The sequence below is a fragment of the Serinus canaria genome, chromosome 3 (genome assembly GCF_022539315.1).
Source record: "Serinus canaria isolate serCan28SL12 chromosome 3, serCan2020, whole genome shotgun sequence".
Classification (NCBI taxonomy): Eukaryota; Metazoa; Chordata; class Aves; order Passeriformes; family Fringillidae; genus Serinus; species Serinus canaria.
Genome location: NC_066316.1, coordinates 54,601,102 through 54,745,280, shown reverse-complemented (window position 1 = coordinate 54,745,280; position 144,179 = coordinate 54,601,102). Strand labels below are relative to the sequence as shown.

General features: G+C 40.8%; 2 protein-coding genes across 7 annotated transcripts; one reads left to right on the top strand and one right to left on the bottom strand.

The window, feature by feature from the left end:
* Positions 1-22,137: 22,137 nt before the first annotated feature.
* On the top strand, positions 22,138-43,638 carry OPRM1 (opioid receptor mu 1). Of its 3 annotated transcripts, XM_050972371.1 has the most exons (5): positions 26,570-26,604; positions 35,582-35,593; positions 36,171-36,523; positions 37,418-37,938; positions 43,040-43,616. In XM_050972371.1, the coding sequence occupies exons 1-5, from the start codon at positions 26,570-26,572 to the stop codon at positions 43,076-43,078; spliced, it is 960 nt and encodes a 319-aa protein (XP_050828328.1). In that variant the 3' UTR covers positions 43,079-43,616. The 3 variants fall into 3 exon arrangements, with proteins under 3 accessions (XP_050828327.1, XP_050828326.1, XP_050828328.1); XM_050972370.1 differs by lacking the exons at positions 26,570-26,604; positions 35,582-35,593 and adding an exon at positions 22,138-22,457 and having other exon boundaries at positions 43,538-43,638; XM_050972369.1 differs by lacking the exons at positions 26,570-26,604; positions 35,582-35,593 and adding an exon at positions 22,138-22,457.
* Positions 43,639-55,911: 12,273 nt separating this feature from the next.
* On the bottom strand, positions 55,912-138,141 carry IPCEF1 (interaction protein for cytohesin exchange factors 1). Of its 4 annotated transcripts, none has more exons than XM_050972131.1 (11): positions 138,072-138,141; positions 99,246-99,296; positions 93,611-93,647; positions 92,775-92,944; positions 85,085-85,158; positions 83,870-83,941; positions 80,888-80,949; positions 77,168-77,256; positions 71,505-71,874; positions 63,612-63,805; positions 55,912-60,038 (listed from the first exon to the last, which is right to left on the bottom strand). In XM_050972131.1, exons 2-11 carry the CDS (start codon positions 99,267-99,269, stop codon positions 59,838-59,840), a joined length of 1,293 nt encoding a protein of 430 aa, XP_050828088.1. In that variant the 5' UTR covers positions 99,270-99,296; positions 138,072-138,141; the 3' UTR covers positions 55,912-59,837. The 4 variants fall into 4 exon arrangements, with proteins under 4 accessions (XP_050828088.1, XP_018775496.2, XP_050828087.1 ...); XM_018919951.3 differs by lacking the exon at positions 138,072-138,141 and adding an exon at positions 129,348-129,469; XM_050972130.1 differs by lacking the exons at positions 99,246-99,296; positions 138,072-138,141 and adding an exon at positions 129,348-129,678.
* Positions 138,142-144,179: the final 6,038 nt, after the last annotated feature.

Genomic DNA, 144,179 nt, shown 5'->3' with positions numbered 1-144,179 from the left:
GACAATAATGTGAAAGCCCCTTTGGATTCTCAGCCAACTTCAGATGCTGCTGTAGGAATGCTGCTGTAGGAATGCTGCTGGGAAGGGTGTCCTCCCAGGCCAGAGGTAAGAAGGAAATATCACAGTAATTGTCCTGTACTGCTCCCATGACTGAAGAACTCTTGCACCCAAGGAAGCTTGTTTAGAGCAAACATGATGCAGTCCTTTTCTCTGGCACCCCACACGGTACAAACACACTTCTGGTTTCTATCAGTACTGACAGTTCTCATCCTTCCTGCTTTGCATACAGAGCTAAAACCCTTCTTTGCAAACTGGGAGAATGAATTCACAAAATTAGTTGGGGCTACAAACCTCATCTTCTCCCATCATCTTCCCCAGAGCCCTACCAACATTTCTTGCCTTCTCTTATAGCAAGACCATCAAGAAGTGGAAGAAAAAACAATATGAGATCTAAAAATTAGTGCAGTGTAAATTAATTTAGATCAACAAACTTTAAAGTTACCCAAATGCAGTCTCGCAGGTTTTGCACAGTGTCACTATGAGGAAAGGGAAGGTTTCTTCCAAAGAAGGTAAATTCATCAGTAATGAATGAAGAAAAATAGAAGGCCACCTCTGAATACTTAGTGAACAGGACTGCAGCCTTTAAACCAGGTGAGGATTTGGAAAGGTTCTAAGAGAGAATATTACAATTCCTAGCTAATACAAACACATTTTTTATACCTTATAATTTCTAGATTCATTTATCTAATAATACATACTCTCAATTTTTTATTTCTGGTTTCAGATTAGTTAATTACAATAGCCTGTAAATATATTTAAACATATTACAACTAAAACTGTTCAGCTATGCTTCCAACTTGAGCTTAATTTAAATTAAGTTTTTGCCTGTGTATGAATCAAAAGAGTGTGAACCTGTTCCAAGTACTCTTATTTGGTGATAGAGTTGATGCAAATTGAAGTACAACTTTGTAAAGAGAAATTGAATACTACAAAGTAAATCTACACCAAATACATTACATTAAATGATTTTCAGCATTTACCAGTCTTTCTTTAAAATTTTACTTTCTTCAGTTCTTGAAGAAGAAGCTTGTTTATTCAAGATAAAATTAATGTTTTCTTAATACCAAGGAACCTGATGTTTTCTGTCTGTTTATCATTTATCTGTTTCAGTTTCTTGATGTAGGGCTGTCACTGCATAAAAACTGTCCTTTTATCTGCATTCACCAAGTTTTACGTCTTGCATACACTCAAGATAGCTTGCTTTTCATTTTTGTTACTGCTAATAAAGCTAACATCCTTTGACAGTTTTATTCTGAAAACATCTTTATTTCACCCCTGAGAAATATAAGACAATATCTAATTTGGAGATGGGGCATATCAGGAAACCTGGACTGCAGTTTAAGTTGAACAAGAACTGGCATCTAGAATGATTAGACATCTGATGAAAAGCCCCAGATTTCAGCCCTAAAAAGAGCTAGGCAGGTTTTCCTCACATTTTGAAAGTCATGTTTCCAGGACCGAAGGGGAGAAAAGTGGGGGCATCATTTCTAGAAGAATCAATCTAAGGTTATTTTGGCAGCACTCGAGAGGCAATCACATCCCATCAGGACTTGGTATGGCCCACAGAGAAAAGAAAAAGGCATGGGGACTTTCTGGTGGCACCAAGCCATCAGGACAGCTGGGTCAGCTAGGTGGGGACACTCTTCCAGCTCTGGTGGTGATTGCTTACAAGCAAGAAGCAGTGGCTCAGTAGAGGTGATGTAAGGACTTCCCTAAACAGCAGGGCAGCAACCAATGTTTATAAGCTGGATACCTCCTTTGCCCAAGCCAGGCTCCTGGAAAATCAGACTGGCTGCTGGTGAGGGAGTGGGACAGAATTTTTGGGGATTGAGGAAGCTGGATTCACACTGATGCTTTTATTAAATCCCCCACACGAGAAGCCTGTCTGTCTGTCCTAGACAATGGCTCCAGCCCCTCCCTGTCTCTCTTCTAGTCTATGTTTCTCTGTTTATATTCCTCCCTGTATTTCTGTCAAAGGGCAGGAGCAGCTAAGACTGAGCCCAGGTGTGTTCCCCACTGATTTGCACTGCAACATCTTGCTTAAACCTACTCTGCAAACAAATTTACAGTTAGCTAGAGCTTTGGCCTGCATGAACCAGAATTAAATGAAATATTATTCCTGGCAGAATACCTAGCTCCTTCTAAGAATATAGAGAAGACACAGACTTTTTTCCAGAGATCAGTTCCAGTCTCCTTCTAGTACCAGCTGTTATACCACAGATCCCTTTCACAGACCTGGTCAGGTTTGGTCAGGCTCCAATCCTGACACTATTTAGCATTTCAAACCCTTTACTGCTCTCAGAAAATGTTTCCAGAACTGAGTTGTTTGGAGCAGAAACCTCCTCCCAGTATTGAGGGAACATACAAACATTTGCTACAAGTGTACTTTGCATATTTAGTTCTGTCTTAGGTCTGGGGAAAAACTAAGTATGTTCACAAGGCTCCTTCCAACCTTAAAATTCTGTAATGTAAATTTATTTCCCATCTCTTGCTCTTCTTGGTTTTTTTTTTTTTTGTTTTGGTTTGGTTTTTTAATTTGTCTCTCACTCTTAATAGATCCTAATCAGTCTATTTACCTTTGTCTTTCTATGGCTAGCAATTATTGCCAGCTTTATGTTGGCACAGTGTCTTAAATATAGACCTTTGTGAAGCACTTAGACCAAAAGTTAAGAGAAAGCACTTCATCATCACAACAGTATTAACATATTTCCTACAGTTAACGTACAGTTAAGCTAAAGTAAGGTTAGCAAATATTTTTTTCCATAGACTACAGTACAATGCTGTATGCAATAATATATCATTTCAGCGAGGCTGAAGTTTTGATTCCCTTTGATGTATCACAGGTATCAACTTGTCTACAGTTACTTGGGTGGTAATTATGTTCCTCTCAGAACACCTCAATAAAAGAACTCATTGTATGGTGGAAATTCTCCCTTTGAAAGTGATCTTATCTAGATAGTATTCACAAGTCTGGGTCTTTTTTATTGTTTGCTGTTATTACTCTGGAAGGCAGCTTTTGCCTTTTTATCTGATTTGCTGTTGTTTACAAATTGCTTAGTGAGTGTAACCTCTGGGAAAATAATATTAACGCTGAATTGGCAGCCAAGATAGAATATTAGCAAGCGTGGCTCCACAGTTTAGTAGTTTGAGCACTCAGATTAAAGTGAGGAGACTCAGGTTCCCACCCTAGTTTAAAGATATTTGTGTGCTCTAGTCAAAGACTGCTTGACATAAGTGATTGTTTAAACAGGAGTCCCACACTATTTATCTCCCAAGTGAACAGCCAAAACATGCAGCTAAAGACCAGACCTCCTTTTTTACACTTTTTTTACAGCTACTCTGAACACCTATGAGCAATGCCACAACTGTAACAATGACAACAACAAAGGTACAATCTCTGGAGAAGGAAAATACTGATCCTTTTTTCAGAGGGAAATGGAAAGTGATCTCAGAAGAGGCAGAACTTTACATGGGTGTCATAATCAGGGAGCTCTTGCTTAGCAAGGGGGCACCTACTTGGAAAGAAAGAAATGGTTCTTGCAGTGTCACCTGCAACCTGGGCATCATGCTCTGAAATTGCTCACAAGACCAAAGTCCTCAATCTAGACAGGTGGAGGAGTACCTTCAGTGAGATCTCATATGGATTCCTTTATTTTACAGTAAAATGGGAATGCCATACTGTGGGATAGAGCACCTTAGATGGCAGAATAGCTGCTATCAGCTCACAGATGACAACTGGATGCAAATTGTTTTATTTAATAGTCTCAGGCAGCTGTCTATAGCTGTCTATAGCACTTCTATAACACATATACCTCCATACTGTATTATCTCTCAGTCATGTACAACAGCTAGCTATTGCAGAGTGCAAGTCTCCTTCTCCCATTTTCAGTATTTCACAACTATCAAGTAAACTGTGCCAGTGTTCTACAGAAATCAGGCATAAGACGAACTTCTGTTGCTCTTCAATTTATGGAATATTAAACAAACTGTAAATGTTGAATTTACAACATTCTGCTTGTCACAAACTTCAGGTTTCTTTGCACCTGTCTAGGATTTAGCACTTCATTCTCCTTTTGGAATTATTTTGCCAATACATGGCAAAAAATTATATCCACAGAAAGCTTAACTAGCCCTTAAATAATCTATTAAATCTATTAATGGTCAATACTAATACTGTTACTCTCTGCAGACTAACATACAGTTAGTCTGCAAAGAGCTTTTTGATCTCCAGGGGAATTACTTGCACATAAGAAAAACATTGATTCATTTCTTATGTTTGTTTAAACACTGTCAGACATATGACATATATTGCTATCTCATTGTTTAAAATTTCATAAGGGGTGGGGGCATGCTGTGAGCACTCCTCTGTCGTGTGCCAGTGAGGAGATTGCAGGTGTCACCATGTTCAGTTGAACTGAAATTCAGATTTTGTCCCATGTGGCAATTCCTTCCCCAGGTATCAGAACCAGGTCCATCCTGTTCTTCAAAAAAACCTTGGCCTGAAATCTTTGGAAGGACTGAACTGTCAGCAGCAAAAGTCTGCCTATTGAGTCTTCTTTTCCTTCCCATGGTGTGATTCTTGGGTTAGTCCCGTGCAGGGCCAGGAGTTGGACTTTGGTGATCCTTGTGGGCACTTTCCACCTTCAGGTATTCAATCACCCTGTGAAAATTTTTCCTAAGATCAGAAAAAAGTTTGAAAGTTTCTGGGAAACTCAGCAGGTATATGAATTCTGTGCCAAATGAGCCCTACCTTCACAAAGGACTATTCTTTTATTACCTTCTTCACTAATATAAAATCATGTTAAAGTACAATAGGCAATTGGATACCATTTTAGCAAAATAAGATAAAATATAACTAGACTGCAATCTTTGCAGTCAAGCCAATTCCACTATCTTTCTTTCCAGAGGAAATCCCTAGCTCACCTCATTTTCTCATGTCAGTTTTCCAGTCATCTGATTTTCAACTTAACTAGAGTTATGATGACACAAACCACTTGAAACAGTTACTCATAAATGCTGCAGTGCTACTTACATTTTATTCTGTCCCCGGTGGTTATCATGCATTATTTCCTGCATTATCTGACAGTAACTGCCACAGGCTCGCTGGAAGAGTTGGTTTAAATGCATAAAGAATAAAGCTACATGAAGAACTGCGTATCTTGGGTGTTTATAGACCTAGTCCTGATTTAATTAACCTAAAGCATGTCATTTAAATAGGAGGTGAATGCATGAATACTTCTGTGGCTGAACTGCAAATCAGGAATTCATAAACTAAGGTCACAGTTTGCTTAACATTCACAAAACATGCCCACAGATTCGATTTTTTTCCTCCAATCCAGGGAGCAATTCAAATAACACTAAAAATTAATCCATCACTGGGGTTTTGCTCATGCAGTAAACAGCACTCTCTTCCTGAGGAGAAACCAAACTAGGTAAAACCAGCAGTTCAAACAGTTTTCCTTAACCTGTGAGATAGGGGAAAAAGAAAAGAAAAAGAAAAAGAAAAAGAAAAAGGAAAAGAAAAAGAAAAAGAAAAAGAAAAAGAAAAGAAAACGAAAAGAAAAAGAAAAAGAAAAAGAAAAGAAAAGAAAAAGAAAAGAAACAAAAGAAAAGAAAAAGAAAAGAAAAAAAAAGAAAAAGAAAAAGGAAGAAAGTGTTAAGTCTTCTTCTTCAAAAAAAAAAAAAAAAGAAAACAGAAAAGGAGAGCTTGCTTTTCTATTTTTGCACACTGTTTTCTTTGACAAAAATATTTTTACAACCCCAAGTCTCTCTGGCTTTTCATGCCTTTTCCCAGGAATTCCCCTAATGCAACAGCAAATGAGGACATGCTGAGCAAATTCACTCAGCTTTGACATGGTAAAGGATAATGTTGAGCAAAGGGTAGCTGCATCTTTAGCAAGCCAACATAACTACTTCCCTTACTGCAGAAACTATGAAAAGGAAAAATGTACTTCCTTTGAAGAAACTATTCACACAGATAGTTTTAGATGGATGTGTAGTATCTGATGAGGCAAACTAGATAATGGGCATGCTTGTTTGCATGCCAGCAGTCAGGAAACTCAGATTAATCAGAAAACAAATTAGAGATCAGCAAGTCACTGTTAAGAGTGCATATGTCATGGATGGCAAACAGTGGCAAAAAAGAGCAGACAATCATACAAGGAGGAATACAAATCACTGAGAAAATATCTGTATACTTTATACTATAGTGCCATGTCTTTGGAAATAATTGAACTCCATCCTTAACTGCATTGCCTACTGGCAGTCACTATGCATGGGTAGAGGAAGAGACACTGACATTGGAAAATATTACAGTAAGTACAGATGGGTGTTAATGTCTTTCAGGCAAGACAGGGCTAAATGTAAAACACCCTCAATTCAATTTTTGTTGTTATTTACAGCTGACAGTGGATTTCTGATGAATGTGTAAGGATAGAGATAGGTGTAGGTGGCTCTCAGACAGTAGAAAATAGCATTAACATACCATACTTGTCCATGAAAAAAACCAAGGTTAAAAATAGGTGCCAGGGAAGGCTCAGTGACAGTTCTTCATGCATTATTATAGCTCATTATTATGGTATTCCTAACAAAACTCGGGAAGGGAAGGGAAGGGAAGGGAAGGGAAGGGAAGGGGAAGGGAAGGAAGGGAAAGGGAAGGGAAGGGAAGGGAAGGGAGGAAGGAAGGAACGGGAAGGGAAGGGAACGGGAAGGGAAGGGAAGGGAAGGGAAGGGAAGGGCATGGAAGTGCCTTTCTTGCATTGCCGTGTCCTTGTAATGGACATCTTTCCTTGCGCAGTTTCAATGTTGCATGTCCTTTCATTGTCCTGGTTCCTTTCGGTCCGGGCCACTTACGTTTCACCTGTCTTTCCTTGCCTACGTTCCGTTACCGTGCCGTTCACGTCTGTCCGTTCCTGGAACGGGCATTACCGGACGGTTCCTTAATGGCTAATAATGTCTTCGCAAATGGAAGGATATCCTTCATCTGGGGAAGATCCTAAGTGAAAACTTATGGAAACCAGAAGAAAATCTGGTACATGCTGGTCCTGCTACTATTGTGTTACAGACAGCACCTGCTACTGATGACTAAAAAAGTCAGAATTTAGGCTGACATCTTTTTGTTCTTACTCAGCATGTGGTTCTGTGAATCATAAAAAGTATTCTGGCTTTTCCAAGTAAGCACAGCCCTGCACTGGTCTGAGTTCTGCAGAAACATGTCACTAGGTCGTACCTCAACTTCAGCATCTGCTTAACACCGAGTTCAGTGAAACTGCTGCTGTGATTCACTTTAAATAAACCCTGAGGACAGGATTCTTGTACTGTCTAAGGACACCACGTGGTGGCAATGACACAAGACTATGAAGACTCAACAGAGACCAGATGAACAACTTAAAGGATATCTTAAATGGCAGTGGATGTCTATGTTCAAGGAACTGAACTCCACCCTGTTTGAACTGGCCACTGAGAAAGCCCATAGCAAGACTGATCCCTCTAATTCAAATTCACTGGCCCACATTTTGCAAAGCCTTTTTTTTTTCTGGTTTTGGTTTTGGTTTTTTTTAGCTGTTAATGCACACTTAAATATTCTGCTGCTTTGGGACACAGAGAAGGTAATAATATCTAAAAGCCAGTGGATAAGATATGCCCTGGAACTTGCACTGGAGAAGGTCAGAACTTGAATACTTTTTTCATTTTGTTGGTTAATGTCATTCCAACCCTTTGAATATAATGGGAGGAACAACAGCAAGTCCCAGTACAATAGTGCTGAGTTAGAAGATCGTTCCATGTGGAGAAGAGCACAGTGAATCTCATGGCAGGGAGACAAGGAGACAAAAGGTCTTGGTATCTGAACTGGAGATTCTGGTATTACTAAAATATTTCACAGAGCACCATGACTGTGCTGAAAACTAATTTTGATTCAACTTCTCATTTTAAAATTTCTATTAGAGCAGATGAGACTAATAAAAATAAATTATAGATTAAAAAAATAGCATTTTAAAAGCAAAACTTTGCTTCATGTGAAATTATTTTTTCTGGATATTCTTTCTTGGCAAATTTTAAAATGTCAGGTTATGTATATAGCTGAAATTAAAGTAATTTTTTAAAACTGTACACTTCTCTGAGATAATGAATTTCTACTCTGTGTGTCTCAGAGATTCTGTGTGGGCTTGAGAAATTTAGGTTGGAACAAGGAATGTTTGAAGGAAACAGGAAAAGATACATGTAAAAGTAAATTATTTCAATTTTCAGTATTAAGCAATTTTAAAGTGAATTACTCCTTAGCTGCTGGACTTCTAAACTACATCCAAACCTTGCTTCAACATAAGGACAAGGTATTCTAAATTAAAGTAGTGTTATAGCCAGACTAAGAAAGCAGAGAAGGCAGCCTGAACTCTCCATTTGTGGAGTTGTTTGAGACATAAAGTAGCTATATCAGGTTGGGTCCCTTTTTTTTTGGTGCCCCCAAAGTTTCAGTTTGGAATATAGACTTCTGACTGCATTTACAGTGTCCTTCTAGAGAGACATTTCTGAGGAAGAAAAGGCAGTTGGTCTTTTCTTCCCTCTGGAGGACCATACAAAGGAAGACACATGCTGTATACATATGTCCCTCCACAGGTAGGCTGTTTTCTCTTTTTCCCTCATTTCTTTCCCCTTTCTCCTACTCTTAATGCTAGAAATAAGTCTCAAAGTTTGTGGTTTTTGTAGGAAGTGGGATTTAAGGGTGAAATAGAAATAGAGATCTATCTTTTTATTAAAGATCACATAAAGAGAACATTGATAATACCCACAGGTGTACATCCTTAAACACCATTCTGGGATTACAAATGAGCCTCTTTTGAAAAAAGGGAAAAAGCTTCCAGCCTTCAGGGCAAAAATCTGTTTCCCGAGATGACTGGAAACATCTGGTAATCATCTCTCATTGCCTCTGACATGCAAATATTTATTAGATGGAAAGAGCAAACACTTTAAATAGAAGATATTGGGTATTTTTAAAAGCACATTGGGACAAGATTAGCCCTTCACTCCTTTAAAAATTAAAGCCTCTGCTGTTTCATAAAGCTACTCTACTCATATTTTTCAATACTACCAAAGACAAGTTCAAATCAGTAATTAAAAATAGAAATATATTTATGGTGAGAAGACACATCATCCACTAATACCTGACAACAGGTATGGTGATTGATACACCTTGGTTTATTTGCTAGTGTTGCTTACAGAACAGCACAAAAAAGTAGCCAGGAATATTTACAAGTAACAAGTAACATTGGTAACAAGTGAGGAGGCAGCCCTGGCACCTTTGAGGTGTCCCTGCCAGAACAGGCTGGTGCTTTTGTGGACACTCAGCGCAGTGAGGGCATGGTTTGGGATCTGAATTCATGCTGGCAGATCCACGAGCAAGGAGCTGCCTGACAAGGCACCAGACAGGGAATGTGCCCAGCCCCAGCTCAGGATTCCTTACCTTACTGCATGCACTGTAGTCTGAAAGCAACCTACATCAGCTTACATCAGCTTACATCCAATAGAGAAAAAAGATGTTCCTTTTTGTTGCAATACCATAGAAGGAAACGGATACAGATAAACTGATGGATAAACTCCATGGCTTTAGTCAACAAAAATTCCTGCTTTTCGCATGGCATAGGTCATTACATGTTCTCATGGGCAAGTTATTCCCTGGAAATTTAGGAAATTGAAAACAAGACTCATTTTACTTGGACACTTAACAGCGGCACCTGCGTTAGGGATTTTTGAGGTCCAGCACGGACACAGGAAACAGAAAAATAGAGGAGAGAGAAATGCCTCTTGCACATGACTCAATGCCCTTCCCACTCTGCTACTACTCCTTCTCCTCACTGTAGCTCTACAGTACATCCTACAGAACTGTAGGAGCTGTTATAAATTCCCTTTCTGGTAGAAAGGGAATTTCAATATGGATGGGCTGGAATAACTGCAGGTGCCATAAGAAAAGTGATACTGGAAGTTGCTGCACTCTTATGATACTCATGAACCAAGAAAAGTTTTCCTTGAAGGACCTGGAAGGGAAGAAATAAACACACCAGTTTGCTGAGTTATTTATTACAGACAGATTCTCATCTGCAATTGCATCTTCTGTATTACAGCTGAAGGACCCTTTGCATTTTTTGTGCTTGTGCCCTAACCCCATTCAGCATTTGATGGTCCAATGCTCTCCTGGGCACTTGCACTTAGGGAGCCTCATCCAAAGGGCTTCCTGACTGAGCAAGTGTGCTATTGGAAAGCATGAATTGTGGGGTGCTCTGAAACCAGTTTCACAATGCCTGAATTTGAAAAACAGATATTCATTCAAAGAGGGCAGTCTGACTTCAGCCTTTCTGCTGCACAAATGATTCATGCCAGGACTAATGAAATGTCAAGGTTTTGGCAACCCATACTCCCACAGTCTGCCATATCCAGGCACAACCTTACAAGGACAATCTGAACTCTGAATTCATGTTCTAATTACTCTGCATACTCGACACTCAACCTTAGAAGTTGTGAGAGGAGTGCAAAGATAATCATCATCTGGCTGGTGAAACACAATAGGGTTGTGGATCGTGGCTCCTGCCTCTTAGACTTCCTTTCCTTTGTGCTTATTTTCACAATGATTTCATAGGTCCTTACAAGATGTGGGACTGAGAATTGTTAAGATTTTTATATAAATGAAGTCTTGAACAACGATTTGTCACTCTCCCTTCAATTGTAAGCTATTTCAGTGAGCTGCAAAACCTCACACCCCCTAATGTTATATTTGGCCAGTACTGCTGCACAAGTTCAAGTGGTCTTCTAACCAAGAAGAGAACACTTCTACCCAGGAGTACCTTGATGAAAGATACACTGAAAAAATCATGCATTTAATGGATAATAATCATTTTGTATGCTTCCACTGTACATGTCATCTGAGGATTGCAGAAGACTTCTCAAATGTTAATTGAACTTCGTAATACCCTTCTGAGACACATAAAAGATGTAATGAAGGCTTCAGCTCCTCAGTAAACTGTACTAGCTTCCAAGAGAGAATCAAGAAATTATCTGACAGTATATAAACACTTCAGCAGGAAGTGAAAAATGTCAGCATATTGCTTTGAAATTAAGCAGAGGGAATTCAGTAGCAGATTATTCCAGAAGGCTAAAACTTCCTTTTGCTTCAGAATCACTGAAACATTAATGAAAATACAAGCCAGGAATTTACTATGCTCTCCTATTATCACAGCTGACTATTTAGTAATACTAGCGCCCCAAGCTCTTTTTGAAGTAACTGCAGTAAATTCTGCCAAAAAACAACATCCATTGCTTCTCTTCTCCACTTCCTGGATAATTTGCTATCCCTGTATGGCATCTATAACATCAGCTGTGGCTATTGTACAGCCTGCCACTATGGGTCATGATATGGATGCAGCATGAAGTGGTGTGGCCCCAGGCAAGGCAATTCTGTGAGGCCAAGCCTCTGGAAACACAGAATCATAGAATGACTAATGGTTAGGATTGGAAGGCACCTTAAAGATCATCTAGGTCCAACACCCTCCCCATGGGCAAGGAGGCCGGTCACTAGGCCAGTTTACTCAAAGTTCCCTCCAGCCTGGCCTTAAACACTTCCAGGGATGAGGCATCCACAACTTTTCTGGACAACCTGTTCCAATGGTAAAGAATTTAAATAAATCTAGACTAAATCAACTCTCCTTCAGCTAAAGGCCATTGCTCCTTGTCCTATCACAACACACTCTTGTTCAAAGCCCCTTTCCATTTCTCTTATAGGTCCCCTTTAGGTACTGGAAGGCATTGTTGCAAGGTCTTATCAGAGCCTTTTTTTCTCTAGGTTGAACAATCTCAGTTCTCTCAACCTTTCTCTATAGGAGTGCTACTCCAGCCCTCTGATCATCTTCACGGTTTTCCTCCGAACTCATTCCAACAGGTCAAGGCCTGTCTTGCGCTGGGTACCCCAGAGCTGGATGCAGCACTCCAGGTGGGCACTCTCTCACAAGAGCAGAGTAGAGGGGGAGAATCACCTCCCTCGCCCTGCTGGCCATGCTGCGTTAGAAGCAGTGCAGGATGTGGTTGGCTTTCTGGGCTGCAGCTGCACGTTGAGTTTTTTGTTCACAAACCTCCCCAAGTCCTTGTGCCCAGTCTTGATCCTTTCTCCACCCAGTCTGTACTTTGCCTGGGATTGCCCTGACCCAGGTGCAGGACCTTACACTTCACTTTGTTGAACTTCATGAAGATTGCACAGACCCACCTCTCAAACCTGCCAAGATCCCTCCAGATGTCATCCCTTGCCCCCAGCATGATGACTATGCCACATAGTGCCATGTCATTGGCAAACTTGCCACGAGTGTATTCGATCCCACTGTCCATGTTATGGACAAAGACATTAAAAGGTGCTGGTTCCACCACCAACACCTGAAGAATGCCACGTGTCATTGCTTTCCCCTTGGACATTGAGACGTGGACTGCAACTCGCTGGCTGTGACCATCCAGCCAATTTCTTACCCACCAAAGAGCTGGTCTATCAAATCCACGCCTCTTCAGTTTAGAGACAAGGATGTCATGGCACAGCATCAAATGCTCTGCACAAGTCCAGGTAGATGATGTCAGTTAGGTCTTTCTCATCTACCCCTGATGGAACTCCATAGTAGAAGGCCATCAAATTTTTCAGGCATGATTTGCCTTTAGAGAAGCCATGCTGGCTGTCACAAATTACCTCCTTATTTTTCACGTGACCTCCTTTGCCGTGATGCTTTTCCCTGGCCCTCTACTGCTCTACACATTTACTTACAGCAAAAGGAAGGTCTTTCCCACCTCCTAGAACTTGCATTCTAACTCAAGAGAGCAGACAAAATCTGTTCCCCTAGGTAACAATAACCAAGTCTTTCCTCAAGTTCCTGTTACCCTGAAGCTCCACTGATTTAATCATAATTATACCTTACTTACTCCAGTAAGATCAAAGTCAAATTAGTCCCATCATTTTCTTTATGGTTAAATGATTTATGGTACAAAAAGATATTGGCATCCAGAAAGGAAAAGTTTTGAATGTTATACTAAGGGTGGCATATCCAAACCAGAAAAGAATAGGGCTACCATGGATACTGCTACTCTATCATTTCAAGCACTTCAAATACATAAAGCATTAAAAGACAATTATGCAACTACAATATCCATGTTTACAGTCATCCATCACACAACTTTCCACTGCATGCCCCATATGTGCTCCCATTTACCTCAGGCAAAAATTGCACATGCTTCTTCACTCTGTTTATTCTTGCAGGCAAAGACAACAAAGTCACACATCAGAGGTTACAAGAGATCTTAACCTAATAGACTACAGATGTTTCATAGAAGGCAGAAACCAAAGAGAGAAAAGATATTCTGAACTAGTTTGAAATCATAGAAATTTCAATAAACAATAATTTCCACAATCTAATGGGGTGGGGGTGCAAGAACTATTTTTTTCCATCACTTCAAATGTCATTGTACCCCATCAGGACACCTTTCTATTGCCAGTGGCTGTTAGCATTCAGAATCTTAGAGACAAATTAAAGGTCATTTTCCTAGATGTCATATGCTACCGCAAATTAGTTTTTGCAATCACTAATTGATGAGAAACTGGAAGTGCTTATTATACAGATAAGTGTGAAATCTTCAAGTTGATTTCTTTCTCCTATTGTGGTTGTTTGGAAATGAATCATCTCCTATGCTCTCTTTTTAGTAACTGCAGACTACATGCAACTAAAAAGAAAATAGAAAAGGAAGGAAGAGAGAGCATAAATCAGAAAAATCAGAAATAAAGTTTATTTCAAATTTCAGATTTTATGTTACTTCAAAATACGTAGATAAATACGGGACAGGCTTGTGACCTTTCATCCTGTCATAAGTAGTACTATTACCCCTCCTATGCAAATGTGAAGACTATGACTCAGACATCTAATTTGTATAGCTTGCTGATTCTGTTATGTATTTGATAAAGAGCCTTAATAACGCACTGAGCAGAGTCTCTGCATGCTTGCACACATTCACAATACAAATACTGCATTCAGAATACAATAACTCAACACCATGTTCCAGTGAAATCCTATGCCCTGTGACACCAAGATTATTACCTGTTCATATGTTGTCTCTTCTCCTTGCTGCAAGAAATAACCTGGGCAGATATACTTCTCCAAGAAAAATTAACCAGGAAAACTCTCTGCCCTCCTTCAATGTCTCCCCTCACCAGGTTCGTGGTTCAAAATGGATTAGTGTGGGAACAAGGCTACAATAATTCATCCTTTTCTTGGCTCATCAACTGGCAAGCCACATGTGAAAAAAGCATTATACCAAGATAGTTCTGCTTTCTGAGTGTCATGGTTCAACCCCAGCTGGCAACTAAGTACCACAGAGCCACGCACTTACTCCCTACCCCTGCTGGAATGGAGAGATAACTGCAAAAAAGTATAAGTTTTTGGGTCAAGGTAGGAACAGTTTAATAATTTAGACAAAATTAAAAATAGCAAGAAGAAGGAGAAGGAGAAGGAGAAGGAGAAGGAGAAGGAGAAGGAGAAGGAGAAGGAGAAGGAGAAGGAGAAGGAGAAGGAGAAGGAGAAGGAGAAGGAGAAGGAGAAGGAGAAGGAGAAGGAGAAGGAGAAGGAGAAGGAGAAGGAGAAGGAGAAGGAGAAGGAGAAGGAGAAGGAGCAGGAGAAGGAGAAGAAGAAGGAGAAGGAGACAAAAGAGAAAGAGAGAAAGAGAGAAAGAGAGAAAGAGAGAAAGAGAGAAAGAGAGAAAGAGAGAAGCGAGAAAGAGAGAAAGAGAGAAAGAGAGAAAGAGAGAAAGAGAGGAAAGAGAGAAAGAGGAACACAACACAGGAAAATGAAGTGATGAACAATACAAGTGCTCACCACTCACTGATTAATGCTCAACCCATCTCCAAACAATAATTATCCCCTCCCAACCACCTCTTTCCAGTTCATATACAGGAAATTATGTTCTATTGTATGGAATGTCCATTTAGACCATTTGGACTGTGCTCCCTCCTTGCTTCTTGTGCACCCCCTCACTGTCAGAGCATGAGACACTGAGAAGTCTCTGATTTAGGGTAAGCACAACTTAGCAACAAACAAACAAAATGTCAGTGTATTATCAACAGTATCCTTGTACTAAATCCAAAACACAAGACTGTGCCAGCTACTGAGAAGAAAATGAATTCCATCCCAGCTAAAACCAGAACACTTAGGAAAAAATAAGTGAAGAAGTATAAGTGTCTTTCTTTTGTGTTTTATATAGATGCAATACTTTTTAGATACAAACTCAAAAATTTGTCAAACATATGACAAGGACAAATGCAAGTAAACAACCTGAGAAAGAGTAGTGCTATGCCTTCTGTCATAAATCTAAACTAAGATTACACCAGCATTCTGCTTAAGACACTCTATTTAGACAGTGTCATTATCTCACAACAGTCATCTCTAGAGCATTGTGTGGGCTGAGTTCAAACCCCAAGGTTTCTTTAAAGAGGGCATTTGCAAGTGTTAGAGTGAATTTGAGCACAAAAATCAGATTTTATCCTTTGGACATAAGTTCCCTTACTCAGTACCTGAGGAAGACACCTCCCTCAATTTGAAATCACAGACACAACCCCTTCCACTGCTGGGTGTCCATCTCCATGCCACTTCAGCAATCACTGCTGCTGCTGCTCCTATGCCTTCTCTCCTAATATGCACCCCAAGAGCAAGACACCCTGCAAAGAAGATGGAACACCTGAGCTCTCATCTCTCATGAGATCAAAAGGACCTAAGCACAATTTTTAGCAGAGTGCTTAAACAGCAGATGAAAGTTCAGGGGAGACTGGGAGAAAAGAGGACGTGAAAGATCTCTCTTTTTGGAAGCTTCTCCATTTAGTTGTGGATAATTAACCATTTACTTAGAGCAAAAGGACAACGATAATTCCCAGTTCAGCAATTAAGAAGCTTTGCTTCCTGAGGGGAACTTTAACACCGATGCCTATCCCAGTGAACACTGTAAATACAAAATATTTAGCATCTAGTGACACATGGCAGCAAAAAAAAAGTATGGAACGTTACATTTTGGAAAGAAGTGATTCTGTGATTAAATATCTAAACCTTTTGGCCAAACTGGCCTTTTGTGGCTAAAATGATGACTTGATCTTGGAGAACTTGTTACATCTCAAGGTGGTTGTTCCTACTATCCAATAACACAAAATGAGGTCCAGCCTCCCTCTCTATTTGCAGGGATTTTTCTAGGACTGCACCTGGTGCTGTGAAAAAACAGATTGACATTAGACTCTTTATTCAAGTTTTCCAGTGTGCCTTTTCCTTTCCTTGTTGTTTGTCTTTGCTTAGCCTCTAGCCCTACTTCTGTCTTACATCTGTTATGTGCAAGGTTTAAGTGTGTAGTGCTGTCTTACAAAATACAGGCAGCCTTCCATTCTGAAAGAGGCAAGGCATGCTGCACACAGCAAGAATGCACACAAAGGCTTCAAGAGCATTTTGAGTATCAATTGTCAGAGCAGACAAATCAAGCAAGAAGCAACAATTATGAGCTGGAAGACAGAGGACCTTATTTTACACTAATTGATACTTACTGGGAAGACAAAAGAGAGATTAATTCACTTCTCAGTATCACTAACTGTGGAAAGGTTGGAAAAAACAAAGCCCATGGCATGCCTGTAAGTAATTGCTCTCACTTGGGTGTGTTCCCTGTGCCTTTGCAGGCATTGTTTGTTAGGACACTGCTTTCATGATTTATATGAGCCTCTAAAATTATCTCCCTACAAATTACTTGCAGATATGGTGGTAAAGTGGGTTTCCTCTGCATGTGGAAGAACAGAGAGATAAAGGCTGGGAGGAGGTGTGCTGAATTTTTATTTTGGCTCATTTCAGTGGTGCCTCAGCTCTGGCTTATGCTTTCATGAGCGGGGAAACAGGATATTGGAAGGGCACAACATTTTTAACATTTGCATGCAAGAATAATTAGAAGTAAAACTATCCATTTGTTCAAAACTCCCCATTATTTCATATTAAGAGTATTCATATGGGAACATGAATGATGGCAATTATATCAGCAGGGTTGCACTGGACAGATTTCTCTATGATAGATCAAATGTATGTTTTATCACTTCTTGTTAGGGCTGCAAAGCAAATAATAATCAAGGAAGGATTTAAGAGGGAACGGGACATGAGTTTGAAGGACAGAACAAATAATACAGTCCTAAAACGAGATCCATATATGATGCCCACAAAAGAGTTTTGGAAATGTAAGCAGGTAGAGGCAAAGAAATGTTAAATTTGATAAACATGTCAGGAAACAAAATCCTGCAGTTGGGTTTATGGAAAGAATCATAAGCTCAGACTTCACACAGGAGGAAACTGAGACTTATTTCCTCATTTTTAAACAAGTAGAGCTTGTCAGATTTTAAATTCCATAACTTTTAATCATTTCTAAAACTAACCAAAACACAAATTGGAAAATTCTTAAAACCATAATCCCTCATTTTCCCTCTCCTTTTGGTTTTGAAAATAATTTCTTACTCAAAATAAAATCACATGGATAAATCAAAAAGCCAGATATCACCCTGCCCATTCTGTAGAGATTTTGCTAGTGTCCTCCTCTTCCAAGAACCAAAGTCCACTCTTTATTCTGCCACACTGTATTTCATTAATCTCATAATGGGTTGCAATTACTTAGTGTCACATAATGCTCTACTTTCAGTGCTACCAAAGTGGCATTACACTGTAGTTTAGAAGTTACATTTGTCACAGGACAATTTTTGATGGCTTAGAGTTTTCCATTTATTTCTGAATGCCTTGTGGAACCTGTGAGGCCCATAACAAATATTTTATTGGTGCATTCTGAGGATTTCCTAGAAGTATATAACTGTATTTAAATTATCTATTTGAATCTCCTCCTTTCAGCAAAAACCAACTTTATGGCCGCATAACTATTTTTCTCTACATTACCATCTGTGAGTGGGCAGAGCAGTCAGTCTCTGTGGACAGTATTTCTCCAACAGGTGCATCCTTTGTGTATGCCTAATGCTGCCTTTCTGGTATATTAGAGAAATCAGTATTTAGCAGTGAGATTGCCAGAGATAACTCTTAAGTTATGTGATCTGTATCTGCACACATGCAGGGAGAGACAAAGACAGCTGCAGGTGGGGGGACCTAAACAATTCTCTGCTATGGCTATTCCAGGAACCATTATCCCAAAAAAGACCCATCTCCTAACACAGGAAGGAGCCCCAGGAGACAAGGTGGGGGAACACCAATAATGCCATCAGAGAAATGAGATCTCTCCCTAGACTGTCCCCAGGCTGTCACAGCCCCATGGGCCAAGCACTATAACCAACACCACAGGCAAGCAGTTGCCTGGAGCACCGCCCAGTCTGTAGGGTGTCACTGCTAGGGATATGGGACATAATATGGGATGCAGGAGAAGAGTATCTTGGGATTGCACAAAAATGTGTCACAAGATGCTTAAGGGAGGAGGAGACACTGGCAGGAAAAGGGAGGGATACAGGCCAGCTACTGGGTACTGAGTCTGAGGATGGTTCCTAGGAGGCCTTAGTGTGTCCCCCCATGGCTGTGTTGGGTGTCTGAACGTGAGTCCATATGCACAGCCTGAGTGGTGCTGCAGCCTCAGGGCTCCTATGGCCATGTGCAAACAGCTGGGATGCAGGGAGCAGCTACTGGGCAGACTGATCCAGGTGCTCACTGAGGAGAGCCATATGGTGTACATGTACACATATATATTCCCACTAGCACATTTTCACCCTGAACAGCCAGAGGGGAGCAGGGTGAGGCTGCTGGTGCAGTTTGTGTTTCTGTTAGTGCTGTTTGTGTCTGTGCTGGTCTGTGGGGCCAGCTGTGTGAATGTGTTTATGTGTGAATTCTATAAAGGTGTTTGCAGGCTTGACTGTTAGGAGGGAATACAAGCCCAGCCTGGCTATTAGTTGGACCTAAGGGCACAGGGCTGCAGCAATCTCCCCTCTGTTGAGCTACTGGATTTGGAAAGCCTAACCAATGACCAAGAATTGAACTTGCAGAGTCAAAATACATAAGAGCTAGAAAATGTAAGATTATATGAACTGAGCTGTTCCCCTTACTATTGTATTAAATTATATCACACACTAACTTCCTCTAGACCCTTATGTCATTAACTACAGTGGTAGTTTTTTTGGAATGCTTTTCACTCTTCTCATTCAATATAGTTCCAACTCAGCAAAAGTAAAACTATTAGTTTGTCAAGGATAGTTGAGAATATAGCTAACTATCAAGGACAGCTAATACAGTCCCTAACAAACCATCATGAATCTGCTTTGCAGCCTTGCCAGATAAGGAAATTGAAAACTATATCACAGAATCACAGAATTGTCAAGGTTGGAAGAGACCTTAAGGATCATCTAGTCCAACCATCAGTGTGGTCCAACTGACACCCTTCAGATTTGTTATGCAAACACAAAACTATCGCTTACAGCTACATTTATTAAAATTTGAGGAGACATTTTATTGTCTACAAGGGCAGAAGAACTCAGAGATGATGAAATTTAAAGTACTTGTTTTTAGTTAATGGATATAGTATTTGCCACTCTGCAGATTGCCCTTATCTGCAGAGTCACTGTCAAAATCTAGAAAGGAGGCACAGGTGATCTGTGAATACAGAAATAATGCAAATGACTGACACTGCTTCTTTTCTATGAAGAAGGAAAAATCTCAACTACTACCAACAAGAAGGAATTACTGGTCTTCAACTTCACAAACACCCTTTGACCAGAATCTTAGCTACACAGTCCTATATTATCTGAAATTATTTGAAGGGTGTCACACATTATTACACCCAAAATTATATTTACCATCTGAAAGCATTATTCTAAACATTTCACTTTGCCTATGTCCTTGTGAAATAACACTTGTAATAACTTTGCAAAGAGGTGCATTTAACTCCCATTCCCCTACCTTGAAATTTTGCTTAATGAGGCCTGTCTTAAACAGGCTCAACTCCCAGGGCTTTTTGCCAGTCCTCTCTTCATCCTAAGTTTTCTTCTGCACCTGCCAAAAGGTTGATTTATTTGGGCATAATATTTTTTTTGTGTGTAATCACTTTTCTGTGAGCAGTCATAAAGACTTGCATATAGCATTCAATTTACCTGGGCATCTGTTTTCAAGAGGGGTTTTAAAGACATTTTAATGTAATTTTTCTGTCATTTTTAATGCACAAAAGGGCCTTCTGACAGTGAGGATGACACAAATCTGTCTATGACACAAGATATGGAGTGGATCTCCTGGCAGCCTTGATCTTTGCTCCCCATCTTCCCCATTCCTTCCACAGTTGTGTTCAAAGGGCTGAATACTAATTGTGTACTTGTGGCTTACCTTAAACTCTCCTGATGGCTTTGGTGCAACAAAGGGCAAGCACAGAGAGACGCTCCCACGCTCTGTGCACACACCCAGAGATGGAAGTCTCTGAGAAAAGCCCAGTTTTAAAGCCTTTTTCCTCCTGCTCTTTGTACATGCTATACTCCAACAGGGGATAAAGAAGCAGTGTCTTTGACCATATAAAATCTGAGATCTTGCTTTCATTTCCCTTTGTCCACAGCTTTTTCCAGAGACAAAAATAACTCCTATTCTAAAACTCATCCTACATGCAATGCTAAATGAGCTCTCTCCTACCAAATGAACAATGCTGAAAATACTCTCTCTGGCCATGAAGCAATACATGCTATCTACTGAAAGTGCCCATTAATAGCTTACTTGTTCTTCTCCTTCCATTTCACTTTAGAATGAAAAAAAGGAATACAAATTCTCCATATCTGTATCCCTCTCAAAGTCCAGTGACACCCCTTTCCCATTCCCTCTTCTCCCTCTGCACAAATCAGATATACATCGAAAGAGTGTGTGGTCAATTCCACCACTGTTACCTGCCCTGAGCAGCACTGGTTCCCACTGCTTGTGGCCCAAGCACATGGGTAACACTTATACTAAAATGCCAGGGATTCTGCATCTTTCTCTTAGCTTGCTACTTGCTTCTTCTCCACTTTTGTCATTACCACTCTTGAAATAGCGGGAGGTGCTCTGCAGAGGGTGAGCAGAATAAGTGCGCATCCATGATGAGGCAGCGGGAGCAATCACTGCTACTCTGTCACCTTCCTGTTCACCAGGAGATATTTTTTCTGCCTTACCAGGGATCTCTTCTGATTTCATTAGTGAGACAGTAAATGAGCTAAGTCCTAATAATCAGCCATCAGGCAGTCCTGCACCTCTGTACTCATTTGGAACAACTGATCAGGGAAAGGTGCCGGTGAAAACAAATGGTGTGCAAATTAAGCACCCAGTAACAATGAGTGTACGGCTCGAGAACGGTTTTGATGCCGTTCTTATCTGTGTTATCACATCCGATAACAATCACATCCACACCTAGGGGAGAAGATCCTTGGAGCTCTGAACAGAAGGTCCTCTGAAAATCCTGAGGATCCATGAGATCGGAGTAATTTCTAAAGGACAATTCTGTTCACAACCATCCCTCCCAAAGTGTTGCCGTAAAGTTCGTCACATTTTAGTACAAGGTTCTGTTATCTCTGTAATCACTGAGGACATCGTTTTGCCAAGATCCCTGTCTCACTACGATAATTAGTCGCTCATTGATCTCCTCTCTGCACCGGCTTTTATCTCGCCAAGACAATCTCCCCCGGTTCCCTCTTTCCGGTGTTTGCCACCGCTGCCTGTGCCGCTGGGCCTTCAAGTGCCACCCGTGCGGGAGGCGAACTCCGCCGGCGCGCCGCCCGCTGCCCCCCGCAGGTGCGCCCCGCTCGCCGCTGGGGGCGGCCGCCACCGCCTCCCGCCGGCCGGGGAGGAGCGGCGGCGGGCAGCGGGCGCGGGGAGGCGGCTCCCGCCGCTCCTGCGGACACGGCCCCTCCTCCGGGCCCGCCCCGCCCGCCGCACACATGTGCCCGCACCCAGCGGCGGGGCGCGCCGTCGGGGCGGGCGGGTGCCGTCGCCTCGCCGACACCGCGGCAGCAGCGCGGCGCGCCGGGCGTCCCTCGGGCGCGGGGAGCGGGTGGCCGCGCTGAGGCCGCTGCGCGCCATGGCTGTCGCCTACCTGCTGGGCAACGGGTCCGCGCCGCTCCTCGCCGGCGCCCTGGAGGTCCCGTTCGCCGCCAACGCCTCCGCCTGCCGCCCGCCCGGGCCGCCCTGCCCGGCCTGGGGCAACGCCTCGGCGGCGCTGGGCTGGAACCGCTCGGAGCCCTGCGGCGGCGGCAATGGCAGCGCGGGCGGCGGCGGGCCCTGCGCGCCCGCGGGCGGCGGCCCCTCCGTGGTCACCGCCATCGCCATCATGGCCCTCTACTCCGTGGTCTGCGTCGTGGGGCTCTTCGGCAACTTCTTGGTCATGTATGTCATCGTCAGGTGAGTGCCGCCCTGCCCCGCCCAGCAGCCCACGGCCGCTGCCGTCGGGGCGGAACCCCGCCGCCCGGAGCCGGGATGCGGGACGGTGTCCCGGCGGGGATGCTGCGGTCCCCCTCCGCCGGGCAGCGCGCAAAGGGGCACGCTTGGGTTGCGGCCCCCGCGGGAAAGGGAAGGAGGCTTTTGATAAAGAGCTGGAGCGGGTGACGGTGGAAGAGAAACTTGCGGTGGAGCAGTGAGGGGCGGCCGGTCCGTTAGAAACCGCTGCGCGTCCGAGGATGTTCTAAGGACCCTCGGAGCTGCTCGCCTCTGCGAGCGGCTCTGGCAAACGGGGCCTGAATCCCGGACATGTCCCCTAAGGAGCGAGGATTTAAAGGGACTGTAGCCACTGCCTGTGAGCGTATACAGGCACGGGGTGGTGCACGGATAGCCGGTACGCATCCACTTGTCTTTCCACCCAGCTCTCCCAAATGCACGAACAAAATGTAAATGGCACTGCTTCTCTGTGGCCGTGTTTGGAGATCCTCTGCCTCATGTCTAGATCTATATGTGTATATTGAAATACATATATATATGTATATAGGCATACATGCGTATACACGTGTATAAATACGTATGCCGTGATCTCGACCGCTTTCTGTAATCCCGGCGTTCCGGCTGTGCTGCGGCACTTCGCAACTTTCTCGCCCGCAAGAGGAAAAGCCCCCAGTGGGGCTGTTAGAGATCAGATCACGCGCGATAAATCCATTGCCCGTAAATGAGCGGAAAACGAGTGAGAGGGAGATGAAAGAGGCTCCCTTGCCGGCCTGGCAGCGGAGCTGGGCAGGTGGCTTCCGTAGGGGAACACTGCCACCTCCCGGGAGCGATGGGACGGGAGCGGGACGGTGGGGCGCGACAGGACGGGGCCGACCGAGCTCATCTCCCTTCGTGGCTGCTCGTCGTTCCCAAACCAAGCATCCACTGAGCCCCTGAGAGCCCAGCGGGCGCTTTTAAGGGGGGGGCTAGGGGTGGCCCCGGGACGCGCTCCGTTCCTCCAGCAGTTCTATTTCCCCCCCCGTCTGGAGCGTCCGTTCTCCCTTTCAGCTCTGTGCTCCCCGAGGAGTCGGGGCCGCAGGAGCCGGGGCTGTCTCTTGGCATCACTGGCAAACCAGCGGCCGCGGGCGGCTTTGTGGTGCGTGGGGGCAGCGCAAGCAGTGCCAGCTGGGGAAAGCCGGGGGTGAGGGTCGCGGTCACGGTGGGGGGTTGCAGCAGGATGGAGGATGCGGCGAGTATTCGGGATGTCACCACAAAGGCTGTGCATCTTGTAGACCTAGTGGGAACACAAGTGATATCCATCAGTGGTTCGGACTAGAGCAGTTCAGAAGCCTTGTGGGTTTAAATGTGCTTTAGAGGCTGCATGCACAGAGCTGGGGAGATTGTCTTCTGTCTTGTGGTTTTGGTCAGTCTGAAACTCAAGCTGTCTGTGTGAGGATGCATCTGCAGAAAGGCTTCTGGTGGGGGCATGACTGCAATCACCGTAGCAGTGTTGAATGCATTCCTCTGGGAGGAAAAGCAGATGCACAGTGTAACAGAGACAGGATAGCTGTCAGCAGAGAAATATGCCGCAGCTTGTCCCTGAAATTCTGTATTTATTATCCTGGGCATAACCCTTACTAGGTTCATATTTCTTACAGTAATTAATTGAATTACACTTGCACCACAAAGCCAAATCTAATGAGGCACTTGTATTTAGATTCCTATCTAAAGAAAGCATCTTTCCCTGAGATGACAGCTTACAAACAAAAGCCAGAAGCAATCGGAGAAAGCAAAAATATATTTTCATTTTACAGAAGAAAACACAAATTAAGTGGCTTGTCCAAAACCATCAGGAATTTTAGGGCAAACCCCACATCTCCTGTGCAAGAACAGCTTTTGGTATGACAGAATTCCTTCCCAGTTAGCACCACAGCTGTTTAGCAATTGGCATGACAAGGACTTTACATGCTAATGGCTGAATAGGATCTGTGGCTTAAGCAGCATAAAAATAAATTCCCTTTCTGTGCTTCTCTGCTCGTGCAGTGTATCTGGTCAGCAAGAGGGAACTTAGTGATTTAGCTCCTTCTGCAAGCTATACTAACTTGAAAGCGTTTCAGATCATAGAATGTGATTAAATGTGCTCACATTCATGCCTCCTTGCATGCAACTACATGTAAGAGCCCAAAGTTTCACTGGATTGAATTTGTCATTATATAAAACTCCCCTTCTTTAATTGCCTTTCCCATAATGCCTGCTCAGGAAGAACAAAACATTGAACTTCAAATTAATTGTAAGAGGAATTGAAGCTAGTAAAAATTAAGATTTTTGATTAATATTGGTGCCTAGTTTGTCTTGAAAATACTAGGAGTTGGGAGGTAGGTGCTTAGATGTTTGAAACTGTCCTACTCACACTTCAGAGTCCAGCCCCAGTGAAAGCAACAGTGACTTCACATCGAGTGTACTGCATGCTAACATCTCATGCTTGGTTTCTTTGGAAATAGTTTTAAAATAATGATATCATTCTTCTAAACATTATTGCTCTTAAAATTTTTCCACACGAGGCAAATCCAGGGGTTTGGAGCCAGAGCTGTACAAGTGCTGGCCTGACAGGGAACTATCATTATCACTCGACAATGCCACCCTGCTCTGTCTGCTGGGGCAAACAGAGGTCAGAAAGCAGATAAGTCCAAGAAGGAGTTAGAAATGTATTGTGATTATCAATGTAAAAAGGAGGCTCTTCGTGCAAAGCAGACTGACCAAATGCATTCCAAGATTTCCAATTTATACAAATTACGTTATAATTAATGTGTTCTCATCCCCCTCCTCATCCTTCCAGATGGTTCCTGTTCAGCTGAATGCTTTCATCCTTGAATTCACATTTACATGTTTTATATGTAGTATGAGAGGCTTAACCTCCTGTTACTAACACTGAAGTGTTCCCTTTCTCAAGTACCAAAAAATGCCTTCAAGTGACAGCAGTAGTAGTTTAATAGGTTTTACTGCTAGCCATGAATTTCCTGTAATCTGAAAAAAAATCTATAGATAATTTTTATTTTCTGTTTTCCTCATGTGAAAGTGTAAATTACTAATAGGAATACAATGTCATTATGGCTATATCAACAGCAAAGGCTACTTCTACCTGCTGTGGAGTACAAGAAGACAGTGTGCAATTAGTACCATGTGGCATTGAATTAATTTACACCGTAATCCAAAGGCTTTTCCAGCTTTCTCATCGAGTCGGTGGGATATTAGTCTCACAATTAGAGTGGAAATAAGAATATGCCTTGTAATTAAGGCAATATACTAGAAAGCTGCAGTAGAGCCTAGATGAAAATCTTAAGCATTGCAGGTCTGGAAGAGAGGAATAGCTCACAGAGGCCCCAGTCCTCCACAATCCAAATGCTCCAGGAGAAATGTAATTCCACCAACAGCCACTGAAGTCACTCAAGTTCAGAGTGATTCCTCATTTGTTTTGCTATAAATTTTTCACATACCATAAACAAAGAGGTCTCAGGTTCTCTGCAATCCTTTGTAGAGGAAGGAAATGTCTTGTTTCATTGAGTAAATGATTACACTGCTTTAAAGAAAGAAAAAAAAAAAGGCAAACAGGGAAAGAAGTCAAAGAAATCCTTTCTCTGAAATTAGGAGAAATCTTTCTGTGTGTCTCAAAACAGCCTCTTAATAGTGTTTTGAAAAAAATGAGCTGTGGCTGAAGGGTCATTTAATCTGGAAAGACTGTGCAGCCCTGAAAACTTTAATTCAGCTGAGTCCACTCACAATTCAGAAAAACTGTTTTATTAAGTAGAACAGACTTAGAGTTGAAATCTGGAAATTATCTCAAGCTTGAAAGTGGGTGAAGCAAAACAAATGTTTCTAAAAAATAGGTTTTTTGCAAGGTGTCATGGTGTTATGGATGCTGTATGTAAGGTGACCTTCAGCATCTTTTGTAGCAGCACAGATCAGGGAGCTTAGAAACCAAGAAGTGCATAAAATTCCTGCTTTTCTTTCCTGTCCACAGCCTCGTGAACCTCTCTGCATTTGCACAGCATTGCTTGTGTGGGTGTCCTGCCTCTTCCATTGGCTGCAAAGATTCCGCCCCCATGCTAAGAGCTGAAAGCCTCAGCAGCCTTATCCAGTCATGTCAATTATGAATTAATACAGCTCACAGCACCAGCCAGAGGAGACCTGGGGACAGAACTGAGGGAGCATTCTTGGGCAGGAGCAACAGAGGAGCTGAATTAAATCAGCAGCATAGCAAGGGGGTAACCCTTAGCATCCTGCCTTTCAGAAAGGCAGGTGTCCCTGTTTGCATACTGTTTGTGACAGAGTTTACCAACCTTTGCTAGTGGGTAAATGTTTAACTAGCAAGCAGCTCCCCTCCCTCCCCCAAGATGAAGGAAAACAGACAGATAAAATGGAATGTATACCTTTATATTCTTTTTTTTTTTTAATTATGTTTTTACAGACATGATGAAAATTTGACCAAAAATACATGAGGCTGCAACCTGGCGGTAACACCCATCTCAGTGAGGAAGCAGAGACACCTGAGGGATGAGTGAGAGCCCTGCAGCCCCAGACTCATCTCCAGACCCTGTGCCTGGCCCTAGTCCCAGTGAACTGCTGCACACAGGACAGCGTGCCAGGCCCAGGTGCACAGACCCTCTGGCTCTGCTTGTGCCTACCACCAGGCAGTTCTGGGCAGAAAACAACCCTTCTCACTCAGTTTGCCTTTAAAAAGCTGTTTGATCCCACTGTACTTTTCCTGGAGTGGCATTATGGTAATGGCTCCCATGAAAAAGTAGTGTTAAACACTTCCTCATTTTTTTTTAAATTTCTTTATGAAAAGCATCCAAAGTTACCAACTTTTCAAGGCTTCGGTAAGGGTAGAAAATACTGAATGCACATATTGCTTACATTACATAATTACTAGCAAGCTAATGACTAATGAGCTATTTAGCTAACATAATTCTGAAGTACTGCTTTATTTCATTTTCATTTACAGTGTTTTCCCAAATCATTGAGCACAACTTTTACTGAACACTGTGGATAAGCTTTTATAACTTTTATAAATCAAAAGGTGACATATTTACAAAAATCTCAAACATAACATGGTGCAAGTCCAAATGTCACAAAATCATAATTTAGCTTACTAGCCTCTCTTCTAGTCATAGCCAGCAGCTGGTGTCACAGAGTGGAAAAAAATAGGGGCAAAACTGTGCGAGTATCCTTCTAATAGAGTTTTAGACTGCAGAGATTTTCTGAGATGCAGTTTGCATCAGCATTTATTCAGTAGCTTTTTGTGGACATTTCTAACATGCAGTACTCCCCAAAAAAATGAGGATCAAAAATAAGATTGGAAGAAAAATGTCACAAAGATTTCCACTACTGAGCAAAGTTGCTTCAAAACGAGCATGTGAAGCATTTTTAGGGATTCCAATTTGGTTATATTTAAGCTTAGATGTTCTAAGATGGTTGTTGTAGAGATCTTCATTAACAGGCATTTTCAAAAAATTATTTATTTTCATTATGATTCCAAGTGAAAACAAGTTTTCAATGCTTGATAATTCTCTTCAAAATACAAATCCACTCTTGTAACTATGTTTTTAAAAAATCCAAAAGCAACTATTTTCTGAATTCTTGTGTTTAAGATAATCTCAAAGAAAGCTATTTTTATAACCATCCGTGTCTTCTTTGGTTTATATCATGCAGTTTGGGTTTATGGTGTTGAAAGTGGGAGTATTATAATTATCTTTCAAAGACCTCTAGTCCTTTTTGGAAGCAGACTTTTAATGATGTTCACTATCAAGGAGTTCCACAGCTTAGCCAAGCTGTGATAAGCATTCTCATTCATTCATTTAATGTTAAACACTTCTAAATTTTATTTATATTTCCCTTTGAATTTACATGATGAAAAAAGGTAGGGATGATGCACCATAGCTAATCAAATAACTGTGAAGGACATGAAATAGATTTTTTTCCACCTTCTTACTGAGAAGTGTTCAATTATCAGCTATAAGATCTTGTATCTCAGATCAAGAATAAAACTTCAGAACAAAAATGTTTGTGTAAAATGGAACATCTCCTCCTTGTTGTGTTGTGTGGAGCAGTTCCAACGAAGTGAAATCTCTTTTTTAAGGGGGGACAGGGAGCAGCAGTTGTCACAGTGCTAATCTTCAGCCCTGGGATGTGCTGCCCCTATACAAAAATCATCTAAGGAACCAATTACCAAAATCACTCTCATAAGATTGTGGTCTTGGGAACTCCCTCAGAGCCACAGTTTCAGACACAATCTCACCCTTGTCATGTAGAGACTGAGTCCATGATTTCCAATACTTTTGATTTGGTCTTCTCGCATAACACATAGCTGTGCTCCTTCTTCCTCTCATGCCAGCTCCTGCCATTGCCTGCTTTCCCCTTCTCCCCGTATCATAGGCAAACCTTCCTATGATATGGGGAGAAGGGGAAAGCAGGCAATGGCAGAAGCTGGCAATTTTATTCTCTCTCTAAGCTGGCAATGTTTATTCTCTCTAATTCCTTTGTCTCACCTCTGTCACTCCTTTACAGATCACCAGAAGATCCCAATCTCCTGCCTGTAAGAGGCCATCCCTTGTATTCCTGTTGTTACTTTGGTCTGCACAGAGTGTGTATGGCCTGGCCTCCAGCCCCATGCCACCTCCCTGCTGCCCTCTGACCAGGGGCATTGCTTACCTGCTGCTCCCTGCCACACCTTTAGGGATCTCACCTCTGCTGGAGTTAAAACTGTCTTCAAAGGCTTCCCTGCCAGCTTCCCTGCTGACCAGGGACACTTCATGTACAGTCCTTATCTCAGGTGGTCAGTCTACAGATCAGGAGTAGGGTACCAGGACCTGGAAACAAAGTAGCTGATAACTCGTCCCCTCTAGGAAAATGTCACCACATTATCTGTGATCAGAGGTGTAGTCAGCAGTTTTACTCTCAGTCACACTTCCCTGAAGGCAGAGGGGAAAAAGTCAAATTGAATATACTGACACTTTTCCTTTATATGTCTTCCGCAAAGCAAAGCCTTCAACAATAAGCACCTGCTGCTGGATAATGGAAATATATCGAAGTTAGCCTTTTTAGCACCATTGATTTATTTCAGAGAGATAACACAATAACCATGAAAGCAATGACCTTTATTGTAGACCCATATATGCCTCAGCCCCAGGCAAACAGAGACTCAAATAAAAGTGGTTTAACAAACAGGCCAGATTAAGTTCTGAACTAATTGGCAGGTAATTTTCCCCCTGTTCAACTAGGCTGGAAGGGAGGGAAGTGTACCAGCAGATGACTGTTTGGGCACTGAAGCATACTTATTACTGTCATTTGTTTTTTATCATTAAGTAGCTTTTTATGATGTCTGGGGAAAGCTTGTTTTATTTTCTCCATGTAGGGAACTAAACTCACTGGCTTAAACTAAATAGCAGAAAGAAAACTTCTATATTATGCCTTTCAGTAGCCAAAAAATAAAATCGGGAAGAGCCACAAAGACAGCAGCAAGTCATTTTTAGTCCAAAGTCCATCACAGGAAAACAGGATGAATCAGATGCCCTCACAACTCCACATCATTTCCCAAAAGACTGGCACTGAAGACTAAAGGTGACTGCCTAAAAGGCTTTTGTTTAACTCACCCTCTCCCAAAGCTGAGATATGAGATAAATTCCTGATGGGTTCTGAGTACAAGAAAAATGGCCCTGAGCTGGTGCTACTTCCCCAGAGGTGATGTGCTCTCCTTGCTTCTCCTGCATCCTGTAAGCAAATCCTGCTGGATCTGCACATGCCCTGGCACTGTCCTGATGAGAGGAAGGGATAAGCTGGGAAGTCAAGGATGCTAACAAGGTAACCCAAGGGAAGTAAACTTTGGTTACATTCTGGCCAAATCTCCTTTGTACCATGGAGGAGAATAAAGTGACAAAGCAGTGGGAAAACAAACTGCTAGGGAGAAAAGAGGCAGCAACTGAAGCAGCTACAGTGCAGCAGTTCCCTGCTTCCCTGCCCTGTGCTCAGGGCCACTCTGACCACGTACACACTCAGACTCCTTCAGAAAATGGACACCCCTTGCCAGTGAGTGAAGGAAGGAGAGAAAGCTGCTCCAGAGCAATGTGTGTGAAGTATGACTGAGTATGTGAAATAACTAATCTCTTTGATCTTAAGATCTGCTGCACTCCCTCAGGATGTCATGCCATGACACCTAAGTGATGCCTAGTATTTCTCATCTCTAATTAAACCACCATGACAGGTCACAGCAGTGACTGGGTAGCGCTGTGCTGGGAGTCAGGATGCAAGACTTCAGCAGGAGGAAGCAGCGACTGCTTCTGTCTTTCTTAAAGGCAGCAGAAGCTTCCTCACTCCCCCATTTCAGCCTTTACCCCCAAACTCAGGATGGGTGCAGGAAGTAAGTGAATGTGATGCAAATTGCACAATTTCATTGCAACCAAGTGTGAATGCTTTCAGCTCTATTATACCTGCTTAAGAGTTTGTTCAGTTTTTCAATTTGTTGTTGGTTTGGTTCACTCAGGGCTTGCTATGTTTAAATTACAGCCTTTTATAAGCTCTCTTTAGTAGAATATACATCAAAAGGATGCAGAGGTTGTTAACCACAAGATGGCACTTCCAATCTGGGTGGCCTTACTGCCTAATAACCTATCAGGGCTGTGCATAAAATTTATGGTGCTTGTAGCCAGAGATGAAATTAAATGGCTTAAGGAAAAAGCATTCAGAAGTCTCATTAATAGAAAAATCAAAGACTTAATTTTTCAAGGTAATTAAATCATGTGCTCACAGACAGGAAGGCCAGACCTATCCAGAATATATGACTTCAAAACTTTAATAGCTTACACCCTGCCACAGCACACATCTTAGCTGTGGCTGAGATAGAGTATGGGTCTTTCACTCTATGGAGACCCATTACTGTGGGAAGAAAAGGATAATAAAATAGATGGATGTCAGTAAAGTCCGTAATTTGAGGCCCTTTAGCTCAAAGGTACTTTGCAGAATGTGGCTTGAGAGACTTTATTTCAGTGTTAAATATTAAAACTGGATTGGCAGACAGAAAAAATTTTCAGGTTTTTACAGACCCCTTGAGTATATCGTGGCTTTGTTCAAAGCTTTAAGGGCTCAAGAAAAATTGAAAGTACCTGATATCTCAAGAAAACATGCCAAAAATCCCTTTTTCATACTGTTTTTGAGTTGCATATACAAGGTGCACCAGAACAGTCAAGGGAAAAAAAAAATTAAATTGATTCAACTAGGCATACTTCACATGTTTTTAATCTTCCCACCCAAGGCAACCTCAGCTAATCTAATGTATGCACATAATGATTCTTCATTTGTTTAACAAGTCATTTATGCAAGAAGAACATGAATTGAAAGGCTAACCTAATCTCCAGCATCAAGAAGAGTTATGTCAGGTTGTCTGTTTGCAAGACCTGACTATTGGCTGTTGTTTCTTTCAGCAACCAAACCATTTTTGAGAGTGACTGCTTTCTGCAGTGAATCTCCGGTGATTTTGTCCAGTTTTTCATGTATTTTGTGCTGAACTTAAGCACAGATCTTGAAGTAGTCATTGTCTCTAAATTAGCATTCTCTTGGCAAAGCCTTGCATGCCTTTGTGTTGCTGAAAGTAATTATTGCCAGTCTGTCATCGACCGGCCCGTTTCCTAAGTGAAAAAGACTTTCTGCTTTCCTCTTCATTGATGTTATTCAGAGAGGAAATTTTTCAAATTAATTTGTAGTGTTATGTATTATTCTGAGCTGCATCATTATCGTTAATAATAATTATAATAATAATTTATCATTATTATTTTTGTTGTTGCAGGTCTTGTTATTAATAATAGTAATAATAATACTCTGTATTACACTGAGCTAAATGAGGACCTCTCTAGCTTCTTTGCACCAGCTCAGTGCAAAGTCCAAGGATGCTGTAAAGCTGATCTGATCCAGAAGAGCAGAAGGCTTTGGAGGAGGGGATATCTCAACAATCCACATGGATATAAAACACTTGACCAGGGAGCAGTAGGGACATGACTACATTAGTTGTATAGACCACAGTACCAGTATAAAAACTCTGTGAGGCTTGAATAAGGTATGATGCAAACTAAAGATTTCATTAAATTTTAAGAAGCTTAAAAGAAGAGACCCTTAAGATATATTTGAAGGTGGTAAATAAACTGTTGGAGTGGACCAGAGGCCAGAAACAGGGCCGTGGCAGGTCCTGCAGAGTCACAAACGTGCTCACATCTCTCCGGTTGCAGGAGAAGTGGAAGGGAAGGTGCTGTTACCCTTGGGAGCCGGAGTCTTTCTGAGGTTAATCTGGTGAAAGATTAACCTGGTGAAAGTTTTATTTGGTTCACAAACTACAAGTGGCCTGTGGGCAGACAGTTGAGGGGTCCATTTCAAGACTTTCTATTAATCCTTGAATGCTAGGAGCATGGTGACTATCTGAGCTGAATTCTCTCTTTTCTCCATTGCTTTTTCTTATTCCAAGCAAATCTCAGTTGGGTGGGCCTGTACAGCTCAGGTCTTCAAACTTGAATTCGACTTTAAAGCTTCATAAGATTGAACATAAAGACAAGGCTGAGCTTTCTCTAAAAAATTAGACAGACATTAAGTGTATTCTTACTGCTGTAAACCTGATTTATCGACTACTATTAGCAGCAAAACAACAGTTCATGAACAGATATTTTATGATACAAAACCTGCACTGAGGAATTAGAAGGGGTATACTAGTAGGTGCCAGTGTTATAATGAGCATAATTAATTTGGATATATACCAAGAGCAGCATTGCGCTAAATATTCACAAAAAGCCACCAATTAGTTATTTCATTGCAGAGTTGTAAAATAAAAGTAAGGCTACCCAAAGCCAACTTCTGTCTTCACTTGGAACCTAGCTCTTTGTTGTGCAGAATTTAATACACTTGATGACTTAGACACTGAAATTTCAATGTAATCTAAACATCAGTATTCAGATTTTTATGAGTTTGCAATTAAAATTTTTTATGAACGTGTGTGTTAGATTTTAAATTCTCTAGCAAGTTTGAATGAAAGTGTGAAAACAGTATCTTAAAAGAGTGCATTTATAAATGTTGGTATCGCATTATAAAGTTTGGTATTACTAAGTCCCTCTCAACTGTAGAAATAGAATCACATAAACATCTGTGTCTGGATAATGGAAATGTTTGTTCTGCTTGTTCGAATAGGTAGACTGATACCTTAGCAAAAAGTATAATAGCAGCAAAGTTCAAGACTTTGAAAAGCTTCATTTTGATTGACCGTTACTTTTCATGCTGTTAAAATTATGTTTAATCAAGTGCTTTGGTATTTATTTGTTCATGCCAAAAAAATAATCCCGGGAACGCTGATAATCTACTAATTTAGAAAAATACATGTTTTGCAAATTGTACCTTGCAGAAATAAGCCCCTTACAAAATCTTTAAATACTTCATACAGAGAAATGCCCATAGAATTCACTGAAAAGAATATTGTAAATTTCAATAGGCTTTTGTTGACTAGGCAGCAGGTGGAGGTAAATACTTTCTATATCACTGTAAGAGTTCTGCTTCTATTCATTGTAAGAACAGCATGATTAGAAGTACAAAGATTGCAGAGTACATCAAGCAAAACCCTTCTCTAATGGTCTACAGAGGCCATTAAACAAAGCAAGTCTAAGAACTTTTAAAGCTTAAACTGGCATTGAAAATTAGATTGCTGAAAACTGAAAAATATGTTCCATTTAAGTGAGATAAGGCCCATGCCCAGTGAAGAAACTTTATTCTATTTAATCAGAGTGTTTTTCTGTCCATCCTCTGTCATGCTAATCTGAAAGTCATTTACATATTGGTTGATGGTTTGGGCTTTTTTGCTGTATCAAGCATTCCTTTTAAATCATAGTGGCTTTAATTACTGCTGACAAAGCATTGTCATTGTTACCTGAGATGCGCTCTCCAGACAGACGAGTCCCAGAATCACCTGTGATGGCAGCAGCACTGAGCAGCTTTCCCAAGTGTGCTCTCTTGTCCAGCTGTGAAGAAGGCAGGCAATCATCTAGGGTCTGAGCAGGGATCAGCAGCCCAGGTGAGGGCACAGAATCCTCGTCACCCTTGCCTGTTTGTGCAGAGCTGAGAGCCACTGCCCCTCTGTCGCTGTCCCAGCCTGAGCAGATCAGGTGGGACCAAGCTGGATATGTCTGCTCACAACACAATCAAACTTTCAGGTCAGCTCTGGACAAACCTTCAGCTACTCCTGGATATCTCAGACCTTTGGAGAGATATTCATTTTGACAAACCACAGGGCTTAGTACTGGACAATATTAAAAGCAGAATATAAATGTTGCTGCTTTCATTCTTATCTGGAAGATTCTCCAGCAAATTGCCTGAGAAATATTTTCTTCTCCTTCCAAACAGTTTTTAGAGCTATAGCTTTTATTGTGTACCTCTCCCACATTGCAATCCTGTACATTTTCCACAATTTCCAGAAGAGAGAATTGTAGGTGCTTGCAGCATCTACCTCCTCCTATGTTAGTTACAAGCTTGTTATATAAATGGAGTAAGAAAAGTTTTTAGAGGACTTTGAGAATAAGGAGTTTATTTACAACTTGAAAGTATCATATTCAAATCATACTTTCTCAAGGCAGCAGTCAAGATAGCGTTTGTATCTTCTTGAAAATCTGTTTTAAAAACCACCCTAAATTGAAATTAGGATTTGTTAGTATCTTCTCATGCACAGTGCTAAAAATGAGAGAACAGGTCCAGTACCAATGACTTCAAATGTTCATCATAAAAGCTTTCTAGGTCCATTCAACATGAAGTCTGCCTTTCTGCATACCCTACCAAAGAAGAGTTCCAAGTGCGCATTCCCTACACAATCCTTTCATTGGGATATTTTGCAACTGACTCATGTTCTGAAGAAATCTAACTCAGAGAGATAAAACCCACAAAATTATGTATTTTACATTTTGCTTTCCCTAGCAGGTTCTCCCACAGGTCTTTTGAAATGAGCTATTCCTCTTGAAAAGCACTCTATAAATTGTAAAATATTTGATCAAACACTCTTCTTATTAGTTTTGCAGAAATGAAAGGGAGTTTCATCAAAAGAGCAAGCCATCTGAGCCCCCAAAATCCAAGCAGCCACAGGGCCCAGCAACCTCAGCAGCAATCAGGGCAGCATGGCCAGGAACATGACTTAAATTGAAACTTTTTTTGTACCACTGCAAAAGTACAGCATCCACATAAAAAATGGGTTGCAAGTGCTGCTTGTTTGGAATGACATCATTACTAGAAATGAATTTTCTATTTCGACAGAACATACTTATGATATTTGGCATGACATCAGCAGGTACAGAAAATCTATCCATGTAGTACAGTATCTGATCTGCAAACATACAATTTTTTCATCTTCTCAATTCGTTAGCATCTATAATATTGTTTCTTCTACGTGCATCTTTTTCTTCTGAACAAGTTAAATTAATCTATTTTTCCTTACATCCTTTAGCTGATATCTCACTGAACTGCCAACATGGAGGTGAATCATAGTGTGGTCGTTTCTTTAAAAGCAGGAAATGTGACCTTTGACAGTATCTAGCACATTATTTTACAGAAACTTTTTATAGATGATGCGCTGAATTCAGTTTTATTTAACAATGTCAGTTGTGGTCATTCACATGCTCTGTCAATTTTTTTCCCTAGGTACACGAAAATGAAGACTGCCACCAACATCTATATTTTCAATCTTGCATTGGCAGATGCCCTAGCAACAAGTACTCTGCCATTCCAGAGCGTGAATTACTTGATGGGAACCTGGCCATTCGGTACCATCCTCTGTAAGATTGTTATCTCCATAGACTACTACAATATGTTCACCAGTATCTTCACACTCTGCACCATGAGTGTGGATCGCTACGTGGCTGTTTGCCACCCAGTTAAGGCCCTTGATTTCCGCACCCCCCGAAATGCCAAAATTGTCAATGTCTGCAACTGGATTCTTTCCTCTGCCATTGGCCTGCCAGTTATGTTCATGGCAACTACTAAATACAGGCATGGTAAGTCTGGCTCTCTTTCCTAAATTGAGTACTCTACATTTCAACTCCTTTCTGCATGGTTTCACTGTAGTGTAGAGGCGTTGAATTAACCTCTGACCTCTAACCAGTGCAAATGAGGCCCTCTGACAATTTTGCATCTGGCTGTAGTTGATGGGACAAGCAGTGCATGGGATCTGTGTTTTACAACAAGCAGCTCCAGCTCCTTCAGTGGGTCCGTGCAAGTCTTTCTGCCCCACTCAGTTACTGTAGTGTTTGGAAAAGCATCTGTGCCTGCCTGACTTCTGCTGTGGGGCAGTTCTGCACTGCCCCTCAGCACAGGAGCCTGTGCTTTACCCAGGATACTCCCACTGGGAAGCTGGCAGTGTTACACCCTGTCTGGCAGGACATGATACAGAGCAGAGAGCACCTTCTGGACCACTGGTGTTCCAAGACCTTCCATAAAGGGGCAGTGACAGCATTTCAGCATAAATGCAGACCCTCCTCAGTGCATAGTTACCAAGTCTCGTGGCATTCTCTTCCCCGTTGCCCTGAAATGCCCAAACTCTCAACACATATGGTAAATTAACAATCTTTCACCATATCTATATTGAAAGTGAAAATCAGTCAAAGTTTCAGCATGTATGACAATTCAACTCTTTTCCTTGTTTAGTATACATTAAATTCCAAACTACAATATGCAAAAGAGAACATGTTAATTTGGTTTTGTTTTCCTAACTCATTCTTCATGCACTCATTTGTGCAAATGCCAGGTCACAGATTGCTTCATTTTACATGTTTACTTAGGTGTAAAGTCTTCATATATTTGCCTATGATATTTAATTAAAGAAAGGATTAAAGAAAAGCAAATGAAAAACTGACATGAATGTTCTTCTCTGCTGTTTTCCTTTTCCTCAGGCTCAATTGACTGCACCCTTACATTCTCCCACCCTGCTTGGTACTGGGAGAACCTCCTGAAAATCTGTGTGTTCATCTTTGCCTTCATCATGCCGGTGCTGATCATCACGGTGTGTTACGGGCTGATGATTTTGCGCCTGAAGAGCGTTCGCATGTTATCCGGCTCCAAAGAGAAGGACAGGAACCTGCGGAGAATCACAAGGATGGTTCTTGTAGTGGTGGCAGTGTTTATTGTCTGCTGGACTCCCATCCACATTTATGTTATCATTAAAGCCCTGGTCAACATCCCAGAAACTACTTTCCAGACTGTCTCCTGGCACTTCTGTATTGCTCTAGGGTATACAAATAGCTGCCTTAATCCAGTCCTTTATGCATTTCTAGATGAGAATTTCAAAAGGTGTTTCAGAGAGTTCTGCATCCCCACTTCCTCAACCATTGAGCAGCAAAACTCCACCCGAGTCCGACAAAACACTCGTGACCATGCTTCCACTGCCAACACTGTGGATAGGACTAACCACCAGGTATGACTAGCAGTGGAGATGTCATCTCTGGATCCAGGCCACCCGCTTGGAGATGACATGTGTTCTGAAGTTACCACTTACACTGAATTGTAGCTTTTGGAAGGTCTGAACACTTTCATGGTTATATTTGAAACTGGTGTATGCATACACAGAGACCCCAGTCCTGCATGGTGCTAGGCTGCTCTCTGCCTTGCTTGATGCTCAGAAGCCAAGGGTTCTGAAGGGTACCTTGAGTGACTGGGTCCAGCGTGCATGCATGTACAAAGCACATTAAAAAAACAGTGTTTCACTTTCAGGGTGTTTGCAACAGGTTGAAAATTAATCACAGATTTCCCTGTTCATGCTCCTTGTCTGCTGATGGAGACAGGAGTGGGACAGAATATAGATCTCTCTTCTTCTCCCATTGCATCAGTGAATAAAAAGATAAAAAACTGTGCTTGTTCACTTTGACTGATGTACAAAGAAGGCCTACCTGGCCTTGCTTGTCCTGAAAGTCATGCAAGTGATAGGCCAAGGCTTGTCTACATGCAGTTCTTGTGTCAGATAATTATGTGGTGAATAAGGCGGGGTTAGATATGTGTATATATGTATATATATATATGTATATATAGATAAGAAAATATATACACACATGCTAAATACTAATGTGCCATTTTGCCATTTCAGGTATACCAAGAAAATACCTTTTCCATGTAGAAAAAGCCTTTAAAAAGTAGGGATTTTATGGCACATCAGATAACAAGAGTTGTTTGTGGCTTTTTTATTCAGCCTATTTTTGCATCATTTTTGCAAAGAAGCTGTTTTGTACATGTTCAATATCCATGGTCCTGTGCTTAGTCTTGAGATTTTCCAAGCCTCATCTCTCAGCAAAACAGGAAAGAAAATCTTAACATTCATGAAAGTAACTCAAACACATTGCAAGCACTAAAAGAAGTCTGAGTTGTCTCTGTAATTCCTTAAAAATAAGAGCAAAAGGCATAAGCCTGGTTCATTCCTTGCCGTATCACCTTTCAGCAATATGCTTAGGTTGCTCATGCAACAGTTTCTCAGTGCTGCCACTTCAGCCACAAGCTGGCTGCCTCCTCCAGGTGCAGAACTCAGCAGCTTCTTGTGAAAGCAGCTGCCTACCTGACACTCAGCTGCTGCCAGATAGCCCAAATAAGAGTGTTCCCGTCTCCAAGGAGACTAAACATTAATTGCACCACAAAAGAGGAGGGATGTCTAAAGGGAGAAGGGCTAAAATGAGAAGCTTTATTAAGCATCAGCAATTGGTGTTGTTTGTGTCTGGTCCATTCATGCCAAACTGTGGCCTGTGAAATCAGCACCTGCCCAGCCTGGTGGTGAGGCAGAGCTGCCAAACTTGGCATAGGTGCACATATATATGTGTATGTGTTGTAGTATTTACTAGGTGTAGCAGATTACTACATTCATCTGTTAATAATGCATTTGTAATCCTCAGTGGAGTCAATTTTGTGCATGTGTCTGACAGCAAGATTGTATTTCTGTCTAGTACAATTCTAGCTTTATAGAGTGCAGTGTGTATGCACCATTTTCTACATTGAGTTGTATATCTTTATATTACTTCTAGGAGAGCTGTAGCCTTCTAAACTTCTACCCATAGAAAAGATTAATGTGTGCTAGGTACTGCCTGAGTGAAATAAAACCTGTTTCCCTGAGCACTGAGCAAGCACAGAATAGAAGATGATGTTTCCCAGAGAGATGCTTCAGCCTACCCCACCAGGAGAGAGCCTGCTGGGGCAGGGATGGAGCAAGCAAGTGAAGTGATCCTGAGAGTGGCAATAAGGAGGAAACTAGTCCTAATGTTGTGTTCCTTGCTGCTTAGGGTTTGTTTCTTTCTTTCCTTCAAGGAATAGTGATGAAATAAATTAGTTGTGAAGAAATCAAGCACATGTAAAGAGCAGGAAAGGGAAGGATGCTGAAGGGAAGGGGAGGTGAGAGGAAGAACGTTGAGGAGAGATGGAAACATAAGGAATGAGGTCCAAGTGAGGCAGTAGGGGTGGAAACTGAAGTGAAAAGCCAATGTACCTGGAACAAAAAAAGGTGCATGCAGAGCTGGAAGAAATTGTTTGACTGCTTTGGTAGCTCTTCCTAGCAGCTAACCATCAGTTTTCCCCAGAGCCAGGGAGAAGAAGCCAGCACTTGGTAGCTCAGGACCTCATAAGTGGGTGGATGGGACTTTGCATGTTCAGGTATTTGAAAGACTCTGGAGTGGCCCACTCCCCTTCCCTCACCACCATCCCTGCAGTCCTTGCTGTGGCAGCTGCTGATGCCAGATGTGCTCCTGAATGCTGACCTGGGCCTTCTCCTTGCAGTTCAGCTCAGCAGCCGTTTGGTACAGTCTTTCTCACTCTCCACAATGTCTATGGAATACATTTTCAGCAAGCCATGTTCAAAGCTTAATATTAAAGCTAATTCATCTTTTTTTCTCCTGCAAACATTGCTGTAAGAGACATTTTTGATGTCTGCTTTTATCAGAATGGGAAAAAAGATTGTTGAACTAATTTACGCTAAAGAGGTTCTCTGGAATAGTAACTGAAAATGTAATACCTAATATTTTTATATTATTATTTTAAACACAAAAGGCCCTAGAGTGAATGCAGCTTTAGCTCTCAGAAAAGAAAAAAGAAAATAAACCCCCAGACAAACCAATATCTCCTCAGACAGTGAGATTCTGTAAATTCTAAAGACAGGGTATTCTTTTTACAGGTAAGTGCTTTCTGTAAAAGAAAGTCTAGCTTTTCTATTGATTGAGGTACACTGACAAGCTCTTTCTTGTATAGACAAGGCCTTGGAGAGCATTTGGTATGAGCTCTAATTGCAAGGCTGTGTAGTACTTGGCACATTTCATACAATTTTCTAAGAAACAGATGTTCTACAAGTTGCTTTTTGGCCAAGTGAGAATTCTTTTCTCCTGCTAAATGAGAGCTGCAAGGCTCAACCACATAAGGCCTAACACTCTTAAAGCATTTAAAAGCATTTAGAGTTGACACTCTTAGGTACTGAAGTTGTTGGAAGAAACAACAGTGTCTTCTACCAGTGCAAAAGCACCAACAGGAAGCATCATAAATATTCATATTATTCTGAGTTAATGTAGTGGCTTTGGGCCAACTCTGTGGCTCCTTGGCATTACCAAAAATGTCCAGATTAAGTGCTCATAGTTTTCAGGAGGGTTTATGTAATCTGATGAGTGTATTTGCATGGAGAAGGAGTGATGCAGTGCTGGGGGGGAGAAATGCTTGAAATGCAAAACTACTTTCTTTGAACTTTTCTCTCTGACCAAGTATTGGCAGGGGAGGGGAATGAAGGACCAAACAGCAGCTTTTGCAAATGGCTGAGGGGTTTTGATGTTGTTGGCATTAACTGATTCATATCAAAATCTTGGCAAGAATATTGAAATGGCTTTTACTTCAGATGCTCAGAGACTCTCTGCATCAGTTTATCTCTGAGAGTAAAAGAAGGTTTAATTTTTTGAATTTAAAATCAATGATAGTTATTTTCCCCTGATAACCGAGTTTTTGCTAGGATCTATGTATTAATAACTAAAAATCCTAAATAATTGGGGAACTGCATTATTAATAATTATAGAAATCTGAAAAATTTAATTAGTTTCAGTGGATTAGTTTCTTTGTGACCCATTTTTATAGCTGCTTTTATAGCTGCTTTTATAGCAGCTTCACCTGCATGTATCCAAGAAATGAAGGAAATTATGTATAGGCACATCTTTGGGACTATTTAGTGAGTAACTCTTCTTTTCAATTTTAGCTTCTGATGCTTTTTTGTCAAATACTGAAATGTCTAAATGCCCTAATGGAAACTGTAAATCCTCCCCACATGCTGAAAATGCGGCCTCAGATACATTCAATAACAAAAAGCTCAGTCCTGAAAGCTTTGCCTTTACTGCCGGGATTGGCAGCCACATGTAGAAATAAAAAGGATATGGGATTCAAGAAAAAGTTTTGAGTTAAAACAAGGAAAAATTGAAAGCTAGTTTCTCTTTGATTAAATGAATGAAGAAAGTGTTTTCTTACTACTTAATTTTCCTTGTGCTATACAACCCACTGCGAACAAATGGGGGGAATGCTGGTGATTCCTGTTGCAGAAACATGAAAAAAATTGGGCAGTTCTTGGCAATTTCACATCTACCTGTATTAACAGAGAATGGCCTTCCTGTGTGTTTTTAGAAAATTAATATTTCTCCTTGGTGAATTATACTGTATTTCAACAACAATTTTAAAGTACTGGTTTGTTAAAAAGCCCCTTTCTGATGAGATAGTGACATCCATGAAACATTTGTAATAGATCCTTAAAACTGGGCTTTCTCTTGTAGCTGCTATGCATTGACATGGGCTCTTTGTCAATCTCCGGGCTCCATCTGTGTCCATGCTTTCTATTCCATTCAAATCCATTGATTTGCAGTGTCTGCCACCCAGCTCTCAACAGGTTCTGGTACAAAATTTGCTGAGCAAAAAGGGGGTGCAGCCTTTCAGGATGTGCCATGCAGCAGCAGGTTTTCTTGATGCAAACATCTGTAACGCTACCGTGCCTGCGTGCAAGTAGGATTCTGTCTGGAGACTGTGGACATGCAGGGCTGAGGGATTGTTGGGTTTGTTTGCTGATGTAAGTCCAGCTCACACAGAATTTAAACTAGACTATAACTGAAAATCCAAAAGTTAGACACTGTTCTGATATGAACACAGAATGTATTCAAGTAAAGCATGAATTCCCCTGTAACTGCTACAGAAAGAATAAAGAGAGGGAGTGAAATTTTTCCATGCTCATGAAATTCATAGAGAGTTCCACCCTAGAAAGAGAACAACTAGATTGATATGAAGAATATTGTAATTCAAATTTCAGACCTACTAATGTTTCTTTGTGATCATTTCCTCTGTTGCTTCAGACAAAGCACAGTCTTGCCTTACTCTGGGCTATGTGCTCAGCTTTATACATCAGAACAGAGGCTGCAAATGAGAAATAAATTCCTCCTAAAAAAAAACCACACACACACACACACACACACACACTTGTGGGTGGGCAGATATCAAGCAATTGTTCATTGTATTTGCAATTTCTTTCCTTTCAGTTGGAACTTCAAGAAGCTGAAACTACTCCACTGCCGTGACAGGGTCTCCTGCTGCATGGCTCTCAGAGCAGTTGCCACTGCCACAGTGTGCTAGTGGGAACACGCAGGATTTGCTTTCCCTCAAAAAAAAAAATACCACAGAGGAAAGTGCCTGCTTTTCCAGCCTGTCAAAAATTGCTTCTGCAGCACATCTGCATTGCACTTAGCAGAAGCATGAAATGTAACAGCGAGCAGAGCCAGGAGATGTGGGGGCCTTCCAGGCTCCAGCTCAAAGCAATCCTGTTTACCAGGAGCACATACATTAGTCTAAAAACAAAGCTACTCTGCCTGTAGCAACCTGACATGCTCTTGGTAAGTTACTGTGGTGTGAAAACAGGTTGGAAACAAAAATTCAAAGGCTAGACAACCATAGTTTGAAAAATAAGGATGGAAAATAATGGGGTATGAAGTTGTAATACTGTTGGGTACACTCTATTTACTCTTAAAATTTATTTGTAGAGGTGTTTTCTGTGCAGGTTATTTACGTGCTGAAGTCTCATGAGGTCATGTAGAACAACACATTTTTAGTTCAAGAGGTCTTCTCTTGCAAGGGTTGCATGTTTGCAGTTTCAAAGAAAAAGTTTATTCAAAGATCCCTTAAAAAAAAAAATAAAAAAAGCAAACCAAACTAAACCAAAACAAAAAAAAAAAAAAAAAAAAAAAAAAAAAAAAACCAAAAAGAGCCTCCAAGCTTCATCTTCTGCTTCTATTTCACATAAATGAAAAAATACTTTAAAATCAAAACAATGAGCTATCACTTTTTCTAAAAGATATGAGTAAATGAAAGAATTCTACATTGTTATTGATTGTCAAATGATCCCCAAAATAGCATAGATTAACATAAATTTCTTTGTGAATAAAAATGTAGCTACAAGCCTGTCACAGCTTGCACAGGCTAATGATATCTTCTCTTTCAAGTAGTTTCTCAAATTTCAGCTGCTCTGTCAGCAGCATTTTCGCTTTGTAAGAAAACAACAGCCCTTATGTGAAGTACTTGGAGCAGTTAATGCATTAGACCTTTTTAAAAAAGAAATTTTAAGAAACAATTTGCTAGACATCTACTTTTTCTTAACCAAACCCATAGTATGTTTGCTTTTCTAATTAAGGTGATACAATCTGCATCTGCATTTTGTATTAGCTGCTAAAACTCATTAAGATTTCAGGAAGAAACAATGTGCTGCAGCAAATGCATTCTTAGCTGTTTTCTAGTATGAAGATTAGAAATATCCATGTAGATAATTTGTGGTTCAGTGGTATTTTCTAGACATTGTTTGTTACTTGCTCTGTAAATAAATCATCAGTAGTTAACTGGAGGAAAATTGTACTTCGATGAATTTGAGTGTATTCTGAAATACAATTATATGGAACAGGGGTTTTTTTGTTTGTTTGCTTTTTTCTTTCTGCAGCCAAAATATAGTTCTTATTTTCATTGTTAAAGTATGTGTAACAATAAGGTTATTATGTGAAATTGTTTGTTTCTGCCATAGACTGCATAATAAAGATTGAAGACCAAATCCTTGCAAGTTGTAAATTAAAGAATTATTTGAGTTTCATCACTGTGTTGTAGCTAAATATGTAGCCTATATATCAGCAGAATATGAAGCTAGATATAACAGAAGTGCCTTATTTTTTTTCTCTTTCTGTTGAAAATTTGACTGTGTGGTCGTATGAATTTTGTTTAATTTTGTGTTAGTTTAGCTGTATCACCTCATAGCCTTCATCATTAAAATTTAAACCAGAGTCATCACCACTCTAAGAGGTTTTGCATCTAATTTTTAAACAACATAAGATAGGCACTTGCATGAAGTTGATACCTTGTTTTGCACCACACAGCAGTATTATTTAAATAACAAAATCAACATAAAATACACTAGATTTAAATGAAGTAATATCCTATGACATCATCACTACCTGATGGATTCAGAGTAGTCTCACATGCTCACATACAACAATCAAAAACTTTTAAAATATTGAATGATTATTTGGAAAGTCTTAACTGATAGACTAAAACCGTGTTGAAGTAAACTTCAGATTGTAGTTTTGTGGGTAGTCAAAAGTTCAGCTTTCACAAAATTTATGTAATTAATTAAAGCCATTATTTTTTCTCTACGTTGCATGAAGCACACAGGCAAAATACTGTGACTTGCCAGCAGACAGCCAAATATTTTTAAGGACATTTTCCATTTCTGCAATCGAAAAATTGAGAAACCCTACTGTAAATATATTTAGCAGTAATAACGTTGTAGCCTTGATGTCTTACAGATATGAGGAAGTAAATTTTATTAGCAGAGCACTAGCAAAAAGTAAGAAAAATGTCTTTTTTGGCAGAAGGATTGAATGTTCACTGGTAGTGCTTTGCAGTAAGCAGCATATTATTACACAACTTCTGTATCTGCATTTTAAACCTTTAATAAAAATGTTTCTGTTTCTTGTGGATTTGTACTCAACCCCATTGTCCATGTTTGAAGTGAAAATATTAAATAGCATTATTGCTATTTGATCAACAGCAATGATCCCAAGCAGACCCCTGAGGGAGACCATTTGTCACCAATGTCCATCTGGACAGTGAGCCTTAGTCCCCTCCTCTTTGGGTGTGGCTGTCCAAGCAGTTTCTCATCTGTTGAACAGCCCACCCATCAAAGCCATGCGTGCCCAATTTAGAGAGAAGGACATTGTGGGAGATATGTCAAAGGTCTTACCCATGTCCAGATAGATGACACCCAAGGCCCTTCTCTAATCACACTGATGTAGCCACTCCATCATAGGAGGCCACAAGGTTGGTCAGGGAGGATTTGCCCTTGTTGTACCCAAACAGGCTGTCCCAAATCACCTCCCTGTCCCCTGTGTGCCTCGACACAACTTCTAGGAGTTCCATGATGTTCACAGACACAGAGATGAGGCTGATATGTTGGTTTTCAGGAGCCTCCTTTTTACCCATTTTAAAGACAGGTGCAATGTTTCCCTTTTTCCAGTCATCTGGGACTACACCTGATTGCCATAACTGTGATGGAGAATGTCTTAGCAATTACATCAGCCAGTTCCCTGTTCACTTGAAGGAGTCTTTATACAAGGGAAGAGGAAAATTGAGTTGACATTTTCCACAGCATAGATAGACTCCATAAACCCAAGTCTCTTTGTGTGAGTTTGTCTCTCTTGAAGCTGGAATGTAGCTGAGTGTAATTGCAGAGGCTCTAGCAGAAGCAATATGCAGCTGAGTTGGCTTTGAGCTGACTTGTGCAGGTTCACTCTGCTAAAAAAGGGAAGGGAGAGCTCAACAGCTGAACCCCCTGTCCTTTTGGCTTTATTGTTAATAAAGGCAAGGCAGCTTGAGTAGGATTACCTGTGCTACATGCATCTGGCTCTCATTTTGAATAATGGGAAGAAACCTTAGAAATCTACATCATGCCCTTCCGTATCTCCCAATTAATAAAAAAATAGGGCACTTAGATTATGTTGTGGGCAAAACAGTCTCAACTAATCCTTGCTAATTAACCATAAGGATTCAGGTAATCAGGAAAAACTCTGGAAATACACCATGTGCCACTGCAGTGGTAAAAATCCTACTTTGGTGGCCTCCAGTGGTGCCCTGACACAGTCCTACAGGGGGTGTTCCTGTTCTTGCTACTTATTTTTCACAGGTTTTGGTGTGTTGGGGTCTTTCTGATCAAAGCAGTTTTCTATATAAGGTCAGTGTTTTGCCAAATTTAGGAAAAAACAGTTTAGCTCTGATTTTGCAAAGACCATTCAATAATTATTTTTTTAAGTTACTTACTTCTGTGCTACTTGTTTTTCTTAGAACTATATTTTTAAGGTCATGTTTTCTTGAAAGCCTTTTTGTACAAACAAACTGAAAGTGGTTCTTTCAGTTTTTGCTTTGCATCAAACATTTTCTTCAAGGTGTAGGATCAAAGTGATGACTTTTGTGTCAGGACTGTAATCTGCCTGGAAAATATATCATCTGGGAATTGCCAGTTCTGAAATCTTCAAACTAGGTGATAAGATCAGCACTTTACTTTCTACTGGTATCCAGTTCCTAATTTGACCAGCTGCTTTTTCTCCTGATCTTTTAAAAATTTTCTCTTGATTAGTGATTCCATGTACTACATTTTTGTCAAATAACATGAAAGTAAAAGTGTTTGACTTTGGCTGAACTTTTTACCTGACACAGGATCATGTTCTTCTCCTTTCTTTCCCCCACCCCACCCACCATAGATTTCCGATAACTAGTTATTTTCTTTTGAACTTTTCAAAGAAGCAAGATAGTTGTGAATAAGATGTAGTTTAGTTCAGGATCATCTGATTTCTCTCTAACTTCTTACTAATTCTGCAAATGTACATATTCAAACCTCTTATATTAAATGTTTGCTTGGTTTACTCAATAGTGCAGAGATTATACAGGCTGTTCAAATTTAATTGCTTTTTTTGTATTCCTTCACTGTGATATTTTCTTGTATCTGATGTTCCAGAGAAGAGAAGACAAAAGAACAGGGAACAGGCAGGCTCCAGGCATATACTGTTCACATGTAAATGATGCATCATGTTGTTTCTGCACATCAATTTACTGTCACAGTCTCCTTCTGTAAATACCTATTTTATTTTTCCCTTGTAATGCTGTCAGTAGGCAGCATCAGAAGAATTCATTCTTCTCAAGAGTCCTGTACATTGAGTCAGAGGGATAAATACAACCTGGTAGATCCAAATATGATAAGAGGTCTGATGATGAAGGCAGACAAAACTTCTTGCTCTGAAAGATTTACAAATCAAGACTGCTTCCATGTACCATAATACAATTAGATAAATCCAGAGAATCGTAGCATCATAACACTAACACAAAAGTTATTATACAATTTTTATGAGACTTTTATTTTCAAGAGAGGATCAGACCATATCACAGTATCCACTTAGGATGGATCAAAATTTCATGCTTTGACATTAATTCTTGGTAATGGAGAAGATGAATATCATCACCAGATGAACTCTGAACGGGGGGCCTCCCATTGGTATTGCTAATAACTATAACCTCCCTCTGTGCTGATGGTCTCTGGCTTAATGCAGTTCATTACAAAGCAACAGAAAATTAATTTTTTAAATGTTTGATAGAGCACTTCTGTTGCCTTTTATACTGCCATCATCATCTCTGTAATTTGGAAGCGGAATATGGGATAATGGTGAGAAAGCTTTTTTTCTCTCCCAAGAAAAACATGCGCTACATGTGGCATAGAAACCCCATGTCAATTGTGGGAAAATAGAGGTAGCAGTGGAATTGCACATGTGCTTGTAACTGTACACACTACCTGTGCTTCTGCCTATTGGTTGAACTGAACTACAGTCACAGAATCATAGAATCACTTAGGTGGGAAAAGAGCTCTAGGATCATCAAGTCCAGCCATTAACCCAGCACTGCCAAGCCCACCACTAAACCACATCCCCAAGGGCTGTATCTACACATCTTTTAAATACCTCCAGGGATCAGAACTCAACCACTTCCTTGGGCAGCCTGTTCCGATGCTTGACCAGCCTTTGCATGAAGCAAGTTTTCCTAATATCCATTCTAAACCTCTCCTGGCACAACCTGAGGCCATTTCCTCTCATCCCCCTGTTTGTTACTTGAGAGAAGAGACCAACCCTCACCTGGCTACCACCTCCTTTCAGGCAGTCACAGAGAGCATAAGGTCTCCCATGAACCTCCTCTCCAGGCTAAACACCCACGAGCTCCCTCAGCCACTTCTCCTAAGACCTGTGCTCCAGAGCCACCACCAGCTGGAAGTTTTATTCTCTTTAATAGCAGGGGATCTTTAAACAGTCAGAAAAGGAACTCCAATCAGTAGGAAGTGAAGCAATGGCCAATTCAGGTGGGTCCCCTGAATATATATATATGTGCTAGAGACATTTTAGACAGAAGTATCATGAAGGTATAATGGGATTTCATCTTATTGAACCAAGAATACTCTCTGTCCACCCTTTTCTTAAAGCAAAACATCATGTGTTGGGATCACTTGGATTTGGTAAAAGACTAGACAGCCTTTGTAGACAGTCTGAACAGAAGGTTGTAGCAGAAGGTTTGGCTTTCAAATCCCTGGATTGGTGAATTTGCCTGTGAGGGATGAGCAAAACAACATCTAAAGAAATCCTCACAATGTTTTGGTTTAAATGTAATAATACAGGTCACTAGTTGCAGTAGATTCTAGGTAACAATGCCAGAACTTCAGCAAATCTCTTCCAGGCCCTAAATGAACATAAGTCAATAATAAAATACAGTACAGAAGTGAAGGAGAAGAAGAAAGCAAACAGCATAAGTAAATTTATTATGCAGAGAAATTGAGTGAAATCAGTATTACCTATAACAGAGTAAAACTTTGGGCAAATTTTAAATGTCACATAGGTGGTTATCTCCACAGGCTGTCTTAGTAAGGTTTCCCCTTTCCACTCCTCCACTCCTTTCCCTTTAACATTACTGCCTCTGCTTTGTAGTTGCTATTTTATTTTCTGTCTGGTGTAAGTTCAGTGGAACTACTGCTGCCTCTTCTCCAACAGAGCAGCAATCCTCTTCCTTGTCCTATTCCTTTGTAGAAATGATTCTTCATTCTAAGTGCATATTTTCTAATCATGTATTTGATGGCTGCTGCTGGGCTTTCAGCAGAGGCATCAATGAGAGTGTTAGAAGAAGTGCTCCTCTTTTTTAAGTTTATGATTGTGGTGGTTTTAATGGGAGGAAACTGCTTCAAAGAGCAGTGAAATAAAATGTTATATAAAAAGTGCTATGAAGAAAAAAAGTATTGGGAGTGTTCAATATTGTACAGGCTTTCTTCAAGCTCAAGGTGTTTTGTTGCAACCAATACCAGCTCCTACATCTGTGAATCTGTGGGTATGTGCTGCAGAAAAGGCTGCTGCTGGATTTGAAAGGATTAATTGGAACAATACAGAATAAATGTCTCTTTCATCTTGATCTGTACTACTTTTATAATCCTTACTAGTGTAGCACTTAGGAATTTAGCTTGATACTGCAGCTACAAATTATTCCAAAACTTTCAATGAATCAAAGGAAAAACTAGATCTCTTTTTTCAGCTAATGTCAAAGGTGAATTTGGTGCAGTGGAATTAATTGGATGCCACATTAAGAACTGAACACAGGTATGTGTATAGTTATTTTTCTGATCTTTATTGGAAATTTTGACAGACAAAGTAGGAGTATGAAATTGTTGCAAAGATCCTGATCCAAAGTCATTTTACTGTGAAGTTCTGAGAGGCTGCAGGTGGCATAAGATCCCAGAGACAGCTATGTCTTTCTTGAATTGTAAACAGAATTTATCACTGTGTCCTCTCCAGGAGGTAGATAGCATATCAGGGAAGGTGTAAACCCACACAGTAGGATTTCATATCTTCCAAAGCAACAAAATCACTGGAAAACTGAAGGCTGGAGAAACTGAATTGTGGACATTGCCAAAAGTGACATCATGGTTCAGGCCACACTCCAAAGCTCAGGCCCAGGGAGCTGACCTATTGCAGCTGCCTTTTGCATGCAAACCTGTCCTTGGGAACTGAACTACTGCGGTTTCCCTTGTGTCACCTTCCCACCCTGTCTTGACACCAAGCCATGGTTTACTGTGTCTTGATGCTCTGCTTACCTTGCCTGGTGGTGTCTATGAAACAAATAGAACTTGGGAACTAAGGCAGATTTGCACCGTTTTTCCCTCCACGGGATCCTCTTGCCTTGTGTCATCAAGCTAGTTCCAGATGTCAGCTGGTGTGCTGTCCAGTCCTGCCAGGGCTGTGGTTCAGCCAGGTCACCCTACAATCCTCCAGAGCAGCCGTGCTCCTAAACCAGCCCACACCTTCCTGCATCTGAACTTTATTACTTCCCACACTGATTTTTAGTATGAACAGCGCTGTCACACAAACTCTGCCTTCATCATTTCTCTGATTCCTTATGGGATAGGTTTCCTTTCTCTCTTTAATGAGTGAAATTCCCACATCCTCTTTTGAAGATGTCATTTGTGCCACTGTCTCCAAAGTGCTGAGCTTTGTTTTCTGCCTCAGTTCTGAGGCTCTCATCTGCTTCTTCCAAATAGCACCAGCACCATAAGTCATTCTTTTTCTTGTGTTAGAAAACACATTTCAGAAACAACACAGCTGCCTGAATTGCCTCATGTCATGAGCAGCAAGGTGAACAGAATAAATTGTTTCACAGAAAACAAATTATGCTCATGATGAAATATCACATCTATCTGAGAAGGTGATATGTGTGTTTTACAACAGTATGAAATCTGATTTGGAGCTCCTCCTGACATTTGTAGAGAAAAATTTCCAAATTTCACAGCAAATGACAGCACTAGCAGAGTCATCTTCATAGCTGCTCTAATGCATGAACTTAAGTGCTAGCCGAGGTGAACTGAATTTACTGTCTGTAAAAAAATAAGATTTAGGAAAACGCACCATAGAAACAAGGATTCTACTTCAGCAACAGGACTGCAAGAGCACAGGCAGGCCTGTCAGTTACCAGGACATAGCTGCCACTGCAAGGGTTGAGGACATTGGAAATGCCTCTGACTTTTCAGCTATTTCCTTGTGACACACCATGACAGTGGATTTGGGGTTTCACCAGGCATGCATAGAACATTTCACAAGGGACAGAAACGTGGTCCTTAAGTGCATTTCACACAAAAAAATCTCTGACATCTGAACCCTCAACTTTTAGGGTGCTCTGCAAAACAGCTTTGATAAATTACTGGATGAGATACATGGATATTAAATAACCAGATACTAAAAATCATCCCCATCCATTGTATGGCCAGTTGGGGAGTTCCACTAATCCCATGCCACCTGTTTTTCATCGGACAATAATTACCACTTTCCCACACCCCCTAATTTACCAGTTCTTTTTTCTTTGTGTTGGCCTTTGCTGCTCATGTGTTCACTTGCTCTTTCTCACAGAGCATCTTTATCTCCAGGCTGACCTTGGTTTCATTTTACTGCTTCTGTTTCAGCTCTGGAGAGAGTCAGTGTCCCAGTCAGCATCTCCCATTTTCACTCTTGCTGTAAATGCTGTCACCTCTCTGCAAAACTTCCTCAAATGTGACCTGAGACTATCACAAAATTGTACACGTGCAGAAGAGGGGAAGACAAACACCAAAACCCTTGTACTGGGGATAATGGAGCCAAAAAATCACGGTCCGGCAGCCAACCCTTTTATTTTTGTTTCCTCTCTTACATACGAACTGTGATTTTTCCCCCTTGCTTGTCGTGCTGCCAGCAGCCAGCAGGCTGTGCTGAGGGATCAGTTTTCTCCTTCAGGAACACGCTGAGAGCCGCTCGCAGAAGTGTTCTCACCTCTGCACTGCAAGAACTTGTTTGTCTTCCCAAGACTGAGAGCACTTTGCCAAGAAGTGGAAAGGGAAAAGATACAGTTTCCCCACCAAAATAACAGAGTAGTTTGTCACTGTACACTGTATGTCACGTACTGCCAAGGCTTCTGTTAGACGATTTGAAACATCCCCTAGTGATAACGAGGGTATTTCTTGAGAAGAAGAAGATAATACAGGAACTTTTTCACTGACAGCAAAACACTTTCTTCCAGCAATAAGAAAAAGCCACAATAATAGGAAGAAGGATGACTGAGCCTTTCCAAACTAAGCAGCGATGAAATGGGGTCAGATGCAAGGATGGAGCCTTTGCCCCCTGTGTTGCCAGTGATCATGCTCATCCCAAGGTCACAGGAAGAAAGCCAAATGAAGCCCCACAGGGTTTTTGAATCAGACAAAAGACAAATGTCCAATTTATAATGAGCAGCTCAACGGTACCTTTGTAAAACGCTGGAACAGCTGATGTTTTTTACCACCACAAGAGGGTGTAAAGCAAAAACAAGAGTCAAACAAGAGGCAGCCCAAGCCAGCGAGGTGAGGTGTTACAGCAGGCATAAGGGTAAACATATGGTGCCCCATTGCCTTTCTTGTCAGCATTCCCACAGCAAGCATGCCTGGAAGGATCCTAAAGAGAGGTTTCATTGGATGCTTTTTTGTAGAGTTTTGTTTTCAGGGCCAGAAACCAAATGTTTGGCTGTGCATTAGGCACTGAAAGCAAGAGCACGGGCTGAGATGACATGAAAATTGTTTCCTCAGGTTGTCTTCATGACTCCCTGTCTAGCAGGGGGGAAAAAAGAGAAATCATTGCTTGGTGGAAACAAAGGTATAACTTTGTGGGAACATGAGCCAAGCTAATGCTTTATTTCTGAAACAGTCCCTCTTTTCTTTCCCACTTACAGAGTTCTTCTTCCTTCTGCTTCTGCAGAATCCAGCTGCATCCCTTCTGAGGACTCTGTCAGGCACTGAACCTCTCCATAAGGCAATTTCAGTTATCATCACTGTAGATGAACATCCAGCTTGACGTGTCTGTTCCCTGCTGCCTGGCTTGGCTGAGCTGACAGAGGTGCCAAATGATGAGCGATTAGCCCAAGGCAAGCAGTGGGAGGATGTAGAAGGGTGGCGGAAGAGGAGGGACAGAGACAGGAACATTCTTTTTTCAACTGAGCCCTTAGGACAAGTTCATTTCCTAGGAAACACACTTTCACCACACTGCTACCTGGCTGGCATATCCAGATAAACTGAAAGCCTTTTGACAAACATACCTATCTTCTTTTAATTGAAGCAGGCTGCTCTGTGAGCTTAAAAAAATCCAGTAATGTTCCATACCTGTCAGAAGAGACTGATCTTCCTAAAGGGTGCCTACAATAACCAGTTAAGAGTGAGAGTTAACTATATTAAAAGCAGTTTCAAATATCACATTGTGAACTAGTAGAAGGCATTCCTCAGTCAAACCATTCATTAACTCTTCCTGGTTTCAGATTATACAATTTAATAATAATATTAGTCCCACAGGGAAATTTTGTTTCCCACAGGGAAATTTTGTTTCAGTTCAGAATGAAGCCAGTTTTAAAAAGATGCAATAATGTTGCAGCTTGAAGAACCAGCAATAAATTATTTATTTTTATAGCAATAAACTGAAAAATCTGCAGTGAAAATAAGAAGGAAAAAAAAAAAGGCTGAGCAGAATATTCTCTCATTTCAGTGTTTAATTGACAAGTGCAAACATAAGGCTCTCATTCTGCAAGATGTGTGTATCATTCCATGAAAATCAATTCACACGTGTAGGCAACCAGCAGTAAAAAGGCAGCGCTGAGTGCCAACATTGTGCTGTGAGTTTTAAACCAGTGAAGAAAAAAAAAAAAAGATTCAGCAGATAAAATACTGATTTGCATCCCATGTACTTTTGTGGTGCTGCAGGCCCTGCCACTGCCTGATAGAAGCCCTTGTAAATCTTCTTCTGCGCATGGCTTTTCCTCTCTACAGAGAGCACAGTGGGACAGACACATCCATTCTTCCTTTGGGCCAGTCCTCAGCACTGAAAGCTTGGCACAAAGCCACTGCTGTTTGTGTGCACAAATGGCTTTTCACCAGGGGAGTTATTTTGGTAAACACTCATAAATAAGGTGACTTACATTAATCTCTGCTAGACCAGTGCTAGTTTCAATCCATGTGTGAATGGGAGATGTGCTTTCATATCCTCTTTTTATTTTTAGTTGGGAGAAGATAAAACTGCCATAAGCAGCTTCAAGAGTCAGAATTATTTGGGCAGGTCCTAAGGCATCTGGGACACAGGGAGTGGTTCCTAAGCTATGGCATGAGGACACAAACTATTTGCCCTATAGAAAGGCCATTCACCTACATCTATGAAATGGACCTCATGCGGACCAGATGGGATGCATAAGCTTCAGACACTGGTAGCTACAATGCTTTCCCAAAGAAATGGATTTTACAGGCTGAATGTTACAGTCTGAGTCATCTAAAGTCAACCATTTCCAGATCATACATCAAGGTTGTTGAGCTATCAATGAATTACATGCATATTTCATCTTTCACTTGCTGCCATCTTATAAACCACTCCCTTTGGATTTTTATCAGGAGGAAATAAATTAGGAAAATATTAATTTTTCCAGAGCAGACAGGTCTTGGAACTTCTCCCATCACAAATTTCAAGGAATGTAGTACTCTTTTCAACACCTTACAATTTTTTTCAGTGTTGAAATTCTTAGCTTTTGGCAAGCTCAGCTCCTACTATCCTATCCTAAGACATGAATTTCAGCATGATCTTAGCTCCAAGATTTTTTCTGCTCTATTTTCATTCTTTCACCTCAAATTTTGTTTCAGTTCAGAATGAAGGCAGTTTTAAAAAAGATGCAATAATGTTGCAGCTTGAAGCAAACCAAAATGGGATAAATCTTCAAGCATCAAGGAAATGCTCACTGACATCTTAAAATGTCTGCTGCTTTGAATGCCCCACACAAAACAGGAAATTCCACTTTGGCTCTACTACTATAAGAAAACCACTCTGGCTTCCTGTTAGCAGAAAGACATGTCTCACACAAGAGAAATAAACTCAGGCTCTCACTTGGTTACAATTGGCTACTTTTGTATGACTAAAGGAGCAAAAGAGAAAAAAAAAAGGCCAAAGCCCAAAACCCAGTCACAGTACATGGAGGTCCCCTCATAGAAGTATGCTTTCACGAGCTCCTTTGCTACTTGAAACATTTAAAAGTACAGGTTTTCATATTAAATCTGTAATAGACATGTAAGCTTACAGGCTTACACAATAGATGTAACACACCCATAATTTTTTCAAGTTAGAAATTATTTAAAATTCTGAATTTCCACAGAGCTTTAAGTCAAATACCATGTTTTTTCTTCCCCTCCTTCCTTGACTGCCCCACACCAGCCTTTTCTCTCAATATGATGGTATCCTCCAAAATTCAAATTATTTACAAAAAAAAGAGAAGCATCACATTATTTATTCCTGTTTATTCCTGGTATCAGTTAGGGTATAGTCAATTTCTGCTTCAGTAGCTGTTACAGTGCTGTATTTTGGATTCAGAATGAGAATGGTATTGGTAACACACTGGTGTTTTGTTTTTTGCTCAGCCATGTTTTATCCTCAGTCAAGGATATTTTGCCTTGTCTGGTGCTCTGCCAGTGAGGAAATGCACAAAAAACCAAACTGGCAGGGAGCATAGCTGGGACAGGGGACTCAAACTGACCAAAGGGATATTCCTCATCACAGAACATCATGCTAGGTAAATAAACCAGGGGCAGCTACCTGGGAGGGGGCCTGATCTGGATTTGGGAAGAGGGGTCTGGCAGATCAGTGGGTGGTGAGCAATTGCATTGTACTTCACTTGCTTGGGTTTCTTCCCTCTTTTAATCATTATTATTATTTACCATTACTTTATTTTAAATTATAAAACCATTCTTGTCTCAGCCTACAATTTTTTTCTTCAGTCCTACTCCCCATTACATAGGGATGGGGAAGGAAAAGAGAGCGGGGGTGAGCAAGCAACTGCATGGTGTTGTCTCCAGCTGCACTTAAAACCATGACAAGGTGAAACCCTAGTATTGATTGAATCATCAGGGCTAGATGTAAAAATATTCATAATCCCCACATGGAATCTCTTCCATCACAGGAAAGGGAACATGATTCCACCTCATTCTGGTACATCATGAGATGTACACCACCAGAACAGAGAGATTCGATTTCCAAAAAAGCTGCAGAAACAGTTGAAATTAGGCATTGTTACCAGGAATTCCAAAATCTCCATTGCAGGACTTGCTGCACCAACTGGCTTTACTGACAGTAGAAAAATTGTGCATATGCACATATCCACACCCACATACTTTCTCCCAAAAAAGTATATAAAACACATCCCTTGAGGCAGATGGTTAAAGACTTCTTGACATTCACACGCTAGGGATGCACAGCTCCCTGTGCTATGAGTCAATAGTGCAAGTCTTCCAAAGCCAGACCAAGAAATACCAGTTAGTCCAAGCATCACTGAGCAGAGCACAGACTTGTCCAAATTTCTCCCGTTGAGGCGGCTCCCTGCTGTAGCTGTCAGCTTGTGCGTAATTCTGTCTCTGATTACGGCTTCCACGCTGCTGGGCAGCCCCTTGTGATAAACCCAGGTGAAAACTGTCACAGTCATTAGCAATGCCAGAAAATTAATCCTGTTTCACTGCAATTTTCACTTTGCATTTTCCACGCTTTCTATTATTTTGAGTCTAAGTAGTAGCTGAAGGGAATGGAGTTAGACTTCCTGCACGGTACATAAAACCCATACATTTGTTTTCCTGAACAAAGAAATTTGTAAAGTTATAACTGGGATTAAAGTAACCCCATTCAAGAATTTTCTGTTCTTTTCTAAGCGGTGATAGAGCCCATGCTCAACAGGTCTCCAAAACCTCAATAGTTCAACAATAAGTATCTACTGACCATGTGAAAGAGAATAATTTAAAAGCAATTTCAAGCTATGTAATCTGTCAAAACCAATAGTGGAGTTTGGGCAGTCCGAAGATTTGTCTCTAGATTTGGGAAAGCTGTTCTGTCTATGTTTACACAAGTGCAGTGTGAAAAGAGCCGGCACAGCATGTACAGACCACATAGGCTTTTCTTTGCACACAGCAAATCTACTTCAGCAAATGGAGTTGACTCAGACTTTGCTCAGAACAGCAAGGCACTGACTTGTCTGGCCCAGCTCAACAGGCCACTTAAGCATGTGCTTCTTTTCAGCATCTAAGTGAAGATAATTTTGAAGGAAAATGGAGTCTACACGCTTTGTTTCGTGAGAAACTCGCATGTGTGACAGAAAATGTACATGAAATTTTTCCTCCGATATACTTAGCACCAGGTAGTTAAAAATTAAATGGACCAAGCAGATAAATCCCTACACTCCTAGTTTTCAGGGTGCTCTCAGCAGTTAATTGACATTTCAATGAGAATGGTAGAAGAATTATTAAAAAACCCCAAAAAACAAAAAGAAGAACAAAAAAATCAACCTAAAAATGGGCTGCATTTTTAAGATGCAATTACTCCAAACCAAATTGCACCAGGTATTTAGCTCGCTTAACTTCTAGTTAGAATTAGTGAGTTGATGAAATCACCATTCATATGATGATTTCCTGAAAAGAATAGATTTTTAACCATCCAGGGTTTTGTGTCTGCTTCCCCATTTAGTCATTTTCACCTATTTCCTTGCCTCTATTTTAAAAGAAAAGCTGCTGAGTATTAAAAGTGCAGTATCAACAATCAAACAAATCACTACACAGCTGGAAAAGATTTCATATGTTCCCACTAACACCATTATCTTTTGTTTTGTCAATCAAGCTATGAAAAAACTTAAAATGTATAAAGAGAGGTGAATATGGCTGCATCTCTATAGTGTATTTTGCTTTAAAAGATAAACTGTATTGAAAACTAATGACAAAGAATATCATCATGAAATAGCAACAGAAGTGCAGACTGTCACAGTTCCTGTAGTGACATTAATTTGTGGATGGTGGACTAATTCTTGCTGTTCAAAATTCAGCACTCTGCAAAATTCCTTATATTGCAGAAGAGAGGAAGGCAAAAGCCTAAAACCTTGTACTGAGGACAATGAAGCCAAAAAACAATGATCCTGAAGCAAAACCTCTTATTTTTTTTCCCCAAACGGAAATCTTGAAACTCTCTAGAAAACTTTTTCCAGGCCCTAAGTTGTACAGATTTTCTTCATCTAAAACTCAAAGCTAGAAAAGCAGAACAAAGAGTCACAGCATATGCCTCAGGGTAGTCTCAGCTGCAGAGCCATTACTGTGATCTATAATGGAGCACAAAATAAAGAGGCATTTCAAGTGAATCTGTAAGCACTCGCAGCTGGTTGGGCTTGGTCCACATGTGCCTATTTATATTAGGAAATTCAGCATATATAAATATATAAATAAAACGTCTATACAGTACATAGTCACATTCATATAAGTCATAAAATTACACATATTTACAAAAAATATTTGCAGCTTTGTTTTACACTTCCAGGTCCACATTAGGAGTTGAGTCATTTAGCTTCTGGCTTGTGAGTATGATCAGCTTCCTTAAGCTGGACTCTGGGATGAACTTGTACCTTATATACTCCAAGCTGTCAAAAATAAGAAAGAACATAATCTTCCAAGGAATTCTGCAAAGCCCATAAGAAAATCTTGCTGAATCTTGTCTCACTGAAGAGTAAATTACATGTTAGCAAAAATTTAGAGACTTCTTCTTCATGTAGAAATACAGTACCTTTTTGGTCTGGACCATAAATAAATTTGAAACTCATAAAGCATCAGGCAGAGCTCAAACTGGATGCCTGGCAGCTGTCCACAGTATCACCTCATGCATAATTACTTTTCCATTTGTCTCCATTTAAACTGGTTGAGCGGTGAAAGTAAATGGGTACAGAGATGAAAATGTATACATCAGGTTACCTTAGAGGGTAAAAAGGTAGAGCAGACTACATCCTGTTGGAATCAGTTTAGCTTCATTTCAAGGTAAGTTGTATGGTTAAAACAACCACAAGGATCTCATATTTATACAGTACACATTACATAGTTCTGTGTCCTCCAGAAGCTGGACACTTATAATTTTCTTCTCCAAAAACTGAAAAATGTTTCTTCGCTGCTTTGTTAAATAGTCTTCTTAAGTATGTAGGCCACATTCAGACGTGCTTTTTTGGGCAACTTGGGCAAGTTTGGGGAACTTGCCCATTTGACATTAAATGAGTTCTGCAAGAGCATTTAAAACTTTGGAGACTGGGTTGTTTTCCCTTTGAAGCACCCTTGCGAAAAACAAGATACAGCAGCTTAAATTGCTTGTACATGAAGATACGTGAAGACCCGTGGAGAAAAATCTTGCCACGTGCCATTGATCAAATAGCACTTTCAGTGACTGGCTGTGGAGTCATTTCTTGCTCTTCACTATTCTCTGTGGACATGTCCTGGACCTCCTGCTGCTGATAAATATCTTGGACCAGCATGATGTTAGTGCTCCTCCACTCTCTGTACTTCAGCGCTGTCAACTTTGGGTCCTCTAGCAACTGGTTAATTGTGGCCAGGTCATGTTCCTTACACTAGGAAGAGAACAAGTGGTTATTTCCACAGAAAATGTCAAGACAATTGTCCCTAACAAAAACACTCTGGGAACGTTAGACTTGTGTCACAAGGAGATGGCCAACTACCCATCCTCCAAGCATCTTGTTTTCATTTTTAGAGAGTAGGTCATCAAAGTTATGTCTACAGTAAAAATTCTTCCCAGTTAAAGGCAAGTTATGATTTCATCTAGATTTTTTTTATAAGCTTCTTAACAAAATTTGATGAGAGAAGATTCATGTGAAAATTACACATTGTTATTCTGTCTCTCAACAAGACAGTACTTGCATGAAATGAGATACAACAGCATTTATTTCTGTAACTCACAGCATTTCTAACTTTCTCAAAAACACTTATTCCATGTAATAAATGGAATTAGTAGCTCTTCTCTGGTAGCTGGACTGACCATAATTTTGGATAAAATTTGTGCACTGGCAGTAGACTGGCTATAGTTCCTGTGGTCTGCCATCTACCACCAGCTACTGCAAATAAATCTGGTATCTACTTTTAGGCAAGAGCAGCTCAGACCATAAACTGTGGGCACCCTGGTGCTTGTAAGATGTGGGCAGTGACTGATGCAGGGGCACTGAGACTGTGTATGTCACAGAACTACAGAATAACTGAGCTTGGAAGGGACCTCTGGGAGTCATTTGGTCCAAAACCCCTCCTCAAACAGAGCCACCTACTGCAGGCTGCCTAGGACTGTGTGCAGATGAGTCTTGAATATCTCCAAGGATAGAGACTCGACAGCTTCCCTGGACAACCTGTGCTTGGTCTCCCTCACAGTGTTTCTTGCTATCCAGGAGAAACCTTCTGCGTCTTAGTTTAAACCCTCACTTCTGGTCCTGACACTAGGCACCACTGAAAATAGCCTGGCTCTGTCTTCATTCCACCCTCCTTTCACACATTGATGTTCTTTGGTGTCCTCACATGTTGTGGCATAACAAACCACTTCGCTTTTCCAGCCCATATTGCCTATCCAGGGACCACAGGATAGGGAAGCCCCAGTTAGCAGGTATGATTTGTTAATGGAGGCACCATGCTGCACTAATAAAACTTGGCTACTTTTGCTGGGCTCCCTCGCTTCAGTCTGTGTGTGAAAGCAATGGAATGGTTCTAACCATCTTCTGCTGCTGCCACCCATTCATCATGCCCAAGGACACCCTGTGCTGGTGGCTGCCTTGAAACACCTTGAAAGTACTCCCACGCACTCATTTCACCTTCTGATAGCAGCCATCAGCTGTTTCTATATCCATATCCCACTACTAATTTAATGATCCTTCAACTGCTCCAATTCTTGTCAGGCCTTAGCTGCTTTTTAAACCCAAAAGCTCTTTCAACTGCATTTTACACACATCCTACCTTCAAGTCCCAGTGCCAGCCCTTTTAAGAAGACTTCTGGCATTGATGCAGGGATATGTGCAGTTAGCTTAAGAGAAGAAGAAAGGAGATAAGGAGGTAGAAGGAAGAGAAGTATTTCTACTGGACAAACTTGGCAGCAAAAAGTCATGACATGGAGTTTCTCCTGTAGCACTAAAATTATTTCCCACATTCACTAAGACTGTGACGCATTTGCACATAGCTTCCCTCTCTTCCAAAGTATTCAAAATATGTTTTGTTAATGATATACTGTGGCAGCAACATTAATCTGTTGTTAAATATGTGGAGTCAAAAGTCTAAAATTAAAATTGCACTGAGACTTGCATAAATCACTTCTCAACTAATAGGGTTTTAATTAAAGCAGAGTACATATGGATCTAAAAAATTCTGATTTTTAAATTTCCAGAAGATCATTTCCAATTATCTTATGTCTTATATTATACATTAGGAAAATTGACTTTAAAAGCATATAATTCCACTGATGTAATTAATATGGCACCTTCCCACTGCAGCCACTTGACTTTCAGACAGGCTAACTTAAATACTGCTGTGTAGAGAGCTCTGTTTGTGTCTATGAGAAAGTGTCTGTGCTTTTTTATTTGTCTTGTCAATATTCCAGGTTCTTAGTTTGAAGAAAGAAAAAAAACCCATCAAAAAACAATAATGAAAAGAAACAAAGAAACCTCAAAAAACCCCAAAACAAACAAGAAAACCCAACAAAGATGTCAACATATTTTATATGTTATGAACACTCCAGAACTTATTTTTCCGTATTAAATACAAGTGTTAGACAAGCCTAAGTTAATCACAACTTATATAATACTCCCATGTTAAATCAATGCACCCTTGTCCTTCTTGCTCATGTCTGACATTAAGGCTTATGTTCAGCTCCGTACTAATGAAAGTGACTGTCCCACAAAATACAACTCAATTTTGCACTAACTGGTTCTTAGATTTATTAGTGAGGGTCCTGTCAGGGAAAACTTTTTGGAATGTTTCTGTACATAGCTTCTGGTCCTAGGAAGTAGATGCACATTTTAAACCAACTTTCTGCTATGTGGGGGGCTCACTTTACTGCTGATGCAAATGAATACTTCTGTAGTCACTGCCACATCTCTGAAAACTCTTTGATACTAAGGAGAGACTTCACCAGGTCTCATACAGAGCCAAGAAGGATGCCTCTCTTCCCAATTCCCTTTACTTTTCAGGAATTTCAATACAGGTTGAGGTGCAAAACACAATCCTTCCATTGCAATTAATAATCAAACCAATGATTGTGCTGGCAGGATAAGTTTTTAGAATCATAGGACCGCTAAGGTTGGAAAAGGCCTCTAGGATCATCAAGTCCAACCATTCCACATGCATTTCTCCAGCTTACAGTGCCTGAAGCCAAATACATCCATTTGAAACAAGATACTCAATTCCTGCTTCTAATGCATACGAAAAGAAACAAGTGAAGCCCCAAGATTGCATTTATTCTGTCTTCTCCTTACAATATAAATTCTATGGTTAAGCGTTTTGTTTCCCTCAGCACCACTCAGCAGCAGGCTTTGAAATCCCGTGACACTTGATGCTGGCAGGTAAACCGATTAATAAATTCCCATATTCCAGACAGATTTACCATTCCTTTCACGGAACGTCTCCTGAACCCCTACAGTTTGTGATATATTTCCAACATAAAAGCAGGATGCTTTTGTTATTAGAAATATTTTAGTTACAGGAGGTCTTTACAATGGCTTTGGCACATCCTGTACATTCTCTGATAATCACATAAGGAAAACTTTTTTTGGCTCAGGGTCATTTTCATGTCCTTTATCATCAATGTACTTTGTCTGCTCTTCCTTTTTTAAGGCTCCCCTGTTTAGTGCATTTAGCTGAGCTAGCAAGTTTTCCAGTTAACTAAGAGTTTTCTTTATTAAATTTTCCAAATGAGCTGGAACTTCTGTAAGAGGAGTCCCTCTTGAGCTATTGCCTCTGCTTCCAGTTCAAGCTGAACAACATAACGCAGATCAGTGTTCACAATGAAGCAGAAAAAAAGAATTCAAAAACTTAACAAAATTCTCTAGGGCTTTCAGTAAATACATAATTAGAGTTTGGCTGAAGTCTGTACTGCTTCTTTTTCAGCCAGATTTTTTTTTCTCTCAAGCTTTGCTTGGCAAGATCTGCAAACTCACCTTTAATGTACTGTTCAGCATTCGAATTTTGTGGAGTTTCTCATTAATGGAGGGGTTTTTGCTGCGCTTGATAAATGACTTCCTAAGCTCCTTCTTAGTGGACAGTCGACGATCACCAATGGGAGACAGGCTTGCTTGCTCCAATGACTTGTAAAGTCGCTCCATCTCATCATCATCATCATGCTTATCCTGGTCTTCAAAGAAAAGAATAAATTTGGTATGAGAACATGAATGTAGTAGCAGAAAACAGAAAAGTTATGTTCAGCTATTAGGAAGGTTCTTAACCAACTCAAAAACCAATTGTATTTGAGTTAAAACTAAGGGCACTTAGGGTAATTTCTAGGGTAATAATGCCTATGAGAAAGACATACTTCCAAACTCACATGTTATTAAGAATCAGGTAATGATCCAAACAGATGTGAGCTTGTATCTCCACTAACAGAGTGCTGCTTTAATGCTCTGAATGCATCACAGACTTAGAACAACTGTCAGTAGCCCTATGTTTGAATGAAACAACTCTGATAGCATCTACACTCATTCATCCCTCCCTGCATGCTCCACACAGTGAATTACACTTCTGCCTGGCAGCTGACAGGGCAAATTCTCTTTGGTGTGCTGGTTCATCACCAGGTTTTGGTAATTATTGAAAACAGACTTTCAAAAAAATGAGCTACTAAAAGAAACACAGAAACATTTCAAGGGCCCTAAGAGAAGGTCCCTAGAAAACAGACTAAAGCAAGAACCCTTGGAGAATCCAATGTCTTGAGTTTCACAGATTGCAGCAGAGAATTTGCTTATAAACCCTCACAACAAAGCCTTGATTATCTCCACCTTAATTATTCTGTTGGCTCCCAAGCTGCAGGACCATCTTCCAAGACAGAGAGTACACGAAAGGAAAAGCGAGTAACAGCTGAGAATAGCATAAAATAAGATGAAAAATAAAGCAAAGGCATTTCTCAGAATAAAACAACTTAAAAATGAACAGACAGAAACGAAAACTGTGCCGGGCATATGTAGGGGTGTTTCAGCAGAAGGCCATTTTTAGCAACAGACTGTGCAACTCACTTCTTGTCCTTCAGTCCACACAGCTTTAGTGATCTCTAAGGGAAAATCTTACGGCTTTTGCTGTTTTCAGGGTGCTAATTAATCCCTCAAGATCCACTTTGGATAACACTTGGTTTTATGTCTCTGGGGGTAGTGGTGTTGGTTCTTCTCTACTGCAGTCCTTCCTATTCCCATTGAACTGGCTGGGCTCTTTTTTCTTTTAAAGTCAAACATTTACTTTTCTAAATCATCTGCAGTCAGCAAATATATCCACAACAAAAGGAACAAGTCCTTCTGCTCAGTCATGCTGCTGTGAAAAGAATTCTGCAATATGTCAGCTTGCTAAGGAGGCTGCTTCTTATCTTTTCCATGTTTTATAAAGTACAGCATCCTCCTACATCTCTGTTCTTTCTAAATATTTAGGTTACAAGAAAGGTTTATGATATGCTGCAAATATTTGCCTTCACTGTGTTTCTGGTCTATTCTTCACTACTGTGTGATTATAAAAAGCCTACCATAACTTGACAAAAACTAAATATAACTTCCAACATTGGTACATTGCTGGGGGAGGAAAAGGAGAACTGTTGTATATTTAACAAGCTGCAGGAAACAGAAAAAAAATAGAAGTGTAAGGCATAATACACGGCAATAGTATTTCCTGAAAGCTGTTGGCACATGCCATGAGGCTTGCAATAACGAGTTTCCTGCCTGCTTTCTTGGGATGAAGCAGCTGTTTGTTGCTTTAGCCAGCTTATGCACAGGACTGGCTAAACTCTGCTGTAGACATCACCCATCAGGACTGTGTGTAGTAATACTTTGAGAGATAAATTGATTTTCATTAACTATCCAAGAAAACTGTGTAAGAAGGCAAAAAAGTTGCTTCAATCCTGCTTAGCAACTTGTATATAAAGTCAACCCACAGGGGACTTTTTATATAAAGACTTTATATAAAGTCCCTGCTCCAGACACCTTTTGAGGCTAACTCATGAGCTTCCTCAGTATCCTAAGAGGGTTACAAAGCAGCAAGCCTGAGAAAATGCCCTCACTGAACACTCTTCTTTCATGCTAAATAATCTGATATCTTCCATGCACTTGTGGAAAACTGTAAGGAGTGCAGTAACATTCAGCACAGAAAAAGATGGAGCCAAAGTCAGAAAAGCCCAGGAGAAGGCTTGCACATGATGCTCTTGTCCATCAAAGCGTACTCAGCTCCTGCAGACTTTCAAGACTTCTACCTGAAACTCTTTTCCTGTTTCTTATTCTTCCACAATCCTCATCCTCCAAGGGATTAATCAGGGTCAGGTAATTTCAAAGGGAAAGGAACGTGTCAGATTCTTCACATCAGGTGGATAAAGGACTAAATGGAATTTCAGCAAACTGCTAAAAAACAAGGGTGAGTGGAACTTACAGGGTGTGTAGAGCTGTGTATGAGTTACACAGCACTCTTGTCTCCATCTCTGATTAATTTCAACTACTGCTAAAAAGTAAGAGAGGATCTTAATATTGTGCATTTGTGTGGAACACTGTTGCTGTTGACAAAGAATATGTCTGCCAACAAACCTCTATAAACTGAGGCCAGACTATCTGTTACCCATCTGGAATTTTACCTTCAGCATCCTGAGTACCTCTGAGCCAAGCTCAGAAAGAAAAAGCCCACATTTTGCAGGCTTGAAGCTGCCACCGAATGCATTAGATTGATGCTGTAAATCTGAAAGGGGGAGAGGTAATGGAGGAACTGAAAAATTCTGATTTAGGGGAACTAAAACACAATTCTGAGGCTTGATGCCATTTATCTGGAATTTCCTTCTAACAGGAGGTATCACAGACAAGAACAACCTCCCAGAGGCTCAACATGCCTATTCTTCACCTCCTCAATTTTCAGCTTCAGCTCTTCTGTCAGCCAACTTGCCAGAGGCTGGAGACATTAAGATTTTGAGACTCCCCATCTTGGAGCATCAGTACAGGAGCCTGTCTGAAATCCCAGCTTTAATGCTCTTTAGGCCTCCATAAGTGAGATTATCCAGAACTTTCAAAAAGCAGCTGTGAAAAATAATGTTGATTGTTTCCCAGTAGTCAAGATAAAGAAATAGGAAATGTTTGGCAAAAAGAGCATTTTGCATTAAAAACCACCTCCAACAGAATGTATCTGACTAAATTTATCTGAAACGTAAATATTTGTTCTCCCATTCTTCAACTGAGATCTCACAGACCTCCAGTTGTGTATTAATCCCAGGGAAAAAAACTCTGCTTCTTCCTCCTGTTCTTGCTACTCTTATGAGCATCTTGTAGCTTTGCCAGCACCTCTGTTTCTGATTCAGCTAAAATTTTTTATGCCAGTTGAGAGAACACATACACCCAAGGCTGGAAAGAGCAGAGGGAAAAAAGCCACAGATGATTTTTGCCCTTACCTACCTATCCACTCCCTAGCCCTTCTCCACAGTGGTACTAGACTTTTTGATGGGAATATGAAGTCACCTCAGGGAAATCCCATTTCCCATATAATTATGGAACAGAAAATACAGAAAAAAATTCAATTAGGTGAGCATAACTCAGGCAAACTCCTCACTGGAAAATGCAGAACTAAGGGAGGAAAGTTTGGAAGAAAATAATAGGGAAACTGTTACCACAATTAGACGCTGTTGTCTGACAGTATAGTGGACTCAGCAGTGAGGGGTGGAATTTTAATAAACTGAACTGCAAACAATATAAATAAGCCTGTATTTTCTGAGGGTTCAGAAAACCATAGCACCATAGTTTTCACTGTGATTTCTAATTATTTTTTTATGAGAAACAAAATAATTATTCAAGTTGTTTCTCTACATAGTTGTTCTCACCATAACCCCATTTCTTGTCTCAGCCACAATCTAGCTTTTGCAGAAGGAACAAAGGGGCCAGAGCACACCAGAGGATCTGTTCTGGCTATTACTGGCACAGGCAGACTCCAGAGAGGAAGAGGATGTCAGTTGTGAGAACAGAAGGAATTGAATGAATCCAGCTCCTATTTAACCAACTCCTTCCCACAAAACCAACCCAGATAAAATCCAAGAGGTATTTGAAAAGCTGTTTGAAAATATCAGCACACACCAGATCTTCCACAGCTACCGTGAGCTACAGCAAAATGAACCAGAAGAGGTAAAATAGGAATGCCTTGCCAAGATACATTAACTTCATACAATCATAAAACCCTCAGAAAATGCAGGGAAGATGAATCTTACTGCTATAGTAGTAGATCCCTAAATAAATAGGAACACACATGCCTATTTTCTTATATAACCTCTTAGTTCCTGTGGCTTCCTTTAGCTGTTGATGTTTTTGATCATAATGGTGGTGTGTCAGGGTCATATACCTTTCCTTCCAGTGGTTGCCAGAAGAAATACAAAGGATGGAGAGTGTGTCTAGCCATCCTGGAGGGGCCAAGGCCAGCTCCTGGATACAGTGCACGTAGCCAGACAGCTGCTTGTATTCTCAGCTGTTTCTTGTTTACCTTTCAACTTCTTTGCATCACAGGCAGCCTTAGAATCCTTTGTCACTCTGCATGGAGCAAGCTGCATCACCAAAGTCTTAAATATTCCCAAAAAGTAAATGGATGCATAATGCTGATATCCTTTCAAAAGAGAAAACTGATAACCCCGCCCTTATTTGTATCACTCTCTGGTATGTAACATCTCCCCAGTAACTGATGCAGAGAATTAATGCCGACAGTGCTCATAACATCACTAAGAGTGGTTGGCAAGATTGTTAAAAATATCAAATGTTGTGGCTCCTTGAACCAGACACTCACAGTTGTTTAGCAGAGTTCATTAAATAATTTCTGTAGAAAAAATAATCCATCATCATTTAGTTGAATCTGTAGCTGTTCTTATGGAGATTCATGCATTTATTTCTGGAAAATGTTTCTTCCGTTGTTTAAACTCATCACTAAGGTTTCTTCACTGTTTTTGTTCTTTTTCATGGTAAGCTCTTCCCACAAAACCACAGCTACTCTTTTTTCCTTTTAGGTACCAACTTTTCTCACATAGCTCTCCATTTCTAGACTTTGCCCAGCAAAAGTGGTCTTCAGTTCCAGAAAATTTTCACCTCAACTCTAGGCTCTTATCAGCTACAACCAAATATTCAACTTGTGGCTTTACCTTGAAGAATGTGGCCAGAAAACTGTGGCAGGATTTTTTTATCCTCACCAGGAGAAAGACACACTTGTAGGTTCTGTGGGGGACTGGGATCAAAGACTACCTAAGAACATAAGCTGTTCTGATGACAGCAGGGCTGTGTTTACACACAAGGAACATGTGCTTTCAGGACAAATGTGGACAAAAGACACACTTGTCTCCTCCTGGATACAGTCTCATGACTCTGAAACATGTCAGAAACATTATTCAGAAGCACAGTAAAGCAAATAATACCCACTGAGCTATGCCTACTTGCTTTGCATCAGATAAGAGTGCTCTTACCAGTTATTTCAAATCAGAAGAATTTGCAGCTAGATTTTACTCAACAACCTGAATTCATCTCACAGTATTGATGCACATGCTTATCAACTAGCTGGAGAGAGAAATTCTTGGGGGATGAGCCACAGAGCCAGAATTGCATCCTTTTTGATAACTTTCATTTGGAACTGAAATGTTACATTAATCCTCCTTTTCCTACTTCATGCTCAAATTGAAGTAGCTTAATCTCCTTGCAAAATATTTCCTTAATGTTTTCAGTGACCACTGCAGGGAAGGGCCCCACACAGCAGCACTCTCCACACCCAGGCCATAATATGCAGACTGATAAAGGAAAGACAGACCTGTGTCTGGTGTACATTTACTTGGTCAGCAGTGGGTTATGATGCAGACAAGAACTAGTGAGGTGACACAGTTTCCATAGTGCCTGTCTTGCTGGAATGATCTATTTCTGGAATTCTGTCAGCGACCACCACTGTGGTTGGGATGGAAGTGTTCTGTGCTCTGCCATTAGGGCTGCCCATCAGCAAAGCAGTGAGCAACAGAAGAATTCATTTCCCCAGGAATAATCTTATCAAAATTGAATCATCTTGCACACTGCAGGAGTATACCAAAATATGCCTTGATTTACATTTTAATCCCATTTAATTAGTTAGCATGATTGAGCCTATCAAACTATACTTTAAGTGATTATGAATGTGTCATGCACGTTCTATGACATCCATAAAAGTATTTGTCACCCTTACATTACAATAGAAAGCAATAACCTACACATTATTGCAGGGTTTCTGACTATATCAGAAGAATATAGTCGAAGCAAAAGTTTTGATTTCTGAAGAGCAACCACCGAATCTTTGCCAACAGGATCTATAAGCCACTATGCCATTTATGACCTAGATTCCAACAATCCACTTAAATATCCCAAATGATGTTTTCCAAAGACATTACTTTATCAAATTTAACCTCAGAAGGAAAAAATACGGAAAACAATATATTTAATATGTCTTTGTGACTTTCTCATTAGGGACTCCATTTCTGCCAGCTCCAGCCTTTTCACAACTTGAAAAGCCAGAATTAGGGGAATTAGACCCACAGTAACTCAAAGCACTGCACTCTTTTCCAATACATAGAAACAGCACATATGCTCATTCTGGATTTTAATTTTTTCTGCTCTTCATTGCTGCAGAATTTTCTAGCAGAGAAGCCTACAAAACGGATAATGTAGGTGAGCATAAAACACTGAGTTAGTTTTCATTTTTGATGAAAACTTTACTCTTCCTAATGGTTTTTTGTTTGTTTGTTTGTTTTTGTGTGTGTAAAATCAGGAAAGGTATGACTACATAAAGGGGTGAAAGCTTTCTAAGTGTCGATATTTGTAAAACATAGGGGCACTGACAAGGAACTAATGTGCCTCATAGTATCATCCTTCATTACCCAGTTCACCTACAGAGAAATGCCCTGATTTCCCAACAACTCCAGTGCTGTTTCTTTCCACCACTGCATTACTTCCAGCCTAAGCTCTAAGATGCACCTTTCTTTCGCATTGTGCTGAGACAACCCTTCTCTTTCAGCAACAAAGAACTCACTTCAAATCTTTACAAGGATCTGGGAAGAGCTGAGGCACAGGAATGTTGTTGTTCCCTTATGTATTACCCCTCTACTCAGAACTGTATGCCAGGAACAACTCTTACGCTTCAACTGCTTTTAATTCAGAAAGAAGAAGCTTTGCTCAAAAGGCAGGAGATATTTTCTTGCTACACAGGAGAGTTACAAACAGTAACAATGACCAGATTCTGGAACCATGCCACCTTTTTCAATTAGCAGTACATTTCAGTAGGAGGATACTGTGCAGACACCTATTTGCTTAAACAAAATCCAGTCTTAATAGACTTTCTGATTCAGGATTTCAGTTGTTTTCTCTTGATTGCAATGAAGCTTAATGAAGCAAATAGGGAATACGTACTTTGAGTAAATGCAACAGCACAGATATGTAAAATTGGACTGACTTAACCCTATGTTCTCTGTTCTCTACATATTACAGTTTTGTTACAGTGTCCATGCACTTTGTTAATACACTTTGTTAACATTTTGATTCAATCCTAACTAATAAAAGATATCTGCACTGAAATAAAGACTGTTAACGAAATTATGTTTATGCTAAATTTATACACAGAGGTTATGGTCTAACATACAGATACAAATTTGAGAAAAGCTGTAAAGGTACCTACAAACCAGATACTAGGTTATATATTTAATGTGCAATAATTTAAATGTTATAAATGTGTGTGCCACTGGAAAACTCTTCAGTGAAGGATATAGAGGAAGGAAGGGGGAAGGAAGTTAAGGAAACCTGGAACGCTTCTATTGTATGGCTCTGAAGCAAAAGCCTCCTCTCTCATTAGCTCACCTCTGGCTAGTGATCGCTGTCCTGTTGCATCTGGCACAGCTAGACAATGTGTATCTGCACTTAAGTAAGAGGTTTGGGATCCACCATTGGGTTCGGAAAGCCGGACTTCCTGGCTTTCTGCTGCATCTCCACAGACCACTTCCGGCGCCTCGTCGGAATGGATCTGTACGCAGAACGTTAAAGGCTGATCGCCCTCTTCCGTGGCAGAGCTGTTCACCAGGTCGAGCCAGGACTGCCTCTCAGAATAAACCACTTTGGATGCCAAGGAAGACGATGATTCTTGGGAATTGAAAGTGCTTTCAGGAGAGGAGAGAGAACAAGATGCTTCACTTGACAGAGTTGAGGTGAATGATGACTTCTGCTGATCCTGCTTTCCAGATACAAAAGGGGTGGGGGGGAAGAAAAAAGAAAAATTATTTACAAATAACTCCTGTTTCTAGGTTCTACGTGATGCATAATATACAGCTCAAATGCTGAATGACCAAAAATTGATGTAATCTGGCTACTTATTCATCCAAACGAGCCTGTGGTGTGGTAATCAATCTCCTAAAGAACAGTAACTTCAGAAACCAAGCCACCAGGAAGCCGAAGGCAAAAGAAATATAAACCTGACAATGACCAAGGAAACAAAGACCAAGGAAAAGTATGCTGAATGTAGCCTTCTGTGGTAGGTCTCACACTCACCTTCTTTCTCTAATTTGTCTTCACTTTATTGGTCTAATCAAGAGTGAAGAAGAAAAACTCCAAATTAGCCATTGAACATGAAGCACTCAACAGCTCCACCAATGCAATAATCAGAGATAGACAGAAGGGGTCCCAAGCACTGAAGTACAGTAAAGTATTTTTCCCAGTCCATTCAAGGGATAATCATTCACCAGGGCAAGAAGGCTTAGCAGAAACTATCAGAAATTGTGGTTAGATCATCATGATATGAAAGCCAGATTTGCTACTGCAGAAATTTACTCCTCCTGCATATCATCTCCTACTGGCCAATGCCAGCATTGGAATACCAGGTTTGATGGACCACAATTCTGGCAAGTTTCAGTCCTCAATATTTATGTAAAATAGACTGTGTAAGCATTAAAACAGACGATAACTAGACTGAAAATATTGAAACTTACTGAGAAGGTGTTGCTAGGGAAACCTGGAAAAGCTGAAAACACAGTAAAGGGGCTAGCCTGGAATACCTATATATGAAGTAAGCCAGAAATAAGTTTTATTCAAATAAACCAAAGCAAGAGTAACAATTTTTTAATTATGATTTTTAACTTCTCAATTCAGTGTTGTATACTGTAATATATATATACTACTTCCTTCTCATATTAAAAACAGCAAAGCCTTCCTGTGCTTCTAATACAGCTGCATCCTTTAACAAGAAGTCAGTTCAGAGGATGAGGAAGAACTATATCAGACTGTGAGCACTATTTGTTAATAGCAGCTTTTTCACTTTTTAAATTTTTGGAGCCATTCATAGTATCATAGAATTGTCAAGGGTGGAAGAGACTCCCAAGTTCATCCAGTCTAGCCAAGCACCCAGCACTTCCACTGCAACCCCTAAACCATATCATCCAGCACTGAATTCGGATCCCTCTTGAACACTTCCAGAGATAGTGACTTCACCACCTCCATGGGTAACCTATTCCTGACCAACCTAATGGTGAAAAGTCTTATATCTAATCTGAATCTGCCCTGTCCCAACTTAAGGCCACTTCGTCCAGTCCTGTCACTGTAGGCACAGCCCCCACCTGACTATAACCTCCTTTCAGGGAATTGTAGAGGGTAATAAGGTCTCTCCTGAGCCCCCTCTTCTTGAGACAAACCCAGCTCTCTCAGCAATTCCTCCTAAGGCATGTTTTCTGATCCTTCCATGATTCCTATAAGACTGTGCCAAACATTGCAGGACCCAGGCATTTATATTTCCCTATGAAAAATACAGCACTGTGTTTCAGGTGTGGTTTTGTTTTCAAAATAGAAACCTTCACATATGCATCCTCAAGCCAAGGACAAGGAGATGCTGTAGTAAACTAGGAGTGCTAAAAATGCCCTTGGGAACACAGGTGATATGAAGCATTTCATCTAAGAGCTCTTATCACAAAGACAAATTGTTGAATTGTTATAAAGTCAAGCAGAACAACCAAACAGTAAGAGCTCTTGCCCATATGTTGTAGATGGTCTAATTTCAGTAGTTCAAAGCTGGAAAAGGAAGATATTAGATCTCACCTCTATTTTTCTGGCATTTGTCTATACAAAAAAAAAAAGGGTTATTGAAATGAAGGATGTGCCTCACTGAGGGAAATATGTTTTTATTTTCATTTTCATTGTGTGTTAATTAAAAAATATGAGTGGGAATAAATATGACTGCCAGAAGGTGTTTGGTTTTTTCTGCACATGTGTTGTGTTTTGTTTTTTCTTTGGCACAACAAATGTTTACCTAACTTATTTGAGTGACTCCTCTGGAAGTTTTGCAATCATCCATATAATACATTCCCATTTGGGGATGTTTTAAAAAGCAGATCATAAGGATTTCACTGGAGATTAATGAGTCTCTAGGTATTTTTTAGAGAAAAATTATGACCATGAAACTCTTCAACTGCTTTTTTGGCCGCTGCTGCAATCTATTGTCTTAACGTATCTGCTGATTTTTTAACTGTGTCTGCATTCACACGTGCACATATTAATGCAGGTGGTCAGTTTAACTTTTGCACTACAGATGTTATAATTTACTTGCTCCTCACTTACTTTTTTTCTCCCCAGTACCCAAACTCATGCATACACATGGAACCTCATGATCACTACTTTTTTCTTCTGCAAATTTCAAAACGGTTTGAGTCAGCAGGGAATAGAACAGCAAGTACATACTTGGCTCTAGAAGTACAGCAAAGTGTTTGCTGCTCTAAAATATAACAGACCCCACACCTGGGTTTCTATTAGTTTCCAGAATAATAGTTTTTGGTTTGGAGTTGATGTCAAGAAGTTTAGAGGCCTTTCTGCTTAAATTAATAAAAAGACATTAACTCCAGTCAATGCCTGTGGCATTCCTGACAGTGAAATGAGTTGACAGGATAAGTGTCACTTCCAGTAGCAATCTGAGAAAACTGAAGTAGGCCAAGTGCTGCAGCCACAGAATATGAACCCAAATCCACTACATTTTTGAGACTTCACAGCTTGGTTCAAGAACTTTGCAGCATATAAACCGGCAGAGAGCTGTGTTTAACCAGCCTTCCCTGAGACAACCACAGGCTGTAAACTAGAACTGAGTTTTTAGTAGAAGCTGCACTTTCCCAATCCTTCCAGTGTTTTTCTTGTTTCAGCCCTTGCCCAGAAGTGAAAGGGGTATTAAATATGGTATTTAAAAGAAGACTCTGATTTGCAGTCCAACAGAGATATTCCTACTCACTACATAAGCAAGCTGAGCACGGGGCAGACCCACAGTAAATGGAGCTGATTCCAGTGGCAGTTCTGGGGTGCAAAGATGAAACCTTTGTTTAGGACACACTAACCTTAGTCCACAAGGGAAGGGATTTTAAGGGATAGGAAGAATTGGGAAATCAGCTGACAAAGGCAAAGGCTGAAGGGAAGATTCCCTTTAAGGGAAGCTTGAGAAGCAGGATCCCTCAGCATCCGCAGCACTGCCTGCCTCCCACATTTTCCCTGCCAAAATGCAGAGGCCAGCACTCCAGAGGAGCATATGGGAGGGAGACAACCGGAGATCACCTCTGCAGCAACAGACCAACAGCTAGCAGGAAACCAGAAAAACAGAAAACTAAAACCAGCACCTGTTTAAAACTCATCATCTGGAAAAACGCAGGCATTCCCTGAGAGGTGAGCAGAGGGAAAGCACATCTGCATCTCCCTAAAGGCAAGGCACTGAGGTATAAAATTCAATATGCTCCATTAACTGACCCACAGCCCTGAATAACTGCAGGAGACATACTGCCACAGTTCTTCTCTCAGATGATATTTATAGGCACTCAGTACATTTCACTTCCAGCTAATACAGGCAATAAAGAACCACGTTCTGCAGCAGTGAAGGCCTCACACCCCCGCGTGCCAGGCGGATTGTCCTGGTGATAAACGTCACACGTTTCGGGAGAGGAAGTGAAGACTGACTTATCTGACTGAAAATGAGGGGGGTGAGTGGGTGACCGTGTGACATGTGCTCCCAGCTTTATGTCAGCTAATCAGAGATTGCCAGACAGGCAACTCTGTCCACAACATCTCCTTTCATTAATGCTTGTGATTGCACAAGCTTCTCTAGCTCACCTGCATATTTCTGATCTGCTCCTGGGTGTCATTTCAGCGTGCCACAGAGGAACTTGTACCACAACAGTGAGGCAGCAGACACTTCCCTTCCCTCAGATGCCATGAGAATATTTAGTGCTAAGTATACTACTGCAACACCTCTCAGTGTTAACTTTCAGGTAGGGAAAGGAAAGGCTTAAATCAGGACTCCTTAACAACCCAAACCAGATCTCTCATTTTTAAACCCAGAATTAAGAAAACTTGACTTTCCATATTAATGGGAAAAATTTAAAAAATTAAAAATGTAGTGACAAAAGACTCTCACTCTCTCTATAGTTTCCAAAGCATTATATGAACAATCTGTTTACTCCAAAATTGCAGCAAAAGCCTCAATGCCTGTTGCTAGCTCCAGGAAAACTTGCTGGTTACAAACATCCTGGGATTGCCTCTGCTACTTGCAACAGCTCTTTCTGACTTCTACCACAAATGAAACTTTTCGCTTTAAGGCTGCCAAGAGAGGGAAAAAAACACACCCTAAACCTACTAATGAAGCTACCTGTCAAAGCAAATTTACGACTTTCCTTTCTTTACTTTAAAAAAAAAATCAAAATGGATTTTTTTTTTTTTTAATTTGAAGATTTTTTTTAAAAATCCATTTATGTCACATATAAGGGTAATGAGATCAGTGGGAAAAACAATTATATAGAAACAAGATTAATAGGGCAAGAAGTAGATAATAATTAGGCAAGTCAATTTGATTAGACTCATGAGGGTTCATAGTGCTTATTTTAGTTTATGAAATGAAGTGAGACAGGAAGGAATATTCTGGGACAATATGCTACATAGATTTTGGAAGAATGCCTATTATCTTTTTTCATAGTCTATTTTTCAGAGGTAAAAGAAAAAAAACCAGATTTTTATCTCTGTGTGAAGAGGCCTCTTTCCCTTCACTTCACTGCCACAAAAGCAGCTTCAAATTCAGCAGTCTTAAAAACAGCCCACTCATATAAATAAATACGAAGCTGCTAGATATGCTACCAAGGTCATAAAAAGAGAGAGGTTTCAGGATGGATTTTTAAAAAAGAGAGAGAACAGTATGAAAAAAGCAGCTTACAGCGGTGTGTTAAAAATCTTGTAAAGGAAAGACAGAGTTTGTGTATGAGGTAGAAGGACACCTTCATTTCTCTAGCAAGATAAATGGGAAGGAGCTGATCTTTTACAGTGCAAAGCTCCCTGTGGTGCAGGATGTGCCAGCTGTGAGCTCTGACATGGGGCGGGCAGTCTGTGCTCCTGTTTCACAGGAACACAGTGTGGACGTTTCCAGACAATGTCTTAGGCTATTCCTAGAGGACCACCACCTCAGGAGAGTTTTGTTTCAACCTGCTTGCAACAAGAAACGAGATAATAACTGGAACACTTACCGGAGGAGGAGGTGGGGTCTGGACAGTGTAGGGTGGAGGTGGCGTGTCTGTTATTTCTGGGTCGTCATGCTCACTTTCACTGTAGCATTCTGAGGTAGACATGGAAAATGAGCAAAAAGAAAGAGTTAGACCAACATATTATTCTTTGCACCACTGTGGCAATCCAAACAGGGTGTTCTGGATTTAGGACTACACTTTAACAAGTCAGTGTCTCCTAATCTACTTGTAGTAATGCTGTAGAGCTGCTGCAAGTAGCAGAGGCAATCCTTAGTCCCTGTAATCAGTAAGTTTCCCTGGTGCTAGCAACAGGCACTGGGGCTTTGGCTGCAATTTTGGGATAACAAGATTGTTCATATAATGCTTTGGAAACTATAGAGCAACCTTGTGAGAGTCTTTTGTCACACATAGTGTCTCACATATACACACAATACAGCATGGCAGAACATATGAAGAAGTAATACCAAAAGTAAACACAGTACTCTAGGAATACCCTACTTGTCTCTCTCTTTTTTTTTTTTTTTTTTTTCCTTTCTTTTTTTCTTTTCGTTTATTTTTTGGAGGTTTTTGGTGGGGTTTTTTGTTGGTTTTTTTTGTAACAAACTCATAGGAGTTTGAGCTCATTGACACGTGGCAGAGGCAGTCATCCTGTAATTTCTTTCAACTATCTGTGCAGCAGTTGAAAACATTTTCCATTAATTTGTTTAGAGGTGGATCAAATGAAGTGATAATCATGGATAAAATGAGAGACAGAAAAAGGGAGGCAGAATGTTGCTGGTTCTTATGCCTAGGACCTGGCAATAGTAATCATTGGGCAAGATCATAGAATAGTGTGTTTGGGAGGGACATTAAAGGCCATATAGTCCAACTCCTCTGCAATGAGCAGGGACACCTTCACCTAGACCAAGCTGCCTGGAGCCTTGTCCAGCCTGACCTTGAATGTTTCCAGGGATGGAACTTATCTCTGGGCAACCAGTTTCAGTGTTTTGCCAACCTCACTGTAAAAAATCAAATCTTTGTATCTAGTCTAAACTAGACCTTTCTTGACCTTGCTAAAATGTTTGTCCCCATCTTTCTTACAGGTTCTCTTTGTGCACTTTAAGGCCACAAAGATCACTTTTGTGAAATCTCCCAACACAAATGTAACCTTTACAGAAGCAAGTGTTTGCATCCCACCATGCAGCACCTTTGCAGGGTGACAGCACTCCCCCCACCAGAGGCTGCCCTGTGGTGTCCATGGGATCAGCACTGTCCTTTGCCAGCCACAAGCACTCAGCAGCCTGTGCTGACCAGGAGCCTCCATCCAGCTCTGCTCCAGAGAGCAGGGGTTGCTTTAGTGCAGCTCTGACTCCTTATCAGAGCTGGATTTCTGGGGCTCCCACCACTAGAAAGCAGTTTGTTAGCATGGTCTCTGGACAGTCACCTGAGATTATTTAATCTAAAATTAACTCATCTAATACCCACACACTTTATTTTTCTGCATATGATTGTGGGGGGAGGGTGGGTGTTAACAAGCACAGAGTGAGGGGAATAAAGTTGTAAGAGAGAAGAATTTTGTGCATGAGAGAGAATTTTCCAACCTGTTAACAAAGAGAAACTTAAAGGGGTTCATTTTTTTTCTCCCTGTATGCTTTGCAGAACCATAGGGTTTTGAGTAGCATAGATGCTGTTCTGTTTACTGGAAATATGTGCTGGCACATCCAAGCATAAAGAACTGAAACTGGCTGCAATAAGGCCTACATCAAATTCTAAGATTCTATTAATGCCTTTTTGAGTAATTCAGGAAAAAGCTTATGCTTCCTACAGCTCCCCTTTTAGGCACACAGAAGAACTGAAAAAGATTCAACAGCTGTTTCTGATACTCTAAACAGGTGGGTGTGTTAAAATGCACAGAAAGTATCTGAATACACAAGAAATGCCATAAAAAGAGCCAATACTTGTGAAGAATTATGGTGTGTGATACAGACAGGAGGAACTGGTCAGCAGGAACAGAAGTGACTGTGGGTAGTGACAGTGTTTTTATGAAACATAGCAATGTTTCTGTAAGGACTTGTCCATCTGCCCTCAGGGTGCTGCACCCCACTGAGGGCAGCTGCTGGATCACCTGTGACAAAATATGCATGAAAAGACAAGGAGGTGTTTGACACTGGAATCAGAAGGCCCTTTCCTGAGGAGGAAATGGGTGACTATCCTTAAAAGCTGAACAAATATTGGCTACATTATGCTATTGCAAAGTTATTAGATAACCTGTTTCAGGGGTTATTGAGAGGATTATTTTTTATCTTTTGGACTTTTTTTAAATATTAAAATTGGTGGATTAGCTCATTTTTTATTGCTTCATAATTCTTGATTCAACCAATACAACCAGTATCACATTTTACTGAGGTTTAAAAAAATTGGTATATTGTAAAAAATTTTGGCCATTCCCACTTTCAATTGAACTCTTCCTTTCATGAAAAGATGACAATATATTTGCACACTTCCCCTGAGTACAAGTATCTTGCAGTTCTTGCTACACAACTTAATTTTCAATATAGCCCTTTATCCTAAAGTGTTTTGATAAAGTTGGCTTCAAACAGGATACAGGCAGGAAGAATTAGATGGTGCAGAAGTCAACAAGTTTCCTGACAAGAAGCAAATGTGAACTGAAAACAAAGAAACTGATGAGACTTGCTGAATTCTCCAGGAATCAGTAGCATCAGTGTTTACCAAACCCAAAGCTGCTTTTAATGGTAGAGCATAAATGGAGCCAGATCAAGTTAATCAATAATGTCATGACATGTCCCAAGCTGGGACATAAACCACAATCTTAAATTTTGTGGAAAAGCAGAAGGGATGCAGAGAGGAACATTTCATTTAGACAAAACAGGCTGCATCACCTAAGTGTTCTTACAACTGCAAAATTCAGCTTCTTCTTTCTAATGACAGCTCCTTCACAAGCTCAGCAATTCCAAAAAGGGCACTGTGTACCCATGCTCTAAAAATGGAGACTTAAAAGCCCAGATATTCCTCACACATTCCTCAGGTTAGAGTCCATTCCTGGTTTGGTAACATAATATTACCCAGAGCACTTCTCACTCTGAACCAACCCCTCTGCCCAGATTTGTGATTTGAGTGCTGCTGTCCTCCCACCAAAGAGTTATATTAGGTCGATGTGCAAATTAAGACAATAAATGAATTGTTTAGGATTTTTAAAGTTTTTCATTCCTTAATGAACTTAGGCTTGGCTCCAAAACAAATTGTAAGCTCCAGAATAGCAGCACCATCCCCTCATCCCCCAACATTGCAATTGCTGAAACCCCCCAGACTGGAGGACACAACAGGGATGGGTCTGCAGAGCACAAGGTATTCCTGGGTATTCCTGCAAGCTGCCTTGCTGCAGCACAACTCCTGTAACATAACTCACCCGCTCAAAACCCAGAGCAGCACAGCTGTTCCTCTTCACTCTTGGTAGGCTTAGCAAGCCAACAAACTGCCAGAAAGTAGTTACACACCTCTCCCAAGATCACCTAGTGTCTCTCACTCACTCTGTTTCTCACCATTTTTCCTTTTCCTGTGGTTACTCTGTGCTGTGACAATATGGTTTCTCTGTGCTCAGGCAGTAGGCAGACCCAAGATGACAGTTGGAAAGAAAGAAAATAGCTGGCAAAAATCAAAAATTTGGCCAAGCGAAAACTGTGAAGAACACAATGTAGTTACACACTGAAACCAGTTAGAACATACCTTCCTCATTCTTCCTGTTTGGTGCCTGAGGGTCTACAGCCATTCCCAGCTTACTTAGCCACCTGTGTTTGAAACAGAGGGAACACAGAGTCAGGGAAACTCACATGCTCTTCAGACTGAGTTTTGCTCCTTTCAGTAGTTTTCTACATCATCTGTTTTCATTAGCTTGACAACCAAATGCCAAAATTTCTATTTCTTAGATCATCTTCTAGAAAAGCACCAGTTACCTCTGTTTTAATATTCCCTGTAGTGAACAGGATTAGCTGTCTGGGACATGTTTCCTTGATACTGAAAAAAAGGTACTACTGATGACCCGGGAGTCGTATTTGTGTAAGCTAAAGAAAAAGTCTTTGTGCTGTAACTCCATGTCAGTGAATTAGCCCAGCTGTTGAGGTGTCATCTTTCACCTGAGATGAAGAAACAGGCATGGGAGCCTCCGAAGATGATGTCAGCTGGCCTGGCCAAAATTATTGCAGCACAGTCTGCACCACTTGAAATCAAACTTTTTGATCACAACATATCACATTTTTCAACTTGCTACGTACTTTTGTTTTTAGTAAGTCTCACTTCCTGTGTTGGTTTATGCTATAATTAAGGTGTTTTTCACTTATCTTCCTAGGTGGCTGCATTCTTCCAGTGCTAGAAACATTCCTTAGTCATACTTTTTGTATATTATGTTTGCCTGTAGGTCATTCAGATCTATCCGCATTTTAAGTAGCTAACCACCGAAAAGGCTCAAGTTTTAAGATTAAACCTCAAGGCATATATAGAGAAAGTAGGAAGGGCAGGAATTCACTGGAAAAAAAAACATTTTGTTTGATTTTGGTTCTACTAAAGCAACAGGGAATTTGCTAGTAAAGATCAGCATCAAAGTAACTGCACTTTCAGACTGCAGTGTGAGCAATAGAGCCACAAGCAAATCAGAAAAACAAAGTTTCATTTCTGTAAGAGTGGTTCATTGACTCTTTTCTGACAGCTAATCCTAACAGAATAATTTTTAAAATGAAAATCTACCTTAACAAGGAAAAGATTTGCTAAAAAAATTCTAGGACTTCACTAATGATGAGGGCAGACAAGTCATTAATAACTATGTACAACTGGCCAGCTAAATGCATGCAGCTAGTCAGCATGGCTTTACTCTTCTTGATGCATGACAACAGTAAATACATGATAAATTAGTGAAAAAAACGACTTAGTTAATAAGCCCACTGTTGATTCAATAGAGATATATGTACAGGTATATGCATATGTCAATATATGCATGAAGAGTTACAAAAGGTCATGATCCATCAAGCATTTATGCACACCAGGAACTAGACACACACAAATGCTCCAGTGAGTTCAGTGGAACCATTCACACGTGCATTTGCAGGACTGGAGCCAAGAGAACAGATGTCTTTTAGTCTGTTTCGACATATGCGTGAGTATGCGTGTACTTTATGTATTAAATGCATGTATTTTGTACTTTGCCAAGGAAAACATCATCAGTTGCAGCAGTGGGGGGTTAGTACAGCATAGTGCAGGCTGCTCTAACACTAGGCTACCTATCTTCAAGCCAAAATGAAATTTAATCAAGAAGTGGAATCTGAACAAAATCATTCCAGGGGCATAAGAGCTGAGACACCTGCTTAGATTTCAATCACTGACTCACAAGAGACTAAGCATTCTTCACATGAGAATTTCCAGCTGGGCTCCAAACTGGCTGTTAGCACTTACTAATATCCTCTATTAGCTCTAATTTTCCTTCTCCATACGTCCTTCCATTCTCTTCTCTCTTAAGCAGGGTTACCCTCTCTACTGAAATATTCCTGTTCAGCTGCCCCTCATTCTCAGTCATCCTCATCCAATCTGCCTCAGGAACTTGTCACTCCATTCAGGAGCTCTGGTTGGAAATGCAGGAGCACTGAAATGGATGGTTAACTCCCCACCAGAATACTCCATGCTGCTCCAACTTGCAAATGGCAACAGATTCTTTTCATACTTGTGGGCACCTGTAGAATACAGATTTATTAATACATGCCTTTGGACATACACTACTGTGATATTGTTCATTTCTGTATCTATAGATCTTTCAGAAGGTCACACACATTCTCTAAACCTGTCCCTTTTTCTGTTGTGGCAAATATGTATGAGGTCTCTCATTTATAGAGGGAATGAGTGGTCATTGCCCTGTGAAAAATCACACGAAGATCACCAGTAGAGCCATGATGAAAATCCTGATCTGACTATTGTAGGAGCTCTCTTCCCATTTAAATTGTACTGCTTTGTATCCAGTATTTGGCTGTTTAATGCAATAGCACAGAGAACAGACTGCACCTGAAGTAAAAAAGGCAAAGATATGAGATATATCTAAATCAGCCAAATGTGGATTAGTAGAAAATATCTTTCTGATAGCTCAGTGGTTTCTAAAATGGCAGCATTCATATCCATTTTTACTTCCTCCATTGCGAACTGTTTGGTTGTCAACCTTCTGGACATTTGTGGAAAGAAAATTTCTGACCTGCCATGAGGATCATTAAACTACAGCACAGTTTGATGCTGAAGTTAATGCTAATTTACATAAAGGAAACAGAGCTTTCTAACCCTCCTTGTTAGCTGACATGGTACTCTGAAACCAGAAGCTGCTATATTCTAGTCCCAGATCACTTCTGGGACTTTTCCCTCTCTTTCATTTCTCCCCTCACTTCTTCCCAGGTGCTGTACTTGCCATCAAATCTTAGCACCATTCTAACAGAAAGGGATTTATACCAGCAAATGTTGGGAAGATTAGCATCAAAATTGGTCTAATTAAGCGATTCTGATTTCAATTATAATTAGTGAACAAAAAGCAATAGTTTTCTTCCATTTAGTGACCAGAAAAATTAGACTCAGTAATTCCCCAAATAACTTTGTCAACGACTGCTTGACAGTGAAAGAATGAACTTTCAAAGGGTGTTCTCAGGCATGAGACAGGATGAAACATGACCAGTCACTCCTACTTACGTGTTCATTTCCAGAACATTTTCTGCCGCAAAATAAAATGTCTTGATCTGTGGGTGGCTGATCTTAATAGCACTTTAGGAAAAGAAAAAGATAAGAGATATGAAGAAAAATAGTTTCCATAAGAAAGAAAAAATAATAGCTGAATGAATTCTTTAAAATATGTATTCACTCCACTGTATTAATCCAGATTATTTTGCCCATCAACACAGCTCTTTCTTTAAAACTTTAGTCTATTTTTAGCTAATTTCCTTGGCCACACACTATTCAGAGAGTATAAACCACAGGAACTAAAAGGGAAGGAATAAAGAATAAAACAAAGTCTTCCATTATTTCATTACATAACTTTGTTGCCTTCTCATATCTCAAATACTATGTGCAGTTTTGCTTCCTCCAGCTCTGAGCTGTAAAGCAAACTTGAAAAATGTTGGAAGAAAACACCAGTAGTGACCCAAGACATGGAACAGCTTCTGTGTGCTGTGCTCAATCAGGCTAAGACCCCAAAGCATGGAAAACTGATGGTTGAGGGAAGGGACATGTGACACAGTAAAATCACAAGCAGCACACAGTGGGTAAACAGTGACTGGCTCTTCTGACTTCTCCATCCTAAGAATGAAGGTTTTCTCTTGAGGGACACAATTAAAACCATGCTGCACTTTATAGCTTTGAACCACAGCAACACCCCTCCCAACCTTTGAAGTGCACTCAGAAGCAGCTGGAAGTCAGTTCTGCATATAGAGTTTGGAGAGAATATTTTTAAATGTGCACCCTGCTAAAGAAAGTATTTATTCCCTGCACAACCAAAGGCCTCAAGTACAGCCCAAGCTAAGTTGCCCCACAGCAGCCTAAGGAATAGTCCAGGCTTGGCGGGATGCAGCATTACTTGTACCACTGCTGACCTCCTCAACTAAGAGGGGGCATCTGAGAATTACAGTCTACTCATAAACAGCAAATGAAAAAAAAAAAAAGGAAAAGAAAAAGAAAGCATTTGCCACACTCATCTGTTCTTTTTTATTTGTGGTTTTAGCAAAGCACATCTGGCAGAGATTTTTAAAAAATATTTTTGCAATGTGGTTTTCTTTCAGTGGCTCAATTAATATCTCATTATTTATATAACACAAAAGAACTCCCCACAGCTTCACTGTCAAAGACTACTGAGGCTCATTCCTTGCAATGTTGTAAAAATCATGCAAAACTGGGAACAAGAGATAAACTTACTGCTTTTTTTTGCATTCAATTGCTCGATCCACACTGAAGTCTGGCAGTCTTATAAATCCTTCTGCTTTTTCAGCCTTCCATAAAAGAAAAAAAGATTAAATATCACCACATCAACCAACTGGTAAACTAGTAGTCTCCAGTGCTGAATAATATTTAACACAATTGCTTGTTTTTGACAGCTTTTTATACTGTGAAAATATATGCTCATCACCATGGGGACAGATTAACGCCTGATGGAATATCTCTATACCAGCTATATTTCTGCAAATCTGGGGTGCAAGTGCACTCCTGTTGGTGCAAGTGGCAGAGTGTAAGCATAGATTTTGTTGACTAGTAAGCATGAACAAGGGTTACCTCATCTGTTCAGGTCTGGATGGCATCTACAATCTCAAAGGTGGGTTTGTGCCATGTACACACAGCACGTGTGTATCTAACACAAACATGTAACAGCAGCACATAAAATGACCTATGTATAGCTGAAAAACACAATTCAGAAATGCCCCAAGATGATTCTAAGTAGAAATAGAGAAGGGTGTCCCCTGTGTAATTGCAGCATGGACCATTTTGCAGGGTCACCTGTACACAAGCAAGGCAGAGGCAATGCAGGCTGCTCCCATCCCATCCCACACAGCTGAGTTCTGTGGTTAAACACTGCAGACCTGCCTCAGAGGGCTTTGGTCACCCAGCTATCACTACCCCTAGAAATTTGCAGGCATGATGCAAGAGATAGCAATATCCAGGCAGACATTTACATTTACAGTACCCTGTTTACATCCAGTCAGCCCTTTCTGCATGCCAGGAGCTTTACTGAGCATTGACGTCTGTGCTCTCAGTCAGCAGGACTATGAGTCAGAGCTGAGAAACTGAAGTGACAACCTTCAAATCCCTGTTTGTGAAGCCTGAAACTGAAACATATGAGGCAGAAACATCTTCCTTGCGACATCTATCTACATACACCTGGTCATCTGCAATAAGGTTAGGAGTCCCCCTAAGAGGAGAGGAATATGTAATGTCAACAAAAGTCTGTAGGACATAATGTCAGGAAAAAATGTACTTTCCAAAACACAGTGTTCATTCCGGAGTTACATTTTTGCTGCTCCCAGCCATTGCTAGTAGACACATTAAAATTCTGAAAATGTACACTGAGTTAAAGCAGATAAAATACACACAACAATTACAAAGGCAGTGGATAAATGAAGATAACTGACAGTATCTCAAGTCTCATTATGCATGAATATGATCAGACTATAAAAAGATGTACATCAAGACAAGTCTTTGAGCTTCAATGCTTGGAAGAATGAATCTCCAAGAACTGAAATATTAATACAGAATGGTTACTTCAGTGGATGGGTATTCCCCTCACATCTGCATATCTGCTCTTTGGTATACAATAAATCATGGCCTAACCATCAGTCCTGTCATTTACATGTACTGAACATTCATGTGAGAAGTTTATATTTCACATCACCACCGATGAACGGTTTTGCTGCTCCAAGACACAGACACAGCACCACTGGAAGGGGTTTTTCTTATTTTTCTTTAAGTACAGGAGAAAAAAAAGATTTTTTACATCTGGGCTGAAAAAGTTTCATTTTGTAATATTTGTATGAAAAAGCGCTTATTTTCTACTTGGGCTTTTAACACTTTCTGATTGTATCTGTAAAACTTGTTTAGTGACTAGCTTGGGGACCTTTTGTTTCCATTCCACAGGTTGGAATTTCATGAGCTTAAAGCTATTGAGATAAAATGACAAACTAAACCTAGTATTACCACCCCAGATCCATAGTAGATTAAACATATAGGGATGAGCAAATAAATACAGGTGAGTAATAAAGAAGCACTATTCTTGGGCTGTACTGTACTAAAATTAGAGATTGTATTATCCAGCAATTCTGTTGCAAAAAGATGATCATTTATTGGATCCAGAACACCAAAATTCCTGTTTAGTTTCCAAGACCAATCTGAGAATACCAAACTCAAAAAAGCTGTCCATGAGATACAACAATCACTGTTGCACACACTGCTGGATAAGAAATGCATACAATGCCAGTTGCTTCTCTGTAGTAGGAATCCATACTTCCAGTTTAAGAAAAAGTTATCCAGAGACCCTGAGTGAGGTAATATACCCAGGTACCCATGCAGCAATAAATCCATGGCCTGAGCTGGGTGAACCATCAGGTGGGTGAGTGGGTGACTTGGATCTGGGACAGATTTGGCCTTTCTTCCATGTTTTGACTGCAGTTACAGCTCAGCCAATTCCATCCATCAGTGCAGTGACCATTGGTCTAGACTGTACCCTATAAACAGTTTAGAGTGCTGCAAAAGCACTCCCAAGGGGATTAAGTCCATGAAATGCCACTGGATAAGTCACTGTCTCTACTGCCAAAGTACAAAATTATTTGAGTGTTTGGATTTTTTATTGGACTAGTGAATTACCAGCACCCCACAAGCCAGTGTGGAGACACTCGCCTGGAGCACTCCCACCCATGCAGAAATGGAACTCAGAATTGAACCACTAACTTAATCCATCAGTAACTCAGATTAGATTAAAATAAATTCCTCTACCTAGACTAGGAGAGCTCCCTCTAAATTACCAATGACTATAGGTCTGTAGGCCTTGATTTCAGTACTTTAATTTTAACAATTGTACAACAGAGAAGCCCCCTATTTCTTATGCAGTATTTCGCCAGTTCCAGTTGGTAAAAGATTATGTTCTCTCAATTCATTCAAATTTTATACTAATTCTATCTATGATTTCATATTTGTTCATTTAAAGAAAAACTAATGTTTCATTTTATGTATGAGTGAAATACGCTACTTGTACACATCTAAAACCTGCCATCTGTGTAACAGAAAAGAGGGGTTTGATGGGGATTGTAGCTTCAAAATTATCAGGAAAAAAGAAAGGAAAAAAGAAAAAGAAGCCACAAAAAATCTTAAGGGTATTATTTCAGTCAGCAAATAGAATTCCAAATAAATCCTAGGAACAGAACATGTGGAAGTCATCTTTTCAGTCACTCTTAGGATAAAAATGTCATTTTAAAACATTTCAAGCATATAGAAATCCTAACTGCATTCTTTCTTCCCAAATGTTATCTCTAACATGACTTTAGCATGCTATTTAACTCACACGTTTCATTCAAGATTCCTTCAGATTTTGATGTGAAGCTGTAAAATAGCCCTAAAAAACTCAGATACAAAGAACCTTGACCTATTTTCTACTCAATCAGGTTGTTTAAAAGAATAAGCTGTTATCTCTTGTGGGTTTTATGGTGGTTAGGGTAACATAAATCTGTGCTTTTGCTATTTCAAGTTGTAGAAAAATAATTTCATTAATAACAACAGTCTCTGCAAATTCTTGTGGCAAAAAAGAAAGTAGCCATTTTTTTCACAGGAAAAGCTTTGCACTCAAAAAAAAGAAATAAAGAAATTATTTATGGAACACAATGTGTGAATCCAATGAAAGAGGCTAATGTCCTTTTGAGCTTGCCTCAATATGTTATCTAAATGTTGTGGCTTTAGGAGATTTAGTAAGTCATCTAAAGGGAGTGCAATGTTGCAGCAAGATTTTAAAACATAGTGCTAGAAAATGAAATATCTTGTTATTGTGGAAGAGGTCCAATCTGCAAATCAAGGTAGTCCTCATGGCTTTATCAGTGTTTCAGCACTGCCCCCAAAAGACACTAGGGATGTTGGAGGAGCAGTTCAGCATTTCAGTCTCTTTTTCTCTCTGCCAAGTACACCAATGAGGCATCCTATAGAACTGTAAATAATTTGGGTAAGGTATTGGGCCATAGGCCCCCAAGCCTCTCAGCTCAGTCAGCTAACATCAATGACTTTTTCTCATCCACATAAGCAGCTATTACAACTCAAAGGTAAAAGATTTTTCTTTTAAAAGACCGTAATTATACAGCTTCAGCAAAGCTGTTGGAGTGAGGACTAATTCAAATGCAGTGAATGAGGAAAAAAAAGTACAAAGATAAATAGTGACAGTAGATCACAGCCTGCATCTCTTTAATTTTATATTTATATTTCTTTTCAGCTGTATCCCCATGACAACCACTGTTAAGACATTCCAAAGAAATCTATTTCAACTCTGTTTGGAAAACCAGTCAAGCTACCCTCAAGACCCACCAGGCAGAGGCATTTAGTCCTTTGTCCCATTCCAGCCAACACTAACCAACACAGTCGAAACAAGCACAGAGAGCCAGCAGCCTGGGATTACATGTGACACTCCTCCACCACCACCCCTCTTCCTATGTAGGAGTACTAATTCCCTTTGGGGTTTCAGTATGAGAAATAAAACAGCTAAAGGGTCAAGCAGGATCACAAAATGTACTATTTAAACACTTGTCTTCAAGGCAGCTGCCTACAGAGAGCGGTACTAAAACCAAAAACAAAACCAAAAAAAAATAAACCAACACTAATGAGGAACAGTTGTCCAAGGAGTCTGGTGATCTTGAACGCACCCAGAAATTCTGACTGCCCAGATATATTTTCTGACATGCCTGTGTTTTCATTGCAAAACCAGCCCTTCTGTGCTTCCTCCCAGTCCAAACAGCTTCCTCTCCCAGACTGGGAGTGCTTCCGTGCTGCAAAGAGAAGTTTTCTTGTCTCACTTTTTATAGAAAGAAGAAGGTTGTGGGGGAAGAGGTTCCAGAGCAGCCTACCCAAGCCTGCTGAGAGTACTGGGCTCTGACCTCAGCCAGCTAATCGAAAATTTATTCAGATTTGCTTGTGTTCTCTGGCTTTCTTTCAGTGAAGGAGAAGCTTAACTCTTAGGGTGTCTGATCAGCCATTGCTGATCCATTTTTTTTTTTTTATTCTTTTGAGCTGTGGCATTCACAAAATATTTTATGTTAAATTGAAGGAAATATCAGCTGAAAATTGTCACAACAACTGTCCTATATCATGTATCCAAATCTGCCTCTCATGAGAGACCCAGAACCAGAGTGGCTTGAAGAAAAATAAAGCCAGAGTGACAGAAACATCCAGAGCTTCAGAGGCACATGAAGACAAACTTGACCAAGCAGAAGATATGCAGATGAGGTTATCTCCCCAAATCCAGGATAATGCGTGTTCCCGTACAAATTCCACCCACTCTCTATTTTCTCCATCTCCATTAGAAAAAAGGTCCAGCACCCTGTTGCTATGCTACAGTTGCCAGTGACTGGTTTTAACATGGCCACAAACAAACCCAGCTCATTTCTTGCCAGAGCCAAAACTGGTCAAGCAGAGCTACAGGTATTCAGTGTGCCCCACTCGCTCTGACATCAGCCCCTCTCTTTCATCACCACCTTTAGCATCAGCCCCTGTAAAAGAGCCCATCACAGGAAGCCTCAGGCACGTGAGAAGCAGGACTCCAGTTTCAAAAGAACTTGAGACTGCCATGTTGTACAGCCCCATGGGACCAAGGATTAACTTTACAGAACGCAGTGGAAGTGTGGAAATGCAGGCAGTCCTAATGCCAGAGACTTGTCAGCAAACAAGCAAATGTGTCACTGCTATTTCTCTTTCATCAATCTAGAAGTGAGAATATCTGGGTCTAATTGATCCCACGTACAACTCTGAGCATGCCTCTGGTCTCAAGAATTTAAGGGAGCAGGCCTTAGCAAAGAACATCTCTCCTCCTTTCCAAACCCCACAGTTGCTGACATTCTGCAAACACTGATTGAACCTATAGTTACATAGAGGCTGCACATGAAGCTGCCCAAAGAAACCTTTTTAACATAAAATAGTGTGTGAGAGTTGGCAGGAGTTGAAAGCAAAGAGGTGCTACTGGCTAGCATGCTTAAAGAACAGCTGTGATAGGTGAGAACTCAGGACAACAATATTTTGAAGCCACATTAGCTCTTCAGAGGAAATGAAATAAACTGGAATGAGGCTGGCACTTATTTTTCAGCCTTGTTCTTTTGGGGGCAGTCAGTGATAGTCAGGAAGTAGGCATGGACTAAAAGGGTAAGGGCTGTCTAGGAGCACTGGAACCAGCATGATCATGGTTTTTCTGGATCTCAGGAGTGGAATTTAACCAGGCCCGGACAACTGAAGGAAGTGGAGGAATTTGCACCTCTCCCCTATCACTCTTCTCTTCCCAGAGGCAAACTTTTCCTAGTCTTGCCTTTTTTATTTCCTCTCATCTTGATTACTCCTTAGGATTATTCCTTTCTGACATTTTCTGTGTCTAAAAAGTCCTGTCAGCCAGCCAGCTCACCTTTTTTAAAATGTAGAGCTTGGCCAGAAGTACAACTGCAAACAGATTTGTAAAAGCCAATAAGGTTTTGCAAGGTATTAATGCTGCTTATTGGTATTACTGCCTCGCCATGTCTTTCAAGCAGAGATATTGTAAGCATAAGGAAAAAAGTGCCTTTTCAAAACCTTTTTTCCCAATATTTCTATTTATTTTCTTTCTATTATGCAAGTATTTGACATAGTCTTGAAAGGAATCTATATCAGACTACTACAACATCATAAAAAACAGCCCAAGACTAGCAGAGTTGCTTTCCTTCACCCCAAGAAGAAATAGTCATCTTGTACCGGTCAAAGTTTTTATTTGGATTTTAAAAAAGCAAACAAAAAAAATCTCTCTCACAAACAGACAAGCAAACAAACACCCCACAAAAACCCACTAACACTATACTCACAACTGAAGGGAGAATGTGAAATCGTCTACATGAGTAAAGCTTTGTTTAGGGTATGAGGATTTTTTTAATGGCTTAAACTATTGTATTTTTTTCCCTGAAACAGTTAGGGAAAAATTTTGATGGGAATTACTGCACTGAAAATAAACAAGTGGAAATCATCCAGATTGATATTTTTTTAAATGCACTAATAATTAATAAGGGTTCCTTCAATCTTTCATTCTCTGCTGTGCCTGTGACATGCTTATTTTCCAGAGCAGCTGCTTTGCATTTAAGGAACCTCATGCCCATCCACAATTCAACATTGAAACTGCTGAGTTTCAAACTATGGTTTTACTGGCATACCAAAATTCTCCTCACACTCTTATTCTTAATGTGTCACTCCATCATTTGAATGTCATAAGACCTTTTTAGAGGTAGCAGTGTCAGACAGAAAAGTGGTATGGATAACTATATCTGAACCTTCCTAGGATGGGCAAGACACTCTCTCTGTCCAATCAAACAAGCCCAGAGTAAAGCCAGCTGCCCTCTACTATTTGAAAAGAAAAGAAGAGGAAAAAAAAAGAGAAAAAAAATTAAATAGGGAAAAAAATAGAAGAAAAAAGAAAAGGAAACTAAGAAGACTCACAGAATAAAAACAGAAATAATCTCAGTGTGGAAGGGGATGGAACGAGAAATAGGAGAGACATTTCTGAAAATTAAATTAATAAGAAGTGAAGAAGCATTCCTGCTTTGAGTTTTGACAAATGTTTGCAAATTGTCTATACCCAGGAAAACATTTCTCAAATTCAAATGCCACCAGAGCCCTTAAAGAAGAGCTCTTTACATGGCGAGACAGACAGCAAGTTAACATTTCACAACTACCTGCTCAACTAGAAAACACGTATTTTTCTGCATACTTCAAATTGATATAGACACTTCCCAGATCACAAGTGTCAGGGCTGAGAGATAAACCCAGTTATTTGTACTCCTCCAGGATGCACCAAAATTGTGACCCCAGGTTCCCCTCTGTCAGTCCCAGAAGATGCTCTTTGTCTGTACACTGTACTCACCAGCTGACTGCTGTACCAATACAGCGATGACTCCTTTAGCACACACCAGAACTTTTTCCATTTGTTCCCAATGAAAGCTCCTTTTTCCTTCTTTTTGTAGAGCCATCCTTGGCAATCGGCTTGCCCCAGCTCTTTGCACGATATCCTCCGTCGGCTCATTATAAAGAACCCTGTGCCATTAAAAATACAGTGTTGTGCTTGCTTAAAACTGCATTACCAGGAAAGATGTTGCTGCCAATTAAGGATATAATCCTTACTTAGGAACCTCAGCAAGTCATCCAAGCATATCTTAAAATATACTCAGAAGTAATTCAGTTTTATAATGGCTGTGACAGTAACACACACTCATTTGAAAGGCTTGCTGGTGTTCAGAAATTAACAGTAAGCTATAGATAATGCAGACACTAATTAATGCTAAGATAACCATACACGAGTTTTTGTTAATTCAAAATACAGCCTTTGATCCTTTTAAGAGAAGCATGCATATATTTTCCCTCACACAGCTGCACTGAAAAGGATACATCTATTTAAGTCAGCTAGAGAAAACTATTATGCCAAGTACATGAAAACCACTAGTGTGTATGTCTGTGCAGGCAGCTGATTCTACCTCACCGATTTCCAGCTTTGATTCAATTAACATACCACAAGGATTTAGTCCAAAGGAACAGCCTGTTGTCATTTTTCTCAGAATCGGTGTAAGAATCAGTGGTGATAAAAAGCAGCTTTTCACCAGATGAGTAGCAGTACAAAATCCTCACCCTCCCAAGAATAAGACATACTAAGAAAATAACAAAAGAGGAATCCAGGAGAGAAAAGAAAAAACAATCTCTCATTACCTTGACTTTTCTTTTTTGCCTTCTGACGCAAAGGAACCTGTAAGAAATGCAGGAAGGAAAGAAAAGAGGAAATTTCAGATTGTGTTGCAACATTTGTGTAGAAAGGGGAGGGGGAAGCTAGAGAAGGACGTGGTGGTGATGCTGGTGGTATATGCAGGATGGAAACACATAACCCACTCGCTGCTGAAGGGACGTTAGCAGCTGAAGCAAAAAACGTGTTAATTAAAATTGATGTGTATCTAGTTGAGCAAGAGCAAACACAACCCTATTACATGTGTCTATCTACTACTGCTTCCTGTTTCACATCCACAGACAGCTTCTACTTTGCTGTGTTTGCCCAAATTGTAGTTAAAAAATAGAAGTTAAAACTCCAGCATTTTAATGTTTCATTAGGCTCCATAAGGAGGATTTACAAATATGCGGAGATTAAAATACATGCCAGATGACTGTTAGTCATTTAGCTCATTCTAAGAAATCCTGGAAAAGAAAAAAATCATCTTCACCTTTGCCTTTTTTATTTAATGCAGGACATGTATTTTTTTCCCTATTAAATAGTTTCATAATATTTCTTAAGGAAAAACAAAATCACACAAAATGTATGGAAATTTTAGTCACTGCAAAAATAATACAGAGGCATTTAGTCCTTTGTCACATAAATAAATTGAATTTATTTATGCATTTGCAGTCTACATATTTTAATCCTGCATAAACACATAGAAAATGAAACTAAAAGAGAAGACCACAGAACAAAAAAGAGGTAATTGAAAATGGAAGGTATGGCTTTTAGAGTAAATTCTCCCCAGACAGACTGGCTGGTTGAGTGATTGCGGACAAAGTACTTGACTTCTCTTTCCCTCAACCTTTCCTTCTCTAGTGTGGGAACTAAAGCATTTACTTTTTTCTATTTTTAGGAAGGGTTTGAAGCCCCCAGATGACAAATGCAGCATGTATGATTTAATATGCTGGCCACAATGTTGCTATGCAAAGCCGCTAGCTACCTGAGCCGCTGCAGAGCTACGCTATGAACATCCCTAATGTAGCCCCTCTGCCTACCAGACAGCTTCTCAGGAAAACAAAACCCCATTTCATATCCCTCTTGAAAAAGTTGATGGCTCTTCTCACAGGCAAATTAAAGGTGAATAAGCCTAGACCATCTGCAAGTTGATAGAAGAGCCCACTGTCACCAGTATTTACAAGAGCGACAACTTTCTGAAGCAGGGATCTCTGCAGCGAGTAGCACAGAGCACAGAGTTGTGCCTCGTGCTCATCCTGTTTGACATGACCTGAGCAACACTCTTGTGGGAGGCTTTACCAGGCATGAATAATCCCAGACTCCTGCCTAATCACTGAGTATTCTTTTTTCCTTTTTCCCTTATTGTTTTTCTTTTTATTATTATTCTACCACTGCCTCTCTCTCAGACTATTCTCCATGACAACACACAAAGAAAAGCAATAAGAAAACACATCAGCTCTATTAGAGATTCTGCTATTTCCCAATCCTTTTCATGTCTTCATTCCAAAGAAACTTACGCCCTATTTAGGACACATGGAAATAATGTATGCCCTCAGGGAATCAATGGGTCACACAAACTAATTGCTTTCCTTCAGAGCTATCCAAAATGATATTAAGGAAAACAAATATGAATCAGGTCTGCTGGACCAAAAACTATGTAGTAAAGCAATATCACATCTTTGCCATGGCTCTATATTGGGGTCGTTTAATCTCTAACCAACATAAAGTTATGAAAAAAAACAGCAATACTGAGGCAGGATGTGGCTCTCTCTACACAACTGAGAAGGAAGTAATCTTTCCACTAACCTTGTTGATGATCTAAAAAAAAACACAGCATAGTCTATTTCTCATGTGTCAGGAAAGAGTTAGTACCCATGTTATATAAGACATCTGTTGGGGCCACTTTATATCAGACTGAGGCAAAAACTGATCACCTAGTAAGATCTTGGGCTAGCTAAAATAACTTATGAATTTATGTGTATTATTCTGCAGCAATGCTGGTATCCTGCTGCAAGTTGATAGGGATGATTAACAACTCTCTTTTCTTCATATATTGTGGGAGGATTTGGGAAATTAATGGTGGTAGGAAGAGCAGTTTCTCTACAGCCAGACCTGTATTTAGTCTGCCTGGATAAAATCAGTGGTAAATCTCTAACAAAATAACTGATGAATGATTTTTTTAAAAAATTAAGATACATTTCTCACTGTCTTTCCAAGTATTCCTGAAAATTGAAGTAAATTTTCAACAAATTAGCACTAAGCCTGGAATTCTGCAACTTCTGCTTGTGTTTTAGTGCTGTTCAGAAATCCAGCTTCATCCTATAAAAAAATATGTGTTCTGCTCCACCCAAGAGAAAGCTCTTATCCCCAAATGCAGCAATAAAATGCAGCATGATTCACAAAATTGCCTTCTCAAATTTTGTTGATCTATAAACAAATAAAAACAACCTCTTTCTCCAAAGCATAGTGTTTGGAGTCAGATAGGTACTTTATGAAATAAACAAACAGTTTTCTGTAAAAATGTTTTCTTCTCAAACCAATAGAAAACTTATATTTAAATGAATCTACCACAAAATTCATAAAATGTCTCATCAACACAGTTTGGATTCAATTTTCCATGAGAATACAACACATTAGCAAGTCTCCAGTGGCAAACCTTTTTTCAAGAAGTGAATTAAAGTTTCCTTCACTGAAAACTCTTTAAAAAAGTCAATAATCTTTTATATCAGTGGACCTAGGTGAACATTGATTAAAAGATACTTTTTAAGTTTCACTCTTCTAGAGATTCTTACCAGCACAGAGCAAAGAGAAAACTGTGGAAGGCAGAGTTGTTACCAATAAAACAAGGGGTACAACAGGAGTTTCAGATGTGAATATTCTGTAACTAGCAAACATAGCCACTGAACAGTCTGAAACTAAATCAAATGTCATGATTTTGCTTTTAACAATGCTGGATATTTTTCTATAATTTTAAATTTACTAATGGGAAGTGATGTATTTCATTATCATGGGTCCAACTGAAAATATCAGAGAATATCAGATGTATTTCTATTTCTTCTATTTCTTCTTACCAAGGGAAATCTGAGAGCAGTAGTTCTCAGAAAGCTCTGGGATAACTTCAAAATATACACTTTTTACAAGACTGGTAATAGAGAGTAGGTTTTAATTATTTGTTAGTCTTTGGTTTGCTAAGGACTGAACAGAATGGGCCAGTGATCCTGCAGAGCTACACAGACTTCAAACTGGCTATCTATTACTCCTACACTTAGCAAACACACCATGAGCGAGTTGCAAAGGAACCTGTACAACTGTGCACAGTTCATTTCCACTTCTGTGCTAGGCAGGCTCTAGGGATGAGCAAAAACGTGTGAGAGAAGTGACAACTTCAGCAGAGTCTTCTGTCAGTCCAGGAGTTCTTTTTTCCCACAGAATCACAGTATGATTCAGACTGAAGGAACTTCAGGAGGTCATCTAAGTCCACTCTCCACCTGCAACTGGTTTTCCAGGACTGTTTCCAGATGGCTTTTGGATTTCACTGAACATGGAGACACCTCACTCTCTCTGAACAACCTGTGACAATGCCCAGTCATTCTCACAGTAAAAAAGGTTTCCTGATCTCAGAGGGAACCTCTTGTGTTTTGGCTTGTGTGCATCACTTCTAGTCCTGTCATTGGGCACTGCTGAAAAGAATCATAGAATTGTTAAGGTTGGAGAAGACCTTTAAAATCTTCAGGCCAACCTTCAACTTAGCACCACCATGTTGGCCATTAAACCATGTCCTCTTCTTTGCATCCTCCCTTCAGGTATTTATGCACATGGGTAAGAGCCCCCCTGAGCCTGTTTTCCAAGATAAACAGACTCAGTTTACCTAATCTTTCCTCTTACCTTCGATGCTGCAGTCCCTTAATTATTCTTCTGGCCCTTCATTGGGCCTCTTCAGTATATCATGTGTCTCTTATATTGAGAAGTCCTTCTAGGGGTGGCTTCAGCAGCACTGAATAAATTATGACCTCCCTTGACCTGCTGGCAATACTTTGTCTGACGTAGCCAAAGACACCATTTACCTTCTTCAGATCGTGGGCACATTGCTGGCTCATAACGTCCACCAAGATTCCCAAGCCATTCTCTGCAAAGCTACTTTCCAGCTCTGTGGCCCCCTGCACATACTGGTTTCCCCTAGCAGTATCTTTTGTGCTCAGATGGAATAACAACAGGGGATGGAAGTCAGAGGGCTGCACAGGCTTTGGCAGTCTCTGGACAACATCCTGGATCCTGGTGCCTCCCAGGCAGAAAACATCTCTGGATGGTTGGTCAGGCCTACAGATGAGGAGTCACAGACTAGAGGGTCTCACCTTTTCTTCCTTGCAAACCTATATGGTTTACAGTCAAATGAAACGCATTGTTTTCTAGGGGACACATCTGGCTTCTCTTCAATTATGAGGGCAGTCAGCCTGTTCTTAGATGAGGCAGGAGCTTCCTCTTGATACAAGAAGTCATCAACTTCCATCCTTCCAATTCTCCAGAGGGTTTCCTTACTTTGATAGAGGGCATAGACACTGCCTGCTTATCCATTGCAGGTGGGGACTAGTGGTCTTCATGTTGTTGTATCTCAGAGAAGACCCTATGTCTCTCCCTTCCACTTTCTCTGATGCTGCAGTTTGCACACTTCCTCTCGAACCTCCTCCACTTCCCAGCACAGCTCCTCCAAGATGCCCTGCAGGGCTGAGAGACATCATTCTTGGCCTTGGGGAGAGGTTCCTGACACCCACTGAAGTCTGGGACTCGGAGAGCTGCAGCCGCTCTGTGTTGAAGCCTCTGCCCTAGCAGGGACAGCTGTTCCTACACCTTCTGGGGAAACTGCTCTGTTACCACCCTAAGACTGCTACAGCCCCACAGTTTGAATGGAGGCACCCTTATTTCACTCCTTCTTCACACCCAGCTGCACAACCTGATGGCTCTGTTGGCTGCTCTCAGGGCAGGTCCCTCCCAAGCACCTGTTAAAGGACTCTTGACCCTTCCTAGTCAGAAGGAGATGCATCAAAGGCTCCAGGAATCCTGGGTCAGGGGCAGCCTGCAAGCTCTCCAAGAATAAAATGGGGTGAAATAGGCATATGAGGCTGCTTCAGGGGAAAGAAAAAAAAAAAGTCTACTTGGAAAAGCAGGGGCATTGGGCTAATACTAAAAAACAGGCTTCATGTCTCATGAAGTTTGACTCACAATGCATAAGTCTGAAAAGGCACCAAAGGCAGCTATGATCAACAGATATATTCTCCAGAGCTGTATTTTCTTTAAGCTTCCCAAGGGTTAGACTGTATGGCTAAGAAAATCCTTTGCTGAGCTCATGTATCCTAAGTTACGGTTATCTCATCCATTGAGGGTCAGGATTTCGAAGTGAGGACACCCCTAGCATCAGGCACATGCAGTAGATTTCAGTTTATCCTTATAGCAGAACTGGGGCAACCTCTTTGCTTGGGCTGGCCCATAATAAAGGTCCTGTTTGGAGATTGATCCTGTTGTGCATCTTTTATGCTGTTCATGGTCTTTGTGATTACAAGGATATAATCCCAACGTATGACCTCTACAGATGATCAATAACTCTGTCACAGCTTCAAGTATACTTACAAGAATATTGCCATCAGCTTCCATGAATGGTTTCAAAGCTCAATGGAAAAGCTGTTAAAAGAGAAAATTTTGTGTACTTAAGCTCTGTATCATATTTTCATATAACATAAATCTCACCACTAGAGTAAAAAAAATGCTTTCAAACATTTTGTCTTTCTAACTCTACCCTCTGACTTCTCCCAACCCCTAAAATTAATTTTCCAAAGACAATCCTATGTTATGTAAATTGATTTTACTGATTTAGAAATCAACAAGTAGTAAGTAATGTTAACTCAAAAGTATCCAAGCTTATTTTTATGAAATAAACAGAACACAGCTCATGGATTTGGCCAGAGGGTTGTGATGTGCTTGGTTGTGATAGGCTTTGGAGTTGGGTGGGAATGGAGGTTTTTGGGGTTTTAGGAGGAAATGCAAGAGAGAGAATAAAGAAACAAAATTGGAAGTGGATTTTTTGGTTCATTCTGTTCTTTAGTCTGAAAGAAATCTATAGGACTTGGATACCTGCTTTGGTTAAGTAACTCCCAGCATTTCCTGGGAATAAAAATTAAGTAACCTTCTGTCTCTCTTGAATGGGATGAGACCTCATACTGGACTACTTATTTTATAATGGGTTGAAATTTTCCTTTCTGGAGACCAAAATCCATGCAGTCCAACAGCAGACACTGGATTCTATTTCCCAAAGACACCAGGTTATCAGGTATCCATTCAGGTGGCAGATGAAGTGATTTCATTTGGTTAACACAAGCACTTGTCAGCTCCCCTGTGTGATTTTCCTTTGGTTGGTAGAATGGGCCAATGATGAATTGGAGCAGTACAAGATGAATGAAAACATACCAATGTTTTGGTGCCAGCAAAGTTCCTGTGAAACTCACCCCTCTGCATGTGAAAGAATCATGGAGGAAAATGGGAGAGGATACAAAACTCTGCTGAAGCAAGCAAGAAGGGATTTCCAGAAATAGAGCCACACTTCAGAAGAATTTCTAACAAGAACATTTTCCTGTTACTAGAACCAGTTATTTAAGATATGTGCCACTCCTCATACATAATATTTGTCTTAGTTTGAAAATAAAATCTTAAAAAAGAAAATAAAAACCCACCTACTGGCTTCCAGCAATTTCAAACCAAAAATAGAAAGGCAAACAAATACATATTTTTCTGGCTGCCAGCCATTTCTGTTCAAAAGTAGAAAGAAGCACTTTCTATAAGTAGCTCAAGTTGAAGTAATATCATGATGAAGAGAGACGTTATGGCAAATAATTTCAAGGATGTTTAGAAATCATAGCTAGTACAAACAAGCAGAGGAAACACCTTGAATTATCCAAGTAAATTAACACTGAGCCTCAAATACAGAGCAAGAAAGAAAGGGAATAACAGACCATATCACAGTAATTACTGTGATGTGGCCTTTTTCCTGTCATTTCTTAATTTCATGTGTGCCTTGGGTTTGGGGAGGAACTGCACAGCTTTGAATCACAAAGTACCAGGAGCAAGGGGAGAAGCATTAGTTAACTGGAAAGGCAATGTTTCCTCCTGTGTGCTTTGTGCCAAAGAACTTGAAATGGATTTCAGCTAACCCTTCTCTCTGACTTAACTCAAACATTTGTTTACTTTCCAGAAACTGGACAAGCAGTTTTGAGCCAGCACCCAGTGTTCAAAAGCAGCATTGACTTCTGTCCCATTCCAGTGAAAAAATATAATTTATTGTTGCCTGTGTAATGAAAGATACTTGAAAAATCACACAATCACTGCAGAAATAACTCTTAGACATTTAACCTGAGTTTGTTTCTTCTAAGAAAGTCCAACCTGAATGAGATTAGTTCCTCTGTGAAAAGGTATTAGGATTTTTTATATCCACTCAAGTGTACTCAGCTGTTTCAAAACTAACATTTCAGAAGGTCAAAACCTGCTTATCTCTGCACTAGAACAAAATAAGTGATTATTTTCAATTTTGTGCAGGTTTACTGTGAAAAAACTATCCTTTCTAAACAGTCAGGTGAATTAGGAGAAGGAGCTGGATAAATGCAGCCATTTAAATAGAGCCAATCCACCTTACTGGATGGCCCAGCATGACTCTGCAGGGGCTGTCTCTAGGAATCACAGCCCCCTGCCCCACAGTAAGCCCCTCACACAGGCTGCAGCTGGGATCTCATGATGAGCAATGCCCTCTGTGTGCCGGTAGTGGTCACACTATGGCAGCCCAGGGGCTTGCTCAGGGCTGGCAGCTTGGCTAACAGAAAGACTTCTGGGGCCACAAAAGCTACACCTGAGCTCAGGAGCTTTGCAGGTCAGTGAGAGGTTATTAAGAGACATATCATATCAGTTCATATCATCAGCAAGGGGTCCTGACTCCAAGCTGGAGTAGCTGCAGCAGGAGAAGACTCAGCCCATTTCACAGCACTCACAGCGCTGCCTTGCAGCCTGAAGACCTGTGCGCATCCTTGTCCTGAATGGAATGGAATTTGAAGAGGGATGTCACCCCGAAAGGTGTGTGTGGGATTCTAGCCCTCATCCCAAAACTCTCCACTTGCAACAAGATAAATTCTAGGAACAGAAGGAGAGGAAAACCCTCCAGCCTATGGATTAAGGTACCCACATGGAAGACTTGTAATAGGACTGCAGTCTGCTGTACTGGATGCTCAATTTGCTAAAATTAAAATGTGGAACAAATCAAAGGGAGAAAATTAAACACAGTAAATGCTCTCCCACTTCAGATGGCTTCAGAAACAGTAAAACACACTTGATACTCTCATTTTCTGAAGGGTAAACTGCAATGGATGTACTCAGTATCAATAAAGGCAAAGGGGATGGATTTATATTATCAGTTCATAAACCATGTCTATATTTATTTGGCTTTTCTAGGAGTTATCTGAACCACCTGATTTTATTTCAGTCTGAATTGAACACAATTTCAAATGTGGTTTCAATTAAAAGATTTCCAAATCAAGTTCTTGAGGGCTTTTTAAATTTTGATTTAATAACTGAACACTAAGTATCTGTGTGCATAGTTTTATTAGTCTCACTTCATCCTTGCTTTTTCAAGAAGAGTAATAAACAAGTAGGTATGTGAGCAATAAGCTGATGCAACAAACATGGAAATGTGACAGGTGTCTTATCAGAAATATCTTGCAATAATAGACAGAGGTAGTCTATTTGACTCATCATCTCTCCTAAAATATATACAAATATCTATAAAAATCAAATTTAAATTGAAAGGGTGGGAAAAAGGAAAAAAAAAATAGAGAACACTGAGGTTCCAATGACTCTAATTGCAAAAAATCAATCTTAATTCATTAGTAATATTCCTCTTGGGAAAATCAAAATCCACAAGGCCTTATGCGTCTCTTGCCAACTACAAGCTACAGTGACTACGTCAATCTGCAATGATCAGAGCATAAGCCTGCCAGACATGCCTTCCAGGCATCTCCCAGATGACATTCGGAGTGGACATATGCCCTCCTGCTTCTGAGCAAAATATTTGATATACGCAACATGGCTCAGACTATTTGTGTCACAGATGCACCCAAAATGTGCACAGCTGAGCTCCTGTTCAGGTGGCATTGACACAGACTGCTCCAAAAGAAAATTTCTGTTTTACCAAGCACCAAGCCAGGTTGGCGGACAACCTGGAAAATAAGCTCTGAGCCTTCTGTTTACATTTCTCACACTGGTCACCAGCTTTAACCCCTGTGCTTGTTTTCTGTGTCTGGCTGCCTGCAGCAAGCTGCACTTCAACGGGCAATGAATTGACAGGTGACATGAAACTAGTGAAAGTGGTACAAAGTTTCCCCCCAAAAATCAATGATTACTTAATCACATATTTCACCAGACATTAGGAATAACATTGCCCCAATTTACAGCAGTGCTTGAAGCACTGTCCTGTGGCAAGGAGACAGCCTTACATAATAATCCTAAATTATCACCTTACTGGGGTTCTTGCAACAATGCAGGGGAAAAATTATCACAGTGATTGCAAGCTCTTAAATGTCCTTAGGCTTACTAGAGATCAATTTAATCTGACAGAACCTTACCATTAACCACTAATTAGTCAGCTCTAGTCAGGTACTTAACTGGTTAATCAGCTATCTAAATTGACTGTCTGACTTGTACAAGGAGTTTCTTGGCCTGCAGATTTTCTCTCACATACAGGCTCACCAGGGAAGATGGATATTAAGGTGATACTTTGCCTTGGGGCAACATCAAATAGACACTAAGGCAATTTTCACATAAGTTCATGGACCCATTCCCATCCTGAATAAGGCTGCCCCACCTACTTTGGTCCCCATGACCTCATGTTTCTAACTGCAGATGAAACTACACGTTCACCACTGGCATCAGAAAGAGCAAGTCTATGAAAACACAGTCAGAAGACTCTAATTTTTAGAGTACACATTCAGCTTTGGCCACAATAGGTAACTTTACCCTTTTGAACAAGCGCTACACTTTGAAAAGACCAAAGGCCTCTTTTCACAGGCTCAGGAGCAAGAAACTGCTTTTTTCTGCATTATAAATCTAATATATTTATACTTTATAAAACCATTGGTTATAACATTGTTTTCAAATGCATTTGGAATTACTCCATCCCCTCATGTGAAAGCAATTCAAGAAGATGACTTCTGACTCTCTTTGGGAGAAGGCCAGGAAAAACTGGAACAAAGTTCACTGCTCCCGTGCTGGAGACAGAAGGGATCTGGAGACATCACCCTGCTTGGATCATGGCCAGGTCCTGTCAGCCCAGCTGGTAAGCCCAAGGGCAGCAGGTTATGTGTGCTGACAGCTCTGAGCAGGCAGTTGCAGGAGTCAGTGCTCTCTGCCTGCAGGAGAAGAGGGGCAGGAAAGAAAGAGGAAGTTCAGCAAAAGGAAGACATGCTCCAGCTGCCTCTATGGCCTCACAACCAAAATGAGAAAACAAAATGGCATGCTTAATGAAGTGTGTCTGCCCCACATTCCTTGTAGTGTTGAACTCCAAGTGCTGCTATGCTTGAAGGCCAAGGAAGAGTTTGCAGAAACATCAAGTGCAATGCCTCAATTCCTACTGCCTTCTAGCTGGCTCTTTGTTTTTGCTGTGGCAAGCAATGAAAGTGGGCAATGTTAAGCTCTCTGCAAAACTGAATGAAGAGTTACTGCACTGAAAGGGCAAGGAAACACTCCAGGGATAAAGAAGTACCTTCCTGATGCTCTGCTCTCCTCCAAAGATGCACAGGTTTTTACTAGTCCAGAAGATGAAACATAGAAGGGAGGAAGGAGAAAAAAGTAAAAAGCCTATAGACCCTCCTGAGACAACGATCTAAGGTGTTTTTCTCAAAGCAAGTCCCTTGTGAAAAAGTAGAGATGAGGAGAGAGGAATCATAATTCCCTCCTCTGTTTTTTCTGATCAGCTGTTCAGCAAAGACAGTTTTGAGGGAACAATGCAAGGTCCAGTACATAAAGAGAGAACAAGGGCATGACTCACCCTAGCACAGAGGTTCAGAACTGCTGCTCTGCTTGCAAATTTAGATTATTTCAGTGACAAAAACCTGAGACATCCTCACCAGAAGGCAGTTCTGAATAACCTCTGCTGTCATGGCATTGCAGGAGGTTTATACATCCAATGGAAGGTAAAAATTTCAGGAGCATTCTTTCAAATCCTGCATTTGAGAGCAAGAGGCCAGCAAAAATTGTTACTCTTTGCACTCTCTGAAGCTTAGAGGTAAGTCCTGTTTCTTCTGCCAAGGAAACATTCATTGCATCGACAGCACCATACAAAAGGCCACCAGTCACACTTCCAGGGAAATCTCAAGAGGACAGATTTTAAAAATCAAAGCAAAATCATTATGTTGATGTTTGTGAGGATGAAATAGGTAAGAAATATCTGGGGGACTTGTTGCTTCTTCCATCAAAGAATTCCACTCCACATTCATAAAGTTTTCAGGAAACTGAAGTCTCGAGAGTCCTGCCTGGTTCTTCATTAAGAGATCAGGAGCAATGAAGAGTTTATCTTCCTCCCACACATCAGAGCACAGCAAATACATGTGCTGCACTCAACCATCACCTCTGCAATACGGCAATCCCAGTGGGGAGAGGCAGAGCAAGGAGAAACTGCCCTGGCAAGTTTCGCCAAAGGAGGGTGGAACTGCTTCTGCTCACAATGTCATCTGCTGAGCCATATGATTTGCAAGTGGCCTCCTTTTTCCTGTGGCTGAAAGGCATTTCCCTAGGAATAAGAGAATGGAAAAACTGGACTGCTGACATCAGAGCTTCTCCAGAGAAATTTAGCCAGAACCCATTCCTCCATTCAACATCCGTGCGCTAATATACAGCATAGGATTTCTCCAAGGTCTAGGACAGGCAGGCCAATGAGGGGCAGGCAACTGGGAGCCAAATGCTATTCTCACTATGCCTGAGTTAGACCAGATACGGACGACTGAGAGGCAGAAAAAGTCATCTCTAAGATGAAAACTCAAAGATATTGTAGCCTCTCTCCCGCGGCCGCGGGGCTGTGCGGGTGCCCGGCTAGGGTGCCCGCGGCCCGCCCGAAGATGGCCACACGAAGTGCCACTCCCGGATTCCCTCTGGAACCCTGGGCAGTGGTTACCGTCTGCGGCGTGGGTGGCGCAGGCAGGATCTTCAGCTACGAGGTACCAGAGCAAAGGAAGGAGGAGGGACACCTGTATAAGTACCAAGGATCTTTTAATCTTCTTCCCCAGTGGGTTCAGGGACAGGCGACAAAGGGGCGCGGAGGGAGGAGGGCTGATACAGGGAGTGGGTGTGACAGGCGGAGACACAAAGCTTACTAATAGCAAGGACCCAGGGAGGAGCGTGGGTTACAGCTAAGCCACTGAGGATCACACAGGGGAGGGGAAAAACCCCAGGGGCAAATCATACATCGAATTAAGGAATGACTGACACAGAGAATTCTCGAGGTCAGGGGGGTGGTTACCATGACAGGCGGGGGGGTGGGGGCAGCTCCAATAGGGAGAAACCATTGTGAGGGAAGTACATGGGGGGAACCGTGGACCGAACCATTATTGAGTTACAAAAGGAATAACCGATTCTAAAAACACACAGTGCCACAAGATATGATAAGAAGGTACTCTTGGAAACATTTTTCCCTGAAATCCAATTTAATTATCAAGTAGCTTGCTTGCTTCTGGATTTGCTTCAGCAGTAGATTTGTGTTTCTTTTAAACAAATTAATTCTCATCTTCAGTTGCTACCAGCCATACTTACTTTGACTTACATTTGCAATAAGGAAGAGAAAAAAGCCTCTTCACCACACAAAAAGGGCACAGTAAGTAACATCTGCTAGAATACAGACCCTCACCAGTGTGAAAAGGGGGTCTTGTCTGAGGTGGGTAGCATAACAAGCTGGTTGGCCCTGAGAGCAGCAATAAAACTTTAAAATACTCCTGTGAATGGTTGCAATGATGGGTGCATGCAAATGATCACTGCACTACTTTTCTGTACTTTTCTTCACTCTTCAGGGCCTGGAGGCATTCAGGATTTACTGATTCTTGTTTCTTAAACACCACAGCCTTGCCAGAACATCTGCACAAAGAAATAGATCATTAGAGATAGCTGTTTGCTGCTCCTGGAAATGCAGATCTGGCTACATCAGACACTTTCTTGTTGAATCTTACAGAAATGAACACTGTTCAGCACTCCTTTCCTGTAGTGTTGCCCTCACTGCAGTGAAATCTGAAATAAAACAGTCAGCCTTTTTCTAAACGAGAAACCCATATGTTAAAATTACTTACATAGAACTAAAAACGGAACTTCTTCTTTCACAGAAACAATTTCAAAGTTTTCCCAGAATGTCTGGATTTTCTTTTCTGTTATAATCTGTATTTCACCAAACTTTTGTACTTATGTTCCACCATGCTATGGCTGTTCTTACAACAGCCTAAACCAAGTTAATCTGTGTATCTTATTTTTCTTCTAAGGAGATACTTCCTGTCTTCTCCGTTTTTTTTTTTTTCTAAAATGTTCCCGGCTCTTTATGTCCTTTTATATTTAAAAGAGTGTATTTCTATATAGAGCACCTCCATTTTTTCATAATTCTTACTCTACATGTATTTTGGAGTTTTATAGAAGAAAAGCAAATAGTCAAAATAAATTCTTGACTTCTCAGTCATAAAAAATAATAATCAAGACAATATAAAATTAGTATTATCACCTATTTGTACATCTCACAGTAATTGCAGCCTCAATCTAATTACTCTTATTTCTATGATCCTCTTTAAATAAATGATTTTAACTTCTTACTTCACTTTTTCCTCTCATTGGCAACAGAGCCCTTATGGTGGTAAAAGTAATGAATGAGAGGTAAATGCTTGAAGAAAAGCAACCCCACATTTGGTATTTCCCATTGCAGCAGAGCTCTAATTTATGCCAATAACAGTATTATTTCTATATTTAAGTAAGTTCTGATTGAAAATACTTATCTTTCAAATTACATTTCTGTCCTTAAATTTCAATTTTATAACTTATGTACAATTAAGTAATAATATAAAATTCATCCAAATTCATAAGAAGGTTGTCACAAGAAACCTACTTCTCATAAATTGGACAGACTTTTGACCAACAGTCTGTGATTTATTGAGATTAATGAGGATGAAAAAAAATGCAAGCTATTCCAAACCACTTCAGAGGACTCACTTTCAATGTGTTTGTGTTGTTTTTTTATTAAATGTTTGCCACTCCAGAATTTAGGCCCCTGTTCTTAGCAGGAAAAGAAGACTTGGCCACAGGGATAGGATGAAAGAATGCTGAAAATGTTGAATTCAAGGTAGCCAAGGCTGAAACTCCACAGAGTCAGGTCAGAAGGCTGAACAGCTGTTCAAACTGGATGTCAGTCAAGTTTTCAGCACATTTCATAATGTGTTGCTTGTGCAACAAATTTGTTCCTACTTTGTCACGTCCTTAAAAGCAAAAGAAGAGGAAGCAGCAGCAGAGGAAAGATGTGAACACCAGCTGAGCACCCACCGTCCTTGCACATCCAAAGGCAGCAGTGTAGAACCCAAATATAATACCATCACATAGTATAAAGTCATATTATGACCCAGAATTAGGAGCAACATATCTCCACCCTCTAAACAGCTGTCTCTGAAGCTGTACTAAGGTTTCCTTCAGGAGAAAAACAGGCCAGAAGACAACTACCACCTGGAAGTTTATCTGATCAGAAATCACTGAAGTGGAGGAACTGAAAAAAGCCCTTTGGACTCAGCAATTAATCAGTACAAGACAAAGTCTTTTCTGTGGATTAGAAACCCAAGACCACAGTTAAATTGCTCTGATTCACTGGCTTTCTAGGATTTTGTCTTCACAAAGCATCTTTGCATTTCATGCGTTTTTCATTTGGAAGTGAAGTGTCTGCCAGGTACAGACAGCACATCCAGAACACAGAAAACTGCTGGAGAGTCCTGCTTACCCCTGCAATTGTGTGTACTACATGGCAATTTAGAATATAGATTCAATCTTCACCTCAACATTGCTTCAAGTGTGCTGGTAGCACTCGGGCAAAAGCCGCAAGACCCCAGGCAGAGACACAATACAAAAAACACAACTGGAAAAGAAAAATCCAGTGAACTGAAATCCTAGTAAATAAATAAATAAATAAATAGTGATAATTTCTGGTTCTCCATTTCAACTCTCTTCCCTTCCCTCCTAAAATTCCTTATTTTGCCCATATCTGTAGAGATGTTAAACAACCAGTTTGGGAAATGCTGCATCTTACTAAATACAAACATCTTCACTCTGTTGCTTTCTGAGAAAATTGACGATTTGACGTCACCTCCTTTCTTCTTGCACTTTGTAAGATCCACACAAATAATTTAAACACTCTATTAGAGGGAGCTGCAGAAAGCTCAGACAATAAGCACATTACTGTGTATTAGCTGAGACACATTAACTATGAAGGAGCTTTAAGGCAAACTAAATTGCCTAGCAGTTGTCTTTGCTTTAGATTAAGAGAAAATAAGCACAATTAATATGACTCAACTGGTACGGTATTTTGATGGTGCTTGTACCCAGAAGCTGCTCCCAGAAGAACCTGGTAGACTTGGATGCACCATGGAATAAGAGCATGAGAGCTCTCTTGAGACCTTGCAAGGAGGAACAAGGATAACGAAACAGTTACACAATGTAAAAGAGCAGAGAAATATGTCAAGTGATTCACAACATCACCACACAAAATATAGTTTGAAGAAACTTCTCTGAAGTGTTAGCAACAGGATTGCACTATGCTTGCTTCCATTACGATGGACCATGTGCACTGTAGGAACAGGGAAGAGAAGGCAGCTCTCTTGGCAGGTTCAAGACAAGATACAGCAGGAGGATGTAGGCAGGAATCAGACAGACTCTAAGATAACAGCAGGACAACTACCACCAGGATCATATTTTGGGTCTCAGTAAGCCTGAGGACGGGCATTGTCAAAGGTTTGTGTTAGCACCAGAGCAGGGGCTTTGAAAAATAATGAGATGATATATATTCAAAGGCTTGTAAAACTAAGAGAGGGATCCCAGGGAGTTCAAAATGAGAGTTCAAGCTCAGTATGTTTAATGCTGCTCAGAAGTATAAATAAATAAGATAGGAAATTCATCAATGAACCAGAGTAGGAAAACTATCCTTGCAGTGAGTTTCTGAACTGATATGAGGTGATGAAATTACTTTTGGCAAGGCCAGATAATAGGAGATTTCAGTAAAAGTGACATTAGATAATGACACTTGGATAAGAGTATACTTCTGTGTATGGAGAGTGATGGCATTTGAAAGTTCACGTGAAATTTAAACAATAGCTTGGAAGCAAGAACAAAGAACTAAAGGAAGTCCTTAGGCTATGATAGTATTATCAGTATGATATCATTGCCAGCAATGAGCAAATATGATCTAGGAAAGGTAGAAGGTGATCATGATGGCTGGATTCAACTAGAGGCTGAGCCATGACGTACCAGAGAGACAGGCCAAACACTACATTTGGACAGAAAAAGAAAAAAAAACCAAACCAAACCAAACCAAAACCAATCTAAACAGACAAAAAACAACTCTGTGTTTAGGATTAGATCTGTCCTTCATAGGAGGACGTCTGTGAATAAAATCACTTGGGCAAAATGTGCAGAGGAATGGATCAGAGTACAGTAGAGATTAGATCATAAACAGCATGTTGAGGTATATCAGGACCTTCTGAAAGACATTTTGCACATGTTTTCAGAAAACAGATGCAGAACCGTTGGCAGATAGAATCACAGGTGGAAGGTTTTAAGAAGAGATTTTCAGGTAAAATTGGAGGTAATTGCCAGGATAAAATGAAGTCAGAGTGGACAGGATTTTGTTCATTGATTGTAGTCAATAGAAGAATAAGAACATGCCAGCTAAAAAAGAGAGAAAAAGTAGAGGAGGTTTTGGAGAAAAGCAAGGTAGAGAAGTCAAAGGAAGATGAGCTCTGCCCTGACGAGAAAGCCATATCTGCAGAAGAAGCACTTAAAGAAGTAGAAGGTGAGTCAAGGCTCTGTCATTATGCTAATTTTTTTTCCTTCCCCCCTAGAAGCAACCCACAAGAGCTGTTTGGAGAGAAAGGACAGAAGAATATGGGGACAACTGAAAGCGCAAGCACAGGGAAAGCATGACTCAGCTAAGCCAGAGGCTGGGGATAGAGCTGGAGGAGGACAGACACAGCCTATTCACAAGATTTATGCCAGAGATGCCCCATAGCAAAATCAAAAGAAACAGACACTGGAGTACAGCCAGGCTGTAACTTGATGATAGGAAAGAGAAGTGAGCAATTAAAGAGTAGAGGAGGCTGCAAAAGAGAAATATTTTTAGAAAGGCATGTCGCTAAGGCATAAACACAGTGCACACACTTTGATGAGCTGTGTCTGTAACTGCATGTACTGCTTTCCAGAGAAATTCTTAAGAGAAAAAAACATGGCTCTCCTTCAGGCAAGAAGGAACTGAGATGCAGAAAGGGGTAATAGGTATAGTTTCACATGCAACATTACCTCTGTGCCCATCTCCCTGTCTAGTGATGGTGCAACACTCAGTATGACTTTATCAGCATTAAGTGACACACCAGGAAGGACACCTTCTCCAGACATGAAACCAGTACCAGCTACACTGGTCTGTAAACAGCCCTCATGAGTTAACAGGGGGTTGAGTGACTCCTTGAAGACAGTTCTGTGCACCAAACAGTGAAACTATTCAGCATGTCATGCAATGACAGCCCTTTCCTTGGTTACTGCTCCTACCACAGTGTTGGAACTCAAGACATCCCTCTGGGTGTCCAGAGTGGCCGGGACCCCTGCCAGGGGGCTCAGAAACCCTGGCACAGAGCCCAGAATACCTGTGGGTTTGATATGACCTGTGGAGCAAATTACCAGCCTTGTATGAAGACCAACAAGCCACAGCAGTTTAAGTAGCATAACAGTGAAATTATCACAGGGTGAAAAAATAGATTTTTGGGGTTTCTAGAATGGGTGTTTTGGGGGCAAGATGGAGGGATTTGGGTGTGTCCAGCCTTTCTCCTTCTTAGCCTCCATCTTCTGCTCTGATGTTGGCACATAGAGATTGGTTTAGAGTAGAAGCACACTGTCTAACATGGGTGATAGGTATTGGAAAGTAATTGTAAACATGTTATACGTAGTTTTTAGTTTAAAGAGATAACACTGCCGTGGGGGTGGGCAGTGTGCCTGGAACTGTCCTGCTGGACGGACCTTGGCAGGGCAGGAGAAAAATTTTTATAGCTAAGACGCAATAAACCACCTTGAGACCGAGAACTGAAGAACTCCAACTCATTCTTCAAGCATGCGGGCTAAAAAAGAGACTTTTCATGAATCTCGGGGTCGCAGTGACTTGGACCCTTGAGACCACAGGATCCAACAGGGACTGAGAATCTCCTAGGATCCCCCCCATGACAAGCTGGTGAGCAGCAGGCTGCAAATCCATGCCATTTAATCAAGTAAGTTCACAATACTGTTGTCTGCACAGTGCCCTGCAGCTGTGTCTTTATCCACAGCGGACCTTATCCCACTAATCCGCAACCAAGTCAGTGTTACTTTAGGGAGATCATGGGGGAGTGGGTAAGGGATGGACTTACAAGGGGAAACATCTGAAATCAACAAGGACAAAACAGAGAATCTTAAAAAATAAGGAAGCCCTTCAGCCTGTATTGGCTTGATGCTTTCTTCCACCACCTTGCAGGCACTGCACAGGGCTGGTGGAGAGCCTGCATGCTGAGCAGGCAGCATCCAGCTGCTGCACCTACAAGGAAATACACTCACAGAGGTGAGAAGCAAATCTTGTGTTCTGGCAACTAGACAGCCCTGCAAGAAATCAAGTCTCCCAGTATGCATGGGGACAAGTAGCAAACAGCTAGAGCCCAAATTCATATGAACATTAGCAGCCTGGCATGAATAGCTCTTGCCATTTATAAGGTGAAACAGAGCCTTCTACCACCCTGTGATGGAAAAGGGACAGCAGGGAGGCAGCATGTTGGGCAACGTGAAGGTGATGTAGCATTTGAAAGCAGACAGCTTCAGCATGCCTGACCTGAGGCACACAGCCTCCACATGGCACAGGACTTACACCTGGTCAGAGTGTGTGCAGCTCTGCCACCAGAGTCAACACCAAGAGGGGGACACTCTGGGAATCTCCTTTCCACAGAGGTAGTTCTTGCACCTAGAAAGCTTTACCTCAGGGGAGGGTACAGAAAGGTCATTCCACAAGAAGTCACAAAACAATTTCTCTCCTTTTTGAATTGTCACAAACCATTGAATATAGGAATAACTGGCAGATGGGAAAATCCTACCAAACTGAGCTGCAGTTCCTGCATGGGGATAATAAACCGTCCAAGAAACCCAATTAATACTACTGATCCCTACACTTCAAAAGAACTTGTTGAAAGAGAGTAGGCAACTGAATATTTAAACTGGATGCTCATCTCCACTTTCTCCAGAGGCACATTTTGCTGAGGAAAACTTGAATCCAGAAATAAAGACAGGGGTTTGGGTTTTCTGTTTCAGCACAAAGGACAGGAAATTCTAATTCCAGCTGTCCTTTTGTATGGGTAAACCCATTCACACAGTACTTTAGCCATGTCTTTGCTCATTCAATTTAATGTGTATGAGAGAAACATTAAAGCTAATGGACTCTAAAATTCTTTTCACATTGAAAACAGAAATAATTCTGCTCAGTGCTGTCACCACAGCACAATAAAATCTACTCCCATATTGCACCCTAAATTCTCTTCACACAACACTGTATTTGCACGTGTTTTTCTAGGAACCCAATAAGGGAATTGCTTCAATTTCCATTTTACACATCTGTCTTCACAAATATCAGATTTACATGAACAGCCATGAATTGATTGTCACCATATCCCTTGATGGATCTTAAAACTTAACTGAATTAAACCTGTCCAGAAGAGAGCAATTCATATGCATGCTGTCCCTTGTCCTCACTCAACAAATATTTTTTTCTAATTATTTCATTTTTTTTTAGTGATCCATTTTCATTTTTAACCAAAGCAGAGAGGAGGGTGGGAGAAAATGACATCTTTTACACAGGCCTTTAAAACCAGAAAGCTACTTGCTCCTGTGAACTTTCTTTATTGTACCAGGTGAACATTGTTTATCAGCTAAAACTATACTGTCTTTAAAAAAGAAAAAGAAAATAGATGTGACTAGACAGAAATAACTAACATTTGTCACTTGAGAAAAAAAAAAAAAAATTAGCCACAACCTTACCAGCAAAGAATTCTGACAAATAGCCACGCTTGTCCTGTCAGCTCCAAACACCTTGCAAAGCAGAGAGGAAACTCTTACAGAAATCAGTTGCAATGCTGAAATTGCCCAAGAGGAAACTCATGTCTCTTTTACAAGCCATGACTACACAAACCACAAGTCAGACATCAAAGCAAGTGCTAAAAGCCCTACCTGCCAGAAGTGTTAATGCTAGAACCCAGACGTGGAAATGGGATAGGAGATGCAAATAAAATATTAGAAATATTCCCAGATAGCTAATTTTTAATTTGTTTTTTTGTTTTTTCCCAAATAGAAATTGGTTTGAAAAATGTACTCTCATAGATTCCTCAGCAGAGTCTTGTGGGAGACAGAAGAAATGATGCAACAGTCTCCATGACGAATGGCACTCTCAAAGCCTCAGCACAGCCTCTCCTGCTAACACATTCCTCAGAGCACCTCTCCAGTCCCAGTCTCCTGAGGGACCCCAGCGTTCACTCCTGAACCCCAAGGTGTGGTAGAGCCTGAACCCAGCCACACCAAGGCCAGGGAGCCCTTGGGACAAAAGGGAAGATGGGACATGAAGTGCTGTTGGTTTGGCTTTTCTGGGTCATCTGCAAGGTGTGTCCCAGGAAACCCCATCCAAGCAGGGATGACAGCAATATCTGCAGACAAGAACATGGATCTAATAGTTTCAGATCAACCAGCTTTAGTTACCACATTTCCTTTTCAACTAACCAACAGAGTGGTAAGCTAAAAATAACAACCCTGTTAAAAATAGGAGACAGATGCTTCTGTAAGTTACATATTCACTAGGCTTGTGGGAAAAAGGAAATGAAAATTCAGGACCTTGTATTTTGGGTACTTTTCTGGCTTATGTATTCAACAGTTATACCCAAAGGTATGTGGATTTCAAGAATGAATAAACATCTAGCACAAATATCCAAGTAACTTTTCATTGCTTTATCTACACAGCTCTTATTTCACATATTACATTAGTCTATAAAGACAGAGCATGCACTCTGTTAAATTTCATCCTTCTTCAAAGAGATAAGCATTGCTAAAAATAAGGCAGGCCACCACATACTTTGAAATTATTTTTTTCTTTTTAACTCCCTGGAATATTACAGACCAGTTTCCTCAAAGCAGGATGGAGGGATACTGCTGCTTAGGGATTCCCCTGCATTTTCCCAGCTCTCTTTCCCTGTCACAGCAAAATTCCAGGGTCCAGAGTCAGGTAAAGGAGATACACAGAGATCTCCATGCTTTACTATTCATGACACTGAAATTACAGTGCCACCTGTAGGACATCCAAAAAAAAAATTAATTTGGGTCTTGCTGGTGCCACAAACGCCAGTTATAATTATAGGGCTTTCGAGTAGTCTTGGCAGAAGTGCAGGAACATAAAAAACAGATGACTCACATCAGTCTACAGGGAGTTACTTGAAAGCTTTGTTCACATAGAGCAACATGCATCAGCACATCCAGAAGAAGATATTTTGCTACAAAGATGAATCTTTTGTGGAAGGAGGACGTGCCAGTGCAATGCATTCATAGTCCATCCACTTCAGAGCTTGTGCCAGCGTAGGCAGGAGAGACCTGCCACATCCTCAACCACTTGCAGCTGAGAGAGACATCACCCTTGAATCTAAAGAAAGTTTCCATTGTGGCTGCACACTTTTTGTTTGTTTGTTTTTAACTTTTCCATTCTCAATTTAGTTTTTAACTGTGGACCATGTTAACCCAGAGCATCACATTTCATTGACTGGTGTTTGCATTGCATTCATATGTTACTTTGCACCAGCATTGAAAAGCACTCCTATATACTTCAAAATATACTCATGAACTTATTTCTATTGTTTTCCCTTTTCTTTTTTCCCTCTACCAAGAGAGTAATTTTCCACTTTTCTAACCCATAGCAAAGGCAATGACTGTAAAGTCTTCTCTCCAGCGCATCATTTCAAGACATAAGGTAAGACAAGAGTAAGCAGATGCATCTTTGTAGCTAAATTTCCATTAATAGCACTTGAAGTGGAAAGTACTCAACCAATTTACTTAATAGCTCTGCTGCTGCAAATGAACTTAAAAAGAGGAGGTGTACAACATGTTCAAGGGCAGTTTATGCTTAATGCTCAGCTGTGGTCAGAAGCAGAACAAAATAGTTTGACACATGAGGAAGGGAATGGTGAATAATAGAACAGATTTAGGAATGCTTTTGTTTGGATCAATGGCAGTTTTGTGTGGAATATTACATAACATAGCCATCATCAACACACACTAGAAAGAATCTGTAAGACTGAAGAGAAAAGAGTGAAAAGAATGGTCAAGAATTGCCAGGGGCAAAAAAGCTCTTGTAGGAAGATGGATTTTAATACAAACATGTATTTTAGTACAAACAATGCATTGCAGTGTGGATTGACTGATAAGGAATTCAACATAAATAGTTTAGATTATGATTTCTATAGGGAAAACACATCTCTTTCTCAGTCCTGTCGAACAAAAAGGGAAGGAACAAACAATGAAAGGTGATAAAATGAAGAGAAGGAAGAGGATTCAAGCAGAGTGTTTGGACCTTTGGTACAGAATTAAAAATATTACTCTGTGAAAAACGGCAAATAGTGATTTAATATGTGTAGAGAGCACTAAACTAAGTAGTTTTCAGAAATATCAGGTCAAAATATTCATGGCAAATTTCACAGCATAAAAACATTATTCTCTTTGTTTTACTTATGGCCACAGCAGTGGCAAAGAGTCAGAGACTGTCACTAACCTTTGAGGTTACAACACAGGAATAAAGCTTGCAGTAGGATAAGTGATGCAGAGTTAAAAGAAATTGTCTACATAGTTGTGCAAATACAGGCTGTAGAAATCACTAGGTTTCTACACAGGTAGTTGTGGAAGGCTGGAGCAGAAAAAGGATTTCTGAAGGGACTTCCTGCAAACATGGCTACAAGGACACAGGAAAACTCGCAGAGAGGAACAAAAAATATTTAGGAATTTCCAATTCCTGTTTCTCTGGCAAGCTGCCTGTGAGGAAATAAAGGATTGTTATAAGCAAAAAAATCAGAATTATATGTAGCCGGGCACATATGAACATGAGGACAGCTCACAGAGATGAGTGACACTTGGTGAAAGCAGGCAGGTTAAACTACTTTTCCATTGGACTCCTGGCAGATTTCATTGGAGTTGGGAATTGCACAGCATAAACATATTTGAGTGGTTAAAAATTCAAGACACAGCATCTGTATTTTCTCCTTGAGCTGAACAACTGTAATCACAGAAAAATGGGGGGGAGGGATATCCCCATATTTGCAGTTTATTTGCAATAGAATCCCATTAGACACTGCATTTTGTATCAAAATGCCCCATGAGTGTTTGTTTCTTACCAGACAGGAAAGCAAGGTATCATTTGAACTTTCCTTTGCCTACTCAGACAACCAAGTAACCAATGAATGTACCAGAAGGTGTGGGAAATCTGCTGCAGCTTATCACAAACCAACAAACCTACTGGTTGTATGACCCCTGTCACGGGCTGTAGAGACCACAAGTGGGAAGGGATGAGACTCTGTCAACCAACATGATTCATATTTGCCAAATGCACCTGTTACACACAAACCAGGTGTTACCAGCACTTAACATTTATGATTGCAAGCCACTGACTTGCACAACCATAAAGTTTTCCTTCTAAGCAGTAAAGATGTTCCAGTTTCCTCTGTGAGCTTTTTTTTCTATTTAACCTTGTTTCAGTTAATGAAGTGAATTTGAAACAGAGAGCATTAGCCAGTCTTTGAATGCTCCAGTGTTGAGAGAATGGTGGGGGGTCATACACATCACCTCCTCTCTACCCCAGATCAAGTCACCCTTGTGGGAGCATTACTGGCAAAATCAAAGGGGAGGAAATAAACTGTATATTTACCTTTACCACTAGGCTAAATCCCAGTGTGGGATTTTGAAAATAAAGTGCTGAAGGACAACATGAATCTGAAAGCCTTTGAGCAGGGAATCAGTACTCAGAGGCTCCAGGCCTGATTCTGGCACTGACTTACCACCTGACTTTGAACCCCCTTCTTCCACAGCTTTACCTTCCCACTTTTAAAGGAGGTACACAATAATTACCTGCATTGGAGGAATTTTATGAAAATTTAGCAATTCATTCCTCCAAAGTGTTTAGAGCTCCCCAGATAAACTGCTTCACATGTTGGAAGCATTTGAGCTGCCTTTGTAAGGACAGCATTATTAGAAAAGAGAAACATTTCTAAGTGTCCAGAAAACTGCTTAAACATCTTGAAAACAAACAGTTGCCAAAGTTAAGCATTAGACACTGGTTTTATTGTGGCACTATACTAAACAAGGACTTTAGCATCTGTACAGAATCCTAAATCCTACTCTTTGCTTCAAAATTGTCTCTTGCACACCTTTATGCCACTGCTTTCCTTTCACCTTTGATAAAAAGCCCTCAGCAGTTCTAGTCACGTTGGCACTGCTGCTGCTTATGGTGGCTGTGTATGTTTAAAATGCCTGCCAGAGAGCCTGGAACAGCTTCCTATTGCCTATGTTGACATGGACATTTTAACATTAATCCAGTGACAGGAACCAGGTGTTCCAGATGCACTGGGAATGTGGTGGGCTTGCAAGATGGCCAGCAGGCTGTAGGGATGGAAGCACAGCGCGGAGATTGAAGGACAGGATTATACACCTCTGCTTGGCTGGAACCACATCTAAATGCTGTATCCAGTTTGGGGGGCACACCCCACTCTAGCAGAGGTGGTGACAAACTGAAACAAGCTCAGCAGGGCACACCGAGATGGTTGGAGCTGGATGATTGGTTCTGTGCAAAGCTGAGGGACAATGACACTTCCCGCTTGGAGCAGGAACAGCTCCGGGGGCCCTCTAACAGCAGCCCTCCACCACCCATGAGGTGATCAGCAAGACTATGGAGATGGGCTCTTCCTGGTGGTCTGCAGCAAAGGCTGAGACATAAGAAGCAGAAGTTGAAAGAGGAGATGTACAGACAGAATAAAAAACCCTCCTTCCTTACGAAGACAGTGGGACCAGTCAGCCAGAGAAGTTGTGCAGGCTCTGTCCTTGGAAGTTTTCAAGCCCTGATGGGATCAAGCCCTGAGGGAGTTGGTTTGAGCTCCTAGCTGAGCCTGCAGGGAGCTGAAGGTTGGACTGGGGCCGCCTGCCTGGGTGGTGCAATGAGCCTGCCATTCTTTGTTAGCTCCAAACCTCCTTCTGACCAGCAAATCACCCAAAAACCTGCTGAGAAAATATTAAAATGTCTTCCCAGAAGAAGATAGACACATGTATTTTCAAAAAGCAGGATATGTATGAGCACAAACACAGGTTTAGGGCAACCTGTGACTTGTACACATGTGTAAAATTCTCTGTTAAAATCCAGCCATAAAATATCACTACTATGGATATGATAATGAACTAAGACTATTCAATTTCAAAAAATATGCTCTGTTAGAAGCTATCTTCTCTCACCATGAAAAACATCCTTCTCCTTCATTCATATATTTCAGCTGTTCTGCCAAGTCATCCAAATTTTTAAAGTGTATTTTTTCGCACACAAAAAAAAAAGGGATAAGGCCTTTATCAAACTATTTTGTATTTAAAAAATATTCAGGAAAAGAGGAGAGTTATTGGATGTAACACTTTACTTGAGAAGAAAAAACTTAAAAAGGAAAAGTTGTGAACAACATACATGTTTTTTGCATTCTTGCTCAACTGTGTCTATTCCAATTGCAAGGTCATTTAGCAAAAGCAAAGATTAAAAAATAAAAACCTATTTTATTTCTTGAAAATGAAAATATCTTGAAGTGCTTGAAAGTCTTTTAAAAATACCCCACATTATTTTCACATATCTTAAATCTATTTATTTCAAATAGTTCCAGGGTTGTGCTCTAAGATTGCTAAAGCTAGCCCATCTACTTTCTTTTAAAGAGCCCAAAAAAAGGATGTCCTGTTCCAGTTGCAAGATAAATAGATAAAATGCCAATGTAGCCACTGACTTAGGTTAGTAATGCCAACAATCTAGCAGCAATTCATCAATAAACTTTTACTATGTTATATATAAGTCATCAGGAGTGCATTGAATTCAATGATACCAGAGGGTCATAGTAGTTACTCCAAAATTGAAATACTGCCATGGTATAGCCATCTGAAATGCAGAGTCTTCAAAAATTCATAACATGCAGAAAGACAATTTTTGAGACATTGGAAAGAAAAGACTGTCATACTATGTTTTGGTTGCTCAGAGTTTTTTGCTGTTTGCATGTCTGTTTATCAAATAGTGCCTTTTCAAATTATGCCACCATTAGGTATACGCACATCATCTAAATTCATTTGGGTTAACTGAATTTGCCCAAACAAATTCTCTCCCTCATTTTCCCTACAGTCATTCCCACTGGGCTGAGCTGACTGCTGAGCTCACACCTCTGAGGGACAAAGGAGGTCACACAGCCACACCAACACATTCTGCAGGAAGAGCATCAACCTCATCTGCATGTTTGACATTTCTTATCAGTATTTTCTGCTGAGGTTGCAAAGCATTTGCAATTGCTGCTTCCTCTTCCTCTCTCTTCCTCCCCCACAGCATTCAAGCCAGGCCCAGCAACAAACTTTGCAGGTGAAGACACTGAAGGTTGCTCTCCAGTCATTCTTTCTGCCCAGCTATCATTTTTGCCCTACTCCACTCCCGCAGGTTATTTGCATTTTTCATGCTCAGTAGTCATAATAATAAGGCAAGAGAAGGGAATAAAAGCATTTTGCAACACATCTTAGTAAACGTTTGAGTCACTGTGTCTAGTGGTTAAAATCTCCATCTATTTTGAATAGTCTCACATAAGCACAAGGCTTAAAGAAATACATTTGGGACTCATTGTTCTTTTTTTACCAAGACTTCTTTTTTTCCCCCTTAAGTTCACATGTTCCTTAACAGGGAATTTCACCTTGGTAAAATCTCAGGCTTGGAAAGCTCCAAATAGCATAAGGAAAAGAGCTCAGTGTTAAGCCCATAGTACACATGAAGAATGTGACAATGTTAGGACTAGATTGCACCCTGACTAAACAAAACCATAAAAGCCTGAGAACTTGTGACACGTCTACCAACACTTCTGCATTGCTAATGACAGCAATTCTGTGCAGAGGTGCTGAAGCCTCCCATGCAGGCACAGCTGAGGATATCCCACCTGGGTACCTCTTACTCTTTGTAGTAAGAGTGATTGCTTAACCAGGTCTCAGCAAGGCAATCCTTGATTAAGAAGACAATATTAAGAAGACAAGATTAAGAAGACAGTATTATCTATGGTATCTATGGTTTTGTCAATTTTCAAACTCATCGCCACAAGCAACCATTTATTTTTGTTTTATACCAGAACTGACCAGTGCTAGGCACCCCTGAAAGCACCTTGGCTAAATAGGGAGCCCTTGGAGGAACTCAGTGAAAAGAAGAGAGTTATTGACCTTTGGAAGAAGGGGTAGGCAACTCAGGAAGAATACAAGAATGTTGTTAGGTCATGCAGAGAGAAAGGAGGAAGCTCAGCTAGAATTCAGTCTGGCCACTGCTGTGAAGGATAATAAAAAGGGGTTTTAGAAAAACATGAACAACGCAAGGAGGGTCAAGGAAAATATCCCTCCTTTATTTTACGCAGGGGGAACATCGTCACCAGGGATAATGAAAAGCCTGAGGTACTTAATGCCTCTTTGCCTCAGTCTTTAACAGAAAGTTCTCCTCTGGGCAACCAGGCCCCTGAGCTGGTAGACAGACACAGAGAGCAGAGAAAAAATCTGCAATTAGGAAGAAGTAGATAATTATCAGTTGAGCCACTTAGACACAAGTCTGCAGGGCTGGAGAGGATTCACCCAAGGATACTGGCTGGTGGAAGGACTTGCCCAACCACTCTCCAACATTCATCCTCAGTCCTGGTTAACCAGGGAAGTCCCAGATGAGTAGATATCAGCCAATGTGATGCTCATCTACAAGAAGGGTTTGAAGGAGGATCCAGAGAACTACAGGTTTGCCAGCCTGACCTTGGTGCAAAGGCAGGTCATGGGGCAGATAAATCTGCGTGAGAAAACACAGCAAGTACAAGAAAAGCAGGGGTTCAGGCCTAGCCAGAAGGGGTTTAGGAAAGGCATGTCCTGCTTGAACAACCTGATCTCCTTTCATGACCAAGTGTCCCAACTGCTGGAGGAGGGAAAGCCTCTGGATATAGCCCACCTGGACTAAAGCCTTTGATACAGCCTCCCACAGAATTCTCCTGGAGGAACTGCCAGCCCATGGCTTGGACAAGTGCACTCTTCATTGGGTTAAAAACTGGCTGGATGGCTGGGCCCAGACAGGGGTGGTGAACTGGAGTTCATCCAGTTGTTACTCTGGGATCAGTGCTGAGGCCAGTCCTGTTTAATATCTGTATTGATAATCTGGATGAGGGGATCAAGTGCACCCTCAGTCAGTTCAGGGGTGACACTCAGGCAGGAGTGTTGATCTGCTGGAGAGTAGGAAGGCTCTCCAGAGGGATCTGGACAGGCTGGGTCAATGGGCTGAGGCCAGTGGTACGAGGTTCAACAAGGCCAAGTTCTAAGTCCTGCCCTTGGGTCATGACAACCCCAGGCAGCGCTATAGGCATGGGAAAGAGTGGTTGGAAAGTGGCTCAGGAGAAAAAGACCTGGAGGTGCTGGTCAACACTAGCCAAAGATGACCCAGCTGTGCCCAGGTGGCCAAGAAGGCCGATGGCATCCTGGTCTGTGTCTGTCAGGGACAGTGTGGCCATCAGAAGCAGGGCAGGGATTGTCCTGTGGCCATCAGGAGCAGGGCAGGGATTGTCCCCTGTACTCACCACTGGTGAGATCACACCTAGAGTGCCGTGCCCAGTTCAAGTGCCCTCATTTCAAGAAGGACATTGTGCGGCTGGAGCATGTCCAGAGGAGGGCATTGAAGCTGGTAAAGGGTCTGGAGCACAAATCTTGTGAAGAGCAGCTGAGAGAGCTGGAGATATATAGCCTGGAGAAAGGGAGTGGGTAGCCAGGTGAGGATTGGTCTCTTCTCCCAGGGAACCAACAGAACAAGAGGAAAACCCTCAAGCTGCACTGGGGATGTTCAAGTTGGACATTAGAAAGAATTCCTTCCCTGAATGGGTGGTTAAGCACTGAAATGGGCTGCCCAGAGAGGTGGTGAAGTCGCTACCCCTGGAGATATTCAAGAAATGGCTGGACATGGCACTTAGTGCTGTGGTCAAATTGACCAGCTGTTGTTTGGTCAAAGGTTAGATTCAACAATCTTGGAGGTCTTTTCCAACCTTAATGATTTTATTTGGTGAAAGCACCAAGGTTCAAGGTTGCTCTTGCCAATGAAGCAGATAAAGAGCCTTTCCACTGTCCTCCACCCCTGTGGCCAACATGACTCAGTGACATTGCCACACAAGTCCTTTGACACTCCAAGAAGGGCTCGGAACTCCCCAACCTCACTGCTACTCCAACTCATTTGTTCCACCACTATAAACAACTTCTGAAACCCAAAAAACTTGTTATGTGAGGCTTAACAGCATTGTAACTACGTCTTCACATGTATTAAAAGTTCCAACAGCTCCCGTTATAGAGGAATTCCATGTCTGCTCAAAAAAAGAAAAAAAAGATGGAGAGGAACAAAGGTGAATGGTTACATACAGAGTGAAAAATAACGAGTGAAAAGGCAAGAGAGATCTGATTAAACAAGCCAGTGGTACAAATTCCCACTTTGCTACATGTTTCTTCCAAGAGCCTGCCAGTTCTGGGCTGCAAAGTTCAAAGGACCTTTGAAACTTAGAAGAGCACCAAATCTCTTGAGGAGCTCTCCACAGATTCCCGGGCAGTCTCTGTTTACCAGGACACCCATCCACCTGGTCTTACAATTTCAGCTCTCTAAGAAGCTGTACATATTTTCTCCAGTGTCACCACTTGAAAGAAGTTCCCTTGCTGTACTTCAGCCTACTACAACATCTGTAACCACATCTGTAACTTCCCTGGTGCTTCTCAGAGACAGAAACTACGGAATACCCTTTGGGTGTTCTTGCATGTCGTAGTCCTTGGCACAGCACCCCTCCACCTGCCCTGTGCCACCTCCCTGCTACCACTGAGCTTTGTCCCAAACACCCACATCAACATTGCTCCCGAGGCTGACACAGAAACAGTACGTGCAAGCCACTTCCCAAAGCTGGAAACTGCCGCAGGACTCTGCAAGTGAGGTCACAGGTGGTGCACAAGGATGAGAGGCCCTGTGGAAGCCTTCACAGCACTAGCAGCATCTCCAGAATTAAAGTAAGCTCCCTTTGGCATTGCAAGACAATGCAATGTTGTTAGAGAATAAAGTCCATGGGCCTATTTCATCCTCAGCTCTTTCTAGACAGCTTGACCCAAGACTGCTGCACAAAAAGAAGTATGGATAATCTGGGTGGCCCAAGGGGATGCAGAGAGAAAGTATTTGTATCTTCAAGAACAAGCTGAAGAAATTTGATCTCATGGATTATTACTTTTTTCTTATTTACTTAATTATATGCCACAGACTTCGAGAGGAAATAAAAGTAGCATTTTTATTTAGTGCTCAAACTGTGTCAGAATAAAGGTAAAGTGGAAATTAACAGAGCACAGGAAAAGAGCCAGAACAGAGACAATGGCACAATTCCTCCATGAGGAATTCTGCCATTCCACAGTCTGGGTACATCCTGAAGGAAGATTTGCAGAGCTTCATTTTATGAAGAGCCTCATTTCTCAAGAGCTTGTCCTTCCTTTCCAAAAAGCAAACTTTTCTCTTTGCTTTTTGAACCCATTTATACATTCAGCAAAATTAAATCCACACTAACTCCCACAATTTAATTTTGCAGTGTTTGAAAAAGTACTTGTTTTTTCTTTAAATTTACTGCCAGTTTTGTCAGGGGTTTTTTGTTTGAGTTTTTTTTTTTTTTGGAGGTACTGGTTGTGGCTTTTTGTTTGTATTGTTTTTAACAAATGGTGCACACTAGTTTTCCTGCGGAAAATGGGTATTCACTGCCACTTTGTAACCACCTCTGGTGTGAAGAGCGTCCCACAGAGAGTCGGCCCGGTAATGGCAGTCACACCAATGTGGCTACATGTCCTTCCACTTCATTTTGCCACTTTGGCATATTTATTCTTCTCTATACATTGTCTCACCCCACTAATGCTGTATGCTCATTGGCTAAGTAGTTATATTCACACATACATGTTAATTACTGATTGGTTGTCACGCTATAAACATTTTTAGCTAAGGAGTGCCAAATTAGCATTCCCACAACAGGTTTGGCATCTGGCCTCGTCTTGGCACAATGCTCATTTTTCTTTTTTGTATCTATTCGAGGACAGTACATGATCTATCTTGTTTTGAGGACAGTACATGGTCTTCAAAGTAACTCTGTAATCATTAGGCCAGGGTTGTCCAATTCCTGTAGGAGAGTAGCATGTCCTTGTTCTGCTAAGAATCCTTCCACAGTGGTGGGCATAACTGACAGACCTCCTACATTACTTCTCAATCCTTTTTTTCAAGCTGAGGAGTCCTAATGCACTGAAACCCTAGTTCCCCTTTTCCATACTTTGTTCCCAGCCTTTGCTTCCCATTGTTTAATCAGCTGTTAGCTCACAAAAGGGCTGTAACTGCCTTGGCCATCAGGAGCTACAGCCCTGCCAAAAGGTGTCTGGAAATCCAAGTCTGCTGCAGGTACACACACGTAGGCAAGCAGTGCAGCAGGCTACCAACAATGAATCTATGGAGCAAAGGGTGCAGTGCCAAGGATCTGCCATGCACACAAACAAATGAATACCAGTAGTGCAGTCTCGTGGACTGATTAGCAGTGCGCTCCTGGAGCACATCTGGTTAATTTTGTTCTAAGGAAGCTCTTTTTTGTATAATGTAAGATCTGTCTGCCATGTGAACTACAGCAGGGTAAGTGAGGATAATCTGGAGATTGGCTTCAGAAGTGCACTCCTTTTCTGAATTAACATACCTGTGTCAAAACATCCCACATCAACTGGATACACCTTCAATTCAGGTTGGCTCATAAGGCCAAAAATGCTGGATTTATGAAGAACATCATCTTTACCCCAAAATAACCCCAAAATCAATATGCCTCCCTTGATACATATGAATCCACCTGTTGTAATTTGCCTCTTCTTATTCCTCTAGTACTCATTCAGCTAATAAATTACACGCCACAGTCTTTTTTACCCTTTCCTTTTCCCAGAGAATTCTCTGGAATTCTCCATGAACACTGATGGGTATTCATAATCTACAAGCTTCTTTTACTAATTTGTTTTAAAATTCATTCTGGTAGTAGTTCACTTTGGGACAGCTCTTTAGATTTCCACCACCAAAGAAAAAAAAAGCTTTTCTCTAGAAACATCTAGTACGAGCACACATAATACTATTTCTTAGTCTTGTCATCTTTTCCGAGTTCTTTTACAATTCAAACAGTATCAAAATCTTTCTCTGGTTTCTGTTTCTAATGATCTGAAAGGATTTTGCTGTGCCTTCTTCCTCAGTCCATTTTTTATTACTTTAGTGATCAAACCAAAAAGGCAAAATATTTACCAGAACTTATGGTCTTTTCCATTTTTATTCTATTGGAAACAACTCCCAATTTTTGAAAAAAAATCCCATCTTCTTATTTCTAACAGGCTGCTATGATTTTTTGTTTGCACATACTATCTTTGACATATTACTGGAATTTTTTAAAATATTCCTTGACGTGGGTACATATTTACTCTTAGTTTCTACTAATAGCACAATTAAAGAGCCTTGATGCTGTTTCAAATAGCTTGTCCTTTTAGCTGTTTCTCTTATTTTTCTCTGAACACACACTGTCACATCACTTAGGTCCACTTTTTAAAGTTACTTGATCTCTTAACTACCAGATTGATGCTGAATTTGAAGTCAGTGAGGTTCCTACATTTGTTTAAAGATGAGATATATAATGCTTTCTTTGTCATTCCCCTTAACCTATGCCATATGGAATATAAATTTTATCCAGGATGTTTTCTTGGGTTTTTTGATAAGCACTTCCTGCTAAACAATCTTGATAACAGAAAAGTTTTTGTTCATCATCAAAAAAAAAGATCCCTACTTATTAAGTACTGATGTTAGTTTTCTCAGAAATCCTGAGGTGGAAGATTAACAGTAATAATCAAAGCAACAATAAGAGTTTCACCCCAAAGCCAAGGCAGGGGCCAAGGAGGATGCAGGACATTGCTGCCCCACACTCTGGGGCTGGTGACACCTGGCAGAAGAGGACAGGGGTCAGGCTCTGCTGGGAAGCAGCACCATGCCCCAGCCATATGCAGAACATCTGCTCATCTCTCCTGCAAGGAAAACCTACTTGTTTAATAAATACTGGGTTGCATGCATACATTAAGCATAGATTTGTACAGCAGTGAATTTACAAAAGTCTTCCTTTCCCACCCCTTAGGCCGTCTGCCAGAAACACTCAGCTACAGGTTTCCCTACTAACCCCACATTAAAAATCTGAACCAGTATGACCCAGCCTTCTGAGGCCATGGAGCATTTAACCATTAACTACTTGTTGGACCACAGCAGATTTCTATCAGCAGTACTTTTCCTGGTCCAGCCACTGCACCAAGGTTGGATGAAGCGCTGGTTTAAAGAGCAGAATGCGACAGCTGGTGCAGCGCCCTGCTCCAGCAGAGCTAGGCAGGGATCTAGGCTTGCTTGCAGGACTCAGGATTCAGTGGGATACTCCATGGGACTTTTTATCCTCTGACAGGAGATAAGGAGAGTCTAAAAAGATATCTAGTTCCTGTGCAGAAGTCGTAATGTGGAACTACATTCATTTGTGCAAAATATTAGTGACTACAGATATACAAGGTATTAAATAAATCACTAGTTAGGACCAATTTTTAATCCCAAAAATGGTAGTCAAATTAAATATTTAAGTGTTGTTTTCCAATCCTGCCTAATCACATATTTCTCTTTTATTGAACATTACACATAGCTAAAAAAGCTTTTAGGAACTAGGTATGAAGATATTTTAGAAGAAATGCCACATATAAATCTGAGTGCACCAAAATCTGTAAGAGATAACAGGTTCATTTCAATGACTATACCCATCAGAGGCTCCCCCACACGCAGCTGTCTGCTCAGCCTTCTGCTGCAGAAGGTGACAGCAGAATGGGCACCTTGTCCCCAAAACCACAGTGCTCTGTACATACACAATGGAGCAGGCAGTGGAAAACACAAAACACAAACCCTAAGCATCTCTTTGAACAAATTTTCCATACCACAGCTCAAACCATTTCCTTCCCCCTCCTCCAGTAAGGAAAACTGTGCATTCTAATCCACAGGAGAGAAATATCCTACTGTGTTTTTTTATCAGGGCTAATTTGCAGACTTAAATTTTTTCAAGTTCTTCACTAAATACAGTTCAGCTGAATCCTCTGCAGGCACAGAAACCCATCAGGCACAGGTCATTTCAAAGAGTGAGTTATGGCTGGCGACCACTGCCACGCACCACTGAATTATCCACAGCCACAGAATAGTTAGGAGATTGACAGCAGGGAAGATAGTCCAGCTGCAGAAAAGCACTGCTTTACAGTTCAAGGCCTTTCCATTCCCATTCCCTCATTTGCTTTGCAGGGCTGAGCAAGCTTGGTTTACCTCTCTCTCAGTTCCTCAAATCATCCAAGGAAAGCAATGGCTGTTCTCTCCTGCAGATGGAAGTGTTGCGAAGGGCAGATGTAAATCCACAAAACACCAGGGAACTTCTCTCCCCAGATGTGGGGATTGCAGTCCCCAGTCAGCACCCAGAACAAGTACTTGTTATTAAATGCTGGCTGAGATTTATCCACCTCATTAACAGCAGCAATGAGCCTTTCAGTACAGGAAATAAAATTATGTAAAGGCTCAAAATTCCTGACCAAACCCTCATGATTGAAGTTAAGGAAGCTGATATCAATGCCATAGTTACAATGACACAGAAGTCAGCTTTCAGAACAAGAACAGGAGGTTCTTTCCCACAGAAACAACTCGGGTCCAGGGGCTACCAGTGCTCCAGGCTTCACATCACAGCGTTAGTGCTGATGCATTCTTGACAGCCATTTTCCTTAGGTTTAAGTGCAACATCTGCTTGTGATGTCTGACAGCAGAGCCTAAGGAAAAACTAAACTTTTTAAACCTACCCATCCTTTTCCTACAGAAGCCCCCAGCTTCCAGGCACTTACAGAGGAGCCTCCCCATATTTTTTTTTGCAGAGAAGCCAGTTGATGGAGTGGAACCTGTGTGCTCAATTCTAGTTTCATAACATTCAATCTCAAGGAAACTCTTCCTTTTACCCCACCATTTAAAGCATTCAGACATTGCTAGACAGGGTGGAAATTTCCTCAACTTACGTAATGCTTTCCCTTCTCTTCCTCTTCCCTTACATCCTCCAAGCGGGTGAAGCAGAGGACCTGGGCAGAGCTCCAAGAAGAGTGCAGTAGGAAGAGCAGTGATTCTTGCTGCCTTCTCCCCAGTTGTGCTACAGACCTCCCAGATATGAGCAGGAGATGAAGTGAGCACCAGACTTTCTCTACCATGTGGGGGTGCTCCACATCAGAGTCAATTACACTGGTGCTCAGTGAGTCTCTTCAGAGAGACAGAAAGAAAAGACAACTCCAAACAAACACAAAAGCTGACTTTGCTTTCTTTCTTCAGATCTACTGACACCCCCTTTTCTCACTCTTCAGTTCCAAGAATTGAGTTTTACCTGCCGAGCTTACTTCAGTTCCAGGAACATCTGGGGCTGAGAAGTGACTGAGCATTCAGAGCAGTGACTGATCATTCAGCTACTTTTCCCAAGCTACTTTTCCATCAGCCCAGCTGCAGCAGAATCAAAGTTGCAAGTGTGACAACCGAGTGGGGAGAGAAGCTCTGGGAGTTTGTTCTGGCACAGGCTGGGAGGACTGGAAGAGCACTGACGTAAGGAGACCTATATAAGGCTTTGTGACAACTAGCAGTTGTCTCAGTGGTTTGACAAGTATCAGTTGTATTTACTCTAGCTGAGGTGTTGCTGTCTGCAATAGAAATTCAGCTTTGCTATGGCTGCTTCTCAATTCAGCATTCATGAAACAGCCAACACCCTTGGTCAGGATCAAGAGCTCATCATGGTAGATACTAGGTAGATAAAGAAAATGACATCATGCCATCCCAAAAACTTGGCAGAGATAAAGAGGGAGTAAGATGATGACAAAGTACCTGGAAAGTGAAAAAACAAATCCAACCATGCCCCCTCTTGGCCTCTATCAAAGTAATGATTATGTGTAAAGCCCTGACTGTATGCATATACGTAAATAAAAATCAAGACTCATACTCAGCACCAGGAAGTTGTTTAGTTAAAGTCTGCAAGCTTCTGCCTGTAATAATCTCCAAGCTTTCTGACTGGAGCCAAGAAAAGGGTTTAGCATTTTTCCCCTTCTCTAACCTAATACTATTTGTAAATGTGTTTTTCCTCTCTCCTATCTTTCCAGTCGGTTTTATTCATGTAGACATGTCAATGTGGTAAATTTCAGACCTATAATTTGTGGCTTCCTGACTTAGGGATGGTTCTGAAGTAGTTTTTATGTGGCTGTTCCTCCAGCTGAATGTTTACACACATATACACTGGGCATAGCTTCTACTTATGTGCCTGAGCAAGGGTTCTGCATGCTTCACATAACTTTTCAGAATCTACATGTGTTTCTGATCATGACAACACATCGAAAATATGTGCCTACAAAACACATTTTAAATGTATTTATACAACACAGTATGTGCTTACCCTTGAGGTGTTTTCTATATATAGAAAAGCTGAAGATTAGGCTTTCTGTTCTCATTCTTTCCCTTTAAGTTCTTCTCTTGCTACTCATTGTATCCAGGTTTCCATTCCCACTCAGCTATGCACTATTTTTCACTGGCATGAAATCAATCAAACCTGAATTCTGATAACACGCATGCCCATGATAAAGCATGAGACTGTCCCCTAAGGAGATATCTGGACATTCACATTCAGTCAATTCAACAACAGTGATGGTGTGGGAATGAGCATCAGCTCAATGTCTGATGAGAGACCACACCTCATAAGCCTTCAAGGTATGAAAAAGTATAGTTACAAATATCAGTGCTCATTGTCACCATATTGAACATATCTGTGCTTTAAATATCTTTTTGTAAAAAAAAAGAGTAAATCTAATAAATTCTGTCTTGCTTTTAATGGTTTTGAAAGTGATTTAGTTCCAAAGTCCTTTTAATTTGGTTGTTTTAGCTTGCAGATGAGGCCTAACAAGCCATTCTGTTTCCTTCCAGATATCAAACTTGAAGGCGTTAATAAGAATTTTCACACCTGAATCCTGCAATAAGCTACATGCAGTATAAAAAGTCAATCACCCTATTGGCCCCAAACAGGAAAAACAAAGAGCCATGGCTGGTTCTTGATTGGCCCACACTTCTGAAAACATTCACTCTTCTAGGACTTTACAGTATGAGAGTTAAACATTGCTTTCTCCACCATGACCTTTCTTTTCCTGAGGCTGAGAGGCAGGGAAGGCAGGCAGGTTGCAGCAGCTCTGAGACCTGCTCTCACAACTTGTCAGCCCCCAGTTAACAGCTACAGGCACCTCTGGGGGTGGCCTTCCCCCAGTGAAGAAGTACAAAACAGGAATGACCACAGCCTGAAGATGGTAACACTTTAAACTAAGTGAGTTTAACAAAACCACTGTGTGTGTTCCACAGCCTTTGGACTAATCTCATAAACTCGAGCAGTCCTAAAAGTCAGCAGTGCTACATAAATGTATTCACAGGCTGACAACTGCCTGCAGGACCAAGACCTAAGTTAAGTAGATTCTACAAACCTCGTTATTGTCTGTATTCACAGAATATGATCTATCTGACATATGTATGTTCCCTTTTTGTCATCATTATCCTGAAGGGATTTTTATTTATGTGCATGACTAGACAGGCTGTGTTTTTCTGAATACCAGCATTCATCCACAGAGAACAATAAAACGTCTTTCTCCCACTGCAGAAAGTTTGTCTGGGAGCAGAGACCCACATGGCTCAGCCAAGCAGTCAAAAGCCACCAAAAAAATCCACATAGGAAACCGTGTAAGCAAACAATTTCCAAAGGACTTGCGCAGCAGGCTGTGATACATAATCTGCTGGCTGCACTGTTACAGACAAGTACATTTTTACAATTCAGAATATTTTCACAATCTCTTTGAGATAAGAAGAAAGAGAGGGCTGAGAGGACTAGAAAATCCAACCAGGGTTAGTCACCACTGACGAACCCTCAGCAGCCCAACCAGCTGAGTAGTTCCTGCAGTGCTCTCCTACAGCAGAGTCACACAGATAAAAGCCTAATGGCACCACCAGTCAGACAGCAAGTGCCAGCTACTCACACAATAATATCTGAAAAAAAGGTTAAATAATACAGCAGCAAAACATAGTCCAGAAATTCCAGATGAGGGCTAGCCTTCTGCATGGATCCATGGTACAGCCTTACCCTGGAAAGGAAGAGGCATCATTCTTCCTCCACCCCTGTTAGCAGGACCTGCAGCTACTGCCACACTTTCCTGCAGTGGGAAGAGTCCAGTGGGGAAGACAGACAGTGGGAAGATAAACATCTCACTCTGGATCTCTCTTAGAGCCAGTTGGTCCCCAAACACTCTCTGGACTACATTAAGTCTCTCCCATTAACTTTCTCTTCCTAAAGAGAATGTTGGACCTGCTGATAGGATCATTGGGAAGAGTGAAGTACTGACAAGGAGCTGTTTTGGATGGCGAGGAAGCTGAAGGGCATATGATGGCATGTTTGAGAGAGAAAGGCTCAAGCATGTCCTGAATGCACAAGTGTTCCCAACAAGTGTCCCTGTGCTGGTTCTGTGTACCAGAAGTTCTAGAGCAAGTCAGGTATGCAAGAGGCAAAGACCAATGGTAAAAATAAATAATTAATGAACAATTTCAAGCCAAAAGCCATTGGGAATTACAAAACCCAAAAGCCATTGGATTTTGTTCCTCAAAACCTTTACTGTGCATGAGCTTTGTTTAAAGCCTGGAATGGAACTTCAGACCACTGTTTTACCCAAATTTTATCTAAATCAATAATTTTGGGGGGAAAAAAGCACAACAGCAATTTTAAGTCAAATTAACTTTTAAACAAATTGAGGACCACTTTATCTAGTTTCTTCCATTCTGCTAAACCCAGTCTCTTACATTACAAATCAAATTCAGAATAATCTACTTTTTCTGTTCATTCTGATTATGGTTTTACAGGAGAATAAATAGTTATTTATCAGAAAAGAAATAGGAATAAAAAAAAAATTTAGAAGGTTAAATGGCGCCTAATAGTCTACAATCCAACAAGTTAAGCAAACAAGGAGAAGGGCAAACCCTACCTTGTAAATAAGGCAATTACAAACCTAGTTTCTACACTCTGGAATGAAGCCAAGACCTAAGTGTGAAGGACTCAGAGGAAAATCTGTTGTAAATTCCTTCAAGTGAAAGTCCCTATTTAAAAGGCAGAGAACACATTTTAGAAAGGTCATGAAGTCACAGCAGTTGTTTGGGTTTTTTCCAAAGCACAACTCTAAATGAAATTTGACTTCTTTTTATAAAGGCAGAGATACACACAGCTGCACTTGAAGCCTAACCCTGGCACTAGAAGGAGAATAGCAACAATTAAAAATAGGTTTTGCACTGAACCTTTGTAAGTACTTCAAATACCTACAGAGTAGGGATTGCAACCTCAATGATTGTGAAAATTTATTCTTCTATATTCTCAGTTTAAAGAAAAGAAAATAAAAAGACAAATATACCTCATATAGGCATAAAGTGAGAAGTTACACAAAAGCTGTTTCAGTAAACGTTCACCTGAGACTGGTTTTATCATCTTTTCAGGTAAGGGGGGCTGTGTGAACAGGGAAATATGGCAACAGCAGACCCATTTTCCTTGATTACAGTTTGTAAGTCTAAGCTGTTTGGAAGGTTTTGAGCAAAGGTAAAAGACTGAATCTGAAAGAGCTGACAAGTCATGCCATTCCATCTCAAATATTATGGTTGAGTAGTTTAAACAGAATTCAGTGCATGAGTGTATACATTCACCCACAGGCATATACACATGTAAATACTTTTATACTTATATTAAGCTCAGGCAAATTCCACTGAAACTAGGAAACCAGACTGGAAAATCCACTTACATTACACCTTTGCATTTTAGTCATAAATTAAAAAGACTGTGGGTGTTGTGACTAACTGACAGAGAGTAAATTGAGCTACTACGTGGTGTTTACCATGGGGTAAACTGTTGCCTCTCCTGATTTTTAATTGGAGGTTAACTTTGGCACACTCCACTATAAACAAGTCCTGGCACTAAAAACAAAGGGGCAAGGAATCATTTCATGGATGTATTCCTGTAGTTCATCAAATATTCATCACTTACATTGCCCAGATATATTGTCAAAGGTGATAAACACACACATATCAATAACAATAGTCTGATGTTCTGCTCCATTCCTCATCACAGAAGTACCCAACCCTGATTCCAAGGAAAGCAACAGCACAGTGTGCAACCATATCCAAGAACATGAAAGGTCTGGCTCGAACTCTCAGAAGCCTTCCTGAGCAAGTATAGCAAAACAGTACCTTGATCCTGGCCTCCACTTCTATTCACCTTACATATGACTGCACACACATACAAAAGTGACTCTGAAGTAGATATGGAATGACCCAGCAGCACTTCACCACCCCTCCTACGCAACACCAGAAGGCCTCGTGGCAAACACCCCACTCACTTGCTGTCTCTCCCTGTCAGGATGCTGACAGATCACACAAACACAAAAAAAAGTTACTGCAAGAAAGGGTCCTGGCAGAAAAGTGATGGCAAATCCCAGAACAAAGCTATTATAGCACCACAGAGTACATAAGTAGTCTCAGACTGACCAGCTGGCAAGACTGCCACATTTCAGGCAGTACCTACTTGAGCATGCCCAGCTTACTTGGAGTTGTACTGTGGCTCAAGCAGACATGAAGAGACAAAAATATCTCATTAATAATTTTATGAATACTTTGAAAAACAGAGGCTATTTGTTATTGTTTTTTAGCTTATCAGGCTGTTACTCTCTTGCATTGTTACTTTGCCAAGCATATTATTCCCCCCCAAAAATTAAAACACAACTCCCTTAATCACAGATTGCTCCCACTAATAAATTACCTATTTAATATGTTTACATGGGCTCTTTTCCACAGCACAAGTCATGTTGAAATTGCCCTAATTAAAATATCTCCATTTATTTGCATGACTAATCAGTGCTTATCTGTAACATGGCACTTTATATCTTCAAAGCACTTCAACTGCATATAAATGGATTATCTGAAAACTTGCCCAAAAACGTATCTTGATATCTGATACAGAGACTCAGCTATTGCTTCCTAAAATAACTACTGGCTTTACGTGCACTCTGAATCATAGTGAGGGCAATACTGGCAGGTCTGCAGAAGCACATGTGTTGCTTATGGAAAGAGTAAATATTCCACGGAAGAGATAAAGGCAGCAGACCAGACAGTGTTCCTTGATGACATGGAAAAGCAGATGGCTCAGTCCTTTGAGTGGTAGTAAAGAAAAAGTCTATCCCACTTCCCACTATGCTTTTTGCTTAAAAGAGCTGTCACACTCATGTGCAAATGAAGTCCCACATCCCTAAAATTGCTTGCAAGAGACTTGCCACCATTCTTTCACTTCCTCCTCTTTGGAGCTTTCTGCAGACTTGAATATCAAAATATTCAGGACATCTGCTACTGCTTTCTGGAGACTCTGGCCACTGATGATTCGCACTGCATGAGAAATTACTTTCTTGGTACCATGATGCACGTGTGTCTCCCCATAAAGTCCATATCCCTGGGCCACCCACTGGTTGAAGGAAAATGAAGGTGGGTACTTTCTTGCTTCACAGCTTGTTCTAACAAGGAAGTTATATACAGAAACAAGTTACTTCCATAAGCACAGAGCTGGCCTACCTGTCTGCAAGCTTTTTTTTTTTCCTTTTTAAAAACTAAAAATTACATTTGAAATGGCAGGGATGTGGGGATGTTCTCTCAGCTCTATCAGGAAGCAGTATAAAAGAGCAGGTTTTGTAGGTCTTGATTGTCTTGATTTTGTAGGTCTCTGTTGTCTTGATTTTAAAAGGCCAAACTATATTTTAGAGCTGTCAATATGCTTTCCCTTGTCAGAAGTGTAGCACCATTACTTCCTTCTATTAAGAGGAAAACCCCCATAGTTCTTCAAAACAAAAAGTGGTGGTTTTGTAACATTCTGCAAGAGCCTCAACTGAAGGAAGAACACTGGTAATTTTTGATGATGCTTTTATTCTAGATAAGTACAAAAGTGCAAAATGACCGAATCTGAATGTTACTGCACTCTGTCCCTCTTTCCTGTGTGGTGGCCCTGAACTGCATCTTCTCATGCATTCATCTGATTGCTTCAGAGTCCTTTAAACCTCAAAATTTCACCAGGGTTATGGTGAAGTGTGCATGGTGGCTTTTATCCAGAAGGGCCTGAAAGCACTTGATGAACTCTAGCAGGATGCAATCACACACAGCCTACTCACATCTCTGCAAATTCACAAGGTTGTGGAGACATCAAGAGATCATTAAGTCTGTCCCTCCCAGCAGGATCAATTATACTCAGGCTATTTCTCACAGAGGCCACCAAACCCGTTCTTTAAGACTTCAAATAATGGAGGTTCCACAGCTCCCCTCAGCATCTTAAACCAGTGCTTAACTCTCCTTGACATCAGGAGAGTTTTTCAATCAAATTCAAGCTCTCTTCTGTAATTTAACCTTATTGTCTCTTGTCCTATAAATTTCTTACATGAATCTTTAATGTTTGTTCCTATGACACCAATGCAGTCATCTTTTCTTAAGACTATGCAACATAGTTTGATTTGATATTTTCTCAAAGGCCAATGTTTTCTAAGCAAAAGGGGCTGTTTCAGTCCCCTTGCTGAAACTACCTGCTGTGGTAAGTACTTCAGGTTATTGCAGGCACTGCCAGCCCTAGAATGGCAGTCACCAAAAGGAAGGGAAGTGCCCCCCTTGCACAGTTAATGAGAGGCTCTCTTGAAGAATCTGCTGAGAATCAGAGCCCCAGCCCTTTTTTCCTGCTCTGTGTTGGTCAGAAATACAAGTGATTTGCCATCAATTCCCAGGCAGTTCATTACTCACACTGACAGAGTCACACAGTTTGGTTCAGACTCAAAAAGAGATTTGAATGCCTGCTGGTTGTGTCCCTCTTCAGCTTTTGGAAAAAAGAAAACCCTAAGAAAAGTCAGACAAACAAGATCTGAGCAAAGCCTTTCTGCACTGCTTTTTCTATTCTGCTGCTCTTTAGACCCTTTCAACTGTACTAACAAATACAATACAGAACAATTAAATCCCCAACCCATTACACTCAGGAAGTTAAAACTAGAAGACAAGACCTGATAAAAAAAAAATCTTACCATCTAACTAGGTAAGACAGATTGTAATAAAGAGGTAGAGCATTAAAAGAAGAAAAAATCTTCTTCACCAATATCAATATAAAGAAAATACCCACAAAAAAAAAATTAGATGCATCCTAAATTAGAAAACTAAGGATGTAGCTGCAGGGAGTACATGTGGGGTTTTCTGCAAAGCTACTGTTCCCCCCAACCCTGTCACATGTCTGTCCCACTCCTGACCTGGGAGTTTTTTTAGCACTAAACAGCCCTTCATTACCACTGAGCTTCACTAGGCAAGCATGTAAATTGGGTATTAAGTTCACAACATGAGCAGCATAGGAGAAATTGAGTTACCATTTTTTGGCTGGTGTCTGAGGCAACAAATCTCACAGTTCACCTCCTTATTTCAAGAGGGGAGCAGGAGACACAGAAGCTACGAAGTCTGAAGGACCCCTAGCCCTAGCACATATCCCATGTCTTCCCCATGAAGAACTGCTTGAAATATAATTTAAAATAAACAAATCACGCCTAAAATGTTCATAAACCATTATGACTTTAAAATAAAACCACTTTATAACCTAATTGCAATATATATGCCTCTTCAATCCTCTTAATGTAGTTTTAACTTACCACAAATTTAGAGAGATCTCAGGAAAACCATAAAGTTTGCACACATGAAGCAATAGCTTCTCACCCCACCCTGGAGACTCCTTTCTGTCTTCCTTTTTTCCTCCCCCACCCAACCCCTGAATACAGGAAGAGATCACCAGCTGCCTGATGAAGAAAACAACTACCAAATAGTGTGCATCATTCAGATGGCTGGGATGATTCAGCTTTTCCATGTGAACTTTCAGTGGCACAAATGGTGCTTTGTGCATTTCTGAATCAAGAGTGTATTTAATAGTCCAAGAACATAACACAATTTCTGCTTGAAGAAAAACTTTTCATCCTAAATACAGCAGCATATCTGTTACCTTACAATGGCTCCAGTTCTCAAACCAATCAATAATTACATCTACCTGTGCTCATGGTATTGCAGCATCTTCAGCTTTAAAAATACATTTCCTATTGTTCTCAAAAGTTGAACTGAGTAGGACAGTGAAAACAGGATCTAGTGATGAGCTTATAATTTTGAAAGCCACCTGATGTGATGTGCATTGGTTTTAGAGTGGGAGGGCTGGGAAGGAACAGAAAACCCAGGTGTAGCAGGCAATCTGCTCTCTCAAAATACAACAGCACAATAATACAGCAGCAGCTTGATCATAAGCATCCCATAGTTACCCTTCATTGTCAAGAAACTTGTAGGAGAATAATATTAAAACTTTCCACACACTAGGCTGAGATATGAAACCCCACAAAAATGCAAAACACATACACATTTACTTTGTGTATTTTTTGTTTAGCACTGCTCAAATAAAGAATTAGTGCCTGATCTTACTTCTCTAGTTTCTTTGGCCTTTATTCATTTGTTCAAATGTTCATTTGAATCTCCTTCATCAACAAGATCCTATTTTCTTTCACCCTGTCAATCATAAATCAGAAACAGCTCTAATCAACCAATCAGATTTGACACAAAAAGTAGAAGGAACCTACTACTCAGACCTAGTGCTGAGCACAAAACCTCTTGCCTGACAAACCCTGTTTACTTTGTGGGAGAATTTCTTATTTATGCTCAAGTACAAAAGCAGCACAAGCTTGTTGAACACAGCACTGCCTTCTGCAGGCACCCAAAATGTGACAATGCCAAAACTGTCTGAGGTGCTCAGCAAGGGCACCTTGAGCAAAGGGAGGAGGTAGCAACAGACTGAACAGACTAGTCATCGCTGGAAATCACTGAAGACCTGGAGAAAAACAACAGAAATGTTGCTTGGCCTGTGCTTTCAACAAGGGAAACGAGCTTTTGGGGTCATGCCACCTTCCATTAGGGCAGCACCTGGAATTTTGTTTTGGGGGTGCAAACTAGGCAAGAGTACCAGAGAGCAATCAGAGAACAATGTTTTGGCAGCATCTCTTCTCCCACTAATGGCTTTTGTATGTTTTTGTGATTTTATGACTGACTTTCACTTCATTTTGAAATAGTCATGTTACACACATCAAACCCAAAAAGCTTGCATCAAACTAGTCAGGGTGATGCAATTCTCACAGCTCCTGCCCTGAGACAACACTGCCAGAGCCAGGCTCACTAGCCAAGATGTCCCTCTCCACAGCCAGCTACATGAACAGCAAATACTGTGTGAGACCAGACGGTGTCCAAAATCTTCTGCATTTTGGGAACACACCAAATGCTTCATTGCAAACTAGATGAAAACTCCACATTTGCAAGAGTCACCTGTGGGAGAAGCCATGCGCTTTGGTACCCCTGTTGTGATTCAGGTTTTTTGAACTTCAGACTTCTGGTGATGTTTGTTTTCACTCCTTGACATTTCTTGATAGGGAGAAAGATAGCAGGAGTACTTCTCATCACCGCTTCCCATCACACCTCCCCCTCGCTTTGGTCAACCACTGGGAAAATGAGTCATGATGCTGAAACCTGAGCCTCTTCCACATCCTTCTAAAAGCCTTATTTCCCACACAGACCACATCCATTCCCAGCACAGCAGCCAGCCACGGTCAGTACAGGTCACATGCATTTCTTGTGACCAGACTCACCAGGTGTGAGCACCCCGGGGTACCTGTAGCCTGACTGCCCCTCCAGAGAGCCCCGGCTCACTTGTCCCCTTTGCTTTAGTGAAAGCCTCTCTGTGCAGCCCCAGGTGAAACATGCCTGAGCCATACAGGCAGCTCATATGCTGCCAAACCTTTGGTTCTTAGATAATGGCTCCCTCACACTACCTCTGTGAGAGGTAACACTGTGCGACACATCATGTCACTCCTCAATGTTCCCACACTTCCAGAGGAAAACCAACTTTGCAAATCATGAACCTTGTCTCATTAGCCTTTTATTTGGAGGCCTGTCACTCATATCCTGAGCATGAGGAGGGAAGAGAGGGGCTGCTGCTTTAGCTGATGGGCTTCCCCTCACCTTCTTGTCCCTCCACCCCACGTAGCCACTGCACAGACAGCAGGAGAGGGCAGGCAGGGAAGGGCTGGAGGTCCACATCTATCTCTCCAATGCTGCCTATGAATCCAGTGTTACAAAACTCAGGAAGAGGAGAAAAAAACCCAGACCTTTCTTCCTATCCAGTGATAAAATGCTGATGTGTCTGGACCTAAAGGACAAAGGACTGCTCGGGGTGGTCTAAGTAACTTCAAAGCGGAGTCTAAGCCAACAGCTTACTAAGCAGAGAGGAATCAAGAACTTGGAAATGTTGTCTTGTGGGCAGCACTATTTTTGCTGAAAGGCTCTGATCAAAACAAACTGATTATGCTATAAATATTAAAGACTTTATAGCTGTTTGTTTGTGAAATAAATTCTTGGAAAGTCCCTTAGCCTTAATGTAGGGAGGAAAAAGTCAAAGAGGAAAGACATAGGAAAAGGGAAATAATTAATTTAGGACATAATTTATTTTGCTCTCATCCTAGTAACTCATAGGAACTTATACCAGCTCCCCACAGAAACCAGTGGTCAAGAAATATGCCAGACAATATTAAGACTTCTGCATGTTCAATGGGACATTCAGTGAAGTGGGAGAGTTTCAGCTAAAACTGTGTTTCACCCAAGAAAGCCTTTGGTCACATTCTGTGGAAACACATTTAAACACCACAGTTGCTCTACAAGAATCTACAATACCTGAACTACAGCCCTCACTTTCTACTATTATAAAATAAAATCAAAAAAATCACTCAAGACGCAGCCACTAAAGTTTGGCTGATCTTTTATCTGGATGAAAATCCTTAGTTTCATAATTATTCATGAAGTTGTTATTCACAAGGCAGAAAATTAGGGGTTTTTTCCTTGTGTTTTGCTAATGGAGTTTTGTTTGGTTGGGGCTCTTTTACAGTTTACAGATTAAAATTTTATGGCTCGTTTGTGACTACTTGGCATTATGAACATTTTCACTGGAAATATGGGAGGATTTCATTAGAAACATTGGTACTGAAAATAGCTTAATGGGGGATGAAAGAGGAAAACACATTATCAAGTAGCACTGAGAAGCATGCAGTTACTTGGGAAAAAAACCCCAAAACATTAAATACACGGTCAAAACAATGAATATCAGTTTAGACCGTGGCATATTGTATGCCTCTCAGTAAATATTGCCCAAACAAAAAAGCCTTTAAGTAAAGGTCAAAAGGGTCTGAGGCTCCTCACCAGCAAAGGCACTCCCAGAGCACATCTAAACACGTGGGGGCTGAGCACCATCAGTCAGCACAGCCCAGTGATCCATCAGAATCTTGTCAGATTTGCTCCACAGGTACATTTCAACAGTTCCTATTCTCGCTCACTAGCACTGAAAAAGGGCTACACTTACCAAGGAGGGTGTGCGGTGTCAGAAACAACCAACACAAAAAGCCCAAGCCCAACTGCCCCTCTCAGCTGAAGATGGCACAGTAAACTGGCCTTCTTGTCCTCTGATTCCTTGGCTCCTGTCTGGCATAGAGAACATCCACCCTCACCAGCAACCACAATCATAAACTGACCCCCAGGATTTCCCCTATAACTCAGCACTCTCTGGCACTTATTCTATGCTCAATTACTCCATCTCCATGCTCTGTTAATCAATCACATAATTGTCTAAGATATCTTTACCCTCTCCCAAAAAAATAGACTGGATAGCTCCATAACCACTTAAGGGAGAAAGTCAGTGGCTTACATCATCCTGAATAACTGAGGTGGCCACACAGAGAGGTTTAAAAAGAAATGTTTAGATCTATTCTATGTCATGCTAAAACAAACACATTTCTTCCACTGGCAGGAACTGGAGGACACCCAAAGGTCTGGGTTTTTTTCCTCCACTGAGTTTGTAATCCTTATTTTTTCTTCCACTGGCAAAGTATGTGCAACAGACAACTCCTGCCTGTTTCATATTTAGTATGTATTAAAAAAAAATCCCAACTCTAAGTGATGTTGGAGCAGTAATATTGTTTTTAAATTTGACTTTCCATTTTTGGACCAAGTACAGAATAACACAAACTAACTAAGCTTTTGTACAACTGCACGAGGCCCCATGGGAATGACACAATCTTACCAGCAGTGGCTATCATAAAGGAAGACAAAACTGATGGTTAGGGACTTGCATTGTGCAGGCAAGAGGATAAAGAGAGGTTGCTATTTTAAACTGATGCAGCAGAAGCACAGGCAGCAGAATTTGGTGAAATTACACACTGACAGCAGCTCTTTACTGCTTTTGACAATATATCTTTCAGCTCAAGTGTGGTGTGTGGAACTATATATAACTGCTTTGAAAGAATGCCCTTGTTTCATATTCCAGCATCATACTAATGTAGTGGTAGAAACAAATGTGCAAGCTGCAGTTGTGTGGGGTGCTTTCTTTGCAGAGTTACTGCCTCTCAGCTGAAGCAGCATTTGACACAACACAGACCCATACATTTAGCTTAGCCTGATCCCTTCTTTTTTCATTCTCCAAACTGAGTTTTTTTGGAGTGCTTTTTCTACATTTTAAGTGAATCACAGAATATGCTGACTTAAGTCAGGGGCTTCCTCAAGAGCTCTTGTCCATTATAAAAACCTTACAGCCTGCAAGGAGACAAAAGCATTCCTATGTGACAGCCACAAAGAGCACGTGCTCCATAACCACAGCATGTGCAAAGTAAAGCTCAGGCTACAGCAAAGAAAGGAGCCACAGTTGTACAGCAGGAGAAAGGTTACACCAAAGGACACAACACTTTCCAATTGTCCACACTTTGGGATGGTGCACGAGGATGTACAAGGGAAATTGGGGGATGAATATTTTAGTGCAGAAAACTCAAGCAGAAGCCAACATTCACACTCCTGTGAGCTACCAATCCTGCTGGCAAAGGCATTTCTGAGAATGCATGAGCACGAAAGCCTTTCTGCTCAGATCATGTGTAAGATATTCCAAAAATTGAACAATGAATGCAGGAACGCTCCTAGGGAAGTAAAACCTGCAAAAAAAAGGTTTGAGTTGAATTCATCAAGATCTAAGTTAAAGCCTGATGAGGGGTTTAACTTGATCTGTTCAGGAGGTGATTGCAGATAGAGAGCAGTTTGTGAAGACTGCCTGGTGGCAGTGTAATAAAACAGGATGCAAGATTTGGACTAAAGAAACATTTATGCAAGAAGAAAATTCTTTATCCTCTCTAACTCTAAAGCTAGTCTTTACCATCTGTTTCCTGGTTTGGTTTTGGATTTTTATTCTCTCTCCTTTCTGTTCAACGAGCACCAAGACTATGGAGCACAATGCTTGTAAAACAAGCCCTACTTAGGAGGAAGGGAAAGTTATGGGCCCATTGATTAGCACAAAATTAGAAAAAATGCTCTCAGTACTGGGTTCACCTCTGTTGGCCATCCAGAATTTAAACACTGATTAATTTAATTGTCCATAATACTAGAGGAAACACATGGCTTGGAGAATTGCCCTGCACTCTGTCTCCACAAGCCGTTAGTGTTCATTTTTATGTCTTATTTCCTCTCACAAGTTACCATCCAAAACAGGACTTTTATTTTTTTTGCAATGGTTATGTGAGAGAAACCAAAGGTATTGGCTTTCACATATTCTACAGATCTCAACAGAAGCCTGCTCAATAGTCCAAAAGTGCACAATCCCCACTATACATATATGCAACAGTACTAAATATTATTTTCTATTTTTGTGG

Excerpts from the sequence above, each read along its gene's own strand:
- OPRM1 (XM_050972369.1), top strand. The coding sequence starts at position 22,138 with ATGGCTGTCGCCTACCTGCTGGGCAACGGGTCCGCGCCGCTCCTCGCC. Across the intron at positions 22,458-36,170 it reads GTCATGTATGTCATCGTCAG|GTACACGAAAATGAAGACTG; the intron begins GTGAGTGCCGCC and ends TTTTTTCCCTAG. Across the intron at positions 37,939-43,039 it reads TGGATAGGACTAACCACCAG|TTGGAACTTCAAGAAGCTGA; the intron begins GTATGACTAGCA and ends CTTTCCTTTCAG.
- IPCEF1 (XM_050972130.1), bottom strand. The coding sequence starts at position 129,533 with ATGGTAGAGAAAGTCTGGTGCTCACTTCATCTCCTGCTCATATCTGGG. Across the intron at positions 80,950-83,869 it reads AATGTTCTGGAAATGAACAC|GTGGCTAAGTAAGCTGGGAA; the intron begins GTAAGTAGGAGT and ends TTTCAAACACAG. Across the intron at positions 63,806-71,504 it reads ACAGCGATCACTAGCCAGAG|ACCAGGATAAGCATGATGAT; the intron begins GTGAGCTAATGA and ends TTTTCTTTGAAG.